At 42.7% G+C, this 114,679-nt stretch overlaps 1 protein-coding gene and 1 long non-coding RNA gene across 2 annotated transcripts; one reads left to right on the top strand and one right to left on the bottom strand.

Moving 5' to 3' along the window:
* The first annotated feature begins 21,239 nt into the window (after positions 1-21,239).
* On the top strand, positions 21,240-50,306 carry LOC143660391 (uncharacterized). Its single transcript, XR_013164003.1, has 4 exons — positions 21,240-21,356; positions 41,866-42,013; positions 49,238-49,267; positions 50,180-50,306. It is a non-coding gene; the product is annotated as an uncharacterized LOC143660391 (long non-coding RNA).
* On the bottom strand, positions 37,611-108,294 carry HSD17B2 (hydroxysteroid 17-beta dehydrogenase 2). The gene is made up of 5 exons (XM_077133663.1): positions 107,877-108,294; positions 61,583-61,795; positions 59,121-59,306; positions 44,495-44,632; positions 37,611-38,049 (listed from the first exon to the last, which is right to left on the bottom strand). The coding sequence occupies exons 1-5, from the start codon at positions 108,148-108,150 to the stop codon at positions 37,697-37,699; spliced, it is 1,164 nt and encodes a 387-aa protein (XP_076989778.1). The 5' UTR covers positions 108,151-108,294; the 3' UTR covers positions 37,611-37,696.
* Between the last annotated feature and the right edge of the window lie 6,385 nt (positions 108,295-114,679).

The following is a 114,679-nucleotide window of genomic DNA, read 5'->3' as shown; positions in this document are numbered from 1 at the left end:
ATAGGACTGCAGCATGGTAGCCTATCTCAGAAATGGCCCTGAAGGACAGCGGGGAAGGGAAACCCTCCAAATGGAAAGAACTTCAAGCAGTACATTTAGTTTTCCACTTTGTGTGGACTGGGACATGGCCCTCATTACAGATGTATATTGATGTGGGTGGTTGTAGCAATTTGGTGAGCTGGTAAGGAACAGGTGAAGAAAAGAATTACAGGATTACTGACAAAAATGTCTGCTGAAGAACAATGAGGATGGACTGCATGGAATGGACACAGTATGAACATATTTGCTATTGCCATATAGTTTATTTTTATGTATGCTGTAAGCATACACTTATAACTTTAGACATTCAGTTATATTTTAAAGCAATCAAAAAGAACAAATTGAATTAAATTTTCTTCCTCTTTTTCTATTTCTATCGTAATTTCTTTTTCTATAGACCCAAGTTTCAGTCTATTGTGTTCGTTCTGCCTGAAGAACTTACTTTGACATTTCTTGTAGAGTAGGTAATCTGGCAAAGAATTCTGTCCATTTTTGTTTGGTCCTGAGTCTTGGGCACGTGTTCTTTCTCCTGCCTCTCTCTCCCCTGGCTGTAGTTGTAGGCTGAGGGCTTAATCCTGCTCCTCCCCCAGGAGTAAGGTTTTTTCTCCTGATTCCTTCCTCCAGCAGCAATGAGATTTCACCAGTGTTCTAAGGGTAGCAGGGATTGTTGCACTTACCTCCTTGTTTCTCTGGCAAATCTGCTCTTCTCCCCTATATCTGCCCCATAGTAGACACTTCCTAGGGTTCTCTCAGCTCTTTTCTATGAGCATCTTGTGGGATTTGTTCATAGAAAGACACTCCAAGAAGGTCCAGACTCCCCCTTTTCTTCAGCTCCTCGGGTTTTCACACTGTCTTGCCAGCCTACACTCAGCCTTCACCAACATGGCAGCTGTTGTAGCTGAACTCTTCTTCCTGTGTCCAATTGCATCTACCCTAGGTAGGCATGGGCTTGTCTCCTCTTCCCTGAAGGCACTGTCACTTAGTTTTCGGTTGCTCTGTAATCTCAGTTCTTTGATGAGTTTGGATTAAAAATTGAGTTTGGAGTGAAGCAACCTCTTTTTCATTGTAAGAGTGGACATTACAAGAAAATGTCGCTTATAGCTTTCTGCATCCTGGAGCAGAAGCCAGGAGTTCTTCCTGAATGCTTTTATGAGCACCACAATCCGTGGATTTATGGAATGTCTTATTTATCCTGATATTCTGTGCAGTACTCCTGATTGATGAACCCATTTCATACTAGTAGAAGAAATGGAGCAATGGCCTTATGTCTCTAGAATTCACTGCTCTTACCATATATCCCATCACCAAGAAGCAGCTGTCATTCTTGGAGTGGAGGAAAGGTCTATTGAGGACTCAATGATGGTGCTAAGTGGGGCACAACACTCTACCTTTCAAGATGTAATTTTTGCTTTGAGTGAGAGTCTGGAATCAAGCAATGGTAGCGGAAGTGCTTCCTCTCCCTGTTACCTAATAACCTACTCACAGACCTTTTTACTTCCTGTCTCTCAATTTTGAGCTCTGTTGACTGGAGGTCTGGGTTTTTCAAAGGAGAAATGCTTCCACTAGGAACACACAACAAAGGTTCCATTGAAATGGAAACTGAGACTGCTATCTGGTCATTTTGGGCTCCTCATGCCCCTAAACCAACAGGCAAAGAAGGAGTTACTTTCCTGGCTGTGTAGCTGATTCTGATAACAGAAGTACATTTATGTTGTCCTTATACAATAGGACAGGGAGAATGATATCAGTCTATGGGACATCTTTTAGTATTTCCATGTCCAATAATAAATTTTAATGAAAAAACTGCAACACCCCCAAAGAGGTAAGGATGATTTAGACCCATTAGCAATGAAGTTCTGGCTTACCCTACCAGGTATAAACCCTGAGTGGCTGAGGTCCTGGCCGAGGAAGGAGGAAACATGGAATTTATAGGGAAGAAGGAAATTTATCAGCTATAGCCTTGTGAGCAATTATAGAAGCCAGTTACTGTAACAGTTATGCATATTTTCTCCCTTGCTTGATATAGGTTTATGTATGTGTGGGTGTGTATGTGCACATATGTAAGTATATGTGTGTGCATATGTATATAAGTATGTAAGTATATATGTGTATATTTGTATATGCATATGTATACATATATATATATACTGATTTCTTCTCTCCCCACCTCCCCCTTATTTTATACAAGTTCTCTAGGGGACCTAATTTACTATTTAGCCTTTAGGTAACTGTTTTAGAATATTCAGATGGATCTGTGAGTACATTTTAGGTGTAATTAACATAGTCAAGAGTTGAGTGGTGTGACTGTCCCCCAAAAATTGATACAGTGACTATTGGGACTTTGCTCTTCTCATTTTGGAGAAAGGGAAAGAACATCTTCTTGTATACACATGATGCTCCCAATTAGTTAAGTAGAAATGAAGAGTTGTTATTGTGGGAATTTTAATTATGTTTAAAAATGTGTGTGGATGCTGGATGACCAAAAGGGTGGACTGTAGCAGATATTAAGCTATTGAGTCTCAGAATCAAACTCACCCTGCTGTACTCTACTTTTAGTGCCAGGCTGGGACCATGCAAATGACATTTTTCCTTGACCAGCTGGCTCCTATTAGGCTTTGACAATGGAGGCCCCAGAGAGAGGAATAAGGCTATAGGAGGAAGAAAGACTTGGTCCTTTCGGTCTGTGTTCTGGCCACCTCCTACTCAACCTATTGGTGAAGGAGGATTCCCTGCCCTAAATGGTATGAGATGGCTGGAACACACGACATCTGACACTGGACGGTTTATTAGTTATGGACACTCATAGCACAGGGAAAAACACAGCATGCCATGGAGGGCCACGTGGGAGTTCACACAAGAGCGCAGTGAACAGACTGGGGCTGTGGGAGGCAGCCTTTGTAGTAACAAGAAGATGAGGTGCCCCCTGGTTCCCATAGGAGGACGTGATTGGCTTGTTCGAATAATGCCATAGATTGGCAGGAAACTGAAGCCCATTCCCTGGGGATAGGGAGCCATAAGGCTGGGTCCCTGAAATAAGAAGGGTTGTTTAAACAGGGAACTTTATCTGTGCAGAGAGGTAGTTGAGGTTAGGTCATTCTTTCCCCAAATGTCAAGGCACCTTATTGGACCTTAATCTTAGGCTTTCTACTACATTGCTGGAAGAGCCCCAAAATACCTCCTCTGAGAAACTGGCAGAACCAATCACACCCCCTTCTCAGACATCTATCTAGTCCCTGGCCCACAGGGACCCCCACTCTGAGCTCAAAGACTAGTATTAACTGAGCAACAACTCTTATCAGAGGTCTGAGTTTCAGCTCTCTGGGATCCCTTCAAGCTTCTAAATTTTAATAATTCCAATCTCATCCCTAAGAGTAGCAGCTTCCTGCATTCTACCTTCATGTTTTCATTTTGCCTTTTTCATTTTTAGTACCCAGTTAATGATTCGTTATATTGAATTTTCTCTGTTAAAATACCCCTAGATGTTTTCTTTTAATCTCTTGAATAAATATTGACTGATACAAACTCATCTGAAAGCAGTAGTTTATCTATGAAATCAAGGGTTTAGTAGGCTTGGAATGCTTGTTTTTCTAATATGCATTGAAGTTCATAACTATTAAGTAAAAATGTTAATCTGTTTACCATTTCCTGGAAATAATCTCATGAAATCCATAGTTTTCAGAAAACACTAGCTCAGCATATTACTATCCACTTTTTCAGTTGCCAGATCATTCATGTTCATCTACTCAGTTGTCAAGCTACAGTTCTCTAGGACTTTTTGCATTTGTCCCTGGGTCTAGAAAGGAATGTGGCCCATATTAAAGCTTTTAATAAATGTTTCTTCTATGAACAAATAAATAAATGAGTGAGTGAATGGCAAATGAATTGTTTGAAATGCAGTTAATCCACAAAGCCTATTTAAACCAGAGTGCCCAGATTTATTTCTAGTGATATTATAAAATACATCCATTTGATCATGTCTCTGTAAAAATATGCACCCAATTTGAGAGGAAAAGTCCACTAATGGAATCAGGGATATCCGTGATTCAAATAATTGGTGAAAGTGCGTGTTCTGGAGTGTCATGGTCAGGTTCATGTGTCAGCTTGGCCAGGTGGCAGTGCCTGGTTGTCTGGTTGGGCAAGCACTGGCCTATCTGTTGCTATGAGGACATTTCATGGACTTAAATCATGACCACATTGGCGGCATCCACAGCTGATTGCATTTGCATTTGTAATCAGCTAAGGGAAGTATTTTCTGCAATGAGTTATGCTTAATCTAATCACCAGAAGGTTTTTAAGGAGGACTCAGAAGAGACAGTTGCCCTTCCTGCTTCACCCAGCCAGCCTCTCTTGAGTTCATTGAGGACCTTCATTGGAGCTGCCAGCTTGCAGCCTGGCCTACAGACTCTAATTGAGGCCTGATCTCTTTTTTAGTTACTTTATCTATTGTATATAGCTAGGCTAACTTCCAGGGCTGCAGCACTCTATTTCTGGGATCCAGGTATCACAGAGCTACTCAAAGTTCCAGAGAAATACCTGCTGATACACATATAGCTCAGTGTCTCAGAATCCAGAAATCCCTTCAGACCAAAGGCATGGCTGTGGTTGCTATAAGGGCCCACAATCCAGGCTCTCTCACTTCTTTATAAGTGTTTTCTGAGCAGTCTTGGCATATTTGTTCATTTGTTTCTGGCCCATTCTGCATAGCCCATTGTCCCCAAGATTAAGGCACTCAATTTTTTAAAAATATGTTCTATAAAGATATCAGTTTCCCCTTGGCCTGTTGAAACACTCACATTTTCCCAATCTAGCCTTAGAGAACACATGTATTACTTATCATTTGAGTCCAAGGTAGCCTCTTAAGGAAATCAGTGGTCTAAAATCCTTCTGTAGTAATATTCTTAGTTAAGGAGTTTTATCGAAATTATTTGGCAGACCTATAATTTCTGAAGGGCTATAATCTTCCTACCACTCACTAGATTCTAATTTTAATTTTAACCATTATGAAACTCATTCACCCATAGATGGACCCTGTTTAGTTTTATTTGGACAAAGAAACAGTTTACACAGACAGGACACAACTCTTTAATCCCACCATTCCATTTTATATTCCCAAATTTCCTTCCAACAGATATTTCTTGCTTTCTGGATGGCCCAGTGTTTTTATTTTCCCCAGGAAAAAAATGCATTGAATTTCAAGATACATATTGCAATTAGGGGTCCCTTGACTCATTTGGACATAGCCTCACTGTTCCCCTTAAGGTACATTTGATCTGTATGGTATCTCGTGCTAACATCTCTTCAGTCAGCATTGTCTGAGTAATAGAAAACCCTACCTGCCCTGCAACGTAAGGATGACCTTATACTGTCGCAGAATTGCAGCAGGTTTGATCAAGATCATTCAGGTAATAAAGATGACAACCTCCCACCTCCCTCCTCCTGCCAGAGCCTCCCCCTCTGACCTCTACACCTAGGCCTCCTCTGACCGTTGTTATGATCAGTGTCCCTGATGGTTACATTATAACATATAACATTATTTCAGATAAACTCTGTGCTGGTTTGAAAGGATGTATGGACCTTAAAAAAGCCATATTTTAGTCAAAATCCCATTTCGTAAAGGCAGAATAATCCCTATTCAATACTGTATGTTTGAATCTGTAATTAGATCATCTCCCTGGAGATATAACCCAATCAAGAGTGATTGTTAAACTGGATTAGGGGAGCTGTGTCTCCACCCATTTGGGTGGGTCTTGACTGGTTTACTGGAGTTCTATAAAAGAGGAAACATTTTGGAGAATGAGGGATCTCTGAGAGAGCAGAGAATGATGGACATGAGAATCAGAGTCTACCAGCCAGTGAACTTTGGAGATGAAGAAGGAAAATACCTCGTGGAGAGCTTCATGAAAAAGGAAGCCAGGAGAGAAAGCTAACAGATGACGCCGTGTTTGCCTTGTGCCCTTCCAGATGAGAGAGGAAGCCCTGACTATGTTCACCATGTGCCTTCTCACTTGAGAGAAAAACCCTGAACATCATCAGCCTTCTTGAACCAAGATGTCTTTCTCTGGATGCCTTTGATTGGACATTTCTATAGACTTGTTTTAATTGGGACATTCTCTTGGCCTTAGAACTGTAAACTAGCAACTTATTAAATTCCCCCTTTAAAAAGCTGTTCTGTTCCTGGTATATTGCATTCCGGCAGCCAGCAAACTAGAACAGACTCTATCCATAAACCTAATATTCTTCTAACATTCTTCTGCTCCCATCTCAGATTCCCATTTAACCTCCTTGTTGTGGCCCCAAGTCAAAAATGGACAAGAATTTAGGAACAAGTCTTCCATTCAAACTATACATGGTGACAAAAAACTTGAATTAAAAAGTGCAAATACTGGAGATATGAAGCACAAAGGCAACACTTGGCCATTTAAGATCCTATAAGATATTTAACAAAGTAAGGAACAGGTAATAGTGGGAGAAAGATTTTACCTGGAGTAAAATAAAACAAGGTGGAAGCAGTTGCATTGATGGATGTCCCCAAAAAGCAGCTGCATTGGTGGATGACTGTAAGGAGATCTTTCATTGAATACCAACATGTACCAGAAACATTACTGACATCAGTCATTTGTTTAACAAATATTGAGGCCATACACTGGGCCAGGCATTGAATTATGGACTGGAATGTAAAGTATTATCTCCATTTTGCCCATGAAGAAACAGGTACAGAGATTTTAAGTAACTCACCCAGTGTCACAGAGCTTTTAAGTAATAGAGCAATGACTAGAACCCAGATCTACTGACTTCAGATCGCACGCTTTTTCCACAAGCAGACATGAATGTAAAATAGGGGAATAGAATGGGGGAATCTGTTGTATAAAAATAACCTAGCCCAAAAAGACACTAACTTTTTCCCAACAGATTTTTTCAGAATCATAATATACTAGCTGGCATTTTTTAATACTTTCTTTTTATAAATTGACTTTTTTAATAGATGATTCAAGTTAAAGTCACATTAACAGTCAGTTTTTAACAAATAATTTTTGGATATTTTCAATATTAGTGATCCCATATTAAGAATAATTGTACTTGCAAATCTATTGTAACAAAAAAATGTCTAAAAAGCAATTAGTTGGTGAATGTTCACTTGCCATGTGTTCTAGTTTGCTAGCTGCCGGAATGCAATATACCAGAAACAGAATGGCTTTTAAAAAGGAGAATTTAGTAACTTGCAAGTTAACAGTTTTTAGGCCATGGAAATGTCCAATCTAAGGCATCCAGGGAAAGATGCTTTGATTCAAGAAGGCTGATGAAGTTCAGGGTTTCTCTCTCAAGTGGAAAGGCACATGGCAAACATGGTCACAGTTTTTCTCTTGGCAGGAAGGGCACATGGCAAACACGGCATCATCTGCTAGCTTCCTCTCCAGCTCCCTGGGAGGTATTTTTCTTCATCCCCAAAAGTCGCTGGCCGGTGGACTCTGCTTCATGGTTCTATGGCATTCTGTCATCTTTCTCTGCTCTCTCTGAATCTACCACTTTCTCCAAAATGTTTCCTCTTTACAGGATTCCAGTAACCAAGACCCACCTGGAATGGGTGGGGACACGTCTCCATCTAATCCTGTTTAACAACCACTCTTGATTGAGTCACATCTCCGGGGAGATAATCTAATAAAAGTTTCAGACACAGTGCTGAATAGGGATTGCCTTTACAAAATGGGATTAGGATTAAAACATGGCTTTTCTAGGGTACATACATCCTTTCAAACCAGCACACCACGTAACTGTGTATTATTATGTATTGATTTAGGACATATTGTATGAAATATTATGTTATTTGAAAGCAAGAATAATGCCTCCCTCCTCTTTGTCTGATTACAATCCCAAGCTCCTCGTTAAATCCTTTTTTAAAAGTTTGTGTTTAATGAACAATAGTGAAATAAATGAAAATATTTTTCTATTCACCTAACCTCATGTAAATGTGACTCTCTTCTTTGAATTCATTTAATAAATATTGTGTTCCTCAAAGTTTTTGGATAGCTCAGTGTATTCCAAAGTAATCTGATCTCTACTTAAAGTTATGTTTTACTACACTCAAACCTTCACTTGTTCAAGGTTGAAGTGACAGAGTAGAATTTCATTATTTTCCCCCAAAGATGAAGAATTATAAAATTCTTAGTTTGGAAGGGTGCATGGGTGGTTCAGTGGTAGAATGCTCGCCTTCCATGTGGAAGATCCAGATTCAATTCCTGGACAATACACCCCCCCCCCAAAAAAATTCTTAGCTTGGGAATGTACTGCTCCCTTCTGATTTAATTCAGGTACCACATCCTACTTTCTTCTGTCAAGCAGAAAATGCAAGGAGTCCAAAGCTGCTGCTTCCCAGAATTAAATCCAGAGTCTACCACATCTGGTGAAATATGGCTAAGAAGACCCCCAGGCAGAAGGTTAAACCTGGTAAATGGCTTCTTCTAGCTGCCTATGATAAAATATGGGAGGCATGTGAACAACAAAAGGAACTGCTTAGGCTTTTAGCAAAATTTACAGAAATTTTGAGGGCCCAGAGTGGTCTTTCTAACAAAAATTTCTCAAAGTAAGAAAAGATAGAGCTCAAATCTGGAGTGTTACCAGTAAAATTTGTTCTCAGAGTATAGGCAAAGTTGAGGATGCAGTTGTAAGACCATTAGTTCAGATGTCAGGGGGATTTATGATTATACATCTCAGACCCTCCTTTCTAAATAAGAGCAATTCCAAGAATCTTAAGGGCATTGTTGCACAGTATTTGGACTCTCAACCCAAGGTAAGTGAGGGACTTTCTTGAAATGACTTGTGGGTATAGCTTTTGTCTAATAATATGAAACCCAGTAAAAGTCATAGAACCGTAACAAAGTTTTTAAGAGAATTGGAATGACAAAAGTGCTGGCAGCTTGGCTGTAGAGAACAGAGATATTTCTACATGAAAAGAGACCTCAGAGTTCCCAATCCTCCATATCAAGGAAGCAGTCTACAAAGACTACTCAACTGAAAGCATGCCCATTTATTATGAAAAAAGAATAATAATACATGACGTAGAGCCTAGTCCCCAGGAATGGAACAAAGAACTATAGAGATCCACTCCCACAGAACAGAATGAACCTTAATTAAGACCCTGGCAAATACATCAGGCTGGATTTCAGAATAACTATGTGCTTCTTATCACCCCTTTTTTTGGGAAGTGAATGTTGACAAACTACTACAGCACATCAGGCAACTAACTTGTGGCTTCGGTTCACAGGTCTTTAGACCACGAATAACTGTTCTCAAAGATGACACCTAAGGAACTCCAACAGAAGCACTTCATATACACCTGGATCTGATTTAGATGATAAAATCCTAAACAGCAAATCTAGTCCTGGTGCTTTAATGGTTGAGTCTTTGGGATTCTTGGGTGTGAGATGAGTCCATTTTGTATGTGATCACTAGTCTCTGATGATAGCCCCCAAAGCAACGATGCATTTAAGTATTCATGTCCTTGTTTTATCCCTTCCCTTTGAACTGGGCTGGCCCTGTCATTCACTTTTGCCCATTAGGATATGGGAGAAGTGATACTTCATGATATCCAAGCCTAGGTTATAAGAAGCCTTGCAGCTCCCACCTGAGCATTTTGGAATAAGCCTTCTGCATATTCCAAATATGGAAATATTTGGAGAAAATGGCTGCCTTGTAAAAAATTTGACTATCATGAAATCACCGTGCTGTAAAGAAACCAAGCTAGCCATTAAAGAGAATGTGTAGAGAGAGATGCCCAGCCAACCCACAGCTGTTCCAGCCGTCTCTTCTGAGGTGTCATCTTGGAAATCAAGCCCAACAGAGCCCTTAAATATCTCCAGCCCTAGACATCATCTGACTGAAACTGCATTCGTGAGCCCAAGTGATATCCAATTAGCTGAGCTCAAATTAATCAGTAGACCTGTAAGAGAGAAGTTATTTTTTTAGGTGTTGATCTTGTACCCTGCCACTTCGCTGTACTCATATATTAGCTCTAGAAGCTTTGCTGTGGATTTTTTGGGTTTTTTGACACATAGTATCATATCATCTGCAAACAGTGAGAGTTTACGTCTTCCTTTCCAATTTGAGTTCCTTTTAGTTCTTTTTCTTGTCTAATTGCTCTGGCTAGAAGTTCCAGCACACAATGTTGAATAACAGTGGTGACAGTGAGCAACCTTGTCTTGTTCCTCATCTTAGTGGGAAAGACTGAAAGCTTGAGGATGAAGTTAGCTGTGGGTTTTTCATATATTTCCTTTATCATGTTGAGGAAGTTCCCTTCTATTCCTATCTTTGAAGCGCTTTCATCAAGAAAAGTTGTTCTTTTAATACATTGAGTTTTGGGGTAGTTTGTTATGCAGCAATACATAACTGCAAGGCCAACTTTAAAATGTTTGTCAGTCTTCAGTGTACAAGGGGCATTTCTGTGTTGCTTTTTATGAATCTTTGTGAATGCGCTTCTAAATTGGATGGTAAGGTTTGGAGAAAAAAAAATGTTTCTCTGTATTAGCCAGGGTAAATCAGTAAGATGGGATAAATATCAGTGCAGATATTGCTGGAAAGAAATTTCAGGGAAAGAAAAATAATCCCAGAATAATTCCAGAATATTCTATTGCCATTGACCCATCCTTACACAGGATTCTGGTTATATTGCAGGTGGTTTCAAGAGAAGAACTGTGTAACCGATTTTTACCTCTTATCCCCTTGATTCTGGAAAATTTAGCATCTGGATTTTTAGAAATTACATTCCCAAATCATCAAATTTACAATTCTGAGGTTGCTTTTATCATCTCCAGAGAAAGTGGCATCCACTGGATGAGAAGACTGGTTGGTGAAAGAATGTTAAAATTCTTTCTATCCTGATGGGTAAGGCAGAGAGAGATATAAGGGTGGGGATGGCCGTGTGCTTGAAAACATCCTTCAGCACCCACTGAGTGTCAGGCCACAAATTCCATCAGAAATCGGATTTTCCCAGTGTTTACACCTGGGGTTAGTAGAGCAAAACTAAAAAACATCTGCAGCTTATTTCTCCTCATAAAGATGTAACAAAAAAATATGTCACTAAGTAGATGCCAACAATTCCAAAGGTAGGAGGAAGTGATAACTCTGATGGTAAGAAATGCTCCCTCTCAAATTTGAAATATGGGAGTTGGAAGCTTATTGTTTTTAATACATAAAAGTGTTGGAATTAATACTGTCTTATTCCCAAAATTCTAATTATATTAAATCAACAGCCCCCAAATTATAATATTATCATTTTCTTAATGAAGAATAAACACTTTCATTCTTAAAAAGAAAGGAGGGAGGGAATAAGCATGGCAAGCTTGTCACTGAACTTCCCTGCGAAAAGGGGCCAAAGGAAGAGGTTGGTTTCCAGTTGAAGATTTTATCAGTAACCCTTTTAAAATGTCAAGGAAAATCTTCCCTGTTAGAAGCCTCTCTTACCCTGAAGCTCTGTCAGCTGGTAAAATGAATTGTTATTGTTTTTAGTCAACGTTGGGGTATAATTAACATGTAATAAGATGCACCCATTTTAAATCTATAGTTTGATGAGTTATGGATAAGTTATGCCAAATGCATTCAGAATGTTTCCATCTGTTCAAGAATTTCCCTCCTGGCTCCCTGCCATCAATCTCCTACCTCCTGCCTCAAGTAACCACTGATTGCTTTCTGTCATATTTATTACTGTTACCTGTCCTAAAATTTCATGTAAATAGAATTTTACAGTATGTCCTTTTGTACCTCGCTTCTTTTCTCAGTATAATGTCTTGATGTTCATTCATGTTGTTGTATGTATCAGTAGTTTGATTCTCTTAGTAGCTGGGTAGCATACTGTGTACCATAACTTATGATATACATTCATCTGTTGATAGTTATGCTGGTTTGAAATAATGTATGTACTCTAGAAAAGCCATGTTTTAATCCTAATCCCATTTTGTAAAGGCAGCCATTTCTTCTAATCCTTATTCAGTATATGTTTGAAACTGTAATTAGATCATCTCCCTGGAGATGTGATTTAATCAAGAATGGTTGTTAAACTGGATTAGGTAGAGGCGTGTCTCCACCCATTTAGGTGGGTCTTGAATAGTTTCTGAAGTCCTATAAAAGAGGAAACATTTTGGAGAATGAAAGAGATTCGGAGAGAGCAGAGAATGCTGTAGCACCACAAAGCAGAGTCCACCAGCCAGCGACCTTTGGAAATGAAGAAGGAAAACACCTCCCGGGGAGTTTCATGAAACAGGAATCCAGGAGAGAAAGCTAGCAGATGACGCCATGTTTACCATGTGCCCTTTCAGCCGAGAAAGAAGCCCTGACTGTGTTCACCATGTGCCTTCTCACTTGAGAGAGAGAGAGACCTTGAAATTCATCAGCCTTCTTAAACCAAGGCATTTTTCCCTGGATACCTTAAATTGGACATTTCTATAAGCTTGCTTTAACTGGGACATTTTTTTGGCCTTAGAACTGTAAACTTGCAACTTATTAAATTCCCCTTTTTAAAAGCCATTCCATTTCTGCTATATTGCATTCCGGCAGCGAGCAAACTAGAACAATGGTCATTTTGTTGCTTTCAGTTATGTTCTACTGTAAAAAAAAAAAAAAAAAAAAAAAAAACAGCTATTATAAACATTTGTGCACAAGTGTTCATAAAAATATATTTTATCTCTTTTTGCCTAATACCTAGGATAGAATAGCTGGATCTTATGATATGTGCCTTATTTTTATTTAAAAAAAAAAAGGCAAACTATTTTCCAAAGTGATAACACCATTTTAAACTGCCATGTTCAACATGTGAGAGTTCTACTTGGTTTTCATTGTTATCAGCACTTGGTATCATCAATCTCTGTGATGTGAGCAGTCCCTGTAGATGCATAGTATTTGCATATTTGAGTGCAAACTCAAATACCATATCATGGTATTTGAGTTTGCACTTCCCTGATGAATAATGCTGTTGAGCATCTTTACGTATGCTCCTTGAACATTCTGTGCCTTCTTTTGTAAGGTGTATGTTCAAATATTTTGTCTATTAAAAAAATCAGTTTGTCTTTTTGAGTCACAAGTATTCTTTAACTATTTTGGATACAAGTTCTTTATTGGATATTTATTTCCAGTATTTTTTCCTTGGCTATGGCTTGCCTTTTCATAATCTCAATGCTGTCTTTTGAAGAACAGAAAGTTTTAATTTGATGAAGCCTAATTGTGGGTATTTTGATTTGCTAAAGCTGCCAGAAAGCAATATACCACAAATAGATTGGCTTTTATAATGGTGTTTATTAGTTTACAAATTTACAGTTCTGAGATCATGGAAATGTCCAAATCAAGGCATGAACAGGAAGATACCTTCTCCAAGGGAAGGCTGCTGGCATCTGAGGTTCCTTGGTCACATGAGAAGGCACATAGCCATCATCTGCTGGTCCCAGATTCCATTGCTTTCAGTTCCTGGTTTCAGTGGCTTTCTCTCTCAGCTCCTGTGGGTCCTTGCTTGCTTCTCCTGGGGAATTTCTCTCTAAGTTCTGTGTGTATGTGTGTGTTTCTGCCTTCTCATAAAAGGCTTCAATAAAGGATTAAGACCCTCCTTGAATTGGGTGGGTCACCTTTTAGTCCAACCCATAATAGGTCTGCACCTACAAGAATGAATTAAGAGAACGTGGCCTTTTCTGAGATAAATAACAGCTCCAAACTACCACATCAGGTTTTTCTTTTACAGTGTATGAAATATGTCTTCTCTTTGCCCACCTCAAGATGGAGAATATTTTCTCCTAAAAGCTGTATAGTTTGGCCATCTATGTAATATTTATATATGACATATACTTATTTTATAATTATATACTATAATTTATTTTGAGTTTATTTGTATGTATGGTAGGCGATAAAGGTTGAGAGTCATTTTTTTCACATAACAGATATCCAGTTGATACAGCATCATTTCTTAAAAAGTATCTTTCCCTGTTGACTATCCTCGGCACTGGCTGTATCCGTGTGTATTTCCGGAATCTCTATTCTGTTCCATTTATCCACACATCTAGCTTTACACTAATATTTCCTTATCTTGATGGCTGCAGTTTTATATTAAGTCCTGAAATCCACTGGTGGTTTCTCCAACTTCATTCCTTTTCAAAATAGCGTTGGCTCTTCTAGGTCCTTTGCAATTATATTATAATTTCCAGAGTCAAGTTGTCAACTTCTGTCAAAAGTTCTGTTGAGAACTTGAGGTAGTGTTGATTCTATAAATTGATTTGGGTAGAATTAATGTCAACAATATTGAGTCTTCCAATCCATGAATGTGACATTTCCCTCCATTTATTTCAGTCTTCCTTAGTTTCTCTCAGCAATGTTTTGTAGTTTTCAGTGTATCGTTCTTTCACATATGCTGTTCAATTTATTCTCATTCATTTCATAATTTTTGGTAGTTTTTTAAGTGGTATTTTTAAAATTTAATTTTCAGTTGTTCATTGTTAGTTTAACAAAATACAGTGTATATTTTATCCTGTGATTTTGTTAAATTCACTTTATAGTTCTTGTGGGTTTGTTTTGTTTTTTTTTTGGCATGGGCAGGCTCTGGGAATCGAACCCAGATCTCCAGCATGGCTGGTGAGAACTCTGCCACTGAGCCACCTTTGCACCACCCTCTTGTGGGTTTTTTATTGTTATAAATTAATTGGGATTTTCTATGAGCATCATCATGCTGTCTGTGAATAGGCAGTTTCACTTATTCATTTCCAATTTATATGTCTTTCATATCCTTTTCATGCCTGATTGCACTTCTTAGGACAACCAGCTCAATGGTGAATGGAAGTGGTGAGAGGGAACATCCTTGCTTTATTTTCAATCGATGAAGCCTTTCCTCGGAAATAGCCAGGGCATATCAGTAGCGAGGGATAAACTATAGAGCAGGTCCTGGCAGAACAGAACTTCAGGGAAAAGAAATAATCCCAGAATGTAAAGTTGAAGCTGGGTCATCCGTGCCCAGGATTGCAATAGCTTCATGGCTGGTGGTACCTGGAGAAGATTAGCTCAAAAGGGTATAGGCTCCTCCTTTTAATTTGGGAAAAAAATTGACACTGGATTTTTAGAAATTAATATCCAAAGTGGCCAAACTAACAAATGTGAGGCTGCTTCTGTCACAGCTCGCCAACTTGGCACTAGCACCTGAAGAATGCCGCAAAAACCCCTAGATTAGTAGCCTAACTGGTGAAAGTGAGGATGAAACCTCCTGTCCTGATGGTGGAGGCAGGGACGCCTGGAGTGCTAAGGAAGGAGCCAACAGAAAGCTTGAAGACTCCCTCCAGCACCCAATTACTGGCAGATGGCAACTTTCAAATCAGAAATTGGGTATTTTCCAAATTTTATATATGATAGCAGATGAGCAAAACTCATAAAAACCTGAAGTCTCCCTGACTTACTCCTCCTAATAGAGATCCAGAGACTTTAAAAAAAATCACTAAATAGATTCCAAATGGTTTCAAATACAGGAAGAATTAATCATAATAAAGCAAAGAAAACATTTCTCTCGAGTATGAAAATATGCAAGTTGGAAAAATACCGATTTAAAACTTAGTGTTAGAATTAGTACTATCTCCACTCAGAAATTCTAATTTATGCTAAACCATTCTTAGCTTAAAGAATCTAACATCAGCTAGCTCATTTTTTAATCTCCTTGCTGAAGAATAAATTAAAAATAAAAGAGTAAAAGGAAAGGAAGGCAGGGGAGAAAGGAAGGAAGGAGAGAAGGAATGGAAGATGGGATGAAGGGAGGAAGGGAGGGAGAGAAACAGAGAATAAAGAAAGGAAAGAAGGAAACCGAAAGGGAAAAGAAGAGGGCAGGAGCCCATAAGAGGTAAAAAGAGACTCATCCCATCCTGTGCCCTATCTAAATATCTGACCCTCAGAATCATAAGAAATAATATGTTACTGCTGCAAGGCCTAAGGTTTGGGGTAGTTTGGTATGCAGCAATTAATAACTGGGAAAGTGGTAGAACTGGAAATTGAACCCACACAATTTGACCCCAGGGGCCATGCCCTTAACTTCTTCAAATAGGCTGCCTCAAGATTTTGTGCCTTTTGCTTTGAAAGGAACATCAGATTGTGCAGGAAATTGGGCCTTGGCCTGACTGTGAGAATAGCAGAATTGTATAGAAGGCTTAACTCACAGCTGTAAGCCCACTCCCAGCAACTCTCCTGAAAGCTGTATTCTGATAGGGAGGGAGTAGGGCTTTGAGATGGGGATATCTGGTTGCACACACTTGAGAACCTTGAATGCTCAGGTGCCGCTGAACACTCTGGGCTTGCAGAATTGGTCCATTTATCCTTACTAAAGCCCGTCTTTGCTAGTTGCTGCCCCTGCCCTATCCTGCTTCCCTCACTCTCTTACCGGCTTCCCTTAAGAGCACTCACCCACTGAATCATTTGCACAGAAACACCTATCTCAGGCTCAGCTTCTAAGGAACACAGCTATTTTGGTTTGTTAAAGCCGCTGGAATGCAATATACCAAAAATGGGTTGGCTTTTAACAATGAGGATTTATTAACTCACAATTTACAGTTCTTAGACCATGAAAATGTTCAACTCAAGGAATCGGCAGATTGATACCTGAATTCCAAAGACAGACTGATGGTATCTGTCACATGGGAAGGCACATGGCTGGCATCTGCTGGTGCTGGTGCTGCTCTCCTGAGTTTGTTGCTTTCAGCTTCTGGCTTCAGTGGCTTCCTCTTTTAGCTTCTCCAGGGCTTCTCTCAATCTCTCTGGATGTTTTTTCTGTAAATTCTATCTCTGAGTTTTCTGTATGTTTAATCCTCTTATAAAGGACTCCAGCAAAAGGGTCAAGACCCAACCCGAATGAGGTGGATCCCATCTCAACTGAAATAATCATAATGTCCCACCCACAGTAGGTCTACACACACAGGAATGGATTAAAAGAACGTGGCCCTTTCTGGAGTACATAACAGCTTCAACCTACCACACCAACTAATACTCGTGGGTCTGATGACAACGTGGTCAAAGAGAGGAGTCGACCATCACTCCTAGTGGCCTGCCTCAGGAATTTGTGCTTCCTGTTGCTCACCTATAGGTTTCACTGGGTTAGAAGTCCTGGTCCCCAGATGGACACTTCTGCGAGGGGTAACAGTAAGGGTTCTATTAGACCTAAAGTTATAACTGCTGCATGATCTCTCAGTCTCATCATGCCTGTAGACCAGTGTGCAAAGAAAAGAGTTACTGACTATACCAGGATGAATAATTCATGTGGATCACCCCAGCAGAAGATAAGTTTGCTACTACTTAATGAGGGCAGGGAGCATTATGTATGGTACCCTGGGAAATCACTGAAGCTCCCCAGAGTACCCCTATATCCAACAAAAACCATAAATGAGCATTGGCATGAACTACAGCCTAACAAGAGTATAGTAACCAGAGGCTCACAATATACAGTGACATCACTGGAAAGGCAATGAACACCACCAGAAGTGCTGGCTAACTGTGAGGGGAATCTAAAATGGGTGGTAAAGGAGTGAAATAACAAATTCCATTGGAGTATCAGATCTGGCTGCAGTATTTTGAGTTCTTAATTTTTAAACTGTGACTGGCACTGCCTTTATGTAGTGCTGATAGGATGGGAGAAACTCAATGTGGAGCATGGGTAGATTTGAGTGGATAAGGGGTGGACTGTAGTAGATGCTGTTGGCATGTCCATTTCCCTAGGCCTTACCATTTCAGGGTGCTCCAGCCAACTTCCAGCTGACAGGATCAGCATCTCTCAGCCAATACTTTTTCCAAGACTGTGTGAGCACTCTGCCTGGGCATGACAAGCCTGAAGTGGCAGAGACTCAACATCTGGGAGGAATAGTCAACCAATGACTGAGAGGAGCTGACATCAAAACACTCCATCACTTTCCATGTGGGATAATTCTGAGGTGGATGTCAACACTATATTCTAGAATTTCCAAGGAATTAAGCTACTATTGCCCTCAATGGTGATTCACTTGATAACACTGTCTACTGACTGCGTTTCCTTCTTACTCCCCTCCAAGTTTTTCCTATGCCACCAAAATAAACTGCTTGCACTTGAATCCTTATCTCAGTGTCTGCTTCTCAGGAAACTCAAATTAAGACAGCAACCCTGGACCAGACAGCTGAACAATTGTCATTGATAATGTAAGGATAGAGAGATAAATGATTGATAGATGAAAGATAGATAGATAAATAGATAGATAGATAGATAGATAGATAGATAGATAGATAGATAGATAGATAGATAGATAGATATAGATAGAAGATAAAAACATGGATGGATGGAAAAATGCATGGATAGTTCATACATAAAATCAAGAAAGATATCTTTGGGAAGTAGAACTATCACAGGCATCTTATTCTGGAAAGTTTGTATTGATTAAATTCACATTTTCTTACTGATTTTTTAAAAAATTGCTTTCAGTTTCTTTCAGAGATTTGTATTCTGGAAAATTTCAAACCTGTACAAGCCTAGGCAGAATAGGATCATAAATTTCCACGTACCCATTTGCAGCTTCAACAATTATCTACTCACAGCCATCTTGTGACATTTCTACATCCACTCACTTACCCATCCTGTATCGCTTTGAATCAAATTCCAAATTCCAACCATTTCATCTAGGTTGGCCTTATAATATATAATAATCTAGGTGGACTTATAACCACAATAGAATATGGTGGACAGGGCAAGAAGGCCAGTTCTGAGCCTAGGACTCAAGAGGCCTTTCCCAAATCCACCTATTCTCTCATGCGCCTTGGTCATTGCCATGAGAACATTCCAGGCCAGGCTGGTTAGAATGAAGAGACACAGCAGTAGAGCTGAATTGTTGCAGTTGTCCTTGCCAAAAACAGCCTAGATCAGTCAACAATTGATCCACTCCAGATATGTGAGCCAGCCAAGGCAAGATCAGCGGAGCCACCTTGCCAATCATGCCAGACTTATGAGCATATGCATTATTGTGTCAGTTGATAACCTATACAGTGCAAAAAGAAAATAGCATTTTTAAGTACCAGCTATGTGCTAAGCACTCTAATGTGCACTTTCAATATATTTTCTCATCCAATCCTCCCTGTGTTTTCTATGTGAAGAGGGTCTGTAAGTATTATTTGCCCCAAATCACAGTTAGTGCATAGCCCAGTCATATTTGGACCTAAATCTGTTTGATGTCAGAGCCCAGACTCTTTTCTCTAAGAGAAACTGCTAAGCAACGACCAAAAATGCTCCCTTAAGGTTTAAACAAGTAGCTTTAAAAACCTCTATTTCATTTTTTGTTTTGTTTTATTTAAACAGTTACCTACAGTAAAAACATTCCAAATTGTTTCAAAGAGGCAGAATAGCAGGAGTTGCTAAGAATGCAGGCTGAGCATCTAAGTGTTTGGGTTCAAGTTTCAGCTTCCCCCCCGTCATGTGACCATGGGCAAGACCCTCAACCTTTTTATGCCTCTCTGAAAAATGGGGCTGGTACCCCCAACAATTTGGATAACTCTCTAGGGTATCATGCTGAGCTAAAGAAGCCAATCCCAAAAGTCGCCATACTATGTGATTTCATTTGTATAAATTAAATAACAAAATTACAGAAACAGAAGACTAACTAGTGGTTGCCAGGGATTTGAGACAGAGGAGGGAAGTGGGTGTGAGCATAAAAGGGTAGCATGAGGGATCCTTGTGGTAATGAAATGTTCTGTATCTTGACTGTATCGATGCCAAACTGCTGGTTGTGATATTACACTAGAGTTTTGCAAGATGTTACCACTGAGGGAAGTTGGGTAAAGGGCACAAGAGAGCTTTGTATTATTTCTTACATCTGCACGTGAATCTACAATTATCACAAAACAAAAATCTTAATTTAAAAATGGGGCTAATAAGAACCTCGGCCTCAAAATTTGTATTTGTATCTTGAAGAGTGAATGAGTTAATACCTGAAAAGCACTTTGAACAGGTCCTCACAGAAATGTTGCTTACTGTTCATTATTACTAGTCAATATTCAGTACTATGTCCTCTTTCTGAGCATGTTCCAGCCTCACACACGTCTTGAATTTCACTGCCTACAGGATAGTGGGGCTTGTTCACTTCTTTCTCATTCCAGCAGCAGAAAGCTAATCTGAGTAGAAGGCTGTCCACCCATGTGAGTTCATCATTCCAGCAATCACCTGCAGTTCTCAGGGCCTGGGAGCAGGTGCCGTCAAATCCATGCCTCTTTGGGAAGAAGGTGTCTCCCATGCAGTGGGAAAGCTAGCGGCTTTGCTTGGATGCTGGCCGTGCCCAGGTAAATAGCATGTCTGCTGGTTCTGAGCACACATGGTTCCCTAGTGTATAAAATTGAGATAACGCCTGTCTCCAAAGCAACCGAGAGGATTCCTAAGCACAGGGTTTGGCCCACAATGCATGCCTTAGTAAATGATAATTACTAGCATTTATTAAGGCAGTCTTCCAAGGTGAATCCAAACACATTTGTATTTCCAAATGTCCTCTGTCTATTCACTCAACTGTATGTCCTCCTCTCTCCTCTTACCCCTTTCATGCCCAGCCAGTATCTGAGAATTCTTTATAATTTGGGATTATCTATTTTACCAACTGGTCAATCCTGAATGAGGTGGAGTTATCCACTCTCAGTACTCACTATAAGAATAGACATAGGAAAGCTCTCAGTGGAGACACAATCTTATAGTCTTGCTATCATATTAGCACAGGGACCCTGAAAGTTTCAAATTCTATAAAGTTCTATGGTCAGAGTTATTATTCTTCTTATTGAAGTACAATGTACATGCAGAAAATTGCACAAGTCATCACGTAGAACTCAATGAGTTTTCACAAAATGAACAAATACATGTTACCACCACCTATATCAAAAAACAGAACAGACTAGCCCTCCAGGAGCCCCCCTCCTATCCTTCTGGGTATAAATGCCCTCCTTATCCAAGGTAACCATGATCCTGACTTCTAATAGCATAAATTAGGTTTATCTGTTTTTGAACTTTATATAAATAGAATCATACTGTATGTAATTCAGTATCACATTGATGAGATTCAGCCAGGTTGCTGCATCACATAGATTTACATTGTCTATAGTATTCCATTGTATGAATGTGCTGCAATTTATTTACCCATTCTACTCTTAATGGGCATGTAGGTTGTTTCTAGGCAACCGTTATTATAAACAGTGTTGCTGTGAACATTCTAGAATGTGTCTTTAGGTGCATGTATGTATGCACTTCTGCTGGACATATACTTAGAAGGGAAACTACCAGCTTACAAAGTATGATTTTCAGCTTTTTAGATATCTCCAAGTTGTTTTCCAAAGTAAGGGTATCAATTTATTATACTTTCATTAGCAATGTATGACCATTATCATCTCTGTCAAACTTAGAATTATCTGCCTTATGTATTTTAGACAAGTTGGTGGGTATACAGTGGTACTTAATTGTGGTTTAATTTTCACTGATCTGGTGACTATTGAAACTAACCTTTCCATGTATTTATTGTTGATTTGTATATTCTCTTTTCTGAAGTGCCCGAGACCCCTTTTTACTAAGAATTCCATAGTGAACTCACTATGAACCTTCAGCCCTTTCAGTATTCTGGATTACACTGAACTGAGCTTGAAAAGGTAAGATGATATCTGTATTAGCTAGCGTTCACTAGAGAAACAGAATCAGCAGGAGATATCTGTAAATATAAAATTTATAAAAGTGTCTCACACAACCATGGAGTTGTAAGAGTCCAGGGTCTCTAGGGCAGGCCACAAGCTGACAGCTCCAATGAAGGTCCTCAACAAACTCTCAGGAGAGGCTGGCTAGCTGAAGCAGGAAGAGTGATTGTCTCTTCTGAATCTTCCTTAAAAGCCGTCTGGTGATTAGATTAAGCACCACTCATTGCAGAAGACAGTCCCCTTAGCTGATTGCTGATGCAGCCAGCTGTGGATGCAGCCAATGTGGTCATGATTTAAGTCCATGAAATGTCCTCACAGCAACAAACAGGCCAGCCCTTGCCTGACCAGACAATCGGGCACCACCACCTGGCCAAGTTGACACATGAACCTGACCATCACAATATCCATTCAAGATTCCTCAACTCTCCTTCTCCACCCCTTATGGTCATACCTGTCCTTGTTGAATTCCTTCCCTTATGTGTTTGTCCCATTCCTTCTCCCAGTCTCCAGCACCTTACTCCATATGTCATCACTTTGGCTTCTCACCCAATCTCCTCATCTTCTTCCACTAGATATGCTTGCCAGAGCACCTCCTGAAAGGCATTGAGGATAGCAAGGTAAAAGGAAATGATTTATCCAAGCACCCAGTCCTGGTTTTTCATTTGAACTTTGGAATCCCAAGCTTTCCCTGCATTCTAGGAATTGGAATCTTTGTGAATACTTGTCCCTGATAAGTTGCTGCTCAAGATCCAGAATTAATTCTGGTGCTTCCAAGGTAGAAGATCTTACCACAGAGGTGGAATGAAGCTGGATTTCCACCTTTTCTTCTCCAGTTGCTTCTTGCTCATGTTAACTTGGGCTTTGCAGGATGAGTCCTAAGAAGGGTATTATGAACTGAATTGTGTCCCCCTACTCCCACTCCAAAGATATATTCAAGTCCTAACCCCTTTTTCCTGTAACTGTGCACTTATTTGTAAATGAGACCAGACTGGATCAAGGTGGACCCAAGTTCAACATGACTAGTATTACCCTTTTAAGCAGAGGAAATCTGGGCATGGAGAGACAGAGACAGAGAGAGATGGCCATGTGAAGGAGGCAGAGATTGAGGTACAGAATGTCAACAGGCCACCATCAAAACCCTACAGTTTCTGAGGAAGCATGGTTTTGCCAACACCTTGATTTTGAACTTCTAGCTCCCAGAACCAAGACAATAAATTCCTGTTGTTTAAGCCAGTTAGTCTGTGATGTTTGGTCACCATCCCTGGAGATCACAAAGCTCAGCAAAGCTTATGTGCATGGGTGTACAGGTTGTGCACCCCTTAATGTACCCTGCCTTGGCAGTAAGAGAGGGCTTGAAATTCAACCTACAGTCTCCTACTGAGTTACATATCCTTGGGATGGGTCTGTCCAGTGGGCCACTGTTATAGTTTGGGTTCATGTGTCAACTTGGCCAGGTGATGGTGCCCAGTTTTCTAGTCAAACAATCACTTGTCTAACTGTTATTGCAAAGACATTTCATGGCTGGTTAATGAACCAGAAGGATGGTTTATTAAATCATCAGCACATAAATTGTATCCATGATTGATTATATCTGCAGTCAGCCAAGGGGGGTATCTTCCACAATTAGTGATATTTAATCTAATCAGCTGAAGGTTTTAAAGGAAGGTCAGAAGAGAGAATCTCTCTCCACTTCAGCCAGCCAGCCTCTCCTGGGGAATTCATTAAGACTTTCATCAGAGCTGTCATTTTGCAGCCTGTCCTACAGAATTTGGACTTGTGCATCCCCACAGTTGTGTGAGACCCTTCATAAAATCTCATATTTTTAGTTCTCTCCTGTTGGTTCTATTTCCCTAGAGAACCCTGACTAATACAGTCACTTTTTACTAACAGCTGATATCTTCCACCCTGAACTTTACCCTGGGAAAGAGAAGAAGGGGCTACTAGTTTGGGCTGGACTCAGAAGACTCACTTGCTTCTCAGAAGCCTGAGATCCCAGTAGGTCAGGGCAAAGTGGCCTTGCTTTAGAGGCTTCCTTGAGCAGGTATGAAAGAAAGCAGACTAAAAACATGAATCAGTTTTCAGCAAGCTCTATCATCTGATGTCTTGTAAGAAAAATAATGTAAAATCGTCCCAGACACTGCACAGAAAGTTTTGCTTACCTAATCAGCTTTGGACAAGGGTGTTTTCACTGGCTCTTGGGTTTCTGCTACCTGGCATGTACCCAGGCATTTCAAAACCAATTACAGGTCAAACTGATTCTGCAGTTTGTCGCCTCAGACAAGAACACAGTCTCCTCCCAGGGGTCGAGGACCTGTGGACCTGGGTGCTGAAACTAGAAAATGGGGCTGTCTTTACAATCAGGGCTGGACAGAACTGTGTCTGATACAGTTGTCAGATGTGGATTTGAGTCTCTCCTGGGGAGACTGGGGACAGCAAATGTCTGGATTACAGTGACAGGCTGCCTGGAATTTCAAGCAGCTATTCAGGGGAGTATCATTCTTACACCTCCTGGGATCAGTTGCCAAGAATTTCATCCTTTACTGGCTTCTTTGCAGAATGTTCTGGAAAACCCTGGGTGGTTGGAGCATCTATTAAAGTCTTGCTCTTCCCCACTGCACCCTGCTGCCTCCCTCACCCTGATAGGAAACAACTAAAATCTAGAGCCCCCTGTAATAGGCTTATAGAATGCCATGGGCACTCAAACTTAATAGTGCACGTCACACTTGTACAGTAATTTTTTTTTTAATTTCTTTAGTTGCTGCATGTTTGTCTCTACCACTAAACTGTCAGCTCCCAGGAGAACAGAAATTGCATCTTTCTAGTGCCCATATGTGCCCCAGTGCCTAGCGCTGTGTCAGGAGCAGGGTAGGAGCTCAGTGGGCACTTGCTGAATGGGAGAGGAGGTGGTAATGGGGTGGATGATGAATGAAAGAGGAACCCTAGTGTTTGGGGTTGAAGCAGGATTCTCTGCTTTTAATAGTGTGGGTTAGACTGGCAAAGGGGACAACCAGAATTTGGTTGGCATTCCTGCCCTGTATAACAGAAGAAAAAGCAAGCAACCAGGAGCCTGAGTTACAGAGCAGAACTATTTGGGCTCCAGTCTGGGTGTGGGATGTGCAAGCCTTTGCCAGGTGATGGCCGGTCAGTGGTCTGTAACTGTCTTAGTTTGCCAGCACTGCAGTAACAAATACCACAGACTGGTTCGTTTAAGTACTGGAGTTTATTTGCTCACATTTCTGAAGATTAGATGTTCCAAATACAGTTTAGCTGGATCACGCTTTCTCTCAAGTCTGTAGAGTCCTGGTGGTGGCTTGCTGGCAATCCATCTCTGCCTTTGTCACATGGCCGTCTGTCTCCTGTCTTCTCTTCTCTTTTACTCTGTGTCCAAACTTTTTCTGCTTGTAAGGATTTAAGCCAAATGGTATTATGGTCTACCCTAATTCAGTGTAAGATTTAAGATCCTCATCTTAAAAGGACCTTTGAAAATCATATTTACAAATGAGTTCACATTCCACAGGACCAGGGGTTAAGACTTGAACATATGGGAGATATGATTTAATCTACAGGGATCTATTGACAGGAAAACTGACCCATTTGCCACCAATGGTTTGCAGTAAAAGGCTTACTGTCTAGGCCAGGGTCCACAAGTATTTTCTGCAAAGGACCAGTTAGTAAACATTGCATACTTGTGAGTTTCCATCACAGCTACTCAACTCTGCCATAGCTCAAAAGCCAACATAATTAATACATAAATAAATGAACATGGCTGCATTCCAACAAAACTTTATTTACAAAACAGGTGGCTGGCCAGATTTGTCCCTGTAGATTGTTGTTAGCTGACCCCTGTCTAAAATAACTGCTGTCAGTGAGCAATAGACTTATTGGAGAGCCAAAATGGCTCTGCCACCCCTCAAACATTCTGCTCCAGTAGGGCTGGGGTGGTGCTTGTGAATCTGCCTTTTAATAAGCCCCCAGGTAATTCTGGTTTGGGTGTTCTAGATCCATCCCCCGAGATGCCCTGGAGTGTTATAAATGGAGGATTACCCATCAGTACTTAGTGCAAACATTAAATTGAAACCCTTTGCTAGAGTGGAGAAAGGGAGAGCTAGTATCCTATAGCAAGGAGACTCAGGCATCTGCTCTGAGGCCCTGTTAGCAACTGAAGAAATATATGAAGTATAGGCTCCCTGTCTGGTCAATACCAGGTTTCAGAATCTTGTGGTCTCAGATGAAAGGGTGGAATGGTGGCCCTGAGACCTGTATTTGCTGGGGAGAAGGGGACTTAGAAGATCACATGTATGCATAAGCACAAGACAAAGGAAAGGGTGACTTGGCGCTTGTTCCTCCACTTGGTTCTGTGACCTAGGTCTGAACTCTAGGGTTGGGGCAGAGCCTAAGGCAGAAGCTGACATTGTTATTTTCACATGACATACTATTGCAAAGCCATACCCACACAGTGTTACTTCAGGGCCAGGAGCCAAGATATAAAATAAAACTAGAAACAGGGTCAATTTCTTCTCTTTCTGCAAGTAATAAGATGGCTGGAAGCAATAAAGCCTGTAAAGTAAGTAGCCCCAAGTCAGTCCCTCTAGCCAGAGACCCAGGGAACAGCTCCACCCCAAGCAGGGAACTTGTGTCACTTTGTGGGGAAGCAACTCCTTCACATGGTTTTGGAGCCTTGGATATCAGCAAGGGTCCGAGGCAAAGGCACACGTGTTGCACAGTCTCCAGTGCTTTCCAGAGACTCTGGCAATTCATGGACAAAGTTTAAGGGAATAAGGGATAAGGACTTGCTGTGCCAGCTCTGCAAGCCAGTGGGATGTGAGAGTTAAGAGTTAATGAAATATCGGTCATTGCTGTTTAAACCAAGACTCTGTTGGTAACTAAGTGGCAGAAATCAACTCTGATGTCAAACAGAAAGGAATTATTGGCTTAGGTAACTTAGAAATTCAGTACTGGCTAGATTCGAGGGGTTAAATTGATGCCATTGCACCACTATTTCTTTCCCCATCACTTGCCACAGCTTGTCTTTATTCTTCAGACAGGCTTCTTCCATGTGGTTGAGAAAAAGGCCACCAGGGTGTTCTATTATTGTTGGGTTCAGCGCTCTATTTGATTGATAGGACAGGTTTACTAACCAGGTTGATAAGATCCATATTCTTACAAATTTTTAGACTTTCTCTATCAACTATTTTGAGATGGGTGTTAAAAGTACTCCACTATGATTGTGCATTTGTCTATTTCCTTTTTTTTCTCCTTGGCTCTGGCCATTCTTGCAATATATATTCTTGAAGCGATATTATCAGGTGCATAGGGCTTATTATTATTAAAACTTCCAGGCAGATTGTCTCTTATATTGTTATGAAATACTTCTTCACTTAAAGTCTACTTTGTCTGATAACTATATATAGCGTTATAGTTTATTATACTAGAGTTATACCAGCTTTCTTTTGATTAGTATGTACATTATATATACATATTTTTCATCCTTTTACCTTCAACTTTGGATGTTTCTCTTGTTGACACTCCACCTTTCCCAATTTCTCTGTGAACACTGACCCTCAGAATTATGAGGAAAATCTTGGAATATCTTGCCTATTATACAGTGAGCTCTGAGAGAGCAAGAGGTGTCTTTTGTGTTTGCTCATTCCCACAGCTTCTCACCCAGTGTCTTTGTTTCATGGTTTACCACAGTAGGGATAACTCCCTTCTCTCAACAAGGCAAGAATTTCATATATAAGTACAATGAAGGAGAAATCAAAGGACATTAAGAGATAGAAATGGGTCAAAATGGCACACTCCCCTTTACTGCCTCTAAATTACAATGCCAGGTTTCACTTACACATCTTCCAGCCCTCTGCCTGCTGGTACTTTTCTTCAACTGTCCATTCACAGCTGTCCTGAGAGAAAAATGTTCTGATCCCCTTTTATCATTTCATTCAGGACAGAAATCTATGATGACACCAAATTAGTCTTGTTTTACATTATTGGAAACACTGATCTTTCCACTTATTTTGCATGGAAATATAAATGTCAAGCATAATTTTCAAACAAGAAATTTTGGCAATGTTAACACTGCATAATTATAAGAAGGAAAATTTCAACAAAGAACAATTATACCTTACTTAAGTCTTCTCCTTCCAATACCTTTATTGGAAGGGCACCTAAGCCTTACTGTAGGTCATTCAGGAAACTCATTGTACAGTAGTAACAGGAAGTCTCATGATCCTTCTAGGGGGAAGACTTCAGGATAGCTTCCAACGGAGTCCAGTAAAGCTTGGCACATAGTAGGAACCAATGGATGCCTTGGGATGAATGAAAAGATAACTGCTTCTCCTCTTGGGTCCTAATCTTCCCATTTCCCTTGATCACACAGTTCCATTTGCTGGATAGATGGACCATGCACCTCTATAAATTTAACATAACTAAGAACAAATATCCTAACCTCTTTCAAACTTCTTACTCATTTAATACATGACTATATATACCTGATACAATCAGAAGAACCTATGTGCTTTAGACAAAGGGTTCTGGAGTCTTGTGGCTCCTTGTGAAATCCTGCTTCAGAAGAGCTGGGAAACACCCCTCTAAGGTGGAAAAGAAATACCTTCCTTTGACCTCACCTTCTTTGATCTCTCACCCTCCCTCAATGAAGGATGATGTTTGTTGAGGTTTTCCCTCACAGCTAAGCCACAGCTTAAAATGAGTCATTAGGAGAGCATCAATCAGACATGAGAGAAGCTATTTGGAACTTTAAACCAAGCTATGATCATCTTCAAGAGCTGGATAGCAAAGCAATTTCCTTTTGCACCAATTTTTACCAATTGGTAGTGACTATATGGAGAACATTGCTGAAAAAGAGACTGAGGTTATTTCCAGGCTTGGTGGAAATGAGTTTTCTGATTGCTTCGCAATGCCTACCTCAGTTATTATGAAACGATCACACAAAACTTGGAAATAAGGCAAAAAGATGCCTGTGGTCCTTTCATTATCATGCCAAGCTTTGTCTAGCAGGCCACCTAAGGACCACCTAGATCTAAGAAAATGTGACTTTGCTTGACTTACAACTTACATAGTGATTAGAGACTCAGTTCCATAAAGTTAGATATTAATTTGGAAAAAACTAATAGAGTACAAATTATTTTTATTCAGTAGAGATGGAAATGATTTCTGACAAGTATTGAATAAAGCCCCAAAGGTTATAAGTGTATTGCTACATAAACTCATAACCTATTTTGTAGTTTTATATCTAAATTAGCAATCTAATTCTAACATCCTTCTTTTTTTTTATCTGAGTGCTATATTTTGTATATCAGTTTTTCATATCCTCTCTGGGACTAGCTTTGCTATTCTGCTGTTCTCTCCTTAATGAGTCAAATAAAACTTTGGTAAATGTTCATTGTGTGTTTGTATGAGATTTTAACAAATTCTGGAAATTACTCCTTGACACTGTGGAAGGAGAGAAGAAGCATGTAAGTTATGAATTTTCCATTCCCTGACTGGAGTCCAGAGAAGGAGAGGGGTCTGAGGATGTTGCCTGGACAAACCTGCATTTTGCTTCTTCTCTCAGGCTCTTCATTTGCCAGGGAGCCAGTTCTGTATGTAAAGAGGAGCAAATATGGAACTTACCAGTGGACTGATTGCTTGGGCCACCCAGTAATGTAGTGCTGAAGAAGATCATGTCACCTTTCAAAAGCAGAGGACACATTAGTGACCTGAGGAAACCTCACCAGTGTTGTGGTAACAAGCGTTAATAAAAAACAAATCCAGACTTGATGAGGAAAGACTTTACTCAAAAAGATTATTGTAAGAGGGAAAGGAACAGTTGCAATAGAAGGAAGAGACTATTGCAACAGGGAAAACTGCCTAAGCATAAAGTCCTCAAGGATCTCGACAGTTAGAAGAAAGGGTTTTTCTATTATAGAAAGGAGGAAAGAAGCAGGAAGCGGGATGAAAGGGAGGTATGATCAGATAGTAGATCAGAGAATGCTTTATGCAAAATAGACTATTTTCTGGGAAACCCCCTTAAAGTTAAAGGGCCTGGAGGAAGGATAGAAGCTTAACCAAAGTTTGGTTAACAAGGATTTTGTTCCATTTGAGCTGTGAGAACAAGCAGTTCAGTTAATCAATTATGAGGCAAAGAATGGGAACGTGGAAGGACTGTGTCCAGCCTCGTCATAGGTAAACAAGGCAGAATCCAGGAATCTTATTTAAATCATATGGAGAAGGGCAGTTCTTTACAGTAAGCTGTTTTCCAGAATGCCCAGGCTTGGGGTGGGGGTGGGGGGAGGTCTTAACTTTTACTCTTCTCCAGGACCACAAGGCTCAGGTAAAATTTAACATCATCAAAAGTGATCTATCGCCTTGAGCTCAGCTCAACAAAGGGAGTTTGAACTAATTTCACACAGTCCAAAGCCTTTGCTAATGTTCTCATCCTTCAGCTTCAGCGTCCTATAATTAGCCATCCACAGTAATGATAGCTAACGCTTAATGCATACTTATTATTTACCAGGGAAGTTCTAAGTGCTTAAAATACATTGTTATTTAGTATTACAACCTCGCTATGAGATAGGTTCCATTAATTACTATTCTCTCCATTTTACACATGAGGGCATTAAAGCACAAAAAAGATCAAGGAACATTCCAAAGATCTCCATCAATGGCAGGACTGGGATCTGGACTCAGGCAGCTAGCTCCAGAATGAATTCATTGCATTTAATAACTACATAATAGCTCCTTTCACAAATTTGAAGTTGAAGAACTTGAAAATCTTAACTCTACTGCAAACTGACGTGTGACTTTGGGCATGTTAAGTCTCTAAGACTGTTTCCTTATCTGAAGATGGAGATGATAATCGTACCTACTTCATGGGGTTGTCGTAAGAATTGAATTGGTTAAGTCACGTACAGCACTAGGAAGCCATAAATATTTGCTAGTTTAAACTAAAAAACCAAAAGGGATCTTTATCAGGAGGAACAGGAGGTGTGAGTTTGTTTGTCCTTGAAGGACTCCCTTGTGCTCTTGTGGGAGGGAGGCACATTAGCTTATGGGGAGTGAAAGCCCCTAACTTGGAGCAGAGTGGTCCTAATGTCCCGGCTACGGAGACGCAGCCCAAGTTGCACTGGCCTTCCCACCATCCAACCTCAACCGGGAAAATAAACACCAAGATAGCTTCGTCTTCACAGCAAACGTGCTCAGATACAAGAGAAGTGGAAGACAACAACTGCTATCACTGTGTTTATCAATCCGTATTAAAACGCCAGCACTGGCTAAACCTTTTGCATTATTATTACATTTAATCCTAACAACAACTTTATGAGATTGGCATTTCCACTGTCTCAGTGTTTGGATTAAAAAAGGAAAATCAAAATAAAAAAAAACTAAAAGTACAGAGAAGTTAAATAGCTTGCTCAAAATGGTACAGTTATTAGATGGCAGACCCAAGATTTGAACCCAAGTCTGTCTGACTCTAACATTCCCAAACTCTTCCACTTTGCTGTACTGCCACAAAACCAAAACCTAAACCCGCGGCTAGAAGGAAGGAGAACAGTCCTCTGACCTTAAAACAGAGAGGTCTTAGACTTAGGAGAGACTCCACCAGTTCTGTTTTGCATGCCCCTTTATAAGCCTCTGTGAGGAAGTACCCCCTCACACACCCACTCCCTTCCCTCTCTCCAAACCCATTTGGTTCAAAGAGACTAAGGGTCTCACTCCGTAAATTTTAGCTCTCAGCCTTATCTCTGAGATAAGCTACCTCAGGTCTTGGGATTATGAAGATGTTTCTCAATAGGAAACAAAAAGGAGTGATGGGAATCCAGGGCCTAGCTGGGGCTCCACCTCATTGTGTCCTCTAGATGGGACAAAGCCCTAGCCAGAGAGAGAAAGAGAGGAGGAGAGGGCTAGGGGAACAGAAACAGACAAGCCATCCCTCTTGCTGGGCTCTATCTGTCTCTTGGGACGAGGCTGGAGAACAAGGCTTGAAAAATCGAATGGACATGCACCAAGTATCTTCAAAGAGCCAAGAAGCAGAGAACATAAAAACTATCATTTGTGGGGAAGTCTTGCCATCAGTTTCATATACCTCAATAAATATTGCGCGTTCTTGGAAGATCATATATTTTATTCATATGCCCAAGTCCTAGAGGCCAACATGCTGGGAAAGGCAGAATTTACATCTGTGATTTCTACAGTTGAGAGAAAATTTGCTTTCCACCAAGATCTCACAACTGAGGAATGATCCCCAAATACGAAGAAGGTAAGAAGATGCTAGACAACCAAATATATATATCCAGCATTACAATGGCAATGACATGTATGACTTAGCCCTCTCATGATATTTCAGACTGTGAAAGTATGCGCTTTGTGTTCATCAATGAAAATTTCTTGCCCAAACATGTCTTATCTAGAAACTATACCCAGAGCAAAACATGACATATTTCAACCTAAGACATTATCTATATGGAAATAGTTAATCTCAGAAAGTCAGTAAAGAGAGCATAGGGCAATAGCAGTTAAAGAGAAAAGTCATGTAATACCCAGTGGTGAATCATTGCCTATGATCAGAAATAGGAAGAAGAACAGATGTCAATTTTTAATGAACACTGTATTTGTTTGTTGTTCCAGGAGAATGTGAGACTAAACAAAAGTATCTCGGTGGCAAAATTCCCAGGGCAATTACCTGAAGCATCAAGTGGATAGAATAACCTGAGAAGAACAAATAACTTAGGAGAAAAGTCTTGAGTTGACTAGCTGATTATCTTGTTTCCCACAATAGACTGGGATTCCACTTTATTCATGCCTATATTTTGCAATATTGTAAATAGATTTTGTGATGACTCAAGACAATATATCTTATCATGCTAGGCACAATGTACCTTACATTTCTGTCTAAGCCAAGATACAATGCCAATAGTCTAGAACTGCCACTGATTGGCTGAAATTTGGGGTTCCAGCATGGGCTTGGACAAGGATTTTGTTTCATTTTTTTCCAGAGGGATTGTGTTCACATACCTTGGGGATAAGACCCCAAGATAAATATTTATGGAAAAAATGTAATAGAAAGTTAATAGAAAAGGTTCTTTTCTATGGGGGAGGGGAATTGGCACTATCACCCACCCTAACATCCTCCTCTCTTTTTATCTTTACTCTCATCTCTTTCTCCTCCAGGACATTGCAACACTGTCTATTTTGTCTGTCAAACACTATTTTATTCCTCATTCTTCACTGACTTCTTCTCCAGAGCATCTATTTGTCAGGGATTCCTTCTGTTGCAAAAGATAGAAACCCAACTCAAGTAGTTTAAAGAAAATATATTGACTCACATGAATTGGAAATGAACCCAAAGGGTAGAGCTGGAGGTTTAGCTAGATACAGGGGCTCAAACTATGTCCTTAGATCTTGGTTTTTCTTCTTCGCTCTGCTCTGTTTTCCCATCATGGATTCATCTGCTACTAGACTCTCCACTTGCTGGGCTCTAGAAGATTCCCATCTGCCCTACTCAGGGGTTTAATGACACTGGGAGAATGAGGGCACCCTCTTCAGTTGCTGAGCTGTAATGCCCATGTTAATGGGGATTAATATCTAGAAGATGGGAATCATTAGAAGGTCATTAGAAGGCCTTCCCCCAAAGGCTCTGATTGGCCCTTCATGGGACATGTGCCCACCCCTGAGCCAAAATCTCTGCATTCGTGGGTGTAGGTTAAGTTGATTGGCCAGCCTGAGTCACATGCCAACCCATCTAACAGGTAGGTAGGACCCCTTGAGTGATAGCCCCACAAAAATCACTTGGATTTGGGAGGGGCAGTTAACAAAAGAAAAGAACACAGGGCAGTGAAAGAGTAAGCAACTCTGGACTACAAATATATTGAGGTTTCCATATCTTTGACCTTCAAATGATTGCCCACTCTCTCTTCCTTCCATTTGCTCCTTACTTCTTGATATGGAATTAAGAGCTGGATATCAGGCTGGGGGACTCAGAAACACCCATTCAGCCTGACATGGCCTTCTATATAACTGAGATCCCAGAGGGAGACCCTCGCCTACAAGACATGTCAACAGCAACAACAAAAAAAGCATTTTATTTTGAGGCACTTCAGAGGTGTCCAGGGCCCTATACCCCTGAGTAGGGCAGTGTGTGAGCTGGACTAGGGACTTTACTGTGCAACTGGCAAGCCTCAGGCCCTCACTCCTTCAGTGCTGTTGGCATGGAGTCATTCTTTCTTGGAACAATGCCATCCAAATCATTCTAGAACTTGGTTGTTAACCCCAGTGTAATGAAATTGATGAAATGTAATGTTCCATTCAAATAATCTAATAAAGTTTATTTGTAGGTCTTTTATTGGTTCACTATGTAATGAAAGTAATCATATTTTCATTGAATGCTTTTCCTAATTCCTCCTTCTTATTCCGCATCTGTTGTGAAAAGGCTCTATTTCACAACACTGGGAAAATACCCAGAGGGAAGGAAGACATGGGGTATTAGAAGTCATTTGAATGTGGAGCTGTGTGGCCAGTTAGTCAAGGTACCTTGCATCCTGCCTTTTGGCAAAAGAACAGGGTTGGGGAGAGGAAAGTACTTTTTGCCAGGAGTTCTGTTGTTTATTCACATTTTCTTCATGACTCCCCCCCCGCCCCAAGATACGATTCATTGTGGATGCAGAGGGGGCTTCACTCTGCTGTTAGCTTTTACAATAAAGGAGAAACCAGGGACATTAATTACTGTGCAGACACAGTCAAGGCATGATGTGTTTTGCCTGTAATGCTTTTCTTTTTTGTCTTCCAAGAAACTAAAGGTTTTGAGCTAAAATAAAATATGTGTGTATTTGAACCCTTAGCAATACTTTGTCTCTTATAGTTTTAAAAATCAGAATTCCAGGGTGGGCCACAGTGGATCAGCAGGCAAGAATGCTTGCCTGCCATGCCAGAGGACCCGGGTTTGATTCCCGGTGCCTGCCCACGTAAAAAAAAAAAATCAGAATTCCAGATTCTCCCCTCTTGGCCTTCTCTTTTCCCTGCCCTTTTCCTCGGGTGGCTCTAGGATCCTGGAGCTGCTGCATTTTCACAGCCTGGAAAAGGACATTTGTCTCATCTTCTCGGGCCTCCAGTTGGGGTTTTTCTCTTCAGACCCCAGCTCAAGACTGCCTGCCCTGCGGCTTCTGCTACAGGTCACCTGCTTGGAGCCACAGCACCCCGTCCCCACCCCTTTCCCTGCCCTGATTCTTAATTCCAAATTCTTTTCCTTCCTCTCCTTAGGAACCTCCGTGTCTTTTCCAGACCTCCTTACCCACACCTGAAGCCAAGGATATGGTGATGGGGTTGGTGGTGAGGGGTTCTCTCAATCTTTCTCTGGCTAAATAAACCACTCTGTGGTTTCTTTTCCTCCAACATAATGTGGAAGCTCTCCTGTGGAAAACAAGATAGGCGCTTCTCTGCCCAGAGCTTCTCAGACCCATCTGCATTCTCTATCCAGCACGTTCTCCACATGCCTCAGAGTTTTCAACTCCTGGGAGGCTGCGGAGTGGATAGTTGGCCCCACATTCATGTCTCAATGCCTTTGACCGCTCCAGCTCTCTCCCACAGGCCTCTGAGGGCTTTTCCTTTCTTCTGTGAATGTAGAGGATTGAATTGTGTCCCCAGTTTGGACATGATCTTGGTCTTGGTGTACATTCTAGTGGGTGAGGACCCGTTGTAAATAAGATCTCTTCAAGATGCTATTTCAGTTACGGTGTGGCCCACCTGAATCAGGTTGGGCTTTAATGCAGATACTGGAGTCCTTTATAAGCAGAGTGAAAGGCAGAGATCAGAGACAGAAAAGAAAGAAAATGCTGCCATACGCATTGCCATGTGACAGAAAAACCAAGGAACCCCAAAGATTGCCAGCCGGTCAGAAGATACTGATCCCAGGAGGAAGCAAATATTCTAGCCTCTGAAATGTCAGCCAATAAATTCCTGATAAGTCAACTCATTGTATCGTATTTGTTTCAGTAGCCAGAAATATCCACAGCCTGCTTCCTCTGTGATTTGGCAAGTAGCTCTTCTCAAAACCTAGGGGGGTACATCAGAATGACCTGGAGGGCTCATGACAACATGGATTCCTGGCCCCAGAGGTCTGATTTGCTAAGTGTGATAGGTTGAGTAATCCCCACCCCCCAAAGATATCTACTCCCTAATCCCAAAGCCTTTTTAATGTGGCACCTTACATGACAAAACAGACTCTGCAGATGTGCTCAAGTTAAAGATTCAAGAGGGAGGATTATCTGGGTTTACCTAAATGGGCCTAATGAAATCACAAGGGAGTCCTTATAAGGGGGAAACTGAAGTTAAAGGGGTGGATGATGGAAGCAGAATTCAGAGTGTTGTGAAACCAAGAGCCAATGAATGTGGGTGTCCTCTAGTAGCTAAAATGAAAAAGGCAAGGGAATGGAGTCTCCCTGCAACCTCCAGAGGAAACACAGCTCTGACAATGCCTTGGCTTTAGCCTTGTAAAACCCACTTGGATTTCTGACCTCCAGACTGTAAGAGAATGTGTTTGTGTTGCTTTAAGATGCTAAGTTTGTGGTAATTTGTTACAGCAGCAAGAGGATACTAAGACAGTAGATTTGGAGTAGTACCTAAGAATCTACATTTCTAACGAGTTACCAGGGAATGCTAAAGGGAACGATCCAATAAAATGCACAATGCTCAGTCCTCTTCCATGCTATGGATTGTAGGTTTCACAAATCCTTTGCTCTTTCAACAACACCTGAATCATGCCAGCAAAAGCTTTGGCTTTGACAACTCTCTTCTCTGGAAAGTACCTATTTTAGAAATCAATACTGAAATCTTGATTTTTTTTTTTTCCTTTCTGTTCTGCCTTGAAGCAATGTTGGGTAACCGCTGGTCAGTCAGCATGACCAGCCACTAAAAATGTATCATATTAGTATTTCCTAAATATTCCATTATATTGTTACTATATTCTTTCATGGAAAATAACAGAACATTGTCATTTTACCTACTCTCACAAAACTTCAAGAAGGTTGGAAAATAGAAAAAGTGGCTTCACATTCTAAAACGGTAATGGAACAAAGGGAGGTTTACAATGGGCAAGATCACTGGACCCTTGTTTTCCTCATGTCAAGCTGACTTTTTTCTGGTTTCTTTATGCCCCCTCTGCTCCCCAGTTCCTCCCCCTTTGCCTCCTCCAGCTGACCATACATTCACTAGTATCTGACGTCATCTTTCTGATGGACTCCTTTAAGTAATAATGTTAATTTTCCATCCTAGCATGCTTGAATGGAGGCTAGGCTGGTGGTTACTAGGGATACCAAACCATACAGCCGGATGCCCAGGGTCTGCCAAGAGGCCACCTGGGCTGTTCTTGAGATGGGAGATCTCATCCCATTATGTGCAGGGCTCCTGGTAGATGAAGGGAGAAGAGGCACAAAGAGCCCTGATTATTGATATTGAATCCAATACTTGGATATAATCATTACTGAATATCAGTGCCAAGTGAGAAAGACCTTGGAGATCATTGTAAGGCCCTTGTCACTTCCTCATCTTCTCCCTTCCCTCTGGCCTTTCTTTTCACCTTTTTCTCTCTCCTCCTTTCCTATTTCCAAGCAAACAGTAACATATAGTAGAAAATGTGCAGGCTCCAGGGATCTATGTGGGTTTGAATTCAAGTTCTACCTCTTGCTAGTGGTGTGGCAATGAACTAGGAATTTAGCCTCTCTGATCTTTAGTTTCCTTCCCTATTAAATAGGGGTGAAGATAGCTGCCTAGTGAGAATTAGATGGGAGCATATCTGAATGTATCCAGTGCATAGCAGGCACCCATTTAATGCTCTCCGCGGGGCATTATTACCAGCTGCAGCCTTCTCACCATTAAGTCCTGGTGGACCAGCAAAGTTCACAGGGAATGCCAGGCAGAAACAAGCAATTTTAATAGGAAGCTCTCAGTTTCCATTTCATTCCAAGACTATGCTGTTTCCCACCCATCTGAGACCCAGTCCTGCCTATGTGCCATCATTCTTGCAGTGGAGCATGCCTCTGGGAAGATTTGGCGAGCCATGCATTCTTTTGTTAAGATAATCAAACACCACAGTAGGGAAAAAGGAGGCTATGCAAAACCACAGATAAGATGATTTTCCCGGTGCATACAAGGCCAGGGGGCTTTTGGCAGAGATGGCATGCTGGATGTCCAGGAGCACGGGGGAAATGTCTGGGTTGGCATTTGTGCTTATGTGGTGGATAAAATTCCGCTGGGTGAGGATGTAGTCACGGCCGTAGTCTTCGTACACGTCGGGGGCGAGGTGGTCCAGAAGGTCCTTCTCCATCTTGTCCCACATCTCACTTGTGCCTCCGATATCTGGGACACCAGAGGAAAGGAAAGGTGAGCACAGGGTCAGGTGCTGGGAGGGATGGGCAATCCCAAGGCTTCTTTTAAATATGTGCTCTGAAATGGTATTTGTTATGGTGTCTGAGCTTTTAATTGAAGTGTAGCATGCAAACAGGAAGATGCCCAGAAGACCGGGTGTTCACCCAGAGGGCAGAACTGGCCTGGCAGTGTCGCCCACCTCACCGGCACCCTCGCTCCCGCCCCCCAGCTCTCCCAGTAGCTCCTACCCTAGGGGTGGCCCCTCCTGGGACTGCTAGCAGCATGGACGAGTTTTGCCTGGTTGGAACATTATATAAATGGAATCAGATGGCACATGTTCTTTTGTGCCTACTTTTACTCAACACTATGACTGTTAGACATCTATGTTCTGTCTTTTTCCAAAAATATTTTTTATTAAGATATCTTCATGCACCATACAGTCTATCCAAAGTATGCAATCAGTGACTCCCAATATCATCACATAGTTGTGTGTTCCTCACCCTGATCATTTTTAGAACACTTTTGCATCCTTCCAGAAAAAGAAAGAAAAAGAAAAAACTCATGCATCCCATACCCCTTACCCCTCTCATTGACCATTAGTATTACAATCTACCCAAATTTTTACCCCTTATCTCCCACCCCCATTATTTATTTATTTTTGTCCTTACTTTTTTGCTCATCTGTCCACACCCTGGTTAAAGGGAGAGACAGCCACAAGCTTTTCACAATCACATGGTCATCTTGTAAAAGCTCTGTAGTTATACAATCATTTTCAAGAATTAAGGCTACTAGAACACTGTTCAACAATTTCAGGTGCTTCCCTCCAGCCACTCCAATACACCATAAATTAAAAAGGAATCATATAATGCATAAGAATACCCTCCAGGATAACCTCTTGACTGTTTGAAATCTATCAGCCACTGAAACTTTATTTTGTCTCATTTCTCTCTTCCCTTTTTTGGTCTAGAAGGCTTTCTCAGTCCCATGATTCTGGGTCCCAGCTCATCCTTGGGAGTCATGTCTCACGTTACCAGGGAGACTTATACCCCTGGGAGTCATGTCCCATGTAGCAGGGACAGCAGTGAGTTCATCTGCTGAGTTAGCTTAGAGAGAGAGGCAACATCTGAGCCACAAAAGAGGTTCTCTGGGGGTGAATCTCAGGCATAATTATAAGTAGCCTTAGCTTATCCTTTCCAGGAATAAGTTTCATAGAGGCGAGCCCCAAGATTGAGGGCTTGGCCTGTTGAATTAGTTGTCCCCAATGCTTGTGAGACTAGCTGGAATTCCCCAGGTGGGGAAGTTTAGTATTTCCACCTTTCTCCCCAGTCACTCCAGGCTTTGCAAATACTTTTTTATTCTCTGCCCAAATTCTCAGGGATGTATCAGGGAATCACACTAACCTTGTGTACTGTGTCTTCATTCTTATTGCTGCATAATTTCCCATGATGTAAATGTGCCATAAATTAGGCATCCATCAGATAGTGTTGGGCATTTGGGACGTTTTCTGTTTGGGGCTTTTATAAATGCTGCTTCCACAAAGTTCTAGTATCTGTCTTTTTGTACCTATCTCTACAAATAGTTTAAAACACCATTTAATCTATATAATAAATATAATTTTAAGTAATATATATAATTTTATGTAGGCACATTAAATATAATTTTGATGTAAGTAAATATATTTTTAATAAAGTAAATATAATTTAAAAGTAAATATACTGTGGGTCCATGAGAGGGAGGAGTAGGGGGTGTGGGATGCATGAGCTTTTTCTTTTATTATTATTTTTTCTGGAGTAATGCAAATGTTCAAAAAATGATCATGGTGAAGAATACACAACTATGTGATGATATTTTTTTAAAAAAGTAAATATATAAAACTATATATATGTAAATATAGAAATATATTTTCAAATGAAAAACAATGCCTGATTATGTCAAGTATAACAATAAAGATATGTGTGTGTGTGCGTGTGTGTAGTGAGAGAGAGAGAAGCAATGTTGACTTTTACCTGAACCCTGTGATCCAATACAGCCATGACTCTCCCTTCCACCTGGCCCTTAGAAATCCCAATGGAACATGTTCCACTGGCCTCGGCAGTAAACTCAGGAGACAATATCATATAATGGACACACCTACTGTACACCACTTCTCCAGTACTTTCCCACTAGCTCATCTCAGTCCTTAAAAGCTCTTCTGCCACGGTGGTGCAACGGTGGCTCAGTGGCAGAATTCTCACCTGCCGTGCTGTGGACCCGGGTTCAATTCCCAGAGCCTGCCCACGCCTTCTGCTTCGGGGAGTGGAGACCCCCTCTCTCCCTTATTTTGCCTTCTTATCTCTTTCTTTCTTCTTTCTCTATCACAACAGCCTTCTGGACTCTCTTTTCCCTACTGCATACAACTTTGAATAAAATCATCCTTGTCTTTCAATGTCCAGTGCAATTTTTCCTTGGTAATATATGTGTGTGTGTGTGTGTGTGTGTGTATATATACTTTTAAATTAATTTATTCAAAGGTAGCTAATAGTTTTGTATGCCTTTCTTCACTCCCTCCTTGTTCACTGAAACATATACACTCATAGAGGGCTTTCTTTTATTTTATTTTACAAAAAAAAAATAGGAGCATGATTATGATATACATCATACTGTACATATTTTCCTGAAACTTGCTTTTTTTTCCCTTCACTTAATAATAGGTCACAGTCTTCCCTCCCGGTCAGTGGCTGTAGTCTAACCATTATTGGTCAATGGCTGTAGATTTAAACCAGAGCAGCAGAATTTCCATGGAATGGATTTCAGTCCACCATTTTTCTATCAAATGACTTTCCAGCCATCCCCAGGTTTCACCATTGCAAACAACACTGCAGCAAACAGCCCCACCTAGTCAATCCTTTTACACTTCTGCTACTCCTTGCCAACTTCATTCCCCAAAATGGGCCCTGCTGGTCAGAAGACACACGTATTTTAAATCTTAATAGCTATTGCTTGATTACTTTACACAAAGCTTGCACCAACCCACACCCTCTCCTGGAAAGTGCATGATTGCTCAGAGACTGCTGGGAGCCAGGTTTGTCTGGTAGCTTGGGTGACTCCTTGATAACAGAACTATGGGGTTTCATATAGTTTCAATTGCTTGTTTCTTTTCATGAGGACACAACACCCTACGTAAAAAACGGTTACCCTGACATTATGCTGGAACTCTTGGGTCTTGAAAAATATTTGTCAACTATTGTTCCTCCAGCTACCTCTGCCCCAGTGTCTGCCAGGGTCGGGGGAATACCTTTTCCTTTCCACTCCCTTCTTCTCTATTTCTTTAAATACCTCCTGTATTTTCTGACCATTATTTGGAGTAGTCTGTCCAGAGTCCCTAAAGCTCTTTGTACTAATGCCAAAGCCATCAGCCATTTTACCATCATTTGCCACCTTGGAGACAAACCCCATCCATTCCCCGCCACCTTGGGACTACACGATGCAAAGGTGACCTAGATCCAAGTCCCATCTCTGCCTCTTACTCGCTTTTTTTTTTCACTTCTCTGAGCTTCAGTTCCCCACTGCAAGGCATGAATATTATGATGCCTGCTTTATGGAGTGAGGAATAAAAGAGATAATACATGCCAAGTGCTTAACATCTGCTAGGCAAGCAATACAATTGAGCTATTTTTACTGTAGGGCACTAAAACATTTGGTCTGCTTGAATGTCTCCAGAACCTCTTTATCTGTGTCCCTGAAGATTCCTTTTCTCGTCCCCACCTGCAATAGTAATTCTCTAAACTTGAATCCTCAGCTCTCTGCTCTCTGTTCTTTTGCCTTCAGACAGCTTATCAAGTGGCAGCAACTTAAAACTGGGAGGATGAGAGAGGGCAGCCTGGTGTGATAGAAAAAAAAAAGAAGAACAGTGTTGCACTTTGGGATCTGGTTTCAAATTCCCCAACATCACCGGATATCGGCCACCTGACTTGGGGTGAGAGTGTAAATCAAAATAACATTTTAGAAAATAGTTTGGTATAATTCAGTGAAGCTGAAGATATGTGAACTCCGTGAACCAGCCGTTCCACCTCTGGGTATGTGTTATGGAATATTCATGAGCACAGGCAGCAGAAACATGTGCCAGAGGGTCCAAAGCTGTTTGCTCATCATTGCCTCAAATGGGAAGACACCCAAATAGCGACAAAGGAAAAATTGTGACGCATTCGCAGAATACTATACAGCCATGAAAATGAATGAGCGACAGCTACACACAACACAGATGAAGGGTAGAACCATAATGTCGAGTGAAGGAAGCCCAGCCCAAAAGAATAAATAGCTTTTGAGTCCATTCAGAGTTCAAAACCAGGTAAAACCAAACTCCATTGTTTAGGGATGCATGTATGGATGTAACACTGTAAGGAAAAGCAAATAAATGATTATTACAAACAGTGAGATGAGCAGCTACATATTGGGGAATGGGAAAGGGCTGTGACCAGAGAGCAGCATGCTGGGGGATTGTGAGTGCTGGTGATGCTTACTTCTTGCCCTGGGTGTTAGGCATAAGGCGTCTATAATAGCTTGTTAAGCCATGGTGTGTTGCTTTTCCCGTGTACCTGAGATATTTCTTAATTGAAGAAAATAAGATCAAGAATATCAGAAAAGAATGTATATAAGTATACATCGGGGCTGGCATGAGCAACTTCCCCCAAATTTTGCCTACAATATTACAGGGACTCCTCCAGTCTATGACTACAGGGTTACTCTTTTGTTCAAAGGGAGTCCTACACCTGTGTGTTGGAGGTTTTCTTTGACTGTGTCATCCAACCCTCAAATCTGCTGGCACATTCCAAAGAGAGTTCATCACCTTTCCCCCTGCACGACCTCTTGCCAGTTTCCCTCCATCTATAAGGTCCCTTCTATCCCTGTTTCTCACTCTGGTACATTTGGCATCATCCTCCCCTCACTCCTCTTCTCCGCCTACTTCCCCCAATTCTCCTCCCCACTCAGTGAGTCCACATCAGGGAAACCCCTCTCGCCACTTCATTTTCTCTCCATTTCTTCTGCCCTTGTCCAGCCTGTCAACCTGGATGGCCAGTGTCCCTTTCTCTCACTCTCTCCTCCCAGAAAAACCCTTTCACCATGACCTTCTCTTCCTCAACAACCTTGAGAGAGTCCGAGCTGCAAAGTGATTCAAGCCACAACTTTGGTTTTTCTTTTTAGATTTATCTTACGGGCTTGGGTTAACATTCAAACCTTTTGGGTCTGTTATATGCTGCATTCCTTATCCCTTCTAGCTTGTACTCTTTTATTAGACATGCTTTTTACATCTTCCCTTAAATCACTGATAACATGTTTGATGGCACAGAACGAAGGGCCAAGCCTTGGAGTGGTTTGGGTCTACTCAGAGATAAGCTCCTTCTCCCAGGGCTGGAGGGGAAGTGGGTCATATTCTTTAAAAGAACAGCAAGGGGTGTTTGAAAAATACATAACACTAAAACATACAGCTGTCATTGAAAAAATATTATTTCCAAAATACAAAGTAGCTAGGAGAAAGAAACCATCTTGGCTATTGGGAATGACAGGTTGATTTAATAAATGTTACCCAGAGCCGCTCCTACCACTTTTAACAAAAATAAATCTAAACCTAGATAAACAAACAAATATGAGATTGCTGGATCATGTGGTGGAAGAGAAGTTTGGATAGGCCAGTGAAAATTATTGAAAATGATGAGATTCAGTGGGGCCAATTCTGTGACCGGAGCTCCTGTGAGTTAAATAAAACTCCTCCACAGCAGAAGGAAATGCAAGCCACAGAACAGTTCTGCTCCGAGTGGGAAGCAGGAGACCTGGGCTGTAACACAGCTTGGACTCTGCTTACAGGACTTATCAGCCAACTCAGTTCCTGGGTGGAAGGAGGCTGGGGTTGAACTAGACTTTGATGAGTCTGACACTTCCCGTCTCTTAGGGATTGAATTGCAAAAAAAAAAGACAAATTTAAGTCCTAATTCTCAGCCCTGTGAATATGACCCTATTGGAAACATGATCTTTGTAGATGTGGTCATTTAAGATGAGGACAAACTAGAGCAGGCTGAGTCCTCATCCAATAGAGCTGGTGTCCTGATACGATGAGGAAATTGGGCACAGATGGACAGAGGCAGAGAATGCCCTGGAGTGCTGGATTCTTCCCTACAGACTTCCAAAGGGAAACCCCTCTCGTCACTTGGTTGGCCCTGCCAACACCTTGATTTCAGACTTCAAGTCTCTGGAACTGTTGTTTGAGGCCACTCAGTTTATAGTATGTTATTACAGCAGCTCTAGGGAACTAAGATACCCTCTTTTCTTAGAAGAGGTCCACCCAACCCAACCCCTCTCTAGTTGACCTCTGAGGGGTTCAATTTGAGCCCTAACAGGAAAAGAAGACCTTCAGGATCCCTTTCAGGATGAGCATGGTAGGCCCCGAAGCTCTGACACCTACTTGTTCGGAAGCCTCCTGGTTGAATGATTGAGACTTTAACTCCCCATTTGGAAAGCTCTTGTCTCATAACTGCTGAAAACATGGTCAGAGCTGCCTTAGATGAGCCATAGGCCGCCAGTTTTTCCATTGGGACACAACCTATGGGAGTAACAGGAGAAAAAAAGAATCAAGTCTGTTGTTTTCATTCATTCATCAAATAAATATTTAAACAGCACCATGACATGCCAGGAACTGGTATGAGGAACTACACACAAAGGTAGGCAAGGGCCCTCTGTACCCACATTCTTCGTCACTCCCATCATCTAGTTCTTTTCTTCTTACATTCCATTGTACTTCTCTCACTACTGGTCCAAAGAAGAACCCAGTTTGAGGCTTAATCTCACCCAGCTCTGAAGCCCAATGTGATTTAGGTGAGATAAAGAGCATCTGGTCCAGCCTCTACCTTCCAGTTTAGCCAGCTGGGAAGCAGGGGCCTGACCCTGAATAATGTACAGAGTCCAGCTTCATATGCTTTTAAAAAACTCCCCCAACCTTCAGTCCAAGGAGCGAGCCAGACTCTGGACTCTTTACCTGCATACAATCTCTCTGTCTGACTTCTCTCTGCTGTAAGCCTCAGATTTTCAAGGGTTAAAGATGGAGGGAGCAGGAGAAGAGTGGAAAAGCAGAGAGACCTGAGAGTTTGGGTAACTTTCTTCATGTCTTTTTATTCTCCCTTGCTGCAGTGAGTAATGAACCTAACTTTTTCAAGGACAAAAGCTGCAATGGGTTGAAAAGCAGTTCCCCAAAAGATATGTCCACCTGGAATTTCAGAACGTGACCTTATTTGGAAGAAGGGTCTTTGCAGATGTGACTAAAGTAAGGATCTTCAGATGAACTTGTCCTAGATTAGAGTGGGCTCTAACTCCAAGGACAGGTTCCTCATAGGAACAGAAAAAGAGAAAACACACACAGTCACACAGGGGAGGAGGCTATGTGAAGACCAAGGCAGAGATTGGAGTTATGTTACTAGAATCCAAGGGTTGCCTGGGTCTGCCAGAAGCTGATAGAGGCAAGGAAGGGTCCTCTCCTAGAGCCTTTGGTGGGTACATGGCTGTGCTGACATCTTGATTCCAGATTTCTGGCCTCCAGAAATGTGAGAGAATACATTTCTGTTGTTTTAAGCCACCAAGTTTGTGGTAATTTATCACGGCAGGCAGGGAAAACAAGGTCCATTTTAATGGCTTTGTCTGGAAGACAGTGAGGTCTCACAGTACAGAGGGGAGGTGGCAAAACCTCTGCTCATTGTGATCTCATGGGTACCCAGGAAAGCTGGACACTGGGGCTCCTGGCCTTGGAAAAGTGTTCCCTGGCCAAAGAAGCATCCACTGCATGAACAGATAAACCGTGGCACACTCATACAATGAAATACGACTTAGCCACAAAAAAGAATGAACTTTGAGACATGCAACAACATGGATGAATCTCAAAGTTTTTATGGTGATTGAAAGAGCCAAACCAAAAGAGTGCACCTACTGTATGATTCCATTTATATAAAATTCTAGAAAATGCAACTTAATCTATAGTAACAGAAAACAGATCAGCGGCTACCCAGGGGAAGGGAGCGATTACAAAGGGGCATGAAGACACTTTTAGGAGGAAAGGGTATGTTCACTTCTTGATTGTAGTGATGGTTTCATGGTATATGCATATGTCTAAACTAGTCATATTAAAAACTTTAAATATGAATAGTTCATTGTATGCCAATTAGCTCAATTTTTAGAAAACTATTTTTAAAAAGAAGCAGCTAGGCTCCAAGATACAATGGACATCTCAGCAAAAAGGATTACTTCATGGTTATTTTGTTCTGCCTAAAACCCTCAGGACATTTGCACAATTCTTGAGGCATGGGAAAAGGAGCTCCTGTGCTTCCTACTCTTATCTTTGTGTGCATCCTCTTTCCACCAGCTTTCCCAGATTTCTGTGTTTCTCAGCAAATCAAACATGGTTCTGGTTTTGCATGTATACGGTTTTCTTTGTTCTCCTGATCTCACCATTTTGCAATGATTTTTCCCTTCCAAAGTCTCCTTTATTCTTCTTGTTTGCTTCATGCATGTGAGAATATCTTCCTAGCCCTGAGCCCTCTTGGTTACATTTGCTAAAAATTTTCAATCTGAGCATTTGACATCACACATTTTGGCTCATGTACACATCTAACATTTATTTAGGCTCAAGTATTAAGGTAGACTGTCTAAATGACAAATTAATAGTGTCTAGTGAGCAGAACAGGCCTTTGTTCCTAGATGGGCTTCTTCCTGGACCTCGTTTCTATTGAACATGAAAACCATGGACTGCAGTGACCATGGGACATTGCCTGGGTGTGGTTTGCTAAAGCGCAACCTTCATGAGGAGCTTGACCACTTCCAACATGAAAACCATGGACTGCAGTGACCATGGGACATTGCCTGGGTGTGGTTTGCTAAAGCGCAACCTTCATGAGGAGCTTGACCACTTCCAACATGAAAACCATGGACTGCAGTGACCATGGGGCATTGCCTGGGTGTGGTTTGCTAAAGCGCAACCTTCATGAGGAGCTTGACCCCTTCCAGCCACTTGATGAAACTGTGCCTTGGCGTTGCCTGTCTAGCCTTGGTTATTCAAAACCCACAAGTTGTAATTTAAAAAAACTCCAGATAATAAAACTGTATGGAACCAAATACACTTACATACATACAAGTACAAGTAAAACTAGGGAAATATGAATAAGATCAGTGGATTGTATCAAATGTCAATAAGCTGGTTGGAATATTATAGCATAGTTTTGCACAAAGCTTAACTTTGGAGGAAATTGCTTAAAAGGTATGTGAGATCATTTTTTACAATGTCACTTAAATACACAATTACGTCAATAAAAATTTCAATCATAAAAAAGAACATGGGCGTTGAAGTAGATATACTTAGAATAGCGAATGTCCATTTTCATCATCATCATTACTCTATTAATATTAATGCTTTGGCCTGGCCCACATTATTTGCTTTTGGGAAACACCCATTCTTACCTTCCTATATTCCTAGGAAGAATGTCAATCAACGGTCCTCTGTTCCCATCAAGGGAGAGAGAACAGCCAAGCTTAATACCCCATTCCCTGGGTATGGAGAGTGGTTTGGGGTGGGCACATGCCTCAAATTGTCCTTTTTGTAAATTGCTAGGGATGGTAGAGGAAGGATTATTTATTGTTTATTTCTGCCTACCTGAGTAAGAGAATAGTGGAAGACTAAAGCTCCCAGGACCATTTTTTGCGACTGCATAGGTAGAGCTTGCCAACAAGGGAGCAAACAGAGAAGAACAGACGGGAGAAACAGAGTGAGGATGGCAAGTTGAATGGAGGAGGAGAGTGGGGAGGGAAGATGGAAAGTGGAGGCTGGAGAGAGTTCAGTGAGAGCATTTGAAAACTTGGTTCCAGCCGTTGGTGAGCTTATTAAATTCCTTTTCCCTTGTTTAAGCTTGTTTGAGGTTTGGCAACAATAAGAATCCTGAAGCTCAATGGATGGAATTTCAATACAACATTTGGATAGAACCGGTCTCCTTAAACACTGATATTCTTCTTCCCACAGATGACACACTGATTTTTAAGTATACAGAATCTTAGAATTAAAGAACCAACTTTTTTTATTGGTGAGAATGACCAAAGGAGTTAATGTGACATGTTCAAAGTCACACTGTTGATTGTTGCACGACAACCTTAGTTTGCAGGATTGAATGATGTTCAACCACGCCATGGTTTTTAAAGATGATGAGTTTGGTCCTTGAGGAGGCAGGTTAGCAGAGGGCAGTGGTTAGAAACCAGGTTCTAGAGCCAACATTGCCTGCATTCAAACCCCAGCCCACATTATATGGGCTTCCTGTTCTTGGGAAAGTCACTTTATGTTGATGAGCCGTTGATTAGCTTCCTGTTCTTGGGAAAGTCACTTTATGTTGATCAGCCTGTTCTATGATCTATTAAATAAGAATAATGATAGTGCATGCATCATAGGGCTCTTGTGAAGGTTAAATGAACTAATATATTCAAATAGTGTCTGGCACAAGGTAAGCTCTATTAAGGAGTTTCTTTTATTGGTATGCATCAAGTTTTTCACAATACTATCTCTTTGGCCTCAAAGGCCCCATAATTTGTAAATGATAAGCTTACAGGTTCAGAATCTCCTGAGGTGCTTGTTTATTGTTTACGTTACTACCACCCACCCTAGACCAGCTGGATCAGAATCTGCATTTCAAGCCAACCCAAGTGATCCTTTCGTGTATTAAAGCTTGAACTATGACCTTGGGATTTTTGGTCACATATTTCTGAGCATGTGCTTTCCTTATAATGCACAGCCCAACAATGTTATAAATATGACAGGTGATGAGAAAATACCATACTCCACATTATCAATCTAAACAAAAATTACATCTTGGACCAAACATCTGAGAAACATTTGTCTTTTGTATTATGTTGAACCCTCTGAAGTTACCAGTATTAGATCCATTTTCACCTACAAAATGACAATTTCAGAGGGTTCCACCTCATACAGCCAATCTTGCTGTTACTGTTTTGTATCAGTGTCTAAAGTTTTTGGTGGCATATGACAAAATAAGTGTAGGTGTCCACAACTCGTTGAACAAGAGCCCCAACATCTTAGGGCCCTTTCCCTTCCTGACCTTATATTCCCCTTCATTGGCTGTCCAGTTAGCCTCTCTAATTTTTTTTTTATCTTGCTTCCATTCAGGTTAAAATCCTAGTGGCAGAAGACAGCAAGGTAAATGGTTGCTGGGAGATTGGCAAGTTCATTTCCATTTCAGCAGGAAAACCTTGACTTCCAGAACACAGGGCTTATTTATCTGGGCATTGGAGAACTGGTCCAGAATTCACACCAGGGAGGAAATGTGGGTTATAACCTTGACAATCAAACAGAGCATTAATGTCAATTCTAAGGTGGTTAACTCCTGGAAATTTTCTTATTCACCCACTAGCAGACATTATACAAAACCAGGAGAGCTGGGACACCCAGGGAGAGGTATATATAGAGTTTGTGTTTGCTGTTATTTATTTTAAATTCCAGATCAGTGGTACATAACTCAGTAGGCCCGGTAGAATCTCCACCTTGGGAACAAAATAAAAACAAAAAACAATGCCAAGGCCCTAGCTACACCTGTGAAATAAAATTCTCTGGCAGTGGGGCCTGAGCATCAGTATTTAAATAAAACCCCGTGGATGATTTTAATGTGTGGCTGGGGGTGTAAATGGTGCTCTGGCTCCATCATTCTCAGAGGTGAGTATCAGAATTGCCTGGGGAGCTGATAAAGAACACAGAGGACAGGGTGCTTCTGTATTATTACCAAATTCTCCTAGGTAATTCTGGACACCTCTGCTATCCCCACACACTAAGTTTGAGAACCACTGTTCTAAATCTTTGTTTTAGAACACTAGTTTCAAACTTGGTAGCTCACTGGAATTGCCTGCGGAACTTTGAAAAATATCAATGCCTGGATTCCCTCTCAAAAAATGTGGTTTCTTTGGGTTTGGTTCATCATGGGTACTAGGATATTTTAAAGTTCCGCAGGTGATTCGAACATGTGACAGTTGATAAACATTTCTAGATAATATCCCTGAAATTTTTCCATATATTTCTATCCTTGGGAACAATCAATGCTAATACAGTCTCTTTTAGCTTTCTTTTCAGAAATACAGTCTCTTTTGGCTGTAGAAATTTCATAAGATCTCAGAAGTTGGATAGTGATCTGGCAGGGCTGCTTCCACTTTGATCTGTCATACATATGTGGAATATAAGAGATATCGTGCTGAGTGAGACCAGAATAAAGATGAATTTGTAATGCTGGGCTGGAGGAAAAGGTTTTTGGAGTTATATGAGCTGTGGTCAAAATAGACTCCCTTTAAATTATGCTGAGTGAAACAAACCAGTCTCAAAAGGTTACATACTACATGATTGCTTTTATATAACATTTCTGAAATAACATTATGGAGATGGTGAACAAATAGTGATTGCTAGGGTTTGGGGATAGGAGGAAGGAGAGTGTTTTAGTTTCCTCATTGCTAAAGCAAATGCCATGCAATGGGTTGGCTTGAAAATGGGAATTTATTGGATCGCAGTTTTGAGGCTAGGAGAAGTCCAAATCAAGGCATCATCAAGACCATGCTTTCTTCCTGAAGAAAGGGGCTGGGCTCCTCTGTCACATGGCAATGCATGTGATGCCTTCTCCTGCCTCTCCCTTCTCTTCTGGGTTCCCTTGACTTTCAGCCTCTGGCTCATCCTTCTGTGACTTTTTCTCTCTCTTTCTGTGACTGCCCCTATAAGGCCCCTTACTGAATGATTAGGATTAATACCCATCCTGGACCAAACCTTATCTGAAGTAGCCTCATCAAAAGGTCCTATTGACAAGGGTTCATACCCACAGGATTGGATTAAGTTTAAGAACATGTTTTTTCTGGGGTACAGAGCTCAAGACCAGCACAGGGAGGTAGGGACCATTATAAAGGGCAGCACAAGACAGCTCTGTAGTGATCGGACAGTTGTGCATCTTGACTAGTGGTAGTCACATGAAGCTACACAATTCATAAAATTGCACAAAATTGTAGACATACACACTCACACAGTGAGTGCATGCACAACTGGTGAAGTCTGAATTAATTCTGCAGTTTATACCAATGTCAGTTTCCTGGTTTTGATACTGTCTTATAGTTATGCAAGATGTGGGTGAGACTGGGTGAAAGGTGCCTGGGACCTCACTGCACATTTCATTGCAACTTCCTGTGAATCTATCATGATTTCAAAATTAAAAAATATATGCTCCCTTAGGACATGCTTAGCACAGGAGAATTGCCTAGCTCCCATGCAGGTCTTTAGCTGCACAAAGGTAATACGGTTCCTAAGGTCTTGGTAAATAAAAACTAGATAATTAGCATGTTTGTTGTTTGTTTGTTTCATATTTGGCATGGGATGCCAAGAAATCAAAGCCAGATTTATTCGAATAGGATGAGATACATTCCCTAGACAAACAGAGGTTTAGAAACATTTTCTGCAAGGTCTGAAAATAAATGTCAAGTGATAACAAATCTGTTTCACACTCTACCTCCATGCTCACCACAATCATAGATGGGCTCATTGAAAAGCAGAATTTACACTTAGAGGAGCACTGGCTTAGGAGATATCGAAACTGGACGCTGAATTCCCCTACAATTGGTTCTAACCAGCCAGAGCTGAGAAACAACTCAAAACTTTGAGTCACCTGTTATTAGAAGACATTGCAGAACACCCAGTCAACAATGGGGCATGTTTTAAACAACCACGTACAAGACCAAGGAGCTCACTCCGCCCTTTGCACTGCAGCCTCTCTACCTGGCATAGCAGTCACCATGAATGCAGCCCTCCCCATCCTTCCAGAATATGACTTACCTTTTTTGCCTCAGTGCACTACTTGGTGAATTTGTTCCCTGGCCTGTGGTTCTCTACCTGGCAGGTAAATAATCTCAGCGTTCGTTTTGTCCATGACCTGGTGACTGTTGCCTGTCCCTTGACATTAGAGTATATTAGTGATTGTGGTGTAAAACTGGAAGGTGACATAGCATGAAGTTACAATTTTGGAGTTTACAAAGAATTATGGAGACCTCCCCTCCCTTCTCCCCGAGTGAACTCATGCCTGTCTTTGCCTGATTCCTTTGGTGTGACTGAAGCCATAAGTTAATATCATTTCCTAAGGTTCTACCAGCCAGAGGACCTTGCTATGCTTGGAGTCAATACATGACCTCAGAAAGACTCTGAGCCTCATAACCACAACAAGAAACACCTACATGAAGATCCCTCTCTCTCCTAACCTATGGCTCAACAGGAACTATGGAAGAGAAAGGGTTTTGCAAGAGAATGCCCAGTCAACACACCTTCAGCCTGAGGCTATATAGGAAGGGGTATAATGTCACATGCCCACAAGTGGTCTGCTCCTTCTCTCCTGCCTTCCCAAGCCAGGACTAGCATTGCCTTGTCCAAAGAATGTAATGAGGGCTCCTGGCCAGTTTCCATCTCCTCCAAGGTCAATTGGGGTCAATTCAAGTAATAATGCCCACTCCTTTATTGCACCTTTCCAAGCTGAAGAATACAGAACAATCACACACCCCCAGGACAATCAGGTTCATTAATCTCATTAAGCAAGGTTAAGAGAAACTTGAAACTAATAACATCTTATCATTTCCTTGTAATCTGATCATCTCTGGGGCCACCACAGACTGTTGGCTATCAAAACCAAAGTCTAGGACCTTCTCTGGGACAGCAACCGCACCTAGGAATATTTGAAATGTTAATTATCAGGCCCCACACCAGACCTATTAAATCAGAATTTCTGGGGGTTGGGCCCAGCAACCTGTGTTTGTCAAGCCCACCTGGCAATTCTGATACCTGCTAAAGACCAATGGGCCAGCAGCACTGGTTTCACCCAGGAACAAGTTAGAGAAATGCAAACTCTCAGGCCCCAACCAGACTAACTTGTTAAAACTCTGCATTTTAACAAGAACCCCAGGCAATTCCTACCCACATTGAAAGCACTTCCTAGTCACCATTTAAACATACTAGAGTTAGTATCTATATTTCTCTGCCCCCCTGCTTGTCTGGTATGTTCTTGTTTAACAGCATGGAAAAGTGGGAGGATCACAGAACTTGGAATCAAATGAATAGCCCCTATTTCAAACCTTGACTTCATCCCTTACCAGATCCTGGGCTAGAATCTGCTTGACCTAGAAAATGAATTAATAGCTGCATCCTGCATGTGTTTGAATTAAATGATTTCAGGTACGGAAAGCAGCTAACACCACCCAGCATAGGTAAGAGGTCCTTTCAGTGCTGCTCTGACCCTTCCATTGCCCACAAGAGCCCTGGAAGGTGCCAGAGAAGCAAAGCCTTCACTTTCTGTCATGTCACAGAGCAGGTGAGTGATTGACAGAATGATTGGCCAAAAGCTTCCCTTAAGGAGGTCTGGTGGGCAAGAAAAGCCCAGGAATGATCCCACAGCCAGCTTCGCTGGACTCAGGCAAGGCTTAAAGCTGGAACTGCAAACTCCGTTGGGTATCCATAATTTGTAGATGTGTAAGAGTTCTACAGCTGCTTACTTTGGTAAAGTCATTTTAATGTATTTGAGTTGGTGTGCTGGTTTGAAACTGTTCTGCATCCCAGAAAAGCCATGTTCTTCTCATCTAATTTTGTGGGGCAGACCTAGGGTTGGGTGGAACCCTTTGATTAGGTTCTTTCTGTGGAGATGTGACCCGCCCATCCAAGGTGGGTCTTGATCAGCTTGCTGGTGTCCTTTAAGAGAGTTGAGAGAATAAAGAGAAGCTAAGAAAAATAAAACACTCCAGTAGAAGCTAGAAAGACCCCCAGAAGCCTCAGTTTCTCTCTCAAGAGCCATTTTGAACCCAACCCAGGAGAACACAGCAGATGTCGCCATGTGCCTTCCCATGTGATTGAGCAACACCGTGCCAGCTGCCTTTCCTCTGAGAAGGTGTCCTCTTGTTGGTCTTAATTTGGACATTTTCGTGGCCTTGGAATTGTAACTTGTGGGTTAATAAATCCCCCTTGTAAAAGCTAATCCATTTCTGGTATATCGCATTCCCTCAGCTTTAGCACACTGAAACAACTGGTTTGACATGGTGGGCAGCTATGATTGTCTTGCAGTTGTGCAATCCCTTTTCTTAGGATACTTTTTTTGTACCTGTAACTGTGCGAAATACTCAGACCCTATAATGCTCAGCCCACAGTCCAGAGCAGTGGTTCCCAACTGGGGTTGATTTTGCCCCCCAGGAAACAGCAACATCTGGACAAATTTTTGGTGGTCACGACTAGGAGTGGTGCACCATTGGCATCTCATGGGTAGAACCCAGGGTTGCTGCTGTACACCCTACTACCCCCAGGTCAGCCCCCACAATGAAGAATGATTCTCTGCCAATAGTGCCCAGACTGAGAGGTGCTGCCCTTGCCATAGCCATCACATCATCTCCAGTGGACAGACGATGAGATGGAGGTGAGATGACCTGCCCCAGGTCAAGTCATCCCACTGACAAAGAACAGAAAAGAAGTCAAACCATGGCTGAAACTCACAATCACCAAGGCCTGGCTGCTTCATAAGGGTTTGTTTTCAACTCTTTTCGTTCTAGCACAACATGTACCTGCACATGGGCATTTACTTTGCCATTTCTTAAGAGGAAAACTGGCCAGAAAAAGCTTTGAAATCTCTCGAATGTAAAGATTTTTCAACTTCCCTTTGCACAAAGAATCAGCTCCAAATTCCTCAGATCCTCGGTTAAATATATATCTAACTGCCCTGCCAGAAAATGGATTAAAGACTTATACTATGTGTGTAGGAGGATGATAAATGTGTTATTTTAGGGGGTAAAAGTCTCCTGGACCAGATGTTATCAAATCTGAAACTAGTGACCTGTTTGCATTATCTGCCCAGGAACTAATATGTAATGAGGAGCAAAGGGTCAAGGTAACACAGTATGATAGTCAGAAACAGCAGTGCCAGCCGCTGGCAGGCTAAAAAGCCACAGGTGCATATAGAGTCACTAACATTTGCTATTCTCTCTATGCCAAACCTGGTGCTAGGGCTTTAACTCATGCCATTTCATGTCACCCTCACTACAGCCCTAAAAAGAAGTAATTATTAATATTTCCATTTTAAAATGAGGAAGCTGCAAGTCAGAGGTACAGGAATTTGCCCCAGGTCACGTAACTGTCAGTGGTGGAGACAGGTTTTAGGCCTAGGTGATCTGTCTCCGCTCTGCTTGGCCGACTTTTTCTCTGTTTTGAAATCCGATTCTATCTGTATAAATTCATGAAGTCTCTCTCATCTCTTTCTCTTCCCTTTGCTTTCTTCAGGGATGGGAGACATCAGAGGGAAGGATGTATTCATAATGTAATGGACTCTACCTTGCATCTCCCAGAGAAGAATTTAAAGAAGCACTATCCCTGCCTCTAATCCTGGAACTTCCCATAGGAGTGGAGTGAAATGTGGTTGTGTTGAACCTATCCCACTTGAGACTGAGGATGAGGCTGGAGCAAGTATCTAACAGTGGGCCTATTGGGAAGAGGAAGATGGCAGAAAAGATACCTTGGGAAGGTTAATAGGCCTTTTGGCCTGGTTGTCAGTGTGGTGGTACCAAGTGGTCCAGTTAGGTCATCAGGGAAGAGGGTGGTTTGATAGGTCAGATAAAACATGGGACCCTAATTCCAATTCCAGCCACATAACTCTTCTGAACCTTGATTTTCACAACTGTAAAATGGGGATACTAAAACCTACTATGCAGGGTTACTGGGATCATATGTCTGAGAGCAACCAACAAAGGCTGAAATATAATGGATGCCTCATAATAATTATTAACATTGATTAGATGTCTGCTATGTGTGAGACACTGCTCTGAATGTCTTAACAATATCAACCCTAAACATATTTAATGGGCACAAATGTCCTAAGATGTAGGTTCTAATATCCTCATCACCTCTGTTTTAGAAGATGAGAAAACTAAAATATGGAGAGCTTAAGTAATGAACCCATTCTGCTAGTTCAAAAGTGTTGTAAACCCCAGAAAAGCCATGTCCTTTCATTCTGATTCAATATTGTAGGTGAAAACCCTTTTGATTAGAATATCCCCACAGAGATGTGGCATGCCCGATTATGGGTGTGGTCTTTTGGTTAGATGGAAATGTGACTCTACCCATTTAAGATGGGTCTTGCTTAGTTTACTTGAGTCCTTTAAAAGGGGAAACAGTTTGAAGAAACCTCAGACACAGACACGTGGAGAACTGTTGCTTCAGAGCTGACAGAGACACAGATGTTTGAAGATGCTTAGAGTGCCAACAGAGATGCCTGGAGTGCCAACAGAGAGAGCAGATGTCTTAACACAGGCAGAGCCCAGCAGACATCACCAGGTGCCTTCCCATGAGATGCTAAGCAAGCCAGAACCCAGAGTTGTGTCTCAGAGGAATTAAGTGAAGACCCACAGAGGCTTAGAGAGGAAACCACTGGCATCAGAATCTGGAAGCAATGGAACCAGGAACAAGGATCAGCAGGTGCCAGCTATGTGCCTTCCCAGCTGCATCAGGCTTTCTTGAGTGAAGGCAACCTCTTGTTGGTGTCTTAAAAATGTGGAAATGTTCATGGCCTTAGAATTGTAAACTTGTAACATAATAAATTCCCTTTATAAAGGCTGCTCCATTTCTGGTGTATTGCATCCCAGCAGCTTTAGCAAACCAATACCCCCGTGGACACAGAAAGTGTCTGTGTAAGAATAGCTAACTCTTACATAGAATTTACAGTGTGCCACACAAAAGCCTGTACACAAATGTTCACAGCAGCACTGTTCATAATAGCAAAAAAGTGAAAGCAACTCAGGTGTCCATCAACAGATGGGTGGAGAAACAAAATGTGATCTATCCACTTGCATTCCTTCATTCTTTAATTGAGTTTCTACTTTATGTCAATCTTGTGAATGAATGAACTGACCAAAGTAAAGAACAAAGAAAGAAGAAGGAAAAACTTCTTCGTCAGTGGATCAAGGAGAAGGTAATGATCGGTCATTTCAGTAGATATTGGTTGAATGGATGAAGCAAGGGAAGGGTAAGAATTTCCAGAAGTACAAGACTGTACCAGGAAACTGAGGAAGGTGAGAGTTCCACACAGATCAAAAATGTAGATTGTTTAAAAAAAAGAAAAAGATAAGGGCAAAATATTTCAAATATGTTTCTTCAGCATTCATTTGCTTCAGCAGCAAAGTAACATGAAATTGGGAAATACTTCGGGGTTCCCATACAAGTTAAAATACAATATTCATGCTTCTGACTGTCTTAGACCAATCTTCTCTCTCCCCATTTCTCCTTCTTTCGCTCTCTCTACCCATTTCTCCCATCTCCCCCCTCTCCTTCTCTCCCTCCCTCCCACTCTCTCTCTCCTCCTATACCTCTTCCCTCTCTCCCTACCTCCTTTTTTCCCTCTTTTCCTTCCCTCTCTCCTATTCTCTCTCCCTTCCTTCTTCCCTTCCTTCCTTCCTTGCCTCCAGCAATCTGTCCAATCTTCCATCCATCCATCAATCTGATGCTTATGTTCATGTAGCAGCTTGGCTAGGTTGTGGTATCCAGTTGTTCGATGAAGCGAGCACTGGCCTGATTGTTACTGTGAAGGTATTTTGTGGATTTAGATCAGTAGTCAGTCAACTGCATCATGGGTGGTCACATCCAAAATCAACAAAGGGACTGCCTTCAGCAATGAGCAAAGTCACAGCCAATCAGTTGAAGGCCTTCAAGGGAGAACTGATGATTTCAGCAGTCAAAAAGGAGAATTCCTCTTTCTCTACTTCAGCCAGCCAGCTTCTCCTGGGGAATTCATTGAAACCTTTGGCAGAATTCCCAGCTTGCAGCCTGTGCTACAGAATTCAGACTTGCCCAATCCACATGGTCACATAAGCCAACTCCTATAATAAATCTCTCTCTCTCTCTCATATATATATCTATATATTTATCAGAGAGAGAGAGAGATTTATATATAAACAGTTGGCTCTGTTTCTTTGGAGAACCCTGACTAATACAGTCTTTCTTCTTTTCTTTCTTTCCTGCCTTCCTGCCTTTTACCCAGTGATCCCAGAGACACGGACTCACATGGCAGTTAGTTGCAAGGAAGTTGCTGAGTTAAATCCAGGAAAGAGTACATGATAAACAATAATACTTGTCCATGAAATACAAAGAACCCTCTAGAAGGAAATTCTTCTAGAACCCTTGTTCACATTTTAAAAACAAACAGTAAACAAATGAGTTGGACTCTTTGTTATTTTTATTTAAATCTTACTGAAACCAATTAATAAAACAGCGAAGAGTGGCATTCCTCTATTTGAAGGTGGGAACTTGGAGTTCAGAGCCCACCCTTTTGGCTTCCCTCTCGCCCATGTAGTGGCACAAAAGACAGCCCCGTGAACATTACTCAAAGCTAAGAAAGGCACTAAAGAACCCCAGTTTTTTTTGTTTTTTTTTTTTGTCCTGGAGGAAGGCACACACAAGCAAAGTTTATGGAAAGGGAAATTGTTAAGCTCTTGGCTCGAGTTGTTTAAAATGGAGAGAAGCAAGTTATCCAAATGTCACACCCTGATCCAACTGCATTAACATAACAATACACAGGTGACACTCTCATGGAAAACACTAGTAAGCAAGGGACTGACATACTGGGACTTAACTGTGCAAATAAGGGCAAAGGTATTTGCCTACTTGTCTTACAGGAAACGAATAGGCTGAGTTCAGGGTGGATTGAATATGGGTTACTTATGATGTTGCCAGGTGGAATTACCTGTCCAAATCTAGACACTTCTGTGCTGGTCATTATATTGTAAAGATATATAAGAACTCTAGATCCCCAGGAATGACAGATAAATTAGAAGATAAATAAGAGCGTGCATCTGAAAGGATTTGAAAGGTTTTATTGCACTAAAGTCAGCAGCGGATATACAGTATTACCAATCAGATACGGTCCTGCATGAACATGTCAGCTTTCTTGTTCATTAGACAAAGGCAGCGAGCCGAAGCTTGTACAACAGGCAACCCGCAAACTCGTGGGGGAAGGGTAACTCACCTGCCATGCTGCTGATGTTCACCAGCCTGCCCTTGGAGAGCCTGAGAAGAGGCAAGAATGTCTTCGTGACTTCCACGGCTCCAAAGAAGTTCACAGCCATGCAATGCTTGTAGTTGGCCATGGGAATGAGTTCCCCATCAGCTGGGAAGCCAAGGACTCCAGCATTGTTGATCAGAGCCCACAGTCCTGAGGACAGAAGGAATAGGTATGAGGATTTCCAACACTCCAGGCTCTGGAGTCAGAAGGGCCCCTTTGAGATTTAGGATCCTTGTCAGATACTTAAACCCACAGTAGTCAAAACAGCATGGTACTGTATAAGGACAGACATGTAGACTAATGAAACACATTACAATTGTAGGTAGTAATGTTATTTTGGATTAATTAATATTAATAATCAACATTTTAATAATAATTAAAGAATATGCTATGTAGGAATATGGCACAGTTGCTGACCCTCTTTCAGGAGCCTAGGTCTTCTGGTTTATAGCAAGAAATGCAGTGGAGTCCAGGAACGTCATGCAAAGGACAACATTCTTCAATTACATTTGAGCTGGGTCTCACGGGAGCAGAGTTGGCAAGAGTCACAGAAACAAGGGGTAGAGGCCAGAAGGGAATTTCAGTAAGAAGAAACTGTACATGCAAATACATGTAAATTATGAGTACATTATGCCCTGGAAACTACCCAGACTTTACCGAGTGGACCTGCATATAGGTGGCTTAAGAGGTCGGCAGGGGCCACTTCCTTGAGACTTTGCCATGCTGGTGAAAGTGTTTAGATTGCATTAGCAGCTGATAAGGAACCACCAAACCCTTAAATGAGGCAAAGCAAACCCTTTACCCGAGGTGTGATTCAAGGGAGGAGCCCAATACATAGCGACTGCCAATTTCGTGGAATTTTGAGTAAGTGGATAGCAGCATAAGATGTGCATGTCACAGAAATTCCTCTCCATGGGCCAGTAGTGGTGAAGGCAGGCCTGGCTCCAAGGAGGCCATTGCAGAGGCCCAGGACAGAGATGGTGAAGGACTGAGCTGAGTCATAGCTGCTTGGAGATGGTGAGAAGGGGCTGGGATAAGAAATAACTCAGGACCAGTAGGATGCAGGGAGTGAGAGTAAGCTGGGGTTCTGAATAGACCCCAGGCTGCTGGCTCAAATGACTAATTAAGTGACAATGGTGGTGTCTGGGATGTAGAATTTAGGAAGAGAAACTGATTTGCAATGGCAGCAGTGGAAAAAGGTAAATCTGGGATATAAGTGGTGATTTTATACACATATAGCTCTAGATGTCAGGAAAGATGGCCAAGTTGGTAATATAGATTTGAAAGTTATTGGCCTAAATCACAATGTTTTTCAACTCTGGCCAAACATCAGCATCACATGGGAAGCTTCAAAAAATGCTGATGCCTATAGGACCTCTTTCTAGAGATACTGATTTAATTTGATTGGGAGAAGGGCACCCAGGCAGGGCCAGCTTCATGGCACGAGGCCTGTGTAGTCACACAAACTGTGCTCAGGAGGGCCCCACATTGGTTTAATTCCCTGCTGTCACCACCTGAAATTCTTGGTGATTGAACAAGGGGTGCTCCACTTTCAGCATACACTGGGCTGAATTTATGGTGACCATCCGGGGCCCAAGCATCCTGGACCAAGCATGTTTTCAAACACCCCTGGTTGATTCTAATGCACAGCCAGGGTTGAGAGCCACTGGTCTGGAGAAAGAGAGCCCAGGAAACACATGGAGTTGGAAGTTGGGGGCTGGAGCCCTCAGGAGCTCTCACATTTATGGGGGAAATGGAGGAAGAGGTCCAGAAAGCAGTAGCTGAAAGATTGATCAAAGAGCTAGGACAACCAAGGGTTGGGGACCCAAGCCAAGGCATGGAAGGGTGACCAACACTTTTAAATACTACAGAGAAGTTAAATATCTGGAGTTTGGGATAATGTTGATTAGTTTTTTAGCCAAGTCACTTAGAGGGGCAGGATGAGGGTCGACATTAGATTGGAGGTGAGGAGGTGAAAACCAAGGGCAATGAGTGTCCCAAAAAGCTTGGTCTGGAAGTGAAAGGAAGGGAAAGGGCAGTAGCTAAAGGAGGACAGTGCATATGAAGCAGATTTGTTTTCTTTTAAGCTGGAGATGTCTAAAGCATGCTAATATTGGCGAGAAGAAAGAAATGACAAGTGCTGAAGGGTAATGATGGGAGAGTGACCTAGCAGATGTTGGAGGAAATGGGATGATGAATCCTCTAAGTTCTGTGAGAATGGGATCAGGTTGGATTCATCACTTAAGTCTTTACATCTAAGACAGTCCCTGGCATATGGTGGCCGGGAGGTGGAGGTGCCCTCCGGATCAGCAGCAGCCAGCGTGGAGTGGAGTGGAGGGTAATGGCAATTAGGGCTGGGACCACTGTTGGTGGGCGGGGGGGAGGTTCAAAGGAAGCCTAAGGACCCTGGCAGCAGAAGGCAGTACCTTTGCCTTGCACCTTTTCCACAACTTTCCTGTAAGCATCTTTTATCTGCGCTGGGTCGGTGATGTCAAGCTGGAGCACAGACAGGCGCTTGGAACAGGTTCTTCGCAGCTCCTCTGCTCCAGATCCTTTTTCATTCAGGACTCCAGTAAATACCGTGAAACCCAGCTGGTCCAGATACTTGGACAAAGCATGGCCAAAACCGGAATCGCCACCTGCAAAGGGTCAAAGTCATATGAAGTGAGCCGAAACCAAAGGGACAGGGACAATTCTTTGTCCTAATAGGAGACATATTATGCATATGTGATTTAAGATCACCCATGTTCTCTGAAGAGAGTGAGTCCTATGGGAGTTTCTTTATTCGCTAAGTGGAGAAATAGGTAAAGAAGACAAGACGGACACATTTCTCCATATGAAAAAAAAAAAGGAGGTGAGATAGAGTTTGGGCAGAGGTTGGAGGAATGTTAAGTGGAAGGGGAAGCTTGGGTGAAATCCAGGAGTGCCTAGTGGCCTTAGAGGAACTTCGAAGGGAAAACAGAGACATCCAACAGAAATGTTTAAATTATCAGTCTTTGCTGTGTCGTGTTTAATGTAACTCCATCACTCCATAAAATTTTCATCCACTACAGACTAATACTTTGGAGTTGATTTTGGAGATGTAACAAAATACTAGGTCCTGCTTCAAAATGAACATAGGGGCAGTTACTACTGCATTATAAAAGATGAAGACTGAAACCCTGCTGCATTGCCATTGGAAATGTAAAATGGTTCAGCCATTGTGGAAAACAATTTGGTGGCTCCTCAAAAAGTTAAACATGGAGCTCCCGGGGCCACGGCAGGGAAGCTCCTGGGTCCACGGCAGGAAACGGACACACAGCGTACCCCAGTCTGGACTGGCTAGACCATCTGCAAGACTCCGCTGCGATGAGATCCCCGAGCGGCGCGCGCTTCCCCAGGCCGCGGCGGCTGGCAGCTGGTGCCCCTCCCTCCCTCCTTCCCAAACCAGCTGAGAGTCTCGGAGAAGCAAGTTTCCCAAGCCACAGTGGCTAACGCTCCTCTTTCGTGGGCGGCTTCCCGGACCAGCTATGAGCCTCGGATCAATGGGCTCCCCAAGCCGCGGCAGCCGGCGACCGGTGCCCCTCCCCCGCGGGCAGCTTCCCGGTCTGGCGGCAGGTCTCGGATCGGCGAGTTCCCCAGGTCGCAGCGGCTGGCGACCGGTGCCCCTTCCCAACAAGCGGCTGCCCAGAGGGAGAGGAGGGAGTTTCCGACAGTGGCAGGGACTGGGTCCAACCAAACACCAATAGTGGCATTAATAAAGGAGCCACAACATCCTTTGCTGGTGGGACCCACAGACAGACAAGCGCCACCTACTGGGCAGGATAAAAAAAACAGAGTCCAGAGACTTCACAGGAAAATCTTTCAACCTGCTGGGTCTCACACTCAGGGAAATCTGATTAAATGTCCAGACGCCAGTAAAAAATAACAAATCACACCAGGAAAATTGAAGATATGGCCCAGTCAAAGGAACAAACCAATAGTTCAAATGAGATACAGGAGCTGAGACAACTAATTCTGAATACACGAACAGAAATGGAAAACCTCTTCAAAAACCAAATCAATAAATTGAAGGAGGACATGAAGAAGGCAAGGGATGGACAAAAAGAAAAATGGAAAGTCTGAAAAAACAAATCACAGAACTTATGGGAATGACAGGTACAGTAGAAGAGATGAAAAAAAACAATGGAAACCTACAATGGTAGATTTAAAGAGACAGAGGTTAGAATTAGTGAACTGGAGGATGGAACATCTGAAATCCAAAAAGAAACAGAAACTATAGGGAAAAGAATGGAAAAATTTGAGCAGGGGCTCAGAGAATTGAATGATAATATGAAGCGCACAAATATACGTGTTGTGGGTGTCCCAGAAGGAGAAGAGAAGAGAAAAGGAGGAGAAAAACTAATGGAAGAAATTATTACTGAAAATTTCCCAACTCTTATGAAAGACCTAAAATTACAGATCCAAGAAGTGCAGTGCACCCCAAAGAGAATAGATCCAAATAGGCGTTCTGCAAGACACTTACTAGTTAGAATGTCAGAGGTCAAAGAGAAAGAGAGGATCTTGAAAGCAGCAAGAGAAAAACAATCCATCACATACAAGGGAAACCCAATAAGACTATGTGTAGATTTCTCAGCAGAAACCGTGGAAGCTAGAAGACAGTGGGATGATATATTTAAATTACTAAAAGAGAAAAACTGCCAACCAAGACTCCTATATCCAGCAAAATGTCCTTCAAAAATGAGGGAGAAATTAAAACATTCTCAGACAAAAAGTCACTGAGAGAATTTGTGACCAAGAGACCAGCTCTGCAAGAAATACTAAAGGGAGCACTAGAGTCAGATACAAAAAGACAGAAGAGAGAGGTGTGGAGAAGAGTGTAGAAAGAAGGAAAATTAGATATGATATATATAATACAAAAGGCAAAATGGTAGAGGAAAGTATTACCCAAACAGTAATAACACTAAATATTAATGGACTGAATTCCCCAATCAAAAGACATAGACTGGAAGAATGGATTAAAAAACAGGATCTTTCTATATGCTGTCTACAGGAAACACATCTTAGACCCAAAGATAAACATAGGTTGAAAGTGAAAGGTTGGGAAAAGATATTTCATGCAAATAACAACCAGAAAAGAGCAGGAGTAGCTATACTAATAGCCAACAAATTAGACTTCAAATGTAAAACAGTTAAAAGAGACAAAGAAGGATACTATCTACTAATAAAAGGAACAATTCAACAAGAAAACATAACAATCATAAATATTTATGCACCAAATCAGAATGCCCCAAAATACATGAGGAATACACTACAAATACTGAAAAGGGAAATAGACACATCTACCATAATAGTTGGAGACTTCAATTCCCCACTCTCACCAATGGACAGAACATCTAGACAGAGGGTCAATAAAGAAACAGAGAATTTGAATATTACAATAAATGAGCTAGACTTAACAGACATTTATAGGACATTACATCCCACAACAACAGGATACACCTTTTTCTCAAGTGCTCATGGATCATTCTCAAAGATAGACCATATGCTGGGTCGCAAAGCAAGTCTCAACAAATTTAAAAAGATTGAAATCATACACAACACTTTCTCAGATCATAAAGGAATGAAGTTGGAAATCAACAATAGGCAGAGTGCCAGAAAATTCACAAGATTAGAGCAGAAATAAATGAAATTGAGAACATGAAAACAATAGAGAAAATTAATAAGACCAGAAGTTGGTTCTATGAGAAAATCAACAAGATTGATGGGCCCTTAGCGAGATTGACAAAAAGAAGAAGAGAGAGGATGCAAATAAATAGGATCAGAAATGGAAGAGGAGACATAACCACTGACCTCACAGAAATAAAGGAGGTAATAACAGGATACTATGAACAACTCTATGCTAATAAATACAACAATGTAGATGAAATGGACAAGTTCCTAGAAAGGCATGAACAACCAACTTTGACTCAAGAAGAAATAGATGACCTCAACAAACCAATCACAAGTAAAGAAATCAAATCAGTCATTCAAAAACTTCCCAAAAAGAAAAGTCCAGGACCAGATGGCTTCACATGTGAATTCTACCAAACATTTCAGAAAGAATTAGTACTAATTAATTTTCTTAATATCATCACATAGATGCATATTCATCCCAGTACTAAAGAGGAAAAGAACATGGCATAAAAGTGGCCATCACCCTTTGACCCACACCGTACCCTGCCTCTACAGTTTCAGAAATCAGAAGTCATTCTCACATTGATGGCACCGTGAGACCTTCCCGGCACACCTTGAGGGAGCTCTCTCATTGATAGTCGGAGCTATACTAAAACATCCTGTCCCCGAGACTCGGGGAACCAGGGAAATCAGAGGGTGTGATGAGAATCAACTTAGACATCAATCTGTGAGTAATCAGAAAAGAGACCTGACTTCCAAGCCTGGCCTGGGATCTGACTGCAAGTGTCACTGAGTTAACAGAGGATAAAGCAAAAGGTCAGAGGCTGACTGTGCAGGACTGACCCTCCAGGGTTGGCATGGGGCTGGGGAAATGGGCATTGCCCTATAGTGCTAATGGATGCGTGAGTCACACAAACATCTGCGAGGTGCTAAACTCTACTGCCATTTAAATGTTCACATCGCTTGACCTCCAAATCTCAGCTAGCTATCCTAGAGAAAGAAATACATACAAAATGGTGTTCTTCACAGCATTGCTTACAATGGCAAAGAAAGGAAATTGTGAACCAAAACAAGTTTCAGTATTTTATACAAAGAAATATAGTCATTAATATAAATCTTTATATTATCCATAGTAGAAAATATAACTTTACACTTTATAACATATTTTATGACGTAAAATAGTGATACAATTTATGCCCCCCAAAAAGGAAGGAGTGAATTCTACACCTACCTATGAATGGGAATGTAAAGGAAAGGATCTGAAGGAGAGACAGTGAAATGAGAACAGCAGCTACCCCCAAAAGGAGAGGCGACTTGGAGCACAGGGGATGACTTTGTCCTGCAAGGTTTTCCATTTTTGCTACAAGAAGCAACTTATTTTTTGCGTGTAGTTTTCCTCTCTCTCTAAAGGTCATGCCAATTTGAATGGAGACTGGCCAGCCCTGTGAAAGGAGGAAAACATGCAGCGGAGTCTGCCACAGCTGGGCATCTGCAAATGCTGTCAGAGACAGAGTGGAGCCGACACCCTCTGATAAGCTCAGCGCATCTGGTTGCCGTGGCTGATTCCATTTCACTTCAGCTTCACGTCCAGCTTTACTGTGTGTCCGTGCCCAGGAACGGGCCCTCTGCGTGGGCTTGTTTCCTGCCTGGGCCTGGCCAGAGGTAGAGATGGTGCCGTCTGAGGCAGACCCGAGTGTCTGGGCTACGGGACAGATACCTGCCTTGGTGAAATGAGCTCATTGGACTTCGGGTTCTATCGCAGCTGTGCCTCCAAGGGTTTTGGGCTGGACAAATCCAATTTCCGGGTCTGCAGTGCTGAGGCCAGATATGAGATGGTGGTAAGATCACCAGAAAGTGGACACAATACTGTGTGGTCTTTCCCTGGACAGCCCCAAATGCCATCCATGGTCAAGTCTGCCTTGTTGAAAATTATTCCCCAAATGTCTACAGCAGAGATTATCATTCTCACTCTACATTTGACAGAATTGGAAGTGAGAGAGGCCAAGGTCACGGGGACAGTAAGGATGGGCCTGCACTCTTTGTCAAAGCCTAAATCCAAGTCTGGGGTATTTCTTCACACTGGACAAGCCCCCTTCTCCTTTCCCTGAGTAGGCAAAAGGAAGGTGTGGGGAAGCCAACCCCTAAATGGGCCCTTTGCCACCCAGCAAAGAAGGGATAAATGGAACATGCTCCTGGGTCTTTTGCACACTCCTGAGCAAGGCCAGGTCTTCCATGGAGGGCACGTCCCGTGGATTTTAAAGCTCACAGCTGCCCATGCAGTTTGGCGTGATATCAGGAAGCCAGCATGTTCCCTAATTCAAATGCCCCCTCTGCACTGAGAGGCGTTCTGCAGGGTGGAGATGAAAGCCGCAACCTCCTGCCTGGGCGGCAAATAAATACTCAGCAAGGGCGTCTGCCTCTCCCTCGAGAGCTGAGGAAGGGCAGAAAGGCTCAGCCCCACAGTGGACTATTCCCTGTACCCAAAGTTGGAGTCCAGGGTGTGTTCCCCCAGGCGAGGTGAGGACCATGAACTCTGCACCTCTCAGCTCCTCTTCTGGCCGTGCATCCCACAAGCACTTTGACATGGTCAACGCTATTGGATGTGCCCCATTTATGACACTGAGGGCTGCCCCTCCCCACAGAGGTCCTTAGGGTTCTAAGTGTCCCATGCAAGCCCATCCCCACACCACAGCTGTGGGACGAGCGTCCATCAGCTTTTCTCACCAAGAAACATGGGATATGGCAAAATACCAGTCAATTTTCAATACTGTTGGGTCCAGGACATTTAAGCCCAAGATGCAGTGAGGGGAGCGGTGTCTTCTATCACATGCACGAAGATGTAGGGCAAGAGCTTCTGGAGGGTAATAAGAGGCAAAGCCGTAGGTGAGGGCAGAATCTCTAGGTCATACAGTATGAGACACAGTAGGAAAAGGGTCTTCTAGGCTGAGGACAGCTCGCCAGACCACAGACGCCCTCAGACTCCCCACTTCCTTACAATAATCCCATCATTTTTTTAAATTAGTGGTAGTGCCTTGCCTACATGTCATCTTTTTCACTTATTATAGACACTAAGGCTATTTACCACTGCTTTTGAAGCCAGTCTGGCAGTTCCTCAAAAAGGCTAAACATGAAGTTGCCATAAGACCCACCATTTCACTCCAGGAGAACTGGAAATATGCATCCATGCAGAAACATGGATCTAAGTGCTCGGAGCAGCATTATCCATGAGAGCCCCAAAGTGGAAACAACCCAAATGCCCCTCAAATGACAACAGATAAGCAATATGTGGTCTGGCCCTACAATGGAATATTAGTCGTAAAAGGAGTGAAGTCTTGATACACACTACAACACGGACGGTCCTTGAAGACTTATGCTGAGTAAAAGAGGCCAGACACATGCAAAAAATCACATATCATTGATTCCATTTATATGAAATATCCAGAATATGCAAATTCATAGAGGCAGAAAGCAGATTAGTGGTTTCCAGGAGCTAGGGGCGGGGGGGGGTGGGAAGTGACTGCTGATGAGTACCAGTTTTCTTTTTAGGGTGACAAAAAAGTTCTGGAATCAGATAGTGGTGATTGCAAAACTTTGTGAATATGCTAAAAACCACTACAATGTACACTTTAAAAGAGTGAATTTTATGGTATATGAATTATTCCTTGGAAAAAAATACTATTTGCCGCCCACTAAAAACCAAAGGGTAGTTTCAACCCCTCCCTAATGTCCACCAGCTTTCCAAAGTTGCCACAAATGAGCAACCAAGATAAAACAGTTTATTTGCTATGAAAAAGCAGCTTCCATACAGATTGCCACCACCTTCCTTCCAGCCAAATCGCTGCAGCATATTCCCTTCCTTGGAGAGACCCTCATGCCCCAGGATTCTGCGTGTATCCCTTACCTTCCTACACGTTGCTTCCCCAGACTCTTCCTACCCCGCCATCATGATGCTTCTCTTTCCCCAAGAACCCCAGCAACTACCAGCCATCAGTAGGGCACCCATTCTCTTCCTTGGGGAAGGAAAGCAGATGGGGAAGGGCTGTTTATCATGACCCTGGGATCTGACAAGCACGCCGCTGGCACATTACATGAACGTTGTCCCAGGCGGGTTTTCCTGGCAACAGACTCTGACAGGGAAAAGATGAGCTGAAACATGCTGGAGGTGAACGTATGAAGAAAGACTGAAGTCTGTGTAGCTGCAACAAAGACTTCAGTCGACCCCATGGGACATCTGGGGCCGGGAGGCCCATCAGAATCATCACCAAATGTGGCAACGAGGCTGAGCCTTGTACCCCTGCATGGAGTTGTCACGGAGGCAGGCTGTCCCCTTGGACAAGGTAGCTCCCTCCTGCCAAGGGCAGGTCCAGGGAGGGACGCAGCTGGGAGCCATCAGCAGGCAGTATCGCCTCTGTCCTGAAGGGGGCAGCATCCGCTACAGAGGCAGGAAGCCCCTGGCAGGAAAGGAGTGTGAATTCATTGACCCACGCTTCGTATTTGCTCAGAGGATCCACACACCCCCATGGTCTGGACTGCCCCGTAAAGCTGTTGACTTTCTCTAGGTTGTACATTTCAGGTTGGGGAGGTAGGTCCTGGCCACCTCTGCCTCTCATTCAGGGAGAAGCTTCTGGAGTCAGTGGTGCTGCTGAGAGTGAAGACTGGGCTCTGACTCACCTTGAAGTGACCCAGGAGCCGATGCCATCCTGACTGCCACTGCCCCAGTGCCAGCAGAACCCGGGGCTCCTCCCAGTGGGCATTCATGGACTCACAGTGAGAAGATGGACAGCGGCGTTCCTGGGGCTTCTGTCTGCCTTCAGGAGGGTGAGAAGGCGCAGCAGGGGAGGACAGGAGCAAGGCAAGGTGGCCTGAGCACGAGCCCACCCTCCCGAGGAGAGAATCACCTGGCGCACGTTTGGGAAGGCAGAGGCTTTGACCGATGGCCTTTAGCCATGATTCTAGGATGGAATCTTAGGGAAGACCCCAGAAAGAGGTTGGCACATGATTGGCCAGACCAAACTGGTGGATAAAGCTAGAGTTCATGGAGACCGTCTGCTTGTCCATGCCAGGGAGGTCCCTGGGCACGTGGCTGAACCGCTCCCCCTGTGCCTCAGCTTCCTGGTCTGCAAGAAATATTCCCTACATCAGTCAGCTTTTGTAAAGGCCTTAAACAACAGCGCCTGCTTTAAGCCATCACAGATGAGGTCTTTTTTTTGTTTTTTAATAAATCTATGCTGTCCCTCCTGATTTCAGACCTCGACGTGCACCGTATTGGCAGGTGAGTTTGCCTTTAAAGAGAGTCAGCAGCCACCGTGGTTAAAACTGCCGGCGAAAGCCAGGGCAGCCTCCACTTCCCCACCCGGGCAGGGGGTGACAACAACCTCTGTCCTGCCCACAGGCTCTGGCAGGTCAACTGTTTTCAGTTCCACGCTCGGCCGAGGCACCAGTTCTGGGTTCCAACTTGCGACGAGAAAGCCTTGGGAAAGTATGTGACTGGGGAGCCACTCCCTGCCGGGAGCGATAACCCCTGTGCGTCCCGGAAACCCAGAGACCAGGCCACAGCCTTCATGAGAAGGCAACAGGGATTCCTAAGAGTTGCCCCAGAGGGGCCTCTGAGAACCATCGCAGGAATGCATGCTCGCCCCAGCTGGCCACCGTCTGCAGGCTCACTTAGTGAAAACCCCACACCCTAGGAGGTAAGTCACTGTGGATGCTTTGGTTTTGTTTTGTTTGGGCAACATAGCTACAACACAAAATCTGCCCCCGCCCCCATTTTAACCACTTTCATGTCTACAATTCAGTGACAGCTACTACAGTCCTGATGTTCGGCTGCCATTGCCACTGTCCATAATCTAAACTTTTTAATGGCCTCACACAGAAACTGTACACCCATCAGGCAACTCCCCCTGCCCCCAGAAACCTTTCTGTTTCTATGAATTTGGCTATTCTAGATATTTCATAAAAGTAGAATCATATAATATTTGTCTTTTGGTGTTTGGCTTATTTCACTCAACACTTCATTCCATTTTAAGGCTGAGTAATAATCCAGTGTGTGGCTAGGCCACATCTGTTTATCAATTCATCTGTTGATGGACGCAAGTTAAATCATTTTATTATCGCCAGTTTACACAGGAGAAAGGGGGCACAGAAGGGTTAAGTCATTCAGCTAGGACCTGGCAGAGCGGGGGTTAGAACCTAAGCAGAACTAAGCAGAAGTTGGGGTTAACATCTGAGCTCTAAAGCTGTTAAATGCTCCTGAGAAAGGACTTGACACATAGTAGAGCGTGTGTTGGATGAACAGGCATTTCTGCAGGAGAGAGCCCTGGTATGTGAGCCCCTCAGGAAGAATGGGGGAGCCTGTGCCTCCAGTGTCAAGGGTTTCTGACTCAGGGCAAGGGCTCAACAAACCTTTGTGGCATTGGATGTGTACCCCAGGAGAAGAGGGGCATGAGCTGGACTTGGTTTTCAGCTACGCCCATTGAAATCATGCTATCTCTAGTGGCCTGGATAACTACCTTAATTGAGTGCTAGGGTCCCATTTCTGCGAGATTGAAAAAGTCACTGATTTTAAAATGATACTTCATTACAAAAACTGTAACTGACTCATTTTATGTGCAAAATCAAAACAACATGAGTCACCTTGAAATTTTCAAAAAATTAAGAATCGTATTGTCTCAAAGCCTAAGTGTATTGATACCATTGCCACATGGGGGAATCATATTAGCTGGTGAATAGAAATGTAGCCCATCATTTATTGGGTCAAGTCTTAAACTGGGTGAGCTGCAAATAATGCAAGATCTGGAGTTCTTGGAGTCCAGATCCCGAGAATAAAATGCATCTACCTGTAAGATAAGACAAGGTAGCACAACAACTGTGAACTTAGACCCAAGCCAATCCCTTGGAAGTCACATTCAGAGAGAAGGAGGAAGATGGGAAAACTGTAAGTCATTTCTTGTCTGGATTAAAAATATTGTATAAGTACTAAACCTCATGATCAACAAGGAGAAAGATAAAAGAAAAAATTATCCATAATCTGACCAATCTAACATAGCTTTATAATTTTGGTATATATTTTTCCTTCGAGTTTTTTCTTTCTTCTGTACATTGTTCTTTAACAATTAGAGTTACAACACATATAATTTGACAACCAATTTTTAAAAATTAATATTGCGTAAAGAAGTTTTACATATTGCTGTAGAATCTTCACAATCATAACTTTTCATTACTAGATTTAAAAAAAAATACTCCCTATTAAAAGAGCCTCCTAGGCTCAATTCCCAGCTCTGCCACTAATCAGCTGGGTGACCTTTGGCAAGTCACTTAACCACTCTGTGCTTCCATTTCCTTATCTATAAAATAGAGTGATACCAGGACTTGTCTCACAGGCTTATTAGAAGGACTAAATGAGTTAATTTATGACTCATTTGGAACAGGACTGGAACACTGCAGTTGCTGTCCAAGTGTCAGTGATGTAAATGTTGACATTTTTCATCCATGATACTCAACAGGAACTATGGAAGAGAAAGGGCTTTACAAGAGAATGCCCAGTCAACACACATTCAGCCTGAGGCTATATAGGAAGGGGTATAAGGTCACATGCCCACAAGTGGTCTGCTCCTTCTCTCCTGCCTTCCCAAGCCAGGACTAGCATTACCTTGTCCAAAGAATGTAATGAGGGCTCCCAGCCAGTTTCCATCTCCTCCTAGGTCAACTGGGGTCAATTCAAGTACAACCACGTACAGATCAACAAGCTCACTCCACCCTCTGTACTACAGACTCTCTGCCTGGCATAGCACAGTCACCATAAATGCAGCCCTGCCCATCCTTCCAGAATATGACTTATCTTTTTTGCCTCAGTGTGCTACTTTCCGTGATCTTCCTTTCATTGGCTATTCCCCAGCCCTGGAATCAGACAGGGTTTTCCGTTCAGCCTCATCTCAGAAGGACTTCACTGTGATCCTCACCGCAATGATGGATCAGCCAAAGACTGGGCTCTGCTTTTTGACAACGGTCTCCTCTCTCCTCCACCCTATACTGAATGCTCCTCCAAACCCCCTTCACAGCAGAAAGTGGAGCTACTCACAGGTCAGCATAACTCAGAGGCCCCAAGACCTTTCTAGGAGTGAATTCCACTTCCAGCAGTGGACTGGACAAGCACACCTGGAGGACCTATTCTGTATTGGGTAAGAGGACACCGTTTGAATATATGCTTCACTTGGCCCCCATGGTATATTTTGTAAAAATTCGAATTAGCATTTAGACCTGGGAGACTTTCCCTGAAAACCCGGATCAATGGCTTCTCTTCATAAACCAGGAGCTGGGCCAACTCCTGGCCTGCACTCCCACCTGGGACCCCCTCCCAGAGGCTCCCCATTAGTAGACCATTAGACAGGCCACGTTCTCAGTTATGCACAACTCCCCGTGGACAGCATGCCCAGGTGCATTTCTCCCGACCACCAGCCTTCCTCACTATGGGACCTGCCGCCCTGTGTGAGTGCAAGACCTCTGATAAACTTTGTCCCATTTACAAAAGGCCCCTGGATCATGAGTTGTTTGCTCCCAGGTCTGTGGGAAACTAATGCGGAAACAATTTTACTCTCCTTTGTTGAAGACTTAGGCAATCCATCAGATTGCCACCCTCACACTGACACTGCTCGTTCCCCATAAAATAGATTAAAGTATAATAAAGTGGTAGATAAATAAAATAAAACTCTGGTGCACTGAAGACTTCCCTGAGGGCCAAACAAGTCTTGGCTTCTAATCCAGGGAGGGCAAACATTGGCTACTGTGACTCTGACACCCCACCTACCTGGCCTGTGGCACTCTTAAAGGATGGTGACACTCTGGGAAATGACTAGATCTTTTATCTCAATTTTTAAATGGAAGTAATTGCATTTCTCTTGGGACCTGACCTTTACAAACATTTCTCTATTATTATTATTCCTGTGTGAAGATGGGGCAACTGAGATGCCAGGAATACACGGCTAGGATATGCTAGAGACCAACTTCAAATTCAGATTTTCTAAACCATATTCTTTTACTCCAGGGCTCCGTTGCTTCCTCAAATACCTGGGCAAGAGGGAAGCGCATAAAAGGGACCCACGAGGGAGCTCTCTGCTGGACGCCGTCCCCATCACTGGCAGCAGCTCCCTTCACGGAGGGTGGGCTCGCATCCCCCACTCAACTGTGCCAAGCGCTCTTTCGGAAGGGACCGCAATGGGTTTGTTCTCTGTGGCGTCAGAGGAAACAGCTCCTGGCATGTCTGCAGAGCAGCCCATGGGTGAAAGGAGCCCTGCTGGGTCAGAGCACATGGCTGCACCCCCAGTCCACCGCCCAGTCCTGACGCCTCTTCTGAACTCCAGCTGCTGCACCCGCATCCAGACAGAACTCACCTTCCCCGCAACTGCTTCATTTTCTGGAATTCCTTATTCCCTATAAGTAAAATCACCTCCTTTCCAGCCACCCAGGACCAATGCCTTTTTCTCAATTCCCATATCCACTCAGTCCCCATGCCTTCCACCAGATTCTGACATCTGTCTCCATGTTTCCTTATCTGCATCTAGTGGCAAAAAAAAAAAAAAAAAAAATGCCACATATACTCATTTGGGCTCTCTGGTTCACTCTTCTATCCCCTGTACCCAGAGTAGTGCTTGGCTCATCATAGCTGATCGGGAAATATCTAAATGAAAGTATCATAGCACAGGTCCCATTAGCTTAAGGTTATTGTCTTCTAACTGGTCCTCTGGACCCACTCCTCCTCTCCCCTCCTCGAGGTGACCCTGGCCCTGCCACTTGTCTGGCCCCCTGTGCCTGACTTTGCATCCCAAGGGCATTTCTGAACCTCCTTTTCCTCTGTCCACATGGTCAAGCAGCTCTCCACCGACCCCAGGAAAACATCCAGGCATCGAAGGCTGTGCAACCTGATTCCGAGCCACACATCCAGGTTCCTCTATCACGACCTTCCACTTGTCTCCTAAATGCCACCCCATGCCCTGGACTTCCCATGTGCCACCCTGCCCACTTGCTCCATCACATCAGACTCCCCACCTGGAACACTCACCCACATCCTCCTCACCATTACTCTCCATTCTAATTTTAAAAAAAACTAACAATTTACTACAAAGGAACATCATCCAGCTATAAGAATTATCAATACTTGTCTCATCTGTTTTCTCCCCACAATTTTTCTCTTTTTTCTGCACTGTTTTAAAGTGAATCTCATACTTAATATCATGTCACCTATAGGCCCATAAATTTGTAATATATACCATATATGATGGGTTGAATAGCATTCCCCCTTCCCCAAGTTCATGTCTACCTGGAATTATAGGACGTGACTTGTCTTAGAAATAGGGCCTTTGCAGGTGAAATTAGCTAAGGATCTCGAGATGAAGTAATCCTGGATTTAGAGGGTCTTTATAAGAGAAGGGAGGGGAAATCTTAGAAACAGAGTTACAGAGAAGGCCAGGTAAAGACAGAGGCAGAGATTATAGTTAAGCTGCCACAAACCAAGGAATCCTGGAACCAGAAGGAGCTGAAAGAAGCAAAAATGGAGGCCCTGCTGACACCTTGATTTCAGACTTCTAGCCTCTAGAACCATGAGAGATAAAAAGGACTGTTGTTTTAAGCCACCCATTTTGTGGTGCTTAATTATTGCAGCCCTAGGAACTAAAACACATCACCAGCAGATAAGGACTTTAAAAACATAACTATAGTATCCTTTATCATACCCCATAAAATTGATACCACTTTAATATCATCTGTTGGGGATTGAATCATGCCCCCTACAGAAGATAGTTCAGGTTTCAACCCCTGGTCCTGGGGGTGGGGCCCCATATGCAAATAGGACCTTTGAGGATGTTATTAGTTAAGGTGTGCCCAAACTGAAGGAGGTGAGCCTTAATCCAATATAGCTGAAGTCCTTATAAGCAAAAGAAATTGGACAAGAGAAAGAGCCACAGGGAACAGCCAGAAGCTGGAAATCAACGGAACCTGGAAGGGAAAGGAGATGCCACTGTGTGGTATTTATTTCAGCAGCCAGGAGACTAATACAGCATCCAATGCCCAGAAATTTGAATTTTCCTGCTTGTTTCAAAAGTGTCTTCTTGCAATTGTTTTAACTCAAGACGCAAAAAAGGGCCACACATCATATTTGGTTTTCATGACTCTTCTGTTTCTTTTATGCCAGAAGATTCTATCCCCATTTTTTCCATGCCATCTATATGTGGAGAAAATTGAGGCATTTGTCCTTTACAACAGCCCACGTTCTGGATTTGGCAGATTGCTTCCCTGTGCTGTTGTTTACCTTGTTTCTCTACCCCCTATAATTCCTTTAAAGTTAGATCTTGGGGCTTGATTAGATTTAGGTTCAACATTTTTTTTGTTTGTTTTTGGCAAGTCAACTTCATAGGCAGTGCTAAGTACTTCCTATTGCCTTGCATCAGAAAGCAAATGAGGATGCACCTGTGTCCCTCTTAGAGCTGTTGTGAATCAACGTGTTCAGGTGCTGTCGGGCTAAAATATCTGTTATAAAGTTTCCCATCAACTTTTCACACGGAGTTTATCATATGCTGATGATTGTTGCTTCCACCCATCATTTCATTAGGATTTTTAATAAGATGATTTTCTGATTCTATTATTTCTTCTGTATTCATTAGCTAGAATCATGAAAACTGACAACAATTTTAAACTTCATTCATTAGCCTTACTATTATTATTATTTAGTCTTATTGTATGCATACTAAGAATAAAGTAAATAAATTATTTTGATAATGTCTTTAGGAACCAGATTTTTAGTGTGAGAGAAAAGAGGCACAATTCTAAAATCGAGGAAGGTAAGGAAAAGTCCTATCCCTTAAATTTGAATTGAAAATATTAATATGATTTCATGACTCATTTTCCTCTTTCTAAATACCCCGTATTTCCTAGCTTTGCCTCCTGGAAAGGCATAGAAGCAACGACAATCAACAGCAAGGAGCATTCTAAGTGCCCAGATTGGCATCTCTAATACCTTTTCCTCCAAAAGGAATCTGGGCTCCTTCAATAAATGGCTGATTTCAAATTTAAGGTTTAGATGAGCCTGAGATATCTTTTTGTTATAGAAAGCAAGAAACTATCAAAGATGACTGGGACAAATACAAATGACAGAAGAGCCTACTTGAAAAAGTCCCTATTAAGTTCAGATAGAACAATTTGAGCCTCAGAAATAGATAATAATGTTGTGAAATGTCTCAATATCTTTTGCCCATTTTCTAAATGTATTGTTTGTGTGGATGGTAATAGGACATGAAAAGATGGTCAATATCACCAGCCGTCAGGTTAATTCAAATAAGACCACATTAAGATAGTACTAAGTACTATATTAAAATAGCTAAAATTAAAAATAGTGACAACACCAACTGCTGGTGAGGATGCAGATAAACCAGATCCCTCATACATTGCTGGTGAGAATGTAAAATGGTACAGCCATTCTGGAAAACAGTTTGGGCATTCCTTTAAACACTAAGCATATCCTTAGCATGTAGCCCAGCAATCACACCCCTGAGCATCTATTTCAGAGAAATGATAACATGTATGTCCACACATACACCTGCACACAATTGTTCATAACTGCATCATTTGTAATAGCTCCAAACTGGAAACAACCAAAATGCCCTTCGGTAGGTGAAGGGATAAACACACTGCAATATGTGCAGGACATGGAATGCTACTCAGCAATAACAAAGAACAAACTTGGATGAGCTCAAGAGCACTGGACTATGCAGGGGGAAAAAAAGGTCACTGTATGACTCCATTTATATAGCATAATAACAAGCATGGCAAATTAGTGGGTTAAGGGTTAGGAATGGTAGGGGAGAGGGGCTGGGTGTGACCCTAAAGGACTAGCCAAAGGAAGGTCTTTATGGTGATGGACAAGTTCAAGGTCCTGGATGGAGTGGTAGTTACAGGAATGTATACATGTGAAAAGATTAACTAGACATGTACATATTAGCAATGCCAATTTCCTAGTCTTGCTATTGTACTCTAGTTACGTAAGATGCAACCGCTGGAGGAAACTGGTAGAAGGGTAACAAGGAAACTTTGTGTGCAATCTTTGCTACTTCTTGTGAATCCATAATTATTTCAGAATATTAAAAAAAGTTAAAAAAAGAAAAAGATGGTAACTAATTTAAATATATCAAATATAAAAATCCATGAATTCCTAATGATACATATCTTACATTAGAGCATGTTTCTTTGAAAATTGATAATAAAGGGAAAGGTCCAAGCATTTGCCCTGCCTTTTCTGTGTTGGCCTTATCTTCAGGCAACCACATTGTTGATGAGGAAAATTCTTTTTCTGATTTAAACCACACTCTCCCTTCAAGCTCCACTTCTTTCATAAGGCCATTTTATTATTTCATTTTTATTGTGAAAAATAGCATATATTTAAAAAAGCACACTGCAACAATTAGTTAGGGAACAGATTTCAGAGTTTGGTGTGGGTTACAGTTCCTCGATTTTAGATTTTTCCTTCTGGTTGCTCCAAGACACTGGAGATTAAAAGAAATATCAATATAATGATTCAGCAGTCATACTCCTTGTTAAATCCCTTCTTCTCTGCTATAACTCCACCTTCTCCTTTGATCTTTTTCCCCATCTTTAGGGGTATTTGGGCTATGCCCATACTAACTTTTTCATGTTGGACGGAACTGTCAATAATATGGAATAAAGGGATGGAACTAGTTGATGCTCTAGAGAGGCTCAGGACTTATCTGGTCAAGGAACCCATCTGGAGGTTGTAGGTTTCTGGAAAATAATCATAATGCATGGAACCCTTATAAACTCTCAGATAAAGCCCAAGGTGTTCTTGAGGGTTGGCAGGAAAGGTTTTGGCTGGAGTTTGGCAAACCACGATAAGTAGCAATATCTGGCTGAAGCTTGCATAAGAGTAGCCTCCAGAGTAGCCTCTTGACTCTATTTGAACTCCCTCAGTCACTGATATCTTATTTGTTACACTTCTTTTCCCCCTTTTGGTCAGGAAGGCATTGTCAATCCCATGGTGCCTGGGCCAAACTCATCCCTGGGAGTCATATACCATGTTTCCAGGGAAACTTTCATTATAAGGCCTTTTTAAAACACCCTCCCTCTTCCTTCCCTTCCTCCCTCTCTCTCACTTCCTTCTATAATGCATTCATTCAGCAAGTTTCCACTGAGTGCATTCTATTTGCCAGCACCATTGTAAAACCTAGAAATACAGCAGTGACCAAAACAGGCTGTGTCTTCATGGAGCTTCTGTTGAGTAGGGAACAGACAAACATAATAAAAATAAATAAGTTAATAGGTAGTATGTTAGATGGTGATGGGTTTTATGAAGAAAAACAAGGCAAGGAAGGTGACTTCTTTCTATCCTTTCTCTCCATCTGCCTGACCTCCTGCCTGCATATATGAGATACTTATTATGCCCAGACATGATGATGCTAGAAGGAGGAGTTACAAAGGAGACCAAGAACCAAACACAGCCTCCAAGAAGCTCCGAGTGCTGTGAGGTAGCAGACGCGGGCACATACATACACAACAAATGCTGAATTAGGGTCTTTGGGTGGTGTTATAATCCAAGTATTCTCCAGGTGCTGAGGATGTGCCTCATCCTGCCTGATTGAATTAAAGAAGGGGAGCTGACATGTGAGCTGGGTCTGCAAAGATGGATGGAAAAGCAGAGGGATATTGCAGACAGAGGAAATACTGTGCAAATGAGTGGTGTGTTAGCAAAGTGGTGGCACAGGAAAAAAAAAATTACTATGATTTGTAGTTGTTGCCAATTTCTATGGTGTAAATTTTTCCACCGAGGGATCACTCTCAAGCTGTCAATGGTTTAACGGTGGACTCTCAAATGCATGAATATATAACAATTGCGTCTCTTGAGTTGATGCAAGGCAGTTCCAGAATGCCACTGGGAAACCAAAGTCCCTTGAGGAAATCTGCAGTGAGTTCTCAGGTATCTTGGGAAGACAGCCTTGAGGAGGGAAAAAGAATGCTAACTGGGTGCCTCTGGTATGCCAAGTAGCTCATATCAGAGGAGCAAGTGCCAAATTATTTTTTCACCTCAGGACCTTTGCACATACAATACCTTCTCCCTCTTCTTTCTATTTCTATTTGCCTCACAGCTCATTCTCATCCTCCAAGCCTTAGCTTAAACATTAACATCTTAGTGGTAACAAATTATAATGGTAATAAATAAAAATATTACTTTAGTGGTAATAAAACACATTAATACATTAATGGAAATACATTTTAAAATTACCTAATTATAATTTTGAATAATGTTTCATGGAGGTCCTCCTTCAAGGAAGGAATCGGTACCCAGGCTGCTGGAAGTGCTGTCCACAGATAACCTCCTGCAGTCAGCTCCCCCAGACTCCCTCAGCCAACTCATGCTCTCCCTGGAGTGATCCACATTCAATAACTGATTGATGCAGGAGCACACTGGCCCGATATCAGTCCAACTGGGCATCAGTCAGAAGGATCTAGAACTCTTCCTGGGATCAGCCAAGATTATCGATGGGCTGCATCATAGCTCAATGTCACCCTCTGCCCAGCCTGCTTCCATGGGTGCTGCTCACCTAACAAACACACTGCATGCTTATTTCTGCTTCTGAGTCTGTTTCCCAGGGAATCCAACCTGCACCATCCCGCATCTGAAACCCCACACCCCTTTGTTCTTTATCTCAGCCCTTTGGTTGTTTCCTTCGATTCAAAAATAATTTTATTTGCTTGTTTTTTTTCTGAATCCCCTCATAAAATATATTGTGATAACTTAAAAGCAGAGATTGTGTTTATTCTTGTATCCCTACACAATCACAGAGCCTGGCATGTAGTAGTTATTCAATAGTTTTTAATTAATTAAATTATCAAACTGTAGCCAACAGTCCATTGATTGGCCACAAAGAGACCCAAGTAATTCAGTCTTTCTTTTTAATGACCATATCCATCCTTTCATTTTTTTACATGCAGCTTACTTGAAGATTTATCAAATTTTATATTCATGAAAAAACTAGAGTACACAAATTACCTCAGGACATTTACATATGTAATACTCTCTATCAAGAGATCAGGTCACCATGAAAATTTGCATCACTTTTTGCTACACTTGTAGTTTAACACAAAGCTTCTGTGGGAATGGATGGGATATGCTGCCCTAATGACTTTTGCCCCATCTCTTTTGTCCAAAAAGTTGGAATGCCTCAGGTTTTATACATGTTAATTCATTTCATGCTCCAAATCTTGAGTTAAGGTTGATCTTTTTTTCTTTTTTTTTAACATGGGCAGGCACTGGGAATTGAACCCAGGTCTCCGCATTATCTTTTTTATATACAGACTATTTTTATAGTGGTTTTAGGTTTATGGAAACATTGCAAAAATAATACAGAGTTCCCATTTATTACACACACACTTGAGTTTTCCCTATAATTGACATCTCCATTAATTTGCTATGATTAACAAACCAATATTGATTCATTATTATTAACTAAGGTACATAGTTTATTCAGACTGCCTTAGTTTTTATCTAATTTCCTTTTATGGTTCCAAGATCCCATTCAGGATTCCACATTGCATTTAGTTGTCACTTATTTTTAGGCTCTTCATGACTGTGACAGTTTCTCAGACGTTTCCTTGACATTTTAAGGAGTACTGGTCTGACACATTGCAGAATGTTGCTCTATTGGAAGTCGTCCGATGTTTTTCTCATGATAATTTCTCACAAAATTAAAGTATCAAGGGGACCCTACCAGCAACATGGTAAACGGCTGACCTTGATCACATGGATAAAGTAGTATTTGTCATATTTCCCCCCTGTGGAGTTACTCTTCTCTTCTCACCCCACCATTTTCCACACGTCCTTTTTAGAAGGAAGTCACTCTGTACCCCACCCTTATGGAGTGTGAGTTCTTTAAAGTGAACTATCTGCATAAATCATTTGAAATTCTTCTACCTGGGAGATTTGCCTCTTGTCCCCCATTTATTAATATATTCATTCACATATAAATATGGACTTATGGATATTTATTTTATATTTTGAGTTATAATACAATAATACAACTTTATTTTAATGCTAAAATTGTTCCAACTTGGGCCATTTGGAGCTCTTTCAGTTGGTTGCTGCGAAAGTATTTTTTTTTATCCCCATGTTACAGATGAAGAAACTAAGCTTCAGAAAGAATATAAAATGTTTCCACCATTACCCAACTAAGAAGAACAGAGATATGATTTGACCCTACATCCATTATATTCTAAAGCACATGTTTGTTTATGTGCTTTAGAATATAATGGATGTAGGGTCAAATCATATGATTACAACCAATATTGATTCATTATTACTAACTAAGGTACATAGTTTATTCAGACTGCCTTAGTTTTTATCTAATTTCCTTTTATGGTTTCAAGATCCCATTCAGGATTCCACATTGCATTTAGTTGTCACTTATTTTTAGGCTCTTCATGACTGTGACAGTTTCTCAGACTTTTGTTTGTTATCCACCATGTTCCATCCAAATATAGTCAACCTTTGCAAATCCATGACTAGCGTATATTGCACCTGATGGAGCTATTGAAGGTATCACTTTTGAGACTATCGATCTGCTATATACAGTATAAAGGAACTTCCATGGTTATTTTTCAACTTTTTATTAAAGTAAACGTACATGCAGAAAAGTGCCCAATGCATAAGTGTATAGCTTGATGATCTTTCACTGGCGGAATCCACAGATACCACCAACACATCAAGAAACTTTCACTGGCGGAATCCACAGATACCACCAAAACCCAGTTCAAGAAACAGGCCATTAATAGCTAACAGAAATGCCCTTGTGCCTCCTTCCGGACATTCCCAACCCCAAGAGGCTACCACTATCCTGACTTCTAAAAGCATAGACCAATATGCTTGCTCTTGACTTTAAAGAAATGCAATCATATGTTCGCCGTCTCTCTGGGTGGCTTCTTTTGCTCGTTCTCTGATCTCAGGAGGTTTGGTTAGTGGGGATTATTTTTAAGGGTTCCAGACACACATTTCACAAGAAAGGTTCCAAGTAAAGTCACACTTGTAAAAATATGTTAAGCAACTATATAAAAAAAAATAGCACAGCGCTACATAAAAAGTCAATTTACTTAAGATTAGCATAATACAAAAAAGGAGAATCTTCTTGGAGGCATGACCAAGTTGGCCCATTATCCAAAGGTGACTTTTTCCTTCTCCCTCTTCCTATCTGGAGTTTGATCTGCAAAGCCTGCCCTATTAGAGTCCCTGTAAGTCTTTTTCACAGGAAAAGTGTTTCCTGACTGACAGGATGTAATTCTTGCCAACCTGTGGCCAAACATTAACTCGGCTGCTTCTAAGGTATGATGATGCAAGATGCTACCTGCTAAATTTGGCGAATATATTGCCCAAGAGGGGTTTTATTTACCCAAGTTTTCTTATGGTTTCTGTTTCATAAGCCATTCCTGCCACTGACTACCCGTCCTTGGTGTCCAGGCCACCTCACCCCACTTTTGATGTCATTGTGGGCACTGTCTAACCAAAGCATTCTTTCCCTTGGCACCTAATCACCCCAGCACTCCAAACCAATCAGAGAAGGCACAACCGAGGGCACCTCTTTGCCATCCCATTACATATTGGCACACTGCCATTTTCTAGGAGAATTCAGGTTTACATTTCATTGATTTCTAGTTATAGTCAAACTTCTAATTTCCATGCCACCTTTACCATACCTCTCCCCAACTCATGAACACCATGTGGCTCCCACATGCCTGATAGGTTTTAGATTTCAATAACCTCTATAATTTTCCCACACCCAATCAAGCTTTCTGTGTTTCCCAATCTCAGGAACCACCTTTTTTTCCAGTTGAACTGGTTTCTTCTTCATCTCACACATGTCCTGCTCTTTCCATCTTGTGTGCTCCTGCATGTTATTCTCATGATCACTTATCCATCTATTCTTTCTTTCACAACTATTTATTAAAGGCCTACTATGTGTCACCCACTATTTTGGATTATAGACCATTCAAAAAGCCACCTGAGTCCTTGTCTCATAGAACTTCCATTGTAAAGGGAGAATGGGATATATTTAATAAGTAGAGGACTATGGTGACAAATGGTGATAAGTACTGTGAGGCAAAAAGGATGACTGGGGGAAAGGAGACCATGTCCTTTTGGAGGTCAGGGTAGGTGGCTCTGAGTGGTTAGCAGATATCCCACAAAGGGAGGTACCATCTCAAAGGCACTTAGACAGGAACTTTATTGTTAGAAGGAAAACAAGGAGGTCGTTGTGGCTAGAGCAGAGAAATTGAAGAAAAAAATAAGAAGAGCTTAGTACAAGCGAAAAGTCAAGGCTGGTTCATGTGGGACTAATAAGCCAGAGGTGCTCAGTGGGGGCAATTTTATCCCAAAACTGGGGGACATTTGGCAATCTTGGAGATGTTTCTGCTTATTATGACTCAGGAGGGGGTACTGCTGGCATGTAGTAGGTAGAAGCCAAGGATGCTTCTAAACATCCTGTAATGCACAGAACAGCCCCCTGCAACAAAGAATTTTCTGACCATAAATGTCAATAGTGCTGAGGTTGAGAAACCTTGCTTTAAGCCATGGTGAAGACTATATGTCTTATGCTAGGTGTAATGAGATGTCATTAGAAAGTTTTGAACAAAGTGACATAAATGGACTTAGGTTTTTAAAGGATCACGTTAGATACCATGCAGTAAGTCCTAATATGATCAGTAACAGTGGTATCACAGGGCAGCTCTTATGTTTGAAACACTGTGCTAAACCTCCTGCCTCAGATACCTCATTTTCTTCATTGTTTCTACCACCACCTGCCATTGTGCTACATATTTTTCCATTAACTTTAAATACTTGACACCCCCAACAGAATGATGCTCAGTGAGGTCAAGGACTTGGTTTTATTACCTGTTGAATCTCCAGCACCTAGGACAGTGCCTGGAGTGCTCCAGGAACTCTGTACATATCTATTGAATGAATGCATGGCTCTTCAGGGTCAATTTGCTTATACCCATTTCACAGACAAGGGCAAATGAGTCTCAGTGTCTGTTGCTTGAATCCCAGCTAAGGGCAAATCAGTGTTTTGAGGCCCATTCCCAGGAGAACAATTTCCAAGTAGGGTGACATCCCCCAAAAAAGGAAAGTTTCCAGTGCAGTATTCTAGGTGAGCTGTCCACGTGGTAATTGCTGCTACTGCGTTTCACCTCCATGTATATTTCTTCATGCCTTCATTTACCAAGCCTTCGCTGATCCATCACAAGGAGCCAGGCACTGTGGCCAGCCCTGGGGAGAGGCAAGGAAGACCAGCGAGAACCCTGTGCATACAAAGCTTACTGCCCGTTGTGGGAAACAGATAATATATTCATGATAAATACAAGGAAATTACAGATTGCGGTACGTGTCATAATAGAACCAAGATGAGATGCAGTGAGTATTCAGGGTGGAAGGGGGGCTGTTTTGAGGGGCCTGATCACGGAAGCCTTCTCTAAAGAAGAACAAATGATCAAAACCTTAGTACGGTAAAGACAGTGAAAAATGCCACAATAATATAATGATTGCATGTTGAACGGATAATATTATGGCTATATCACATTAAATAAAATATATTAAAGTTTATTTTCCTTATTTCTTTTTTACTTTTTTGATGTGACTACTAGGAAAAAAATTAAAATTTCTTAAGGGGCTCACCTTATAATTGTATTGGACAATATTGTTCTACACTGTTCCCTTTCCCCCAAAGGCACCTATGGGCAAGGAGAAGGATTGATACCCAAAAGAGCAGAAATAGGGGTAGAGGATAGAAACCGACATGTCAGGAGGCTGGAATTCGACTTGCAGAAATATCTTAAGTAATGTTTTAAAAATAGAGCAGCATATCTAATGGGTATGGTGTTTCTCTCGGGGGTGATGAAAATGTACTAGAATCAGATTGTAGCAACGGTAACATAACCTTACGATATACCCAAAACCACTGAATCACACACATTAAAGAGACAGGTTTTATAATATGTGGATTCTATCTCAATAAAAAGTAAGATTAAAGAAAAGAATGTGGCAGTCTAAAATTGTTCTACACTTCCGCTAGGACAGAAGTCCCCTGAAATTTCTGGAAAAGGTTATTTCTTTCCTTTGATCTACTTATGGGGCTTTTTTTTTTTTATGTGTTTATTGAAGGTGAGTAATTAAAGAGAAGGTGTTCCCACATGCTTGGATAACGAGTTCAGCTTGAGTAGAAATCAAAGCCACAGGTGACTTGGAGAAAGATAAGCTTCGAAATTTGCAAAAATGTTTTGGAAGGCATGGGTGGCCCTCCTTCAGGGACTAGCACAGAAATTTGAGCACTGGGATCTCAATCCAATAGGGCAGGATACCCCTAGCTGATATCTTAGTCACTTTGATTATCCAGAACAACAGATTAAATCAAAGTGTGAACTTCTATCTGTGGTTACATGTTCTCTGTTGGAACCTCCCTTATGCAATGCAAAAGGGTATATCCTCACTATAAACACCCTCCATGTCCAGCTTTGTGTCCATTCTCCAGTAGCAATCTGAGCTGAACTTGCCCTCGAAGAGTAAGAGAATTTAAGGACAAGTTTTCTCTGGACACCGTCTCAGAGTTGATTTACAACATCTTGGAGGCCAGTCCAAACCAAAAAGCATTCCTCACTGTTTCACTCGGCTATTCTCTACCAGGCACCAGGCTGGGGGCTGAAGGTAGAATGGTGAGGAAGACATACTCAGCTCCTGCTCTCAAAGGGCTTAGAGTCTCATGGGGAAGGCTGATTCCATGGTTAGCCCTGTGGATTTTTCCCAATTCTGCTAAATTTATCATCAGTTATGTTGTTATTTCTTATCTTGGTTTATAGTCTGTCATTTCTTATTTTTATTCAGGAGAATGAAAAATGTCAATTATTTCTATGATTTCTTATCTTCTCTGTAGACTTTCTCTGCACGGGGGGGTTATCGGTCTTAAATTGCTTGGAATGTATGCTGCTTCCAAATCCTCCCTGCACTTAATGCTTTTTGATTTGGTATCTTTTCCATGCAGGCCAGTCATTCTGATCACTGACTCCTTGATTGAGCATGGATTTTGTGGGGTCCTGCTATTGACTTCTCCTGTCACATGCCCAAAGCCTATATTACAAGGAAAAGATGTTCTTAGTGAGATTTGGTAATTAACAAAGTATGGCTAGATATGGTACCTATGGGACATGGAGAACCAGAAGCCATGCCCAAGATTCATCAACCTAACATCAGTAAAAAGTATTGAATCAAAGTCCCCTTGGGGAAATGGCAAGAAAGGGGGAAAATTCAACTTCACCATGTGGAGAATTCCTGATATTCTCACAAGCAGTGGAGACAAACAAAGCACTAGGCCAAGCCTTCAATCTTGGGGTTTATTCATATGAAATTTATCGCCACAAAGGATAGGCTAAGCCTACTTAAAATTAGGCCTATGTGTCACCCACAGAGACCCTCTTTTGTTGCTCAGATGTGGCTTATCTCTCTCTTAGCCAACACAAGAACCAAACTCACTGCCCTCCACCTGTCTATGTGGGACATAACCCCAAGGGTGTAAATCTTCCTGGCAACATGGGACAGAAATCCTAGAATAAGCTGGGACTCAGAATCAAGGGAATGGGAGAAACTTCTCAACCAAAAGGGGGAAGAGTGAAATGAGGCAAAATAAAGTGTCAATGGCTGAGAGATTTCAGAGCCGAGAGGTTATCCTGGAGGTTATTCTTACACGTTATATAGACATCACCTTTTTAGTTAAGGTATATTGGAGAGGCATTGGAGGGAAGTGCCTGAAAATGTAGAGCCATGTTCCAGTAGCCACGTTTCTTGAAAATGATTGTGTAATGATATAACTTAGCAATGTGACTGTGTGATTGTGCAAATTTTGTGTCTGATACTCCTTTTATCTACGGTATGGACAGATGAGTAAATCATATGGATTAAAAATAAATAAATAATAGGGGGAACAAATGTTAAAATAAATTCAGTAGGTTGAAATGCTAATGGTCAATGAAAGGGAGTTGTAAGGGGTATAGAAAAAAATAGGGGAAATAAAGGCTAAAATATATTGAGTAGATGGAAATACTAGCAATCAATGAGAGGGAGGGGTAAGGGAAATGGTATTATGAGTTTTTTTCTTTTTTCTTTTTATTTCTTTTTCTGAATTGATGCAAATGATCTAAGAAATGATCATGGTGATGAATATACAACTATGTGATGATATTGTGAGTTATTGATTATATACCAAGAATGGAATGACAATATGGTAAATGTTTATGTTTGTATGTTGTTATGTTAAAAAAAAAAAGTATTGAATCAAGAAATAATAATAGAAGTAACATTTCTTAGAAGTGTAGTGGACATCTGTAGTTTTTCCAGCTGCATCAGTCAGGATCCCTGTAGGAAAGAGATGGCACCCTCAAATTGGGTGATTGGAGGAACATTTAATCAAGGGTATGGAAAAGGACAAAGGATGGTAGAGTACCCCAGGGCAAGTAAAAGCAGTTACCTCCCCTAGGCCAGAAGGAACAAAGGCAGAGAATAGTTATTGGAATTCAAGCAGAATGAGCTGCCTGACAGTCTCAATGACTTCCTTGAAGGGCAGGTAGCAACCCAGAGGAACCCTGCAGTGAGCACACTGGGATAATAATTACTCTAACTTCACAGTCCTCCTTTCCTTACTCCCTCCAATCTTTGGCCCCTGATTTTTGCCTGATGTCAGAAGGAGAGGAGGCTGCTGAGGCAGCCCACGCAGTCAGCCAACAGGACAGGAGCGGGCTAGAGGAGGGTGAGGTGTGCATTTGCCCCGACCAGCTCATCCACTTAGCCTGCTTCTGGCAACAGACTCTGTGTTGGCTGGGGAAATCACCGCTCCCCTAGTACATGGAATCTGGGTAATCCTGCCCATCCCTCCCCAAGGTAGGAGAAAGGGATGTTTGCTTTGGAAGGTGAATTTTGAGCTTGAAAAGAGTGAAAGCCTATTCCTACACTGCCAGCATCTTTGCACCCTATATCCCTCCAGGCGTCCTGACTCCCACCCTTCCTGAGTCCTGACTCCATGGTGTTTGGAGAGATATAACAGAGCTTCCCAAGGCATTCCTTAAATTAACCTGAGTCTGCTTTTTGACCTAACAAAGAAACCCAACCAATACTAGGAGGATGTTTCAAGTCTTATTTAAGGAAAATGTAAAAAGGGAAACAGTCGAGGAGGCTACCAATAGCAATGGTGATAACAATGACAACTAGGACAAATGGCGCTCGTCTTGCACATGGCTCCACACTGACGTGTCACTCTATAGCAGGGGTCCCAACCAGATCCTAAAAGAGGGCTCAGATGTGACGGAACTGGCTGGTATCTTGATGGGGAAGATACCACCTTTCCATGACTGTTCTGTGTGAGTGCTTCTAGCTGAGCCCAAGGGAACAGCAGGATATCTCTTTGGCCAATGCTGTCCAGTAAAATGTTCTGCAATGGAGGAAATGTTATTTATCTTCACTGTCCAATATTGTAGCCACTTGCCATCCATGGATCTTTCACTGAGGCTAGTATGGCTGAGGTATTTTTTAAACAGTGAATAATTTTATTCACAACCATGTAATCCAGCCTAAGTGTACAATCAATAGCTCCAGGTATAATCACATGTTTATACATTCACCACCACAATCTATATGAGAACATTATCATTTCTGTCACAAAGAAGGAAGAGGACAAAAAACAGAGAGAGAAAAAGAAAACAACAAGTATCCCACACCCCTCCCTGATATCTTCCTCTAATTGACATTTAGCTTTGGTATATCGCCTTTGTTACAATTAATGAAAGATCATGACAATATTATTGTTAATCAGAAACCCTAGTTTACATTAATTGTATGGATTCACTTTTAACAATAGGGATTTATTAGCTTACTCGTTTACAGTTCTTAGGCTGTGAAAATGTCCAAATCAATGCCTCAACATTATGTTACCTTCTTCCTGAAGAAAGGCTGCCATCAATCTGGGACTCCTTACCACATGGCAATGGACATGGTGGCATCTGCTACTCCTTCTCTCCTAGGTTTCATGGCTCCCAGCTTCTGGCTTTTCCACTTCTGGTTTTTCCATCTGTGGATTTTTTCTGAGCGTCTGTGTCTTTCTCTCTTTTAGCTTCTCTCTTAGCTTCTCTCCCAATCCTTCTCTCTCCATTTCTCTCCAATAAGAGGATTATGACCCACATGAGGCATGTCTCAACTGAAATAACCTAATCAAATCATCTTACCCACAATAGCTTTAAGGAATAGCTTTAAAAATGTGATCTTTCCTGGAATAGACACAACTTCAAACCATCAAATGATATTCCCTTGTACTACTTTGCCTGATGTTAGCCAATTATGGTGTTCTAGCTTGCAAGCTGCCAGAATGCAATATACCAGAAATGAAACAGCTTGTAAAAAGGGGAATTTATTAAGTTGCAAGTTTACATGTTCTAAGGCTGTGAAAATGGCCAAATTAAAGCAAAACTATAGAAAAGTCCAATCTAAGGTATCCAGAGAAGATACCTTGGTTCAAGAAGGCCAATGACATTCAGGGTTTCTTACTCAAGTGGAAAGGCATATGGCAAACATGGCAGTGTCTGCTAACTTTCTCTCCCAGCTTCTTGTCTCAGGAAGCTCCCCCATGGGCGTTTTCCTTCTTCATCTCCAAAGGTCTCTGGCTGTGTGGGCTCTGAAGCTTTTTCCAAAATGGCTCCCTCTTAAAGGGCTCCAGTTAGTGACCCCATCTTGAATGGGTGGAGACCCATGTCCATGGAAACCTCTAATCAAAAGTTACCACCCTTTCAGGGAGTCAGGAAACCAGGGAGCAGCCCCAGAAGAAATAATGGCAGCTTTGACTAGAGTAGAGGTGGCAACAATGAAAAGCAATGGGCATATCAAGACACATTTTGAAAATAAAAGTTACAGCACTGGGAATGAATTGGATATGGGAGGACAAGGAGAGAGAAACAGGACTTGAGGCGAATTCTGGCCCCCTACAGGGTGTCCGGTAGTGCAATTTACCAAAATGGGAAAGACTAAGTTAAGGCCAGGTTAGGGCAGGAAGGACATCCCAAATCAAGAGCTCAGCACCAGACATGTAAAGTCTGAGATGCTTTGAGAACATCCAGTGGAATGGATATATAAAGTGTTACAGATAGGAGTTGGTTATGAAGGCTTTGAACAGGGTTCTCAATGTAGGAATATGCTTTAACTTTGCCTGGGGAGGAGTGGTCTCCTCAAAAATAATGTCTGTTTCAAGTCTCAGAGCACATAAACCTGAACTCTAGGGATGGCACCCAAGCATCAATATTTTTTCAAAGCCCCTCGGATGATTCTGATGCACAGCTATGGTTGACATCTGTTGGACTCAATGAATCAGTGGTGGGGCCCATATCTGCATGCATGGCAGTACCCTCTCTCCCATGGGGAGTCTCACTTCTATTATTAATTGTTCATTATCAAAGGAACTATGCCTATTTCTGTTCCTTCAGTGGTTGACTGCATTCTATGAACTGTGTATAGTCTTGGATGTTCTTAGGTTTGCTGCGGTTCCACACCTTTCATTACTTAATCCTTTTGTTTGTAGCAATGCCAGTTTCCTGGTAAAGCCTCAGGGTTGCCTCATCTCTCCCATTCTTTGTGGAGCAGAATATTTGCAATCTTCTTTGTGAACATTCTTTTCAGACATCTCCCAGCACCCTCTGCCAAGTGTACTCAGAGCAGAAGATGCATTCTGACCTGGCCTATTCTTCAAGGTGCAGGTCAATCCCATTTCCTTCGATGATTCTTGGACACCACCCCACCTCCCATACAACTTGCATTGTGCCTGGAACTTGGTGATATCATGATCAATGAGATTGATATGGCCCCAGCTCTAGGAAACTCACACTCCAGGAAAGTGTGCTTCAACCTCGGCACTATTTCCATTTGGGGCCAGATCATTCTTTGTGGTGGGACTGTGCATCCCTGGCCTCTACCCATTAGACATCAGTAGCACCCTCTCCCCAGTCATGACAACCAAAAATGCCTCCAGACACTGCCAAATGTTCCCTGGGGGTGGGGGGGGGGGGCGCTGGGCAGGCAACAGTGCCCTCTATTGAGAGCCACTGCCCTAGGGGAAAAAAGACATTAAACAAATACTCATAAACTTTGAAAAAGGTGATGAAAGAGGAATGAATGGGGGAAATCCAATTTAACTTGATAAGAACAGAGAGATAAAGAGCTCAACATGGAGACTGCCTGTTCCAGCCCAGAAAACAGCTGGTATTATTTACATCGTGATGCTTTCTCTGATTACTTTATTGTCTTTTGTTTTCTCTGATTTCTAATAGTAGCAATGGAAGCAACAGTAGCAATGGAAGCAAGGAAGCTCCTATTCCTTGAATGTTTGCTATGTGACCAGGCACAGCATTCAGCATTTGGTAAACTTTAGCTCATTTTATTTTCACAAAGACCCTATAACCATAACCAAATAACTGAAGATCTGCTTCATAAGTAAATTGCCTTTTTAATAAATAACTTTGCATATTGGTTTTACAAACCAACTAGAATGAAAACCCAGACACTTTTTCTCTCTCCTTTGAACAGCAGCCACCTACTTCAAATACCACAATCCTTTTGCACTGTCAATGTGTTTTTCATCGAACCTTTCCTTTTGGACCTCCAAAATAATCTTCCCAAATTTCTTCTCTTGGTCTTACTTTTCCCTAGAGCTAATTTCCCATCTTGTGCCTTCCTTTATCTACCAGGGTTTTCAAAACTTATGGGGTTTCCACTAACACTATCTCCTCACCGCCTTTCCACTGGGGCTCCTTCCCATACCCTCTGCTGAATCAATTCTCTCTAATCAGTTCCCCCAACACACCAAGTCCAGAGACTTCTTCTCATCCCTTTCGATCTCTCCTCCATACTGGATTCTGTTCAGAACTCTTCCTTAGGACTTTCTTATCTCCCTTGGAACTATATATCATGCAGGTCTACCTTTCACCACACACCCTGTAGATGTGGGTAGATGCCACTGCCCCGTTCTTTGTCCTAATCTCTGTCTATACTCTACTCTCAATTTTTTTTAGCTTCTAGAACTTCATTTGTCCCATCAATGAGGAAAACAAACCTAATTGTATCTCCAATATTGGGCTCTTTCCTGTATTTCAGCCTCACTTCTCCAAATGTTATTTGGACGTCTTCAACTGAATGCAACCTTGGCACCTCACATTCAAGGTGTCTCCCCCAAAAATGGCATTACTGTTTTCCTTAAAGTCAGTTCCTTCCCCTCAGCCTCTCAAGAAATGTTGTTTCTCTTAGAGGTAAAAATAATTTTCAGACCCTCAGAATAATTCTCTATATTCATTCGTTTATGCATTAATTCCTTGAGCCTGCTGTGTGTGCCATGCTTTATACTAAGGATAAGTGAAGAACAGGTCAGACACATGTCCTGCCCTTGTGGAGCTCACAGTTTACCATGTAATGAAGACATTCAGAAAAGAAATTACAGAGGGCTTTGATGAGAATTGCAATAGGGAAAGTCCAATGTGCAAGGGGTCTCTACTCACCTTCTCTACCTATATACAATCAGTCACCAAGTCTTATGATTCTTTCGTCTTAAAGTCCCTCCAAATGGCTGCTTACTCTCCAAACTCATAACCTCTGCCCCAGTCACCTATGTGATCTTACCACCTCTCACCTGATGATATCTTTGAACTCTCAAACTTTACTTCACGTTGTAAAGCCCGGTTTCTTGCTTTCTCCCCCAGTATACTAAAGGTTTCTCAAACATGATGAATGCATGCAATTTGCCCCTGCCTTCCCAATACCAGTCACAAAGATGTTCAATAAATATTGGTGAAACAGTGAATGAATGGGTTCAGGTATCTTTTCCATACTTCCGATTAGACTTCCTCTCTTTAAACCTTTCATTGCAAGTGTTCTCTTCTCTTGCTCCTTCCAAAACTTCATTCCTCAACACTACACTCACAATATTCTGAACTAATAAACTAGTGGTAGCCAAGCAACAGCCCTGCGCTTAGGTTGAGAATATCTGGAAAATAGTAACCTGCTCCCTGGGCACCACACCTTCTCACTGGAGATATAATAGCCCTGATAATGCAGGTGTGGTAGTTTGGAGCTATAATGTACCCCAGAAAAAGTCATGTTCTTTTGATCCATTTCTGTGGGTACAGACTATTGTGGGTGGGACCTTTTGGTTAGGTAATTCTTATGGAGATGTGACCCAGCCCATTCAAGGTGGGTCTTAATCCTTTTACTGGAGTCCTAAATGAAGATAAAAGACAGAACAAGTCCAGAGAGCACAGAGAGAAAAGCCCCAGAGAAGCGAATGTAGGACACAGAGAGGAAGCTACTGGAACCAGATGAGATCAATGAAACCCAGAAGTGAAGAACCAGCAGATGCCGGTCATATATCTTCCCATGTGACAGAGGTATCCCTGATACAGGCAGCCTTTTTTTTCAGAGTCCTGTTGAAGACTTAATTTGGACATTTTCATAGCTTAAGAACTGTACATTATAAGTTAATAAATTCCCATTGTAAAGGTCAGCCCATTTCTGGCACATTGCATTCTGGCAGCTTTAGCAAACTGAAACAGGAGAAAAACCCAAGGAAGCACCTAGCTGTTAAACCTCAGTGTTCTCTGGAGCTGCAGAGGTAAGTTCTTCCATTGCTAAAAGTCAACTTAACCAAAGGATCCTGTGTCTGAATGCAGGAGACAATGAGGCTTGGGTCAGCCTAGCAGGTCTGAAACACTTGGCAGTCATTGCCCTTTTTCCTCAGAGAGAAGCACACTTGTCATCCAACCTGTCTGCATTACTTGTAATATCTCATTTAACTAAAACAGAGATAGAATGATCTGCGTTCAAATTCCAGCTCTGCCACTTATTTACTTGCTATGTGACTTTACTTATATAAACTCTTGAAGCCTCTATTTCTTCATCTTTGAATGAGGTTATTAGAAATTATCTCATAGATATCTTGGTCATAATAATCCTACACTCTGGGTATTGGGTAGATTGTGTATATTTGCTTTACTTTTTGTATCTTTAAATCTTTTCATAATACTTAAAAAATTATCTTATAGGATGGTTGTAAGAAATACATAAAATTAGGTATGGAAAATGCTGATCAGAATGTCTGAAAAATAAGAAGCCCCTAATAAGGAGGAAGCCTCACTAGTACATGAGACCACTGTCACTAAAATTATCTTATTTTTTCTTGGAGAAATGAAAAAGTTATATATTTTTAGATATATATTGGTTGTCTGTTTTTTGCCTTTCTCACTAAAATTAAGCTTCTTGGGAGCAGGCACCTTGTCTGCCTTTGCTCACCACTGTATCTCTAATGTGTCTAGCAGGCACTCAATAAATGGTTGTTGAATACATGAACTGGTCCCAGCCCCAGTTCAAACCAATTCCACACTCTCCTGTCTCTCAACATTCAACCTAATGGAGAATACACACATGGGACTCACTAGAAAAGGCAACAGCCAACATTTTGTCCAGAGCAAAGGTTTCTATTATCCAATGCCCCAAAGACTCTCTCCCCTCTGTAGCAGAAGAACCAAAAGGACAACTCAGAGAAAATGGTCAAGACTAAGAAGGAGAAGGGAAGAAAATTCAAGTTAGCAGAGTGATCACACAGTAAGCTCTTGGAGGAGAACAGAGTTTAAAGGGCAATTTCCAAAGGTAGATATAAAACAGAATTACAGTTCTTGACACCAAGAAGCCCCACCCGGCTGTGAAAAAAACATCTGTCAGTGAAAACCAGTTATGCTGAGGCTGGTGGAAACAAGTCAATTACAAAGAAAGCTTGTCAGCCTGGTAATGGTCAGAATGTAAAAGAACAAAGGAGGCAGGCATCATTGAATGAATCCGATGATTTAGCATTAATGAACAACACAGAAGGCAGAACTACCCAACTCCATTTTGCTTTTGTTTTCTCTGTCAAACAATTACTGGACTGGAAAAGAAAGAGAAAAGGGAAAAGCCATTTTATTTCATGAAGCTTCTATGTGCCAGGCAGCAATATATATATTCACAATCTTGTTTAATCCCTAAAAGAGGTATCAGTCATAATTCCCTTTTTTTTTATATATTAGGAAAATTAGCCTTTGGGAAATGAAGCAGCTTGTCCTAGAGTCCAGAGGTTGTTGTTTATGATCTAACATTTTTACTTAGATATTGAGCATCTTACGAGTGAAGTGTAAGATTGTATGTGCATGTTCGTGTGTGTAGGCGTGTTTTTTGGTGGGAGTTGTGGGCGAGCAGCTCACCTTTGACCCCATTTATGTTTGCAGTCAAGCCTCCTTGAATCTTTGCACACAAGCTGAAGTTTAGACATGGCACTCCCTATCCAGAGAGTTGGATTGCTCAACCTAATGTTAGGCAGAACACCATTTCCCTACTTCCAATGTTTCCCACAATGTAGAAGGATGAGTATCAGAGGGACACCCGTGGCTCCCTCCCTCTTCTTACTCTCTCCTCTCCTGGGAAAACAGAGTAGAATGGTGACAGTTCTGGAGACCAGGCCAGGGGGAGGAATGGTAAAAGGAATGAGAGATTTAGCTCAAAGGAGACTGGATGTTGTATTCCCATTTGTAAAGGGCTAGCATGCAAAAGAGTGCTTTCATTAGATTAAAGGAATGGGCAGAACGAAGTGCACTGGTGGATGTTCCAATAAGGAATGTTTTAGCTTATTATAAAGAAGATATCTTAACTATTAACATTGCACAAAAGTGGAATGATTTTCCTCAAGAGGTAATGAGATCCATGTCACTGGGGTTATTCAAACAACACCACTGGGTGAAATGGGCTGCTCCTGAAAGGGCACTCAGATATGAAGAGATGGTTGGTCTGAATTAAAATTCACCTATGACTTCTGTAAACCCCAAAGTGGCAGAGCGAGATGTACTTTTCTCACCATATTTTTTCTCTAATATCACAACTAACGTATGGCAAACTGAGCAAGACAGGGGAGGCTCCTTTTAGGTGGTCAGACCCTGCCTGGCAAACTGGGTGGGTGCAGTGGAAAGACCCCTCCCTGGCACACACACACCATGCTCCCTAATAGAAGGAGCACCACATGCTCCCGAGGGAAACATTCGACAGAAGAGAAGTTTCTTCTTCCCTCATCTCTTCCTCGGAAGAGACCCTGATGACAAAGCCACCCTCAGAAGTGATGCCAATAAATGGATGCAATAAATAATTAGCAGAGAAATGTTTGTCCTCTACTAGCTCCTCTCTAAAGAATATGAGGGGCCCAAAGTAGAGGTCACAACCTGCCATTCAGCCACGAGAAGGAGTTTTGTTTGGCTAACAGTGTAGTTTAAAAAACTATAAGTAAAAAAATTGCCAACTTTCTTAAAATGGGAGATTTTCACACACCCAAAAAGCTCTACATTTCCAGTTGCCCTTGAAAAAATCACACAATCTGGCAAGTGGCAATAATTGACTGGAGGTGAGAAGTAGCTGTCTTCTTTGGTCAGGGCATGTGTCCCATAGTGTGTATGAATCTCACCACCTGCTACCAATTGCAAGTCACAGAGGCCAAGCGCCAATTGCAATTTTCTGTTGTCATTCACCATCATTTAAAAAAAAAAATAGTCCTTAGTTCCCATGTCACTGTCAGAATAGGGAAAATAAAATCGATCAGGAAGTCTATTCTTAAGCCCCACCTGGCTCACCATTTTTCATTCCCACCTCCTCACTAAGTGTCAAAATTCACTTTGCATCCCTTAACGTGACCCACAGCTTCAAGCATCTGATGTTTTCCATCCAGAATGGAGCTGAGAAGTGAGAGAAGATTGTAAGGCTGTTAGGTGAGCAGAGGAGAAGGAGGGAGGCCTGAAGAAGAACGAAACAGCAGATGCCATCTGAAATGAACTCTACATGACCTGACAGAAAGACAAGAAACTTTTGGCTCCATCCTCTGAACTCCATGTGCATCCAAAGAGGTTAATAGTGGACTTTCCTTCTGAAAAATCTACTCATATCTAGGTTCCTCCCAGTCATGGGAGTGGAATGCAGCAAGGAAGACAATATTCCCTGAAATGACTTTCTAGTTTGCTATCTGTTGTGTGGATATGGACTTCCTTTGGCTTATTCTAGAGGCTTCTCTCAAGCTTTAATTAGGAAAAGTTGTGGGTGCTGGGTAAGGGATTCTGAGGAAGTGATTTCCTCCAGGTCATAGTCTGGGGCTTGCTACACTCATGTTGACCACTGTCATTCTCCTCTTCCAGAGATGGGAGGCTTCCCTAGCATCCTCTTCCCTTGACTGGTCTTCATCCACTTTGGTAATAGTAACAGCTGTCAGGTACAGGCACTGAGCTCAGCCCTTTTCATGTATTATCTCATCCCATCTGTGCAGGTTTGAAACTCTTGTGCACCCCAGAAAAGCTGTGTTCCTTAATCCTTATTCAAATTGTTGGGTGGGATGTTTTTTATTGTTTTCATGGAAATCTGACCCACGCAATTGTAGGTGGTACCTTTTGATTAGGTGCTTCCCATGAAGATGTGTCTACACTCATTCAAGGTGGGGTTGCTTACTGGAGCCCTTTAAGAGGGAACCATTTTGGTAAAAGCTTCAGAGCCAACAGAGCCCACCCAGCCAGAGCCCTTTGGAGATGCAGAAGGAAATTCTTCCAGGGAAGCCTTATGAAATGAGGAGAGAAAGCTAGCAGATGTTGCCATGTACCTTCCCAGCTGAGAGAGATGTCAGAACCCAAAGACCCCAGCAGACACCAGCCACGTGTTTTCCCAGCTGACAGAGGTGCTCCGGATGGCATCAGCTTTTCTTGAGTGAAGATACCGTCTTGATGGTGCCTTCATTTGGACATTTTCACAGACTTAGAATTGTAAATTTGAAACTTAGTAAATTTCTGGTATATGGCATTCCAGTAGCCTTAACAAACTAAAATACCATCCTAGTAACAATCCCAGTGAGATCAGCATTATGATTATTTCCATTTTATAGAGAAGGAAACTGAGGTTCAGACAGGTTGAATAACTTGCCTTGAGTCACAATGCTAGTAAGTGGCAAAACAGGAGCAGGCAAGCAGGTCAGTCATTCTCCTAAGTGTGTGGTCTTAACCACTGAACCCTATTGCCCACCTTAACTGCAGCAAGGATCTTAGATACATATATGTTACAGCTTTCTTTCCAGAGAGGAATGCAATTTTGGTTTTGTTTCCAATCCCCTTCCTCATGATGCCCAGCTTTACTTTGGCTCTGTAGGTCACAGGAGCCCAGCATGCACTGGTTTCAGAAAACAGGATTCCGTGAATAGCAGATCCATTTCCAGTGCCTCCCTGACCAGTCAAAGACTTTGTTCTATAGAAAATGGAATTTGGGCTCGAATTCCCCTAAGGCCAAATTAAAATGGATCTAGTCCAATCCTTAGACCTAGAGTCCTCTTTACACCATCTGAGCCTGATGTATCACCCCTCTTCATCCCATCTCTGCCCTTGAGGTCCTTGAGCTTCCTGCTGACCTTTGGTCCCCATCTTGTTTTTGGGGGCAGTGACTTCTCTCACCCCAGCCCTCCATTTATCAACTTCGGCTCAGCACAAGGAAATTGTTTGAACTGTTGACTTTTTCTGATTTGACCATCACCAGAATACGAGTGGCAGGGGAAGTCATAAATGCAGATAAGACCACTGCAGGAGTGGGCAGGAAGCATGACTATCACCTAAAGCAGAACATGGGGAATTGGGATGCATAGGGGATGCCAGCATTTAGGGGGATGGAGAGAGGAAAATGAAACTATGGAAAAACTACCAAAGGGAAAGAAATGATCCTGTAGAAAGTGGCTGATGTAAAGGAGAAGTAGAAGCAAGACAGAGAGAAATAGGTGGAACAGACAGAATTCGGAAAAAGGTAGGAGTCAGAGAAGAAGAGGAAAATGATTAGCAGAGATGATGTTTGTTTTAAAACATGCCATTTTAAAAGTCTCTCCTTAAATTCCTGGAAATATGAATCAGGAGATCATGAGAGTGTCAGGTATATAAAACTATTGATTAGTCAGTTGTGTACAGAAGACAATTGATGCTACAAGAGCAGATAAGACTTAAATGGCAGAGAATGTAGCAAAATAGGAGGGCTAAGGAGATGGGGAGGAAGAAGAATCTGGGAGCTGTCAAAGAAGAAACAGAAAGGAGTGGGGGAATAATGGAAATGCAGTATCTTGGAAGGCAAAGAAGACCAGACCAAGAAGGAAAATATGGTCAGCATGCTGGAGCAGAGGTTAAGATCTGGTGATTAGGAGGTTACCAGTGACCCTTGAGAGAGCAGTTTCAGCAGCCTGGTTGGGCCAGAGGATGTCCAGCTTGTGCCAATTCATAGGTAAGCAGAAGCACACGTAGAACCAAGTCAACACAAAGCCCTGTCCCAAGCAAGCTAACATTTAAGTTCCTGCAGAACAATGGGGCCTCCCACAGCTCAACCATGTCACTCTGCCCTTTCTATACAGTTGACCCCAGCAAAAAGAACCAGCAGAGATAATAGGCTAAGCAACTAGAGGTTGGGGACAATCCTGTTGTGTCCAGCCAATGTTCACAAAAAGGGAAGGACATTTCATTAATTTGGATGGCTCACCCGTGGCTCATTCACCAACTACCATTCTATTGAGTCTAATGTACTCAGAGATTGAGAAGAGGGGATAGTGATGAAAGAGAGTCCTGATCCCTGACCACAAGCAGTTTGCAACATAGTTGTGGGGAATCTCTTCCCATGAAAACATCTCCCAATCAAAACTCCCCATCTAGAATGCCTAATAAAATCAACATTCAAACTTTAAAACATTACCTGGATTAGTATATCTTTCCATGCTTCCCTGCAGAGGGCCAAGGTGAAGATTACACTGGATGATAAACAGAATATGTGCCAAATTGAAAAATAATCCAATAGTCTTACTGGATTGTAGGATCACTGAGGGTTGTATGGACTCCTTAATTTGCCTCAATTGCCTCTTTCCTTGAGCTTTAGCCTTACTTTATTGTTCATGTTTCTCTGGTTTCTATATCCATACTTAAGGAAGATTGAGTTCTTCATTGCCAATGACATTTCCATCTGCACCATCCTTTACTGCCCTCAAATTCAATTCTGAAGCCAAACTCTCCACATCACGTCTCATATCATTACCTCCTCAAACCTTCCAGCCCCTGTTCATGGTATCATTTCATCTTCCCTCATCTGCATCTTCTGTATACAACCAATTGCCAAGTTCTGCTTCAAGCAGAATTACAGGCACCTAACAGATGTTCAATATATACTTGTTGATTGATTGACAACATTTTATGTCCTGAATAGCAACTAAGACTATGATAACAAGCTAATGATTGTGTTTAAGAGTTTGGTTTGCAGGGGCAGATTGATCTGATCTGGGTTAAGTCCTATCTGTGCTGCTTATTAGTTCAGAGAAGTGGCTTTGGACACAATTTCCTTGTTCATAAAATTTGTTATTACGCTTATGATGAGAATCAAATAACAAGTAATGAATATAAACTCAAAACAGAGCAGCTTTGTCTTTTAGTCCACTGTCAATACACAGCATGCTTATCCATCTAAATAACGTAAGATTAAATTCAAAGGAGCCTCAATCCCAAGATGATGCCAACTAGAGAACCCTAATTGGACTACATAAAAACTCCTAGAAGGGGTCACCATCCATCTTCAACCATTTATTTGGAGCATAAAGTAAAGATCTTAACCTAAAACACATCCCACTTCCCTTCTTTGTGGTACCCAGTTTTGAAAATTTCAATAAAAAATTGTCCAGCTCAACAAGCTTTATTGAGTACTAACTGTCTGTATAATGGCTACTTAATCCACTAGCCTGGGGTACCTTTCCACTCTCTTAGAAAGCTACTTTTTGAATGTTAATGAGATGCCTCCTTTGCAAGCTCTCCCGTGTCCCCGCACATAGGAGCTGACCCACCTCTGGGCTCCACAGCCCTTAGGAAAACTCTTCTGGAAGTCACCTCCAGGGCTCCACTGCACAGCTGTAATTAGATTATGGCTGTCTCTCCCATTGGGCTGTGAAGCATCCAGGTGGGCATCCAGCACATAGCAGACCCCAATCAATAGGTAATGCTGCAGGTGGGTGAGAAAACCTGGAGGGGCCAGGCTGAAAGGCTGTGGGTAGGAAAGCAAAGTAACATTTTCATCTCCTACCAAGTTGGGAGGATAAGCTAAGAAGGGTAGGGGAGGAAGGAACCTAGTGAATGTGGGTCAAAGTCAAGGAAAACTAGGAATTTTGTTCCTATCACTGATGACATAATAATATCATGGTCTTTTACATTTTTCTCCCTTTACTTCTGGACAATACGTGGCACATTCAGGGCCCTCACTAAGTGTTTGCTGAATGAGTACATGAATGTTTCTTCTCTATGTCTCTGTCAGCCTTTTCTTTTCCTTATTCCCTCCCTCCCTCCTTCCCTCCTTCCTTCCTTCTTTCCTTCCTTCCTTCCTTCCTTTTGGTTTTCTGTAACCCCTCTTTCATGCCTCAGTGGAAACACTCCTCACCTTTCCTTTCAAAACTCAATGCACAAGACCACTTCAAAGGTATGATTCCTGTACAAAGAGTGTTTAAGGCCACGGTACAGGGGGAAAACTGACATTGCCTGCTGTGGGCTGTGCTTAACAGGGAAACATCAGGACTACCACAGCAACAGTGGAGGTAAGTAATGGGGGCAGGGACAAGAGTTAAAGGGAGGTTTAGATTTCCTATTTGGTGAGGGTGTGTTTACTGGTTATCTTTCTCTTGGGAACAATGAAATTATCTAAAATTGAGAGTGTTGATGGACTGTGGACTTTGGGCATTATACATGATGCCTAATGAATGCAGGTGGCTGAAGGATGCAAGGACTGAAAAGTAGATGGGCGAACAATGGCATATACATATGATCGACTATTGTGCTGCTACAAACAGGAACAAAGTCGTGTCTACATTTTAGGACCACACCTACTCTTTGACACTAAAATCTAAATTTAATTTAGGTTGGCAAATTATGATAAGTAGCAATGTCTAACTGAAGTTTAGGTATTTAGAGATAAGAACAGATTAAACCTAAATTTTTCTGGAACCTAAATTTTCTGTAGCATAGTCTAACTCAACCTTTCTGGACAGATCATTTGAACAACTGAAACACAGGGGGCCCAGAATAAGAATGAGGGGCTTTAATCCTATATAGGTTAATGTAATGCCTAGATACATCCTACTATATAGTAAACAGATAATCAAAAGGTATTGGCAAAGTTCCTTGAGGAATGGGAGGAAAAAATAGGCACCTATTAAACTTTACCATCAGGGAATCCCTCTGATACTGTGTCAAACATTGGGGACACCCAAATCCATAGGCCAAGCCCTTGATCTTGAGGCTTGCTCTTGTGAAGCTTATGTAGGTAGTGGAGAAGCTTAGCGTAACTATAGTTATGCCTGAGAGTTATTCTGAGTTACAAAAACCTCTTTTGTTGCTCAGATGTGGCCTCACTCTTTCTAAGCCCAACCCTGCAAGTGAAATCATTGCCCTCCCCCCTATGTGGGACATGACATACAGGAGTGAAGATTTTCCTGGCAGCATGGGAGATGACTCCCAAGGGTGAATCCAGCCCTGGCACCATGGGATCAACAATTCCATCCTGACCAAAAGGGGGAAAAGAAGTGTAACTAATAAAGTATCAATGGCTGAGAGAGTTCAAATAGAGTCCAGAGGCTACTCTGGAGGTCACTCTTATGCAAACTGCAGTTAGACATTGCTACCTATCATAACTTGCCAACCCCCAACCAGGACCATTCCAGCCAATCCTAAAGAACACCTAGGGCAATATATAAGACTCTACAAAGGTTTCATGCACTTAGTTAACTTTCCGGAAAACTACAACCTCCAGATGGGTCCCTGGACCAGATAAGCCCTGAAACTTAGAGGGGCCAACCCCTCCAGAACATCAGACAGTTCCATCTCCCTACCCCATATTACTTACAGCGCCTTCCAAGACGAAAAAGTTAGAATGGCCATAGCCCAAATATCTCTAAAAAGTAGGACAGAAAGATCAAGGGTGATGGTGGAGTCATACAGAGAAGGTCGGGTTTAACAAACGATTATGATTGCTGAATCATTGGATTGAGTTTCTTTTAATCTCCAGTATCTTAGAGCAGCTAGAAGTAAAAACCTAAAATTGTAGACTTGTAACCCATACCAAACTCTGAAATTGTTCTACAACTAATTGTTGTGCTGTGCTTTGAAATTTATTGCTTTTTTGTATATACGTTTTTTATCACAAAAAAAGAAAAAAGTTGATAGTGATGATAAAAAACATTTATTCCTTCTAGCCTCCTATGTTCTGGAGTAGCTAGAAGGGAAAATCTGAGATGAGGGTATGGTAGCCCATGACAAACTCTGGGATCTGTCCTGCAACTACTTGTTGAAGGGTGCTCTGAAAACTATTGTTTTTTTCTTTCTTTGCTTTGTATATATATATTATAATACACAATAAAAAAAAAGTTAAAAAAAAATGCACAAAATCTCTCCTCCTGGCTCCCTCCCTCCAACTCTCTCCCTCTTTCCCTCAGTCAGCTCCTTCTCTCTCTCCCGCTCTCTCTCTTTGTTCCACTATCTCCATCTATAAGCATGTGGCGCCTGTGTGGGCGTTATCGTTTCCAGTTCACAGAGAAAAAACACAAGTCCGAAGGTCCAGAACTGATCAGAGTGGGGGGGGGGGAGGAGAGGGGGATGGGGAGGAGAGGGGGATGGGAGAGGAGAAGGGGATGGGAGAGGAGAGGGGGATGAGGAGGAGAGGGGGATGGGGGAGGGGGTCAGTTCAAGTCAGAGCACCGGACCCTGCACTGCTGACGTTTCCACACACGCTAATCCCTGGTGTGTCTCACTCCCAGCAGCGGATGCCCACCCCAGGCCCTGGGGAGCTGGAAGTTCCTGCAGGTGTGGGGCTCCCCGCCCCCAGGTGGGGCTGGGCCTCTGATGGTTGACAGGTGCAGGGACAGAGAGGTGCAGCTCCCTGGGCCTGGTCCCGCAGCTCGGAGTGTGACTTGGCTGGAGAACTCACTTTCCCACTCCAGGACTGGTTTTCCTTGGAAACCTCCCTACTGAATCCCTTTCGCATAAATCTTCATCTCAAGACCTGCCTGTGGGGAAGCCAGCCTCAGGCAAGGATGCCTTCAGGGTTGCTTCCACCGTGTGAGGCTTGAGATGTGACTGCAAATCCTGCCCTTCATCAATTTTGCAGTTATTTTTAAAAAATCAAATGGTCGCTGTAGTTTCGGGGACCTTGAAGATAAATACACATCCAAACACCGTTTTGTTGTTTATTTCTTCTTACTATCACTATGTTGCCTCTGAGAAAAAAGACCTTCAAACATCTTAGCAAAACAAAGGACTGAAAGAAGAAAGTTAATTTTTAATTTGTCCTTGGAATTGTCTGCTTGGGTCCAGAATTAAATATAACACAAAAGGCACTTTTTTATATTAATGTTTTCTTTCTTCTACATATTTTTATTATATAAGTAATATAACCTCCTTAGAGAAATTTGAAACTTAGGGGGTAAAAGCCACCAAGCACTCTAATCTAATCATTCGCGGTGTTTTATCACATGCATTGACATGGTTACCTTCTTGCACAAATCCTTGCATCTCCTGCTTGTTTTCATTTATCCCAAGCAGTTTTCCTTTTGTAACACAGTCCTTGAGGTTTTCATTTTTAACAGCTGCACATTGTTACACCCCCAGGATACGCAAAATAATTTCTACTCATTTTGGCTGCTTTTTATAGCTCACAATTTTAAATGGTAAGACTTGGTGGAAGAATTTTATGAATATGACATTCTGTTTGGTATCTAGCCCTTTTCCCTATTTCAGATGATTTTATTTCCATAAACTAAAAATTATTGGGCAGGGGATTAGTACATGTGGCTTTTGATATACACTGCCTTATTTCTTCCCCACCTCCTTAAAAATATGTGTACCAAATTTCAACATAAGCCAACCTGAAACAAAGGTTATTCTAAGTCCAGGTTGCTGCTTGTTCTTTTGGTGAGTTCTGGTCTAACTAAACTGACTCATTTCATATTTTTCTGTTAGTTCACAGGGCTTGAAACCTTCTATAGCATTAGAGTGAGCCAATGGCATTCCTTGTGAAAATGACAAAGAACCTGAAAATGACATTTCAATCACCCTTTAATATATCTATTTACCTTCTTAGTTCTAAATGTTCTAATTACAAAGGATTTCCTTTAGGGATGAGTCATTGAACTTGAATGGCCTAATTGAATCACTCATCTTCCATGACACTAAACACAAGTCAGTACACTTCAGTGGCTGACATGGGATCGCTCTGAATTGGGTGTACATTGTGTGAGCATTTATGCATGCCTACATCTTTAAAAACAGCAGATAAAGAACACTGACAAAGTAAGCAAGCAAGAGACGCTTCCTGTTTTCTCTGTTACCCTGAGGTTTGCCTGAGTTGATCCTCAGGTTCAGTAATCTCCTTTATAAACCTTAGAAGTGCTGCCCCTGAAATAGATTTTCCCAGGGATATTTAGACTTTCAGGATATTTCATCCCACTATGATGAGCATGGCACTGCCATTGTTTTTCTCAGCATGCATAATTGCTCTGTCTTCTCTCACACAAGTGGGAAAGTTACAAAAAGTAGATATGACCCAGAATTATGAAGTCTGGGTATGCAGGTGCGGTACACAGAGCAGAGTATTTGGGGCTGTTATTACAGTTTTTCACCCAACCCATGGGATGCTCAAAAATGCCAGTAAAAAAATAGAAAACCCAGAGAGCCTCCTTGATGCATGATTCAAGATGATGCCAAATGCTGATGAAGCTAAATGTCCCCATAGTTTAATGAATTTTCTATCTTTGCACTGTTGGGTTTTTTTTCCCCTTAAAGAAACTTGTTTACTGCAGCACTTCAAAACTCTAACAAGCACCAACTTGCGTTTCGTTTTGATAAAAGCATTTCACTATAGGGTTAAAGTAATTGGCAACTTAGAAACTTCACTTTACTATGCACTTGTTGGTGAATTGCCCAAACACCTTGATTTGCTTCCAACCTTGTCCATTATTTGCCTTCACTCCAGCAGCCCACAGCCAGGGAGATGCAACCCTCCCAACAAATGATCCTGCAGTCGATGGCTTGACCTTGGGAGGGTTTTCAGGGTTAGGATAACACCGGGTAATCCTCAGAAAAGTCCTATCCAAGCTCAAACTTCATAAGCAAACAAGCCAGTTTTACAACTCAGAGAAATTTAATCTGGCCTCACACTCACAACTTGAAGCGCACACACACACACACACACACACACACACACACACACACACACACACACACACAGAAGAAGGGAAAACCCAGCAGCTCAGCTAAGAAGCATCTGGATTCTGGACACACTACCAGCTTGATCCATTTAAGAGACATTAGCAGTATAATGACAAACTTGAAGAAGAAGAGCTCAGGCGGGACATGAGGTTCTTGCAGCAGCCGCCTCAACAGCAGTGGTAAGTCGCTTTGATTGTCAAAAACCACAGCAAGGTACAAGAACCTGGCTTTGTGAGCTTACTCACACACGGCAGGAAGAAGAGTCTAACTGCAGAATCTGGCCACCAATCTGTCTCAGAACAAATTTCTAAGTCAAAAGAGACCTATGGGACTTTCCTGGGCACAGCAAAGCATATGGACTACCGCTGCTTTACTTCCTAATATTTATTCCTGGGAAATGAACAAAATAATTGCTTGGGTGCATTCCACCTCCCCCTTCCCTCTCTCTCTCCCAGCCGGTTCGATGGAACTGCCTGAAGAAAATGAACCTATAAATTGTAGTTAAATGAACCAATAAACGGTAGTAAAAATCGTCTGGGTATGTTGCTTTCATTTGCTCCATGCCAAGAATTGTATCTTTAAGCCAGATTTGGAAAAGTCCCAGTAAGGCAAAGCCAGTGCCAGATTCTGCCCGCAGAAAGAACTGCAACGTCGTCCGCTTACCTGTGACCAGGACTGCCTTTTGATCTGCAGGTAACAGCTCGCGGCCAGGTAAGCGTGGATATATGAGGAAGCATGACAGGGAGAAGAGGATCGAGCCCCAGAAAAGGGACAAGCTGAGCAGGCAGGCCCCTCCCCAGAGGCCCGCCAAGCATGCCAAGCCCACCTGTCTCCCCACCTGCCCCTGGGTTTTCTTCAGTTTGCAGAGAACCATCCCCCCCAGCACGGCGGTGACAGCCAGGCAGAGCCCCGCGGGGTCAGAGAAGAAAGCGCTCATCCTGGCCGTGTCTGGCTGCACCTTTGTGTGCTTAGGGCCAGGGAGTCCAGTGGGCAAAGGCGGGAGGCAGCCCGAGTTATAGGAATGCAGAGGCGAGGAAGGAGGGGAGCGCACGAGCCTGCACTCTTGCAATGAGCAGGATTAACCATCACCCCGCAGGCATATAGTTCCAGCGGGTAATTCAAACGGGCGTGCAGGGTGATGTAAATACCAGGGCGCCACCTCCTCAGCGCCCCCCCCACCTCCCTGCACAAACAGCACAAGGCATGCACGTACGCACCCACACCGAACACACACACCTTGTTTGACTTTACTGACAGCTCCAGCTCTGGAAAGATAACATGAGTTGGATAATGATTGACAGGACAAGAACTGAAAAATGAAGAACAGTGAGGAGCAAATCCCCCTGGTCCCCAGGAAATCAATTATGTCTGTGGAGTCAATTTTCAGGCTCTGGAATGCGTGCGTGCGTGCGTGTGCATGTGCGTGTGTGTGTGTGTATGTGTGTGTGTGTGTGTGTGTGTGTGTGTGTGTGTGTATCCAGATGGCCAGTGAGCTTCGGAAGGGATGGCTCTGAAGGGACGGCATGACTGATTCTGTCCCCGCCCACGAGAGTCCTGCCGCTGCCCAGCCCAGTCATCCTGAGGGGTGAGGGGCAGACAGCGCACCCGAGGGGAGACGGACCCCACAGCCCACGCCACACTCACCCCCACATCACACCCACCCCACCACACACCCCCTACACCACACTCACCCCACCCCACTCACCCACACCACACTCACCCCACCACACTCACCCCACCACACTCACCCCACCACACACACCCCCCCACACTCACCCCACACCACACTCACCCCACCACACACACCCACACCACCCTCACCCCCACCACCCCCACCCCACACCCACCCACACACACACCACACCCCCCCCCCCCCCCCCCCCCCCCCCCCCCCCCCCCCCCCCCCCCCCCCCCCCCCCCCCCCCCCCCCCCCCCCCCCCCCCCCCCCCCCCCCCCCCCCCCCCCCCCCCCCCCCCCCCCCCCCCCCCCCCCCCCCCCCCCCCCCCCCCCCCCCCCACCCCCCCCCCCCCCCCCCCCCCCCCCCCCCCCCCCCACCCCCCCCCCCCACCCCCCCCCCCCCCCCCCCCCCCCCCCCCCCCCCCCCCCCCCCCCCCCCCCCCCCCCCCCCCCCCCCCCCCCCCCCCCCCCCCCCCCCCCCCCCCACCCCCCCCCCCCCCCCCCCCCCCCCCCCCCCCCCACCCCCCCCCCCCCCCCCCCCCCCCCCCCCCCCCCCCCCCCCCCCCCCCCCCCCCCCCCCCCCCCACCCCCCCCCCCCCCCCCCCCCCCCCCCCCCCCCACCCCCCCCCCCCTCCACCCCCCCCCCACCCCACACACACCCACACCACACCCACCCCACACCACACTCACCCCACCACACCCACCCCCCCACACTTACCCTACACTACACTCACCCCACCACCCCCCCCCCCCCCCCCCCCCCCCCACACCCCACACACCCACACCACACTCACCTCACCACACCCCCCCCACCACACCCCCCCCACACCCCACTCACCCCCCCCCCCCCCCCCCCACATCACACCCACCCCACCCCCCACACCCACACCACACTCACCACACACCACACCCACCCCCCCACACACACCCACACCACACACACCCACACCACACCCACCCCACCACACACACCCCCACCCCACACCCCCCCCACCACACTCCCCCCACCACACTCACCCCACACCACACTCACCCCACCACACACACCCCACCACACTCACCCCACCACACACACCCCCCACCACACCACACCACACACACCCACACCACACTCACCCCACCACACCCACCCCCACATCACACCCACCCCACCACCCACCCCCCACACCACACCCACCCCACCCCACACACCCACACCACACTCACCCCACCCCACACACCCACACCCCACCCACCCCCCCCCAAACCCACCCCACCCCCCCCCCCCCACCACCCCCACCCACCACACACACCCCACCACACTCACCCCACCACACTCCCCCCACCACACACACCCCACCACACTCACCCCACACCACCCCCACCCCACCACACACCCCCCACACCACACTCACCCCACCCCACCCACCCACACCACACTCACCCCCCCACACACACCCACACCACACTCCCCCCACCCCCCCCCCCCCACCACCCCCCCCCCCCCACACTCACCTCACCACACTCACCTCACCACACTCACCGCACACCACACTCACCCCACCACACTCACCCACCACACTCACCGCACACCACACTCACCCCACCACACTCACCCACCACACTCACCGCACACCACACTCACCTCACCACACTCACCACACACCACACTCACCCCACACCACACTCACCCCACCACACTCACCACACACCACACTCACCCCACACCACAGTCACCCCACCACACTCACCTCACCACACTTACCCCACACCACACTCACCCCACCACACACACCCCCACATCACACCCACCCCACCACACTCACCGCACACCACACTCACCCCACCACACTCACCGCACACCACACTCACCCCACACTACACTCACCCCACACCACACTCACCTCACCACACTCACCCCACACCACACTCACCTCACCACACTCACCCCACCACACCCACCCCACCACACTCACCCACCACACTCACCGCATACCACACTCACCGCACACCACACTTACCCCACAGCCCCATGCTCTGATAAGGGCTGGGCATGGCTGTAGCTGGAGATTTGGAGGTCACATTCCCTCCATTTCTACCATGTCTTAGCTCAGCTTCTCACTAACTAGCTAGTCTTGGGTAAACTACTCCACCACCTCCCTACCCCAGTCCTCCATGTCCCCGGCTGTAAAAGAGCAATGAAAGTACCAAGGTACCTGAATGTCACGCCTGGTATGCTGGAAAGCTGCCTCGATGCTGGCCATGAGTATTTTCATACACGAGAGGAAGAAGGTGTGCCCGGAGGCCATGTGCCTAAGGTGTCCTCACCTGGGCGCATGCTGAAAGGTCAAAAGGAGGAGAGGGTGGCAGGACTTGCCAGGTAATGTGCCAGCAGCTGCCATGGGTGGGGTGGACAGAGCCTTGGACAGCAGTCGGGGAAACTGGCTTCCAGCCTCACCAGCCTGTCCCCTGAGGTGACGCCACATCTCTGACCAGCTCCGCTGTGAAGAGCAGAGCTCCTTGCCACCCTCCCGGTGCCCAGGGTCCCCTCAGCTTCCAAAGGAGACTGGCTGGGTGGCAGCCTCTTGGGAGCCCCCCTGCTATGCAGCTGTGAGTGGAGAACCACAAGGTGGCTCTGAGGTCTCATGTGGGGTCCCACCCAGCCCTGCAGGCACTGAAGGTAAGGAGGTGGGACCAGCTCCAGGCCAGGAAGTTGGCAGACGAGGATCTAGAATTCTCCTTTGCTGCTCAAAGTTCTTCCCTGTGCACAGCCCTCCTTCCAGCCATGTGGAGCACTGGCCAAGTCTAAGGGGTCAGCCAGGTGGCTCCGGTGGTCAAGTAGCTGTGCAGGTGGGGGTATAGGGTTGTTCCAGCTCAGGGAAGGTGAGCCTGGGGATTTTGTCAGTGGCTCCCATACTGGACCTGGGCGAAACACACCCAGTTTTCTGATGGAGCTTCCACAGTCCCCCTCCCACCCCATGTTGAAGCTACTGTTTGCCTAGAGGCAGCCCATGTGACTTCCCAGCTGGTTCTGCACTGTCATAGCCTTGCTCAGCTTGGGACCGAAAGGAGAGGGCCAAAACCTAGGAAATGTCTGCCGAGCATAGAAGTCTAGGCAAGCATGCTCCCTGATGGAGAAGAAGGGGAATACAATTTAAAAACATGAATTTGAAAATCTCATGAACTGAGGTTGACTCCTGGCTCTGCCATTCAGTAGCTGTGAGGCTTTAGGCTGTAGCCAGCCCTTCTTGTGCCTCAGTCTCCCTCTCTATAAAATGGTGAAGGAGATCCTGTTTCCTAAGAGTGTCAATTTGAAAGGATTTATGTACTCCAGAAAAGCCATGTCCTAATCGTAATTCAGTCTTGTGGGAGCAACCATTTCCCTTAATCCCTATCAATAATGTAGGTTGGAAACTTGATTAGGTTATTTCCATCAAGATGTGACTCAACCAATTGTGGATATGAACTTTTGAGTAGAGGGAGATGTGACTCCACCCATTCCAGGGGGGTCTTGATTAATTTACTGGAATCCTTTAAAAGAAGAAGCATTTTAGAAAAGGCTTGAGATTCTGAGAGAGACAGAGCCCATGCAGCCAGAGACCTTTGGAGATGAAGAAGGAATACAACCCCCAGGGGTCTTCATGAAACAAGAAGCTTGGAGAAGGAGCTAGCAGATGTCGCCAGTGCCTTTCCAGTTGAGAGAGAAACCATGAACATCATCGGTCTTTCCTGAGTAAAGGTAACCTCTTGTTGGTGCCTTAATTTGGACATTTTTATAGACTTGCTTTAATTGGGACATTTTCATGGCCTTAGAACTGTAAAGTAGCAATTCAATAAATTCCCCCTTTTAAAAGTCCTTCCATTTCTGGTATATTGCATTCTGGCAGCTAGCAAGCTAGAACACTAGAGTTCTTTGGAAAATTGAATGACATCATTTTTTCATTGTTTCCAACCCGCTAAGAACTCAGTAGATGGTAGTGACTTTTCTCCTCTTTAGGAGCATGCACTGCCCCTCCACACCCTCTGCCCTTGGACAGAGGGAGAGGTTCTTATCAGCTGCCTCCTCACTCATTAATTCCTTTGTTCAGTTCTTCACATGACTCTTTCTCTTTTCATTCTCCAGATGTCTGCTTAAAAGTCTCTTAGAAAGAGCCTCCCTCACCACCCAACTGAACAGCTGCCACCACCACATCCTATTTCCACTATTCTTAGCTCAATTCATACTTACCTATTTCATTTGTTCATTTTCTTAAAAAAAAATTTTCTATCCCCCCGTAACCAAGAAGTTAGGATTTAAGGGATGATTATGATCACTGAATCATTATATAGATACTATTTCTTTACTTTTTGGTATATTAGAGTAGATGGGGAAATACCTGAAATCTCTGAACTGCAATCCAGCTGCCTTGATCTCTGATAATGATTGTAGAACTAGATGGCCTTTATCTTGTGATTGTGAAAACCTCGTGACTGACCCTCACTTGTACCCATTTTATTTGGTTTATAATGAAGAGCCTTGAGTCAACCCAGAAACAATCCACCCCAATTCCAAATCTATCTGGATAAATGAAGCTGGATCTAACCAAAATAGGCCCACCTGGCATGAGCAATAGCTTAAACTTTAACCTATAAGTGACCTATACCTCATCATAATACTAAAAATCATGTCCATCATCCTATCAAGCCGCCATTTTCTTACGTACCTTCTGTAACTAAGCATGTAATCCATCTGCACATGCGAGATAATTAGATCACACCTATATGTCATCTGGAGCCATTGTGCTCATTATTCTAAAACCTGCATTGTTTGATGCTATAAAACTATCAGAAATATCAGTTTGGAGAGACTGATTTTTTTTCATGGCTTAACACCATCATTCTTTATTCAGGCATGGTTTGTTTAGACGTGGGCATGGTTACAATTCTAGTTAATGAGATGCATAAAGCAGGCTACTGGGATTTTTTTTTTCATCACATACTTGTATATTCATCATCATGATCTTTTCTTAGAACATTTGCATCAATTCAGGAAAAAAGAAACAGAAAAAAATTCATACATACCATACCCCTTACCCCTCCCTTTCATTGATCACTAGCATTTCAAACTACTAAATTTATTTTAACATTTGTTCCCCCTATCATTTATTTATTTTTAATCCATATGTTTTACTTATCTGTCAATAAGGTAGATAAAAGGAGCACCAGACACAAGGTTTTCACAATCACACAGTCACATTGTGAAAGCTACATCATTATAACAATTATCTTCAAGAAACATGGCTACTGGAACACAGCTCTACATTTTCAGGCAGATTCCTCCAGCCTGGAGAGACTGATTTTTAGGTTAATCGGCCATCTGTCCTCCTGCTTTGTGCCTAGCAATAAACGCTTTCTTTGAAATCCTGGTATCTCAGGAGTTGGTCATTTGAGCACATCAGGCAGAGAACCCACTGTAAACTAGCAACTTAATAAATTCCCCCTTTTTAAAAGCCATTCCATTTCTGGTATATCATATTCCAGCAGCTTTCAAACTAGAACACCCTGTATTTCAGGAAAAAAAAGTCTTCTCACTTTTAAAGGAAAACTGTTGCAAAGGATTTGTTCTTTCACCTTTTAAAAGTGACAAGATAAAACAGTTTAATATACTGCATAGGAGGTATTTGGGAAGTAGTACAATAATTTAAAGAGATTTTCTATACTTCTGTTTGCTAAATTTATATGGGTGAAATGTTACTCATATGTTTAGAGATTTGACAATGTTCTCACTGTGCATGTTTTATCCTAATACTGATCTGTGTGATGTTACACAA

The sequence above is a fragment of the Tamandua tetradactyla genome, chromosome 16 (genome assembly GCF_023851605.1).
Source record: "Tamandua tetradactyla isolate mTamTet1 chromosome 16, mTamTet1.pri, whole genome shotgun sequence".
NCBI lineage: Eukaryota > Metazoa > Chordata > Mammalia > Pilosa > Myrmecophagidae > Tamandua > Tamandua tetradactyla.
Note: the sequence above shows the minus strand (reverse complement) of the source record. Positions and strands in the feature narration are given on the sequence as shown.

What these genes read in the sequence shown, in the direction of transcription:
- HSD17B2 (XM_077133663.1), bottom strand. Translation starts at nt 108,150, where the DNA reads ATGAGCGCTTTCTTCTCTGACCCCGCGGGGCTCTGCCTGGCTGTCACC. An exon ending in GAACATCAGCAGCATGGCAG is followed by an intron (nt 44,633 to 59,120) that starts GTGAGTTACCCT and finishes TTACTCCCATAG; the next exon opens with GTTGTGTCCCAATGGAAAAA. An exon ending in ACCAGGAGGCTTCCGAACAA is followed by an intron (nt 38,050 to 44,494) that starts GTAGGTGTCAGA and finishes CTGGTGTCCCAG; the next exon opens with ATATCGGAGGCACAAGTGAG.